General features: G+C 36.3%; 17 protein-coding genes, 1 long non-coding RNA gene, 1 other non-coding gene and 1 pseudogene across 25 annotated transcripts; 16 read left to right on the forward strand and 4 right to left on the reverse strand.

The window, feature by feature from the left end:
* On the forward strand, positions 832-15,633 carry LOC18768293 (kinesin-like protein KIN-12D). 2 transcript variants are annotated; one of them, XM_020570800.1, is made up of 38 exons: positions 832-1,004; positions 1,105-1,807; positions 2,066-2,221; positions 2,327-2,410; positions 2,947-3,066; positions 3,170-3,283; positions 3,368-3,460; positions 3,573-3,733; positions 3,822-3,896; positions 3,995-4,082; positions 4,167-4,225; positions 4,353-4,416; positions 4,507-4,572; positions 4,652-4,837; positions 5,191-5,295; positions 5,380-5,615; positions 5,692-5,761; positions 5,857-5,922; positions 6,154-6,198; positions 6,275-6,354; positions 6,488-6,560; positions 6,847-8,508; positions 8,624-9,082; positions 9,393-12,146; positions 12,232-12,339; positions 12,435-12,556; positions 12,663-12,750; positions 12,910-12,984; positions 13,323-13,562; positions 13,647-13,745; positions 13,873-13,947; positions 14,026-14,084; positions 14,174-14,285; positions 14,375-14,485; positions 14,606-14,776; positions 14,920-14,985; positions 15,077-15,196; positions 15,315-15,633. In XM_020570800.1, exons 2-38 carry the CDS (start codon positions 1,106-1,108, stop codon positions 15,450-15,452), a joined length of 9,102 nt encoding a protein of 3,033 aa, XP_020426389.1. In that variant the 5' UTR covers positions 832-1,004; position 1,105; the 3' UTR covers positions 15,453-15,633. The 2 variants fall into 2 exon arrangements, with proteins under 2 accessions (XP_020426389.1, XP_020426390.1); XM_020570801.1 differs by having other exon boundaries at positions 14,032-14,084.
* LOC18767288 (probable N-acetyl-gamma-glutamyl-phosphate reductase, chloroplastic) lies at positions 19,868-31,267 on the forward strand. The gene is made up of 14 exons (XM_020553878.1): positions 19,868-20,092; positions 20,258-20,398; positions 20,571-20,678; positions 20,932-21,018; positions 21,116-21,166; positions 21,273-21,344; positions 21,597-21,716; positions 28,121-28,181; positions 28,286-28,366; positions 29,161-29,240; positions 29,331-29,420; positions 30,150-30,278; positions 30,386-30,523; positions 30,995-31,267. Exons 1-13 carry the CDS (start codon positions 20,039-20,041, stop codon positions 30,491-30,493), a joined length of 1,182 nt encoding a protein of 393 aa, XP_020409467.1. The 5' UTR covers positions 19,868-20,038; the 3' UTR covers positions 30,494-30,523; positions 30,995-31,267.
* On the forward strand, positions 33,167-35,933 carry LOC18768570. The gene is made up of 4 exons (XM_020570567.1): positions 33,167-33,494; positions 33,996-34,424; positions 34,828-35,094; positions 35,382-35,933. Exons 1-3 carry the CDS (start codon positions 33,387-33,389, stop codon positions 35,068-35,070), a joined length of 780 nt encoding a protein of 259 aa, XP_020426156.1. The 5' UTR covers positions 33,167-33,386; the 3' UTR covers positions 35,071-35,094; positions 35,382-35,933.
* Positions 36,192-40,910, forward strand: LOC18768027 (far upstream element-binding protein 1). The gene is made up of 7 exons (XM_020570563.1): positions 36,192-36,525; positions 37,110-37,186; positions 37,277-37,462; positions 37,559-37,657; positions 37,740-37,811; positions 38,861-38,977; positions 39,720-40,910. The coding sequence occupies exons 1-7, from the start codon at positions 36,312-36,314 to the stop codon at positions 40,584-40,586; spliced, it is 1,632 nt and encodes a 543-aa protein (XP_020426152.1). The 5' UTR covers positions 36,192-36,311; the 3' UTR covers positions 40,587-40,910.
* LOC109950688 (serine/threonine-protein kinase SRK2E) lies at positions 41,492-46,723 on the reverse strand. Of its 3 annotated transcripts, none has more exons than XM_020570564.1 (9): positions 45,860-46,723; positions 44,609-44,683; positions 44,432-44,533; positions 44,307-44,360; positions 44,122-44,214; positions 43,693-43,785; positions 42,723-42,827; positions 42,538-42,636; positions 41,492-42,145 (listed from the first exon to the last, which is right to left on the reverse strand). In XM_020570564.1, exons 1-9 carry the CDS (start codon positions 46,034-46,036, stop codon positions 41,855-41,857), a joined length of 1,089 nt encoding a protein of 362 aa, XP_020426153.1. In that variant the 5' UTR covers positions 46,037-46,723; the 3' UTR covers positions 41,492-41,854. The 3 variants fall into 3 exon arrangements, with proteins under 3 accessions (XP_020426153.1, XP_020426154.1, XP_020426155.1); XM_020570565.1 differs by having other exon boundaries at positions 45,868-45,960; XM_020570566.1 differs by lacking the exon at positions 45,860-46,723 and adding an exon at positions 44,779-44,850.
* On the forward strand, positions 51,406-54,639 carry LOC18767704 (pentatricopeptide repeat-containing protein At2g15820, chloroplastic). The gene is given in 4 exon segments (XM_020570788.1): positions 51,406-52,143; positions 52,466-53,198; positions 53,201-53,295; positions 53,297-54,639. Coding segments are annotated over 4 exon segments (2,490 nt in total). The 5' UTR covers positions 51,406-51,537; the 3' UTR covers positions 54,353-54,639.
* Positions 55,761-61,550, forward strand: LOC18767411 (upstream activation factor subunit UAF30). 3 transcript variants are annotated; one of them, XM_020570741.1, is made up of 8 exons: positions 55,761-56,317; positions 57,701-57,803; positions 57,918-58,092; positions 58,952-59,105; positions 59,619-59,736; positions 59,879-60,050; positions 60,590-60,646; positions 61,277-61,550. In XM_020570741.1, exons 1-8 carry the CDS (start codon positions 55,917-55,919, stop codon positions 61,285-61,287), a joined length of 1,191 nt encoding a protein of 396 aa, XP_020426330.1. In that variant the 5' UTR covers positions 55,761-55,916; the 3' UTR covers positions 61,288-61,550. The 3 variants fall into 3 exon arrangements, with proteins under 3 accessions (XP_020426330.1, XP_020426331.1, XP_020426332.1); XM_020570742.1 differs by having other exon boundaries at positions 55,763-56,317; positions 60,593-60,646; positions 61,277-61,546; XM_020570743.1 differs by lacking the exon at positions 55,761-56,317 and adding an exon at positions 56,326-56,669.
* Positions 72,666-75,976, forward strand: LOC18766167 (myb family transcription factor EFM). The gene is made up of 5 exons (XM_007201013.2): positions 72,666-73,214; positions 73,547-73,800; positions 73,888-74,266; positions 74,724-74,800; positions 74,988-75,976. Exons 1-5 carry the CDS (start codon positions 73,001-73,003, stop codon positions 75,246-75,248), a joined length of 1,185 nt encoding a protein of 394 aa, XP_007201075.1. The 5' UTR covers positions 72,666-73,000; the 3' UTR covers positions 75,249-75,976.
* LOC18767561 (la-related protein 6C) lies at positions 82,049-85,791 on the forward strand. Its single transcript, XM_007199986.2, has 10 exons — positions 82,049-82,752; positions 83,700-83,781; positions 83,870-83,964; positions 84,080-84,151; positions 84,239-84,318; positions 84,424-84,502; positions 84,616-84,663; positions 84,732-84,800; positions 84,884-85,012; positions 85,242-85,791. The coding sequence occupies exons 1-10, from the start codon at positions 82,255-82,257 to the stop codon at positions 85,473-85,475; spliced, it is 1,386 nt and encodes a 461-aa protein (XP_007200048.2). The 5' UTR covers positions 82,049-82,254; the 3' UTR covers positions 85,476-85,791.
* On the reverse strand, positions 86,173-86,246 carry TRNAI-AAU. The gene has a single exon. It is a non-coding gene; the product is annotated as a tRNA-Ile (tRNA).
* Positions 88,159-90,034, forward strand: LOC18767441 (peroxidase 10). The gene is made up of 4 exons (XM_007200326.2): positions 88,159-88,414; positions 88,900-89,091; positions 89,194-89,359; positions 89,513-90,034. Exons 1-4 carry the CDS (start codon positions 88,181-88,183, stop codon positions 89,917-89,919), a joined length of 999 nt encoding a protein of 332 aa, XP_007200388.1. The 5' UTR covers positions 88,159-88,180; the 3' UTR covers positions 89,920-90,034.
* On the forward strand, positions 92,457-93,818 carry LOC109950701 (alpha-protein kinase 1-like). Its single transcript, XM_020570614.1, has one exon. It carries the CDS (start codon positions 93,077-93,079, stop codon positions 93,554-93,556), a length of 480 nt encoding a protein of 159 aa, XP_020426203.1. The 5' UTR covers positions 92,457-93,076; the 3' UTR covers positions 93,557-93,818.
* Positions 102,714-106,779, forward strand: LOC18766618 (peptidyl-prolyl cis-trans isomerase CYP40). Of its 2 annotated transcripts, XM_020569538.1 has the most exons (10): positions 102,714-102,968; positions 103,623-104,123; positions 104,262-104,349; positions 104,454-104,506; positions 104,944-105,048; positions 105,298-105,373; positions 105,757-105,794; positions 105,873-105,947; positions 106,040-106,147; positions 106,518-106,779. In XM_020569538.1, exons 1-8 carry the CDS (start codon positions 102,798-102,800, stop codon positions 105,927-105,929), a joined length of 1,089 nt encoding a protein of 362 aa, XP_020425127.1. In that variant the 5' UTR covers positions 102,714-102,797; the 3' UTR covers positions 105,930-105,947; positions 106,040-106,147; positions 106,518-106,779. The 2 variants fall into 2 exon arrangements, with proteins under 2 accessions (XP_020425127.1, XP_007201325.1); XM_007201263.2 differs by lacking the exon at positions 106,040-106,147 and having other exon boundaries at positions 102,798-102,968.
* LOC18767327 (armadillo repeat-containing protein 6) lies at positions 108,303-111,869 on the reverse strand. The gene is made up of 8 exons (XM_020553882.1): positions 111,586-111,869; positions 111,084-111,374; positions 110,694-110,977; positions 110,436-110,564; positions 109,952-110,074; positions 109,476-109,583; positions 108,812-108,990; positions 108,303-108,673 (listed from the first exon to the last, which is right to left on the reverse strand). Exons 1-8 carry the CDS (start codon positions 111,734-111,736, stop codon positions 108,550-108,552), a joined length of 1,389 nt encoding a protein of 462 aa, XP_020409471.1. The 5' UTR covers positions 111,737-111,869; the 3' UTR covers positions 108,303-108,549.
* Positions 113,813-114,911, forward strand: LOC18767496. Its single transcript, XM_007199910.2, has 2 exons — positions 113,813-114,124; positions 114,448-114,911. Exons 1-2 carry the CDS (start codon positions 113,881-113,883, stop codon positions 114,708-114,710), a joined length of 507 nt encoding a protein of 168 aa, XP_007199972.2. The 5' UTR covers positions 113,813-113,880; the 3' UTR covers positions 114,711-114,911.
* Positions 117,270-118,383, forward strand: LOC18767990. The gene is made up of 2 exons (XM_007201530.2): positions 117,270-117,582; positions 117,917-118,383. Exons 1-2 carry the CDS (start codon positions 117,339-117,341, stop codon positions 118,177-118,179), a joined length of 507 nt encoding a protein of 168 aa, XP_007201592.1. The 5' UTR covers positions 117,270-117,338; the 3' UTR covers positions 118,180-118,383.
* On the forward strand, positions 120,054-127,093 carry LOC109950689. Its single transcript, XR_002272993.1, has 6 exons — positions 120,054-120,373; positions 125,644-125,679; positions 125,815-125,898; positions 126,101-126,294; positions 126,477-126,719; positions 126,986-127,093. It is a non-coding gene; the product is annotated as an uncharacterized LOC109950689 (long non-coding RNA).
* Positions 128,382-129,248, forward strand: LOC18766497. Its single transcript, XM_007201032.2, has 2 exons — positions 128,382-128,702; positions 128,865-129,248. Exons 1-2 carry the CDS (start codon positions 128,456-128,458, stop codon positions 129,125-129,127), a joined length of 510 nt encoding a protein of 169 aa, XP_007201094.2. The 5' UTR covers positions 128,382-128,455; the 3' UTR covers positions 129,128-129,248.
* On the forward strand, positions 129,409-130,166 carry LOC109950885 (annotated as a pseudogene).
* On the reverse strand, positions 130,593-133,492 carry LOC18767580 (probable mediator of RNA polymerase II transcription subunit 36b). Its single transcript, XM_007200296.2, has 7 exons — positions 133,359-133,492; positions 132,774-133,105; positions 132,500-132,595; positions 132,325-132,402; positions 132,068-132,244; positions 131,127-131,195; positions 130,593-130,982 (listed from the first exon to the last, which is right to left on the reverse strand). Exons 1-7 carry the CDS (start codon positions 133,372-133,374, stop codon positions 130,806-130,808), a joined length of 945 nt encoding a protein of 314 aa, XP_007200358.2. The 5' UTR covers positions 133,375-133,492; the 3' UTR covers positions 130,593-130,805.

Raw genomic sequence — 138,785 nt, forward strand, 5'->3', positions numbered from 1 at the left:
TTCTAGATAGACCAAACAGTTTGAATTTGTGCATGAGAATTACTTCTCCATATAATCACTGTACGGGTCTGTTTGAGAGTGTTTCTGAAAGAGCTAAAAGTGTTTTATGACAACCAAAAGCCTTTCTGGCTTATAGAAGCATTTTTCCAAGAAGCATTGCCAAGTGCTTTTCCAGGAAACACTTCCAAGTGCTTTTCCACGAAGCACTTGGATTTCTTATGAAGATTTCAACATCTTTATAATAAAAGCATTTTTGCTATAAGCACTTATGAGTAGAAGTGCTTTCTAGAGAAGCAATCTCAAATTAGCCCAAGTGGTTTTAAGTGATTTTATGGAGAGAATCGCTTAAAATCACTAATGCTTCTTCCCAAAAATGATTTTGGCATATCTAAAATCACTCCTAAACGAACCCTTAATATGTACGTGAAAGGAGATTTGAACTTAAAAATCCTCTGAAATTATAAAGAGAAATATCAGGAAATCAAGAGTTTGATTGCCTTATATTTTTCGTAGTTTTAGTTTGAATTGTGAGAAATATAAAAAGCAGACCAAAATAACACTAGGGCTGTTTGAATTCGAATCTCATAGTTATAGGGCATGTGGCATGTAGCCGTTGAAATTTGAATTTACAGTCATTAGTAATATACCCCTCATATTTCCTTTTTTGACCAAAAAGCCCTCGTAATTCAAATCCCAAAACCGCGACTTCATTTGCGGGATGCGCAATTTCAAATTTAAGATTACATCTCAACCGTCCCTTCAAGTCCTTTAACCTTTTAGCTTTCAGAGCTCTGTTCAAAACTCCGAACAACTTTGAACTTCCACAGCGAGAGAGAGAGAGAGAGAGAGATAGAGAGAGAGAGAGAAATGCTCGAGCTCAAAACCAACAGCACAAAAAGGAAGAGATGAGCTATTGAATCAAGACCCACTTCCAGAGATTCGTCAGCAAAATCAATAATAGCAATTCGACAGCTTCATATTTTGTTTTTCAATTCTTCTTTCAGGTACGTATTTACATAATTTTCACTAATAAATCCAAAAATATGTAAATATGTTTCTCTGATATTCCCATTTCCTTGTCTTTGTTGAATTTCTGCACATCAGGATGTTGAGGGATTTCAAATTCCTCCGCTCAAATTCCCAAAAGAAAGAAGAGCCCGAGAACGTGCCGCCGATGAACCCAAAGGACTTATCGGCGATCCGAATCAGCTCCGAGTCTTCGAGAGCTCCATTTAACCCGATTCAAGAGCTCGCTCAGCTTCCCAAACCAGAACAAGAAGTGGGTATTCGGAGCAGGGTTGAAAAGACACCAACTAAGGCTTCCAAGGCTAAAACTTCTGATCCCACGTTGCCTCTTCGGACCCCCGACAAGCACGGACCTGGGTTTTCTACCCGGAAACGATTTGGCTGGGCCCAGAAGACTGAACCCAGTTGTATGACCACCAGTGATTCGCATGAAGTTGGGGCTAATTGTTCGACCCAAGTGAGCAGAGGAGGTGGTGGTACTGGAAATGGGGGTTTGGCAAATGTGACTCCTCGGGTAATGAGGACAGCTGGGAGGGCTGTTTCGAGTTATTCGGAGAGTAATTCGACGCAGACAACACCGACCAAGAGTGTTTCAAAGCCTCCAAATTCGGGTTTTCGGAATAAAGTTGATGGAAGTGTTGGTCCTCGAGGAGGGAACTATGCCGCAATGTATAAAGGGATTCCCATTTCTTGTGGTCCATCTACGGTGGTTAATACAGTGGAAGTGCCTCACTTTGATCTCAAGGAAGATCCCTCTTTCTGGATGGATCACAATGTACAGGTAAAAAGCTCAGTTTGTAATCCAATTTGGACATACATTTATTGTTTCACGATTGAGCTTATTTTGTATTCAAGTAAAAGGCAAAAATATGTTACAAATGAGCAATAGTGGATTTTTCGTTTAATGGTTTCTAGAGTTTTTATGTTCATTCTATTTTTCTATTTTTATGATTGAAGGAAATGGATTGGGCCAATAAAATTTGCAAACTTTCTGTAGTATATTGCAAGTTATGCTAATGGGATTGTAAATTTGATTTAGGTTCTTATTCGTGTCCGTCCTCTCAATAGCATGGAGCGGAGTATGCACGGTTACAGCAGGTGTTTGAAGCAAGAAAGTGCTCAGACAATTTCTTGGATTGGGCAACCAGAAAGTCGGTTCACATTTGATCATGTAGCCTGTGAAACAGTTGATCAGGTGTGATTCGGGACAAGATTATATTCTGATATACTATTTTTTTTTCTTAAGCTTCTACTCATTTGTGCTAGTTACATGTGGTTTTTAAATTTGTGAGTTTTGCAGGAAATGCTTTTCAGGATGGCTGGTCTCCCGATGGTAGAGAATTGCTTGTCAGGGTATAATAGTTGTATGTTTGCCTACGGTCAGGTAATCTCATGGAGTTGGGTACTGTTTAACCAGGAACAGAGTGCACCGTTAGTAATGTGAAGTTAATGCAACCGTGAAAGTCACACTTATGCTCTGCTGCATTTGGCCCTCATTCTTATCATCGATTTACATGAGCACTGGTTAAACTCGACTTGCTATTACCTAGCAGAGCTATGCAAAATATTGTATTAGGGAAAGTAAGATGGCTTAAATTTCTCATCTAGCGCCTTGAATTTTAGATGGAGGCCAGAGATATCTTTGATGCCTACCTAGTCCTATTTGTATAATCCAATTTCTCTATACATTTATTCTGTCTAGTATGTCATTCCTATTATTGCTTCACATGGTCAAAATAGCATGAATCATATGGCAGAAATTTGCCTACCATGAAGGCGTAGATAACATGGATGCGTATGCAATAGCATGTTGTATACTTCTCATAACTGAAAGATTCTTATTTAATTGAAACAGTTTAAGCATATGGTAGTTTTGTATTATTCCAACGTGTTTATAATGTTTGGGATTTGGTCTTGCAGACAGGAAGTGGAAAGACATATACAATGCTTGGGGAGATTGAAGACTTAGAAACCAAGCCCAGTCCACACCGTGGAATGACACCCCGCATTTTCGAATTTTTATTTGCAAGGATTCAAGCCGTAAGTTTTCTTAAAAACTTTTTTCTACTTTATCTCTTAGATTATACGTGAGTACATAGAAGTTTTTCACTATATGATTTTTACTTCATCTTTGTATATTCAGGAAGAGGAAATCCGGAGGGATGAGAAATTAAAATACAATTGCAAGTGCTCTTTCTTAGAGATTTACAATGAACAAATTACGGATCTCCTTGATCCATCATCTACCAATTTGCTTGTAAGTTGATTCTTTTACAAATGCATGACGTTTGATTATCTTGAAGTATTTCTCATTATGTTATCATTTACCTTTTGTTTTAAGCTGCGGGAGGATGTTAAGAAGGGTGTTTACGTAGAAAATCTCTCTGAATTTGAAGTTTGTACTGTGAGCGATATCCTGAGGCTTCTAATCCAGGTTTCCACTCATGGATCATAATCTTTCTCAGTTGTAGGCACACGATTCTCTTTCTGCGTAATGCACACATGCAGGCATGTGACTGAATTAAACTGTAATCTGTTGCACATAGGGTTCTTCAAATAGGAAAGTTGCTGCAACAAACATGAATAGAGAGAGCAGTCGTTCACACAGTGTCTTTACTTGTGTAATTGAGAGTAGATGGGAAAAAGATTCCACAGCTAATCTACGTTTTGCTAGACTGAACCTAGTTGATCTGGCTGGTTCAGAAAGGTATGTTTGTCAGACCCAAGCTTGTTGTATATATAATTATATATATATTTGCATGTCAATAACTCCTGACCCAATTGTTTTTCTGTAGGCAGAAAGATTCTGGTGCTGAGGGTGAACGGTTAAAGGAAGCTGCTAATATTAATAAATCACTATCTGCACTGGGGTATGTTTTTTTAATTCCTATCTTGGTTCCCCTATGCGTATTCATGTGTTTCTTGTTCTAGCCCTTCGTAATGTTAATGGGTGTTATTTCATTTGCAGTCATGTTATAATGGTTCTAGTGGATATGGCACATGGGAAGCTGAAACATGTACCATATAGAGACTCTAGGCTAACCTTCCTTCTACAGGTTATTTGTAATTCCACCTTCTCTTCCTTAATCAACTGTAAATTTCTTAGACAGAATGTTACTCTTGGTACCACATAAATGCAGGACTCACTCGGTGGAAACTCCAAAACAATGATCATTGCAAATGTCAGCCCTTCTATCTGGTTTGTTTTCTCTTCTATTTTATTTTAGTTAGTTTTCTAAAATCATTTGAATTTATACACTTCGTGACAAAACTTTGATGAACCTTTTTTTTGTAAATTTTACTAATATTTGGTCTATTGGTTACAGTTGTCAAGCTGAAACACTGAATACCCTTAAGTTTGCTCAGCGAGCAAAGCTTATTCAAAACAATGTAAGCATCATACTGTAACTAGTGTTTTTTAAATTATTAAGCATCAGTCAATTCATTGACCAATATATTTCTTTCTTTGTCACTGCGCAGGCTGTGGTGAATGAAGATGCTACAGGCGATGTCATTGCCCTACAACACCAAATACGGCTTTTAAAGGTGGTGCTGATTATCCCTGTTCTTTTATGTTCTATATATCAAATAATTAATAGTTCAAATGGTGTGCTTTCTGGAATAGGAGGAGCTTTTCATTCTTAAGCGTCACAATGTCTCCCGATCTTTATCGTTTGGTTCGACCAATATTGAAGACACACAAGTACGAAAAATTGATTGTAATGGAAATGTATGTGAAATGGACCTCGAGTGTGATGATGATTTTCTGGAAAATGGATCAAAAGGAACTGTGAGACTTTCCACCAAACAGGTATGGTTGCTTTGCTAGCTTCTATGTTGTCTAGAAACTGATCAACTAAATACCTAAACATGTGAATAAATCTATGTGTGTGTCTATGACTGTTTCTTCTTTAGCATCATGCTAAACATGCTAAATAGCTGGTTGTTCATGTTAATGACATTACAGGGTGCACATATATTAGGAATGTCTCATATATAAGCATCCCAAGCAACAGAAGAAAAACACTTAATCACTGTTAGATTACACCTTTCTATTTTTAGTTGTGGGACTGCTGTACTATTCTTGGGTTTACCATGAGCCATGTCACTAGATTTTCCTTGTTTTTGGAATCCTCACATTGGCTAAATATTACGGTGAATCAGTTAAAATCTTTGGAGACAACACTTGCGGGTGCTTTGAGAAGGGAGCAGATGGCAGAAACTACCATCAAGCAACTTGAAGCTGAAAACGAGCAGTTGAACCGTTTGGTATTTGTGCATTCTTTCTTTATTATTTTTCCATATGGAGATTTGGAGATTGTGGCTTAACTCCTTAGCATTCATTACTCTCAGGTTCGTCAAAGAGAGGAAGACACCAGGTGCACTAAAATGATGCTTCGGTTTCGGGAAGACAAAATTCAGAAAATGGAGTCACTTATTAGTGGTTCTATTCCTGTGGAGACTTACTTACTGGAGGAGAACAAAACACTCTCTGAACAGATTCTGCTACTTCAAGCAAAACTTGATAAGAATCCCGAAGTAACTCGCTTTGCATTGGAGAATATAAGGCTTTTGGACCAACTTAGAAGGTAGTTTTTTTCAAAATCAATCAATTTAAGAACTCTCCTATCCATTAAACTAATCTCTTCACTGTGGCATGCACAGGTTTCAAGATTTTTATGAAGAAGGGGAGAGAGAGATACTCTTGGATGAGGTATCTAAACTGCGAGATCAGGTACTTAAAGAAATAACAAAAATATGTTTTTTAATCCCCATTTTAGCTGTTGTTTATGGCTGGTATAACAAATTAAATACAATTTTTGTTTTCAGTTGCTTCAATTTCTTGATGGACACTCTAAGAACCATAGCATTCCAAATTTTAGTATGAATCCACAGGTTGGTTACTATAATTCTATTTGGTAATTCTTTATATTTTAAGTTTCATTCATTTCGGAATATATGGTGTCAATGAAAGGAAAATGGGAGTGGATTTCTGTTTGTGGCTTCCTCAAGCATTTTCCTTACCTCAAGCTTCCCCAGGAGCCAAATCCAGGGCTAGCTAATATTAATATACTTATGTTTGTGTGTTATCTTTTTTTGCTAATTATATATCTTTTATTGAAACAGGAAACCATGTGCACGAACAAAGAGAATGATTCCCTCAATTCAGAGGTAGAACTTACTCATGTCTCTAAATAGCCGCTTCATTATTTTACTCATATTAACATATTTGGTTTCATGGTTTCAGTTAAAGAATACTCTCCATGAGTTAGAGGAATGCAGGCGGAACTTAAATAATTGTATGGAGGATAATGCAAAACTCAGCAGGTTAGAAAATTTTGTCCTCCTGTTTTATCAATACATGGGGTTATTGATACACTTAGTTTCTGCCTTTATATTGGAATCCTTAATTCTTAAAGTAATATACTCATGTGGTTTTGTTCTTTTCCATATGTTGCAGGGAAATTGATGATCTGCGCACAATGCTGAACAATCTCAAGCCCCTTGATCAACACGGCGGTGTAGCTTTGGAGGTATTTCTGTCTTTAAAATGAGAATTTGTTTTATGGCTGCCAGTAAATTGTTTTATGGTAGAATGCAATAGAGCCTTAGTGTAATGAATCCTGTGGCCTAGTTTTACAATTCTTTATGGCCGCCAGTAGATTGTCTATTCAGGCTTATGTGACACGTGTGTGTTTGCTTTGCATCTTCTGTTGTGTGCATAGGCATGCTTTAGATTCTTGTATTTTATGTACAAGGTTTACAAGGAAGCAGTAGATATTACTTTCAGGATTCACTAAATCTACCTTTTGAATTCAGGTGCACAATGCAGTTCAAATTGAGGAGATGGAACGGAAGGATGACCCTCTAAGAAAACATGCGGAAGAGATTTTGAATTTACAGCTAGAATTGGATATTCTGAATATCATTCTTAAAGAAGAGAGGACTACTCAAGAAGAAAGGGTGTTTTTCTTAAATAGAGATCTTCAGCTGGCAAATGAAGAACTTTTTCTGATAAGCAAACAACATGATGATGCAAACAGCAAATTGCAAGAGGCTAAGTCTATTATTGAAGCTCTCGAGTCTCAGCAAATTCTGTCAATCAATGAGCTTGAGGATATGAGGAATAGTAACAATCATTATGTGCAGCTTTTGAGTGAACAGGAGCTTGAATTGAAGGCTCTGAAGGAACAACGTAATTTTAAGGAGTTTAGAGACTTATCACCTTTGAACTGCTCAAACAATCATGACTCGCGATTACAGGGAAATTTGAAAAGGATGCAAGATTCCCTTGAAAAAGCAAAGAGACTGAATACGTGGTACCAAAGTGATCGTGCATTTCAAGTGTCAAATGAAGAAGAAATGGATGAAGTCTGCAGGCAGGCTGAGGCTGAAACTGCTGAGGTGATTGTCTGTATGCAGGAAGAACTTGGCATGCTTCAGCAGCAAATTCATGATAGCCATTTGAAAGAATTGGAGATGAACAAAAATGTAATGATTCTGGAAGCTGAACTGAAGGATGTGCGAGAAAAGTTGTACATGTTGAACAAAGATAATGAAAGGTTAGGTAAAGAGCTTGAGGAGAAAGATGGGGAAGCAAGAACATTATCAGAAGAATGGGCATTATTGTCCAGTGAGATTGAAGAAGTTCTTTCTGATGGGTGTGAGGTACTAGATGGTGCCTCTGATCAACTTGACCTTATATCCCATTCCTTTCCGCAGAAAAGGATTTGGATTTTGCAACAAGTTGGAAGAATTGTACAAACCATCTGTGAAAAGGAATTTTTGATTGAAGAATTGAGGAAGTGTTTAGAGGATGCAAACAACAAGAAAAGTAATGTGGAGTGCATGCTGAAGTCTTTGAGAGGAGCGGCACTAGTTATTACTGAAGCACATGAGCAGGAATGTCTTGAAAAGGAGACAGAAATGGTCATGATGACAACGCAGTTGAATGCAAAGACATCTACAGTGGAAAAGCTGGAGAATAGAGTAAAGCTGCTTGAAGATCAGATAAGAAAAACATCAGTTTGTGCAACAGGTGCTTTTGTTGTTGTGAACAGATTAGAAGAGATGAAACTTGATTATGAAGACGCTTTAAAGCATAAGAATATTCAGCTTAGTGAATCAGAAGACTTGATCTCATTGAAGGTTGCCGTTCTCAATGATCAGGCAACTGTGATAGCAGAAGGAGAGAAAAAAATTCAGTCTCTAAGTGGGGAAGTTGAAGAGTGGGAGAGAACCTGCACCAATCTAAGGCAGGAGCTTTCTGAGGAGCGGCAACGTACTTGCACTATAGAACAGAAGCTTGAAGATGTTGAAGAGAAAAACATTTTGATGACAAAGGAGAAACTAGCTGAGCTAAAAACTGGTGTATCCACACTCAGGTCATGCATGAACACACATGCGGAGCATCAGACAAGTTCTGAAATGAAGAATTCACAAGTATCTTGTAAGACTTCCAAAGGAGAAGGAGGTGGATGGGTAAGTTAATGCTTTGCTTCCTGATAGCTTGATCTTGAGGTTCACGTCTATGTTGTAGAGGAATTCTTTGAAGAGTGTTCTGTTTTGTAATTGCTATGCCTAAATATTGTTGCAGATAGCTACGGGAACAATGATAGACCAGAATGGAAACAAACAGTTTGTTGAAGACCTAAGAGATGATTTATCTGAGTGTTCTCTTGAAGCCGGGAAGAGTATTAGTGCTAATATATGCACTTGGGAAAATTTGAAGTCTGACAGACCTTCCAAGGAAGTGAGTGGTAGAGATGTTACCATTATTCTTCTGAAAAAGGAAATAGAAGCTGCCCTTGATAGCTTAAAAGAGGTACAGGCTGAGATGGACAAACTACGTGAAGAAAACAAAGCGATGTGCAAGTCCGAGCAACAGAGTCAGGAAAGCATGAAATATCTCATAACTCAGGTCCTTAATCTGCAATCAACTATGAATAACTTAGAAAGGCAATCGAAAGTGAAGTTGGAAGCTCACAATCATAGACTGGAAGCATTTCAACAGATTGTGCAGGAAGCTGGCTCTCATTGGTGCCAAACGAAAGAGGTAAACCATTGTATTTTCAAATTCAATTCATTTTTGTTTCTTGGTTGAGCTACATCCTACTGTCTGACAAGACTTCCGCTTATCTGTGTGTACCCAGAAAAACCAAAAGCAACCTTCTGAGATAATAATGATAATATCTGCTTATACCTGAATCCATTGTCCTTTTCCATCCTCTTATGTTTTCTTTTTTGATAAATCCTCTTATGTTTCCCTGTGTTGTACGTAATTGTAAATTTATTTCTAACTCACTTGTGCGTATATCTTGGCATTGAACAACTTTATCAACTTCTTTGGTTTTTTTCCCTCGCAGCTAATGGAAATAGAATTTGATGATGCAAAGTTAGTTGCAGATCAGAAAACCGCTGAGGTCTCTTGCATTCTTCCTAAGTTCGAAGAGGCTCAGGATATCATAAAGGAAGCAGATATTATGATCAATGAACTGATGATATCAAATGAAACAATGAAGCTTGAAATAAGAAGGCTGAAGAAAATGGAAGCCTCAGTAACGAGTGACAGGGATATGTTACTAAATGAGGTTCAAAGCTTGCAGTCCATCAATCATCTGAGCAATCAACAATTTGCAGAAGTTGAAGAGTTGCTTGCCTCAGATATAAAGGAAACAAAGGCTCTGGTTGTAGAGCTGGAGGGCATGCTTGCAGAGGTCCAGGCTAATTACAACGAAAATTTCATGCTTTTAGCCTCTGATTTCCGCAGTGTGAAGTCTCTGCTTTCAGACTCCTCAAAGTTAGTTCGTTCATCACTTGAGGACATCTGGTCTGAGATAATTGTGAAGGATTGTGCAGTTTCAGTTCTACACCTCTGTCACATGGGACTTTTGCTGGAAACAGTGACTGGGCTGAATGCAGAGAACAGTCTGCTTCAACGTGGACTTTGTGAATCAAGTTCTTGTATAGCTGATCTGAGGCAACACAACATTAGGTCAAAAAGAGAGCTTGAGATGTGTCAGATTCTAAAGGGGAAATTACTGACCGACATTAAGAACAGTTTTGATCACATCACAAGGAGAGAAGAGGAAGCTGGGAAGCTTAATATGAAGCTCAACACTTTCGAGGAACAGATATCAGAACTTAAGTTTCAAGAGGAGTTAATGCTGCAAAGGTCTAATTATATGGGATCTCAGCTTGCTATTCTAATGAAAGAGTTCGATTTGAGCAACTCAAATTTTGGTGCATCCCTTCTGGATCAAGAGAAATTTCTGAAAGATAAAGAGGAGGCACTTGAATCTCAAGCGGAGTGTTTCATGATAGATTGGTGTGTGAAAGACTTTGAGTCACTTATCTTGACATCAGAATTAGAAGAGATGGCTATGCACAAAGTTGATATGGAGAGAGAGCATATCACTTGTTGTGTGATGCTTGAAGATTTGAAGAAAGAATTCATTCTTTCGAAGGTTGATGCACTGTTGAAAGAACAGTCCTTAGTGGATGAAGAAGTTGAGGGTGCTCATCTGCAAAAGGAAGCCCAAAAGGAGAGGCAGGATTTGTTGTCACAGCTGAACCAAAGCACTTTAAGGATCACACAAATAAATGAAGTGAACAAGGCTCTTGAAAAAGATATTCAGTTGCTAAAGGACGTTGCTCTTTCAAATGATGCCTTGAAAGGTGAACTTGGTGAAGTTAAGCAAACAGAGGTGAAGCTGTCGAGCCACGTTCAGGCACTAGAAGCTGAATACCAAAAACTACGAGAAGATTTAAAAATGAAGGAAATGAACTTAGAACTTTCTGCCCAACAGATTTCTGTCCTTGATCAGGACAACCAAAGGTTGCAGAATGATATTTGCATGTTGCATACCTCATCATATGGACTTCAAGGTGCTGTAGAGAAGAAAGATGCTGAGCTGAGCAGATTGAGTCACTTGGAGATGGAAAATGAGTCACTTAAAACTGAGATAGGGAAGTTAAATACAGAAAACAGCACGACCCTAAAAAATTTGGCAGAGAAGAATTCTGAATTTACATCTTCATTAAACCGTATAAATGTCTTTGATAAAGAAAACTGCAGGTTGCAAGATGAAATTATCTCGTTGGAGATTCATATTACTAATCTGGAGACTAATCTAAGGGTGAAAAGTGCTGAACTGTATGAACTCAAACAATCAGAGTCTGCCATTATGGAAGAACTGTGCTCAAAAAGCCAGGAGTTGCAGATCTGTCTTAGCAAAACTAATACACTGAAGGAAGAGAATGTTCTCTTCAGGGAAGAACTTTTGTCTCTCAAGAAAAGCAAGGATGAATTCCTCACCATGTCAAATGTGAACAGTAAGAAGTGCCTTGATTCAGTGGAAACTGTGGATTCAGTGAGTAACATATTACGTAATATTTTAAAGGGCGAAGGTTTCATCATTGTGGACAAAATGTTTCAGGAAATATGTGAAACTGGAGAGAGAATATCTGAGTTCATAGAGCAGGTCGATTGCTTAGAGAGCCATGCTAAGGAGCTGGTATCTGAAAATTTGTCTCTTCAGGCTGAATTACTAAGGAAGGATGACGTTCTTAAAGGATTGTTATTTGATCTGAGCATGTTGCAGGAATCGGCATCTAAGAATAAGGATCAACAAGATGAAATTGAGGAAATATTGTCTTCTTTGGAGGCTTTAGAGGATGAGCTTTCAGCAAAATCATGCGAGCTTCGTCAGGCCATTGCTAACAGCCAAATGCTTGAAACTCAACTGCAGGAGAAAACAGACGTAATCTCCACTCTTGAGTTTGGTATATTGGAAGAGCGCGAGTCTGTAAAATTGCTGTCCAGTGAAAACCTTGAGCTGAGAGCTCATATGGAAGATGCTTTGGAAGCAAAGAATTCTGTCGAGAAGGAGTTGACGGAGAGACAGAAGATAATTGAGAGCTTGAAAATGGAACTCCTGGAAATAAGTAATGCTCTTGACCAAATGAATAACTCGAATGAATCCTTGAGGAGCAATATGCATGAACTTGCTAGTGAAAAGGATCTTCTTCACATTGAGATGCTTAAGTTGAAGGAAAAGCTTGAAAGAGAACAAGCACGAGCGGATGAAATTGAAGCAATTGCAAATGAAGCTCAAGAGGTACATGCTTGTTCAGCACAAACAGTTTACTACTTTTTCTTCAAATTTACATATACTGATTCTAGTCTGCTGTACTAATTTTCAGATAGCTGAATTAAGAAAGAACTATGCTGACGACAAAGAGGCAGAGGTGAAGCTCTTAGAGAGGTCTGTTGAGGAGCTTGAACGTGTTGTAGACGTGCTGGAAAACAAGGTATGTCTTTGATTGCGATTAAGTCACGTGAATCTTGTTCTAGTTCTGTATATTATCTATCATATCATCACCACGACCTATGGACTCCTGCCTAGGTTGATATTGTTAAGGGAGAAGCTGAACGACAACGGCTGCATGGAGAAGAGCTTGAATTGGAACTTCATGCTGTGAAACATCAGATGCAGAATGTTGAAAATGCTAATGCTGACATGAAGAGGTTTAGAGCACATCCTCCCATTAATTTGTTTCAAGTGCACAAACACACTCAACTGTTTTGATAAATAGACACTAAATAATGAATTTTCTTTTTCTTTTGAAAATAGATATTTAGATGAGAAAGAGAAAAGCCTTCAAGAAGCCCTACAGAACATACAAATACTTGAGAAGGATATAGCTGAGAAGGATGCAGAGGTGAAGTTCTTGTAGCACCTGTACTGCAATAAATTCTAACTCTGATCTGAGCTTGCAACGTTGAACCATAGTTTTCTGATATGACTGTGGAGTGCAGACTCAATCATATCTATTGTGATTATAGTTTTGCAATATCATGGTTTTGTTTTTACCTGACAGATTGCCCAATTTAAAGCACATATCTCTGAGCTGAATTTGCATGCAGAAGCACAGGCTTGTGAGTACAAGCAGAAGGTATGGGAAAAGATTGAATCTCATTGTCTTGATGAACTTTTTAAAAACATATTTTCGTAGTTCTTCTGTTAGAGACCCTTCATATTCATGACAGTTACAGCAAGTTAGGGAGATTTCTGTTACATTTGTTAATACCCATCATTGCCTTGTTGTCTGTTACAATTCGGATATAACTCCCAGACCATTGCAGCTTATATAAAATCCATGTAATACTGTGTATTTAGATATGAAAAGAATCTGTTTCTACATGGTATCTAGAGCCTCCATTTTTCCTTAAAAAATTTCTGCTTCTCTTCCTTTCCATGGCGTTATTATGTAACTACAAAATCTGCAAACAGTTTAAGGCATTGGAATCCATGGCTGAACAAGTCAGACCTGAAGGCCATTCCACTCATGCCACAAGTTCATCAAACAAGTCAGAGAAACATGCCACAAAGTCTAGAGGCTCTGGTTCCCCATTTAAATGCATTGGCTTGGGCTTGGCACAACAGATAAAATCTGAGAAGGATGAAGAACGTACAACCTCGAGGGTCCGCATTGAAGAGCTTGAATCCTTAGCATTGAGTCGACAAAAAGAGGTAGGGCTTTACTGTCCTATTTGGTTCTTACAAATACGTTTGTCTACCACAAATTAATCCTGTTTTTCCATTTTGGTGGTGCAGATATTTACTTTGAATTCCAAATTGGCTGCTGCTGAAAGCATGACCCATGATGTAATTCGGGACTTACTGGGAGTCAAGTTGGATATGACCACTTACGTGGTAAATTATTTTACACAATATAACAAATATCACAGAATTATATTACTGATGCACAATTATGATTTACATTTTTAACAAAAACGAACTGCAATGATCATCTCACCTTTTCCCTTTTTGTGAATGCTAGTCACTATTGGATAATCAACAAGTGCAGAAAATAACAGAGAAGGCCCGGCTTCATAGTGTGGAATCCGAAGAAAAGGTATTCAGCTTTAATTATATTGAAACTCGGATAGATAACTTTTTGTTGTGTTTCGTTGTAATTAACTCTTTCATTCAGGAACAGGAGGTAGTTAAGCTGAAAAAACAGCTGAATGAATTCATTCAGGAAAGACAAGGGTGAGTACATGGTACTTCAAAACTTCCAAATTTTCTAGTAACTTTTCTATCTTCCATATGCCTAAGTTTCTTTAAGCCTCATATTCCAGGTGGCTCGAGGAAATTGACCGAAAACAGGCTGAACTCATAGCTGTGCAAATTGCTTTGGAAAAACTTAGGCAGCGAGATCAGTTTCTAAAAACTGAAAATGAAATGCTGAAGGTTGAGACTGTTTTTGAAACATTATTCCTTAAATAAAGTGAATCTTTTATCTTCTTTATTTCTTGGCTTATTACTTTTGATCTGGGTAGGTGGAGAACGTAAATCATAAAAAGAAGGTGATGGAACTTGAAGGGGAAGTAAATAAGCTGTCTGGTCAGCAAAACCTCCAGCAACGGATTCATCATCATGCAAAAATCAAGGCAAGATATTTCCAATTAAGATATTCTTGCTAATGAAGTCTAAGCACAGCATCTGTATTTTCTCTACTTATCATTTCTACTCCTAGCCAATCTGAGTGAGTCTTGTCTATAATGCAACAGGAAGAAAATCACAAGCTAAAAGTTCAGAATGAAGAACTAAGCACTAAGCTCCGGCGGACAGAAGTTATTCTTTCTCGTGTCAAGGAAGAGCTTGCTCGCTTTCGTGCTTCCTGTGGGAGGAATTCTTATGTTGATTTTGATGAGGAGCAACGATTGAGTGCCAAACTGAAGGTTAGTGTTGTCTTGTGTGTCTGTATGCGTGTGAGTGTGTGTGGGAGAGAGAGAGAGAGGGAGAGAGAGAGAGAGAGAGAGATACAGAGGTGCAAAATCAACCCACAGTTTGATGCCTGACAATGGAAGTTAATCTGCTACAGGAAACTGAGGAGGAGAAATTGCAACTAGCACAGAAATTGTTAGGCCTGTGTACTAGTGTTTTGAAGGTATGTTAAAAGGCCATGAGGTTACTTAATTCACTCTCAGAAGTTAGGAAACCAAACCTGGACTTATATTTTCTTTTGAACTAACTTTCAGGCTGCTGGAATAACAAAACCATCAACCCACATAAACCCATCCGTTGCTGAAGAGGCACTCGAGCAAATCAAGAACAAGGTTACTTTGATGGATAGAGAATTGCAGGATTTGAAGTACAAGGTATATAAAATTTTAGCACTGCAAAAGCATTTTGTTTATCTTTGAGCTTGTTTTGCTATACAGGAATGTACAATGTATACAAAAACTATGTTATGATCCTAATATTTTGTTTCTACAGAACAAAATAAGCAGTGAAAGAATTCGACTGTCAGAGCTCATGCCACAAGCTTCACCAATAAGCTCAAGGGCGGATGAGAATCGTCAAACTCCGAAAAGAATGTCCCAAGCTCCATATTTTTCTCCCTTAGATCGATGACTTTATTCTTTGATGTAGAGGATCAGAGTCTGGTTAGCTTTCTGCTAATATTTATATGTATACAAGTTGTGTCTTTCTAATGTCTAAAAGCTTTCATTCTCAGCTGTATATTATTATTTTGCGGTTGTGTAAATAAAACAGATGTGAATACACGTTAATACAAATTCAGATTTTTCCATTGTGTTTCTAACAATTTGGTGGCCCTTCAAGAAATCTAAAGTGTTTCTAACAAATGTGAACAAAATAATGATAGCTGGATTCTTGGTTTTGGTGGTGGTGGGCTTGATGGATCTGTGCATGTCTGCGTGTGTTCAGAAATTTAGAGAGAAAGACAGAGAGAGAGAGAGAGAGAAAGAGAGGGAGAGATATGGAAAGAAAAGAAAAGGGTGTGGTAAGTGAAAGAACAAAGCAAGAGGGATCATTAATGGTGAAAAAGTTGAAACGCGGTGTATTGGTAGAGAAAATAGGAGGGCTTTGTAGCACGCCACCGCCAACGAGTTTTACTCTCAGCAAAACGACAACAAACCCAGCTCTGAATTTCTCAACCTTACTCCCACAACTCTTCGGAATTTTACAAGTTTAATCTTCCGAATTTCATCCATTTTTGGGATCAGACGATAGTTCTTCAGAATTTTACGACGATGATGACGACGATGAAGAAGATGGTGATGGCGATGATGGTTCTGGGTAGGGGGTGGAGGCAGGGAGGGTGGTACGGTTTAAAATATTTTATTTATAGAGTATAGCTGCTCGGCTATACCTTTAAAATATTATACTTAAACAGTATAGCCGGGCGGCTATACTAGCCACTATACGTTTAAAATTTCTATTTAAAGATTACAGACCGGCGGCTATATTTTTAAAATATTATATTCATAGAGTATAGCGCGGCTATACCTTTAAAATATTCTATTTAAAGCGTATAGCCGTACGGCTATACGTTTAAAATATTCTGTGTAGAGAGTACAGCCGTATAAATGTCTTTGATAAAGAAAACTGCAGGTTGCAAGATGAAATTATCTCGTTGGAGATTCACATTGCTAATCTGGAGACTAATCTAAGGTTGAAAAGTGCTGAACTGTATGAACTCAAACAATCAGAGTCTGCCATTATGGAAGAACTATGCTCAAAAAGCCAGAAGTTGCGGATCTGTCTCGGCAAAACTAATACACTGAAGGAAGAGAATGTTCTCTTCAGTGAAGAACTTTTTCCCCTCAAGAAAAGCAAGGATGAATTCCTCACCATGTCAAATGAGAACAGTAAGAAGTGCCTTGATTCAATGGAAACTGTGGATTCAGTGAGTAACATATTACGTAATATTTTAAAGGGCGAAGGTTTCATCATTGTGGACAAAATGTTTCAAGAAATATGTGAAACTTGAGAGAGAATATCTGAGTTGAGCAGGTCGATTGCTTAGAGAGCGGAGTTGTTATCTGAAAATTTGTATCTTCAGGCCGAATTACTAAGGAAGGATGACGTTCTTAAAGGATTGTTATTTGATCTGAGCATGTTGCAGGAATCTGCATCTAAGAATAAGGATCAACAAGATGAAATTGAGGTAATATTGTCTTCTTTGGAGGCTTTAGAGGATGAGATTTCAGCAAAATCATGCGAGCTTGGTCAGGCCATTGCTAACAGCCAAATGCTTGAAACTCAACTGCAGGAGAAAACAGACGTAATCTCCACTATTGAGTTGGGTATATCGGAAGAGCGTGAGTCCGTAAAATTGCTGTCTAGTGAAAACCTGGAGCTGAGAGCTCATATGGCAGATGCTATGGCAGCAAGGTATTCTGTTGAGAAGGAGTTGATAGAGAGACAGAAGATAAGTGAGAGAATGAAAATGGAATTCCTGGAAATGCGTAATGCTCTTGACCAAATGAATCCTTAAGGAGCAATATGAATGAACTTGCTAGTGAAAAGGATCCTCTTCACATTGAGATGCTTATAAGTTGAAGGAAAAGGTTGAAAGAGGACAAGCACGAGCCGATGAAATTGAAGCAATTATTGCAAATGAAGCTCAAGAGGTACATGCTTGTTCAGCATAAACAGTTTACTACTTTTTCTTCAAGAAGCCCTACAGAACATTCAAATACTTGAGAAGGATGCAGAAGTGAAGTTCTTTGTTGCACCTGTACTGCAATAAATTCTAACTCTGATCTGAGCTTGCAACGTTGAACCATAGTTTTCTGATATGACTGTGGAGTGCAGACTCAATCATATCTATTGTGATTATAGTTTTGCAATATCATGGTTTTGTTTTTACCTGACAGATTGCCCAATTTAAAGCACATATATCTCTGAGCTGAATTTGCATGCAGAAGCACAGGCTTGTGAGTACAAGCAGAAAGTACGGGCAAAGATTGAATCTCAGTGTCTTGACGTAATTAGCACAAGACGCGTAGCTATACTTATTTTGACACGTGGTGCTTAATCGTCATCTTTAATATATATAGTATAGCCGCATACTAGGTTTTTGGATTTATTTTTAAAATATGTGAATAGTATCGCTGCACGGCTATACTCGGTTTTCCCCTTTTTTAAAGAATAGTAGAGCCGCACGGCTATACTTTATTTTTCCTAATTTAAAAAACTGGTATAGCCGCTCGGCTATACTTAGACTCTGTTTTTCCCTTTTTTTTTTATAAAATTAGTATAGCCGCCCGGCTAGACTCGGTTTTTTTTTAAAAAAAAATTTGTAGTGTATAGCCGGCTATACTCGGTTTTTCTATTTTTATTTTTTAGTGTATAGCCGCGCGGCTATACGCTGTTTGAGTAATGTTTCTTACTTGCTGAGGTAATAACATTTTTAGAACAAGGAAAACAACCCATTAAATATTTTGGCATGCTTAAATATGAGAATTAATTAGTAGTAATTTTTTTATTAAAAAAAAGTATTAATTTTCCTGCTCTAGAGTCTAGATAGTAAATTAGATTTCCAACTAGAAATTTTTTTTATTTACTTTATTCAACAATTCCTGTGTATTAGAGATATCCTTCCATTTAACTATATTAGGTATTCCTAAATATTTTCCCAAAATTCCAAAAAGTAAGCACTCATCTGCAAAATAAATATTTGAAACTTTGATCCCATGATTAGAAGATAGCGACCCAATATGAGGGGAAGTATTAAGGGTTAATTTATTTAAATGCCTCATAAAAGGTTCCACACATAAAATAAATAAATAAGAAGATAAGGGATCACCCTATCTCACTTCCCTAGACGGGGATATATTTCCATATGGTTTACCATTAATAAGTGTTGCATAAGAAACCATAGTAACACAATCTTTGATCCAATTGATCCATGTTTGATTAAACCCAAATCTCTTTAAACAAATAAAAAGCTTTAATGTTTGATATTTTTTTGTCTTCAACCATTTCTTATATATGCAGATATACGGAAAATAAATTTTATTTTATTTGAGGCCTAAACTATTTATTACGGTTATAAAAGACTCTATTTTTTAATATTCTATACACACATGCACATCAATAAAATTAAATCATTCTTGTGTAAAGCTATACATAAGATCTATTTTCGACTTCACTAGGGCCTTAAAAATCTCAAGTCCAGCCCTATCGAGGACCTTAGATGCAGCTAAATACTCTCTTAGCAACTGAGCTATAGGCCCTCCTTGCAACTATCTCCAAATATTATTTTGAGATATTTAGTTATATACTTATTCTTAGCATTAATGATATAGATAAACCCTACACCATTTAATTTCTATAAACAAACAAAAAAAATTCAAAAAATGACAGCTGGCCCTATTGAATATAATTTTAATTATTAAATTACTTTGATACCATATTGAGTGTTTTAGGTTTTTCTATGAGGTTCTGGGATTTGGTTTGTTTTAAGAAATCGATGGAAATTTTGTAATTTATAAGACGTTCGAAGCGTCTTTGTTATGTTGTAAATGAGTTTTGAATGTATTTTTAAAGTCTATTTCATGTAGAATCTTTTTTTAAAAATTTGGACCTCTATATTAGATATAATTGTGAACAGTCTCGATCTCTTGGACCACAGGAGTCCAAGAGATTTGTGGTCACTCACCGTTGGATGTAAATTCAACGGTTCACTCAATCTTGAAGTCCTTTTAAGAAACTTTTTTGAACCATTAGATTAATATCCAACGGTGAGTGACACAATCTCTTGAACTCCTGTGGTCCAAGAGATCAGGACTGTAATAGTGAATCTCTCTTTTATTTTCAAGCTATCATTTCACACCTCACCCTTACTAAGTCCACTTAAATCCAGACTTTACTGGCAAACAAAAATATATATATATATATATATATCCTAACCCTAATGTTTTGTCCTTTTCCATTGAGTTACTGTTTACTACTTTTTCACCCACGCTTGTGTCTTTTTTACCGTGTAATATATTCTATGTTTCGTCATGGATGCTCTGTCAGTTTCTGCAGCGGGGAAACTCCGTTTTCTTACTGAAAAAAAGAAACCTTTTTGTCTGCCAAAAAAGAAGAAGCTATATACATGCTGTATTGTAGGTTAGGCTTGTGAGAGCTGGTATTCAATTTGAAGTTTCTAGGTGTTGTTGCTCTGTGCAAGTTTCTGATAGAAGATGAGCTCTGCAACTTTCAGCTCCAATTTTCTTCGAACTGGGTGCCTCAGGAAGGTATGTACTCATTAAGATTTCTGTTTGTTTTCTCAGAAAATGAGGGAAGAAGAAACCCAGTTAAAGCCTGCATTGTAAATTATCAGTCAATTAGATACTTTGATTTGTTGTGTTAGTGTTTTCATCATAAAAGTTGAACTTATTATTGAGGTTTGGTAAATGCAGGACGGGTTTAACAATCCAAAGGATAAGAAGCGAAATGTAGGGAAGGTGTTTGTTAAATGTTCCGTGAATACAAAAACCCAGAAGGCAGAAAAGGAAGTTCGACTTGGTGTTCTTGGAGCCAGTGGTTACACTGGTTCTGAGGTAGTGGCTCACTGACAAACCCTTTTGTTTACCATTTCTTATTTTAACTCAGAGCAGTAATGTTAAGTATAGATGATAATTGAATTGGGTTAGATAATTATGTACTCAATATTTAAGTAGTTCCATGGTTTTATGGCTTACAATGAGCTGAGATGATCCTTCTTTCTGGAAGATTGTTCGGCTGCTGGCAAACCATCCTCACTTTGGCATTACCTTGATGACTGCTGATAGAAAAGCCGGACAGTCGATTGGATCGGTGTTTCCTCATCTGGTTTCCCAAGTAAGAATTTCTATGATTTATGTGTTTCCTCTAAGGGCCAAAGACTTGAATTTAAATATGATATGATATCTTTCTTTTTCTCTCTCTTTATATAAGCTTAAATATTGGTGCATTCCTATGGTATGGTTGTGCTCTGTTAGTTGCTGTCATGGTCAATTTGATGATGGGGTTTCAATCATTTAATGGTGGTGTTTGATCATGGCATAATTTTCAATACTTTGGAATTACATTGCTTGGCTTTCTGTGTTTGCAGAATCTGCCAAAAATGGTTGCTGTCAAGGATGCTGATTTTTCTGATGTTGATGCTGTATTTTGTTGTTTACCACACGGAACCACACAGGTTATTTTTTCTTTCCTTTGTATCAGTCAATCCTTTCTGATTTACTGAATCTCGTCCTGAATTTCTAACATGTATATGTTTGTTATTTCAATTACAGGAAATTATCAAAGGCCTTCCCAAGAGTTTAAAGATTGTTGATCTGTCTGCTGTATGCTTTGAATAGCACTACCATGCAATGCTTTTGGGATTTTTTTATTGGCACTCATCAACTATAAATTTTTCTCATTTTTAATTTTATGTGATGGTTTTTTCAGGACTTCCGTCTACGAGATATCTCTGAGTATGAAGAATGGTACGGTCACGCACATAGAGCACCAGAATTGCAGGTAAGGTAATTTCTTCTGATGCGTCTAGGCTTCTATGGAATAATAAAGTCCACCAAGCATTACTGTAGGGATAGATTGAATGTTAACTTCAACTTTCAACAAAAACTCTGGCCTGTTTAATTTGTTGTCATAAAGTTCACCTTTGTTTTGCAGCAAGTGTATATGACAAATAAAACTGAGGCACCATCTTGCTCTTATTTCTTTAAATTATTGCTCTGTTATTTTAACAAGCATTTATCTTCCTGGATCCAGAAAGAAGCTGTATATGGTTTGACGGAGATTTCAAGGGAGGAGGTAAAAAGTGCACGCCTAGTTGCTAACCCTGGTTGCTATCCAACTTCTGTTCAAATTCCCCTTGTTCCACTGATTAAGGTTTGTGCCTTGTATATGAGTTCTCTGCAAATTGCATGCTTTTATGAAATATGGGCTTGAGATCAATTCACTCACTGTTTGAGATGTAATAATGTAGCTGAGATACAAACCCATATACATACAGGAGGTTGTCACTCCTGGATACTGTTTAGAGAGCAACAAAAGTGGAAAAATGAAATACCATGTCTTAAAACTCCTGCACACTTATTATGCATACTGAACCACCATGCACTAGGAGGGAAACCAAGACATTAAAATTCCTTGGAATGTTACAGAAAACAATCTTAAAGTGATAAACTTGTTGATGTAGCACAGCCCTGGGTGTGTTAGTTTTAACACTCAGAGCAATAGGACAGAAAAGAATAAGAGAAGCTGAAGGAAAGAAAGATAGAAGGCACGCAGAAATCAGAGAGTTAAGAGAAGGTTTAATCAATATTCAAATCTAAATTTTAAAGAACTACATAGGGGTATTTATAGCAAACTAAAACCTAGAGACAATAGGATTAAAATCCCCAGCTAAAACAGAAATCCTATTCCTAATAAAATAGGAAACTAGAACCTAGAGACAATAGGATTAAAGTCCCCAGCTAAAACAGAAATCCTATTCCTAATAAAATAGGAAACTTAGAAATCCTACTAGGATTTGGAAAACTAAAGAATATAGGAAACTAACAAATAAATTAGGAAACTAAACAATTTAGGTCCTATGCATCCTGCATCATTCTCCTCCGATTGAAAGAACTTGACTCCGGCGAGTTTAACGACGATGGCGCCGACTGTAGGTATGAATAATAGGAGGACGAGCATCAGTAACTTCATGCTGATGAAACTCATCTTCAGTAATCCAAGTAGCATCTGTATCCGGACGTCCCACCCAACGAACCAAAAAACGAGAAAACCCCCCAAGGGCTGAAGCCACCACTTCATGATCTAAGACTTGTGAGCTTTGATCCGTAGGAGCAGCATGGGAAGCAGGCACGCGAGGAGCAGCAGGAGGAACAATAGCATGGGTTATTTCAGTCGCAACAGGAGGAGTAAAAGTACCCCGGTATGGAAACAAATCAGATACGTTAAAAATGAGACTGATATGAACATCAGAAGGAAGTTCAACCAAGTAAGCATTGGCACCCAACTTGCGAAGGATACGATAAGGACCCATTGATCGAGCATGAAGTTTCTTAAAAGAATGTTTGGGAAATCGCTCAGGGCAAACACGAACCATAACATAATCACTTTCTTGGAAGTCTTGAGTGCGACGATGAGTATTGGCAGCAAGTTGGTATGTGTCCGTACTTAGAGAAATTTTCTGACGAACCTCCTCATGTAGGCGACGAATGTGCTCAGCAAAGGTAGTTGCAGATTCCGAGGGACGGGCATCAGTAGGAAGGGGAGCAAGATCAATGGGTGGACGTGGCATCACATCGTAAACAATTTTGAAAGGACTTTTACCTGTAGTTCGGTTGGCAGAATTATTATAAGCAAATTCTGCTACTGGAAGAATGAGGTCCCAATTACCCTGCTTATCACCGACTAAACATCGTAATAAATCTCCAAGACTACGATTAACCACTTCTGTTTGACCATCTGTTTGAGGATGAAATGCCGACGAAAACTTTAAAGAAGTACCAAAGAGCTTCCACAAGGTCTTCCAAAAATAACTAACAAACTTGACATCACGGTCTGAAACAATAGAAACAGGAAGCCCATGCAGACGAATGACCTCTTTAAAAAATAACTTGGCCACATAAGAAGCATCAGCAGCTTTAGAGCAAGGCAAAAAGTGAGCCATTTTAGAGAATCTGTCAACGACAACCAAGATAGAATCATGGCCGCGTGCCGTTTTAGGAAGGCCAAGAACAAAGTCCATGCTTAAATCTTTCCACGGGGTATGCGGAATTGGCAAAGGAGTGTGTAATCCAGTATTTTGCTTTCTAGCCTTGGCAAGCTGACAGGTGCGACATTGGGCTAGGATGTGAGCAACATCTCGCTTCAATGAAGGCCAATAAAATCGATCGGCAACTAGAGTAATGGTCTTATCTTTACCAAAATGTCCAGCCAGACCTCCAGCATGTAATTCCCACACAAGGAAATCACGTAAAGAGGTACGGGGAATGCATAACTGCGTTACACGAAAGAGATAACCATCCCGCAGCAGAAAATCAACATGATCACGACGATTTTCAGCCGTAACTTCCTGAAAAATGAGACCAAAATCTGGACAAGAAGAATACTCAGTTTTGATTTTATCAAAACCCACAACTTGTGCAGTCAATGATTGAAGGATAACGCCTACTCGGCTGAGTGCATCAGCAACCTTATTATCAACTCCTGGGCGATGTCGAATCACAAAGGTGAAAATTTGAAGATACTCAGTCCACTTAATATGGCGGCTACTGACGTTACGTTGAGAATGGAGATACCTTAACGCTTGATGATTAGAATATAAGACAAACTCATTTGGTAACAGATAATATTGCCAATAACGTAGCGCACGGACTATGGCATAGAATTCCTTGTCGTAAGTCGAATACTTTTGCTTTGCCTCATTAAGCTTCTCACTAAAATAAGCAACAGGATGTCCTTCCTAACTTAAGACGCCCCCAATGCCAACACTAGATGCGTCACATGCTACTTCAAAAACCTTAGTCAACTCTGGATGGCGTAGGACAGGTGCTTCTGTCATTTTCTGTTTTAATGCCTCAAACGCTCGAGTGGCCGCATGAGTCCATCGAAACTCGCCTTGCTTCATACAGTCTGTGATAGGAGCCATTATAGTACTGAAACTAGGAATAAAATGTCGGTAAAAAGATGCTAACCCATGAAAGCTTCGAGTCTCGGTTAAAGTTGAAGGAAGCGGCCAATTTACAATGGCGTGAACTTTGTCAGGATCAGCACTTATGCCAGCTGCGGAAACAATGAATCCCAAAAATAAAATTTGTTCTTGAAGGAAAGAACACTTCTTCAAATTAACAAACAACTTTTGCTGGCGTAACATATGAAAAATTGTCCGGAGGTGTTGCAGATGGTCCTCTTTTGAATGGCTGTAGATAAGGATATCATCAAAGTACACAACCAAAAACTTTCCGATATAAGGACGCAAAACATGGGTCATCACGCGCATAAATGTGCTAGGCGCGTTAGACATTCCAAATGGCATAACAAGCCACTCATACAATCCATCAGGAGTTTTGAATGTGGTTTTCCATTCATCACCTTCCCTAATACGAATCTGATGGTAACCGCTACGAAGGTCAATCTTGGAAAACCATTTGGAACCTGCCAACTCCTCCAACATATCCTCAAGTCGTGGAATAGGGAATCGATATTTAACTGTGATCTTATTAATAACTCTACTGTCAACACACATTTGCCAAGAGCCATCTTTTTGGGAGTAAGAAGCACCGGTACAGCACATGGGCTCAGACTATGGCGAATAAATCCTTTATCCAACAGACCTTGAATTTGCGTGTTTAGTTCGGCACGTTCAGACGAGTTCATGCGGTAATGAGGAAGATTCGGAAGTTGTGATCCAGGGACAAGGTCGATGGCATGTTGAATGTCTCTCATGGGTGGTAGCTCGTTTGGGAGGTCATCTGGCATGACATCGGAGAATTCATTGAGGAGTTGATGTAGAGGTTCAGGTTGTTGATAGGAAGGGGCCGCAGATATCTCTTTAATCACGAGAGCAAATACAACTTCTGTCTCCAAACTTTCTTTCTCAAATTCGCCATAAGATAATAGAGCCAACTGATGACCTGACACATTGCCTGTCTGCGATGGAGAGGAGGTGGTAATATTAGTCTTGGTAGGTTTGATCGCAGGATTGACTGGGCGTAACGTAATACTTTTGCCTTCATGTTGAAAAGTGTATGTGTTTTCACGACCACAATTCTGCACGCGATGGTCATAGAGCCAAGGTCTGCCAAGTAATACATGTGCAACATTCATAGGCAGTAGGTCCAAATAAATGTCTTCATCGCAGGTCCCGAGCTTAAGGGAAACAAGACACCGCTCAGTGACTGGGAGTTTAGTTTTATCAACCCAAGCTACGTGAAAAGGGTGGGGATGTGGTTCGGGCTTAAGATTAAGACGAGTAACGGCAGACTTGGAGATGACGTTCATGGTACTACCACTATCAATAACCAGTTTACATGTTTGGTTATTGCATGAAACGTAGGTATGGAAAATACTAGTGCGTTTCCAGGAATCAAGCAATGCGGGTGCAGAATAGATACAACGCATAACAGAAACCTGATGGAGTATGTCATCATCAAAACAATCGTCAATTTCTGGGTCATACACACCCTCAAGAGGATCCACAATCTCTACATCACAATGGTCGTCTGTGCTAGCGCTGATAGTTAATGTGCGTTGTGGACAACGAGAGGCAATATGTCCTTTAGCATGGCAATGGAAACATTCAATGTGGGAATTATTAGAGACAATCGGCCCTTTGGTAGGTGGCGCAGTAGGATTAGATGGTCCAGAAAATTCAGTCTTCAGACCCGGAGTGGTAGTGCGGGCTTGGTTGGTGGTCGTAGGCTGACCAGGATATCCTGGGTAACGACATTGTGGTCGTAGATAGGTCTCAGCTTCCAAGGCTTGGCAATAGGCATCTTCTAATACATCCGGACGTGACCTACTCACCTCACGTTTGATATCAATCCGAAGGCCATGAATAAAACGAGAAACTGTGACTGCCAACTCTTCTTGTACGGCAGAACGCAATTTGTGCTCCACAAAGCGAGAATAATAGTCTTGGACTGTTGAAGTACCCTGGGAAAGAGTCCATAATTGATCTAACAATTGGTGACGATAAAAAGATGGAAGGTATTGTTCCCGAAGTTTCAATTTCATCTCATCCCATAAAATCACAGGGGTTTGTCCCAGTCGTTGGAGATGATGCTCAGTAGCCTTCCAGTACTGTTTTGCGGCTCCTACGAGTTTGAGTTTGGCGAACTGGATCCGTTGTGCATCGGACATGTCGTACCATTCAAAATAATCTTCCATAGCCGAGATCCAATCAACAAAGAGAGTAGGATCCCCGCGACCATCGAAGTCAGGGGCAGTAGGCTTGGCATGACGGGCGATCTCAAAATCCAAGTTTCGGTGGACGACGTGATGTTCGTGGGGTCGGGTTGGGATAGTGGCATCCACGAGAGGAGAAACTATCGTATGTTGGGTATAATGGGGTTTAGGTGCAAATCCTGCAGAAAAATTTGGTTCAGAGTGAACCAGAGATGTCCCCGCCGAAGATGATGGAAGGCCCAGGTGGCCTTGAAACTTGGAATCCTTAGAAGGATTGGGAAGGAGACCAGCCTGGAGAGAAGGTGTGCACGAACTAGAGAGAACAGCAGATGTGGATGAGGGTTCAAGAGTCACGGTTGAGAGGTGGTTGACGAGCAGCGTCACGGAAGCTTGTAATTTGGCAATATCTGTGGACATGGACGAAAATTCAGTCTTTTGAGCAGCCATCAATTTGATGAACTGAGTTTCCAAAGTGGTGACATCTGTAGAAATTTTCGCCTTGAATTCCTGAAATTGGTCCGCCAAATTGGCAACGGTGATGTTGGGAGCCATGACGACGAGTAGAGGCAACGAAGCAGAGTAACAGCGGCGGAGCAAGAGGCTCTGAATACCAATTGATGTAGCACAGCCCTGGGTGTGTTAGTTTTAACACTCAGAGCAATAGGACAGAAAAGAATAAGAGAAGCTGAAGGAAAGAAAGATAGAAGGCAGGCAGAAATCAGAGAGTTAAGAGAAGGTTTAATCAATATTCAAATCTAAATTTTAAAGAACTACATAGGGGTATTTATAGCAAACTAAAACCTAGAGACAATAGGATTAAAATCCCCAGCTAAAACAGAAATCCTATTCCTAATAAAATAGGAAACTAGAACCTAGAGACAATAGGATTAAAATCCCCAGCTAAAACAGAAATCCTATTCCTAATAAAATAGGAAACTTAGAAATCCTACTAGGATTTGGAAAACTAAAGAATATAGGAAACTAACAAATAAATTAGGAAACTAAACAATTTAGGTCCTATGCATCCTGCATCACTTGTAGGGTTTAGGCGATGCTTCAAAACTTAGTTTTATCTATGATTCTATTGGAAGTACATACGATATCACAAGTTAAAGATTTCTTCAGAGCAGAAAAAAGAATTAAAAATATTTTATCCTTGAAAATATGAAATTAAAGGTATGCAGGTGGTGTGAATTACGAACTATTTTAAAGTTTGGATATAAGCATCGCTTTCTCATGAATTATGTTTTAGGTAGCCATTATAATCGTATAAATGGCAGTTGTCTAGTCACTAGTCTCATGCCAGTTATGCTGTTCTTTAATCCCAATGGTCCTGGCACATGCCTTATGGTTCTCTTATTGCATTTTCCTTGCAGGCTAATCTTGTTCAACCTAAAAATATTATTATTGACTCAAAGTCTGGTGTTAGCGGAGCAGGTTAGGGCTTGATTGTAGTTTCTAACATTTCCTTGCGAAACTTTACCATATATGTGCTCCTTGTGCTCCCATCAATTATGCCTGCGGCCTGGTTACTTTTGCAGGACGTGGTGCCAAGGAGGCAAATTTGTACACTGAAATAGCTGAAGGCATATATTCTTATGGCGTTACCCGTCATCGCCATGGTAAGATTTTGGATTTGTTGAAATTTAAATTTTACACTATATGACATGTTCAATCTTATTTCCTCACTTGAGCAAAATACACAGAATGGGTGATTAAGCTAAATACACAGAATGGGCAATTAAGCTAAATACACAGAATGGGCTATTGAGCTAAACACAAATAATGGGAAATAACTTTAAAAAGTGTGTATTTACTTCTTTACTGAGAACATATGCCTGAAAAGATGCTTAAAGAATTCTGGTTAAGTGGAGAGAAACAACAGGTAAACAGCGTCTTTGCTACACCTCTCAAACTCAAATGCTTGTGAATTGTTTACACCATTGAACAAACGTGCAGTTTGGGAACTGCAGTCTTACATAATAGATGTAGAACTTCGAAACTCAGATGTTTGTAGTAAGAATCTGGTTTAAATAAAGAGAAACAAGGGGTGAAGGGCTTCTTTGCTACACCTTTGAAATTCAGATGCTTGTAAGTTTTATACTGTTGAGGAACATGAAGGTTAGGAACTATAGTATTGCCTTTTTACTGGCGTCTTCTGAATGGAATAGATAAGTGGTGGTTGACTGTGTTCCTTCATTGACTGGATTGAGTGGTCTCTCTTAGATGACATAATTCTGGAATTTACTCATTGATCTAGTTGATGTTCATATTGAAGGTCTAGGCTTCAGAAAATGGTGTATCTGCATATTCTGGATACTTGTACGAAGTTACATAAACAGTAGACAGCATGTGTGTTTTTTTATTTGATTTTATTACCTAAGGCAGTGACCTGGATTTTATCTTTGAAATTCAGTTCCGGAAATTGAGCAGGGACTATCTGATGCTGCAAATTCAAAAGTAACTGTTAGTTTTACTCCACATCTAATGCCAATGGTAACTATTACTCTCATATGCTAGAGATTCCGTATTTTACAATTGACTTTTTGCTAATAGACTAAGCATTATTTCACTTTTGTCTTTTAGAGCCGTGGTATGCAATCAACTATCTATGTGGAACTGGCTCCGGGGGTAGAAGTCAAGGACTTACGCCAACAGTTGAAGTTATCCTTTGAGGTATGTACTGGTTATATTTTTGTTGTGCTGGTTGTGTACTTATCTGATGTGTCTACGACTGATGTAGGATATGAGTGAATTGAGTGTTTAGGTAATTTAGCAGAAGCGAAAACAATGGAAAACAGATGTCTGCATCAATGACCAAAAAAAATATGATGCAACTACAACCAAAAAAAAATTATGATGCATCTCTGATGCGCAGAGGGAATAAAAGCCAATACATTGAAGTTTAAATGCACACCCCACAGATACACTCATATAGTTAAAACTGTTTAGTAGTTTGGTTTAATAAATAAAAGTTATTTACATACCTGTCAAGCAAGAATTTTCTTGCATGGATTCCCATATCAGTGCACAATTATTTGCATTAGTGGAGCTAGACAATCATGGCTTAACAATCTGCCAGAATTATGTGTTACTTGGTTCATAGGATTCACAGTTCAACTAGTTTTTCTTTTGGCCGAAACAATGTGTAAACACCCAATGCTAAATGGCAAGATATTGAGTGCAGGACTCCTGCTTATGCTGCATTGATTAATAAAACATAAGTCAGTCAGATAAATTACCAGCGTCCCTTAATCTCCTTGGCAATGTGGCAGTTGCACTAGGAAGCACATATTTCGTGCAATCATATTGCTTGTATGTTTATATCATGTGTTTTTCTCTACTCTCTTGGGTGATGGGTGTAAGTATTGATTATTCTTTTCTATTTCCTTTTATCTTTTGCAGGATGAAGACTTTGTGGTTTTGTTGGATGAAGGAATTGTCCCTCGCACTCATAATACTCGAGGATCTAATTATTGTTTCATCAATGTCTTTCCTGATCGGATTCCCGGAAGAGCAATAATAATTTCTGTTGTATGTTCATGTTCCCCATCCTTGCATTTTGAAAAAAATTGTGCCTCTATGTAAGTGTGAGCTTATGTTATTATTGGCTGACAGCTAAACTTTCAATGTTGGTGCAGATTGATAATCTTGTCAAGGGAGCTTCAGGTCAAGCCTTACAGAATCTTAATGTGATGATGGGGTTCCCAGAAAGCACAGGGCTTCTTTATCAGCCCTTATTTCCTTGACATGTTAATTAATCACACATGAGTAAGCAGGCAAGTCTAGACTAAAACTTTCGTTTTGGCTATGCAAACCCCATTTTCTCATCTAGGAATTTTTCGATCCCCACCATTTTGGTGTTCTATTGTCCTAGTGGCTCTCTTTTTCATAAATGGCACCAACTTTATAATATTTGATATCGGGAGATAGGAAAGCCAAATTGTTGCTACCCAAAATGCATATCATGCCATGTTTCTAATAGCATCCAAGGTGTAAGACCACTATAAATGACTACCTTGTATGACATCTGTATTCTATAATACCATCACAGGTTCAGCTGGGGTTGTCTTGTCCCAAAGTTATAATTTTGGCCTTGATTTTCATCTTCCGATCTCCTGCTTCTCATGCAAATTAAGCCAAGATTAAATATTTTTTCCTTTTTTATTTATTATTATTTATAATTAAGTAGTTTTAAAAACCTTCTGTTATCTGGGTTGATAACTTACATTCCGCTGATTGTGTTGCAGGTAATTAAGGAGTAGAAAAGCCGTTTGCAGGAGCTGCGTGACTATATCTGGGAGTTTACTTTGGTTATACAAGTTTAGAAATATGTTTTACCTGTTGTATTTAGAGATTTTGTATCCTCTTAAATGCTAGCCTGTTTGATTTGATGGCACTTAATTATGAAATAATTTTACACCTATGTCTCGGTCTTACTGTTATGCCACAGATAGTCCAATAAAATTTACCATGCAATTTATCGTGGTAAACTTAAAAATAAATGCATACTTTTATTAATTACTCAAAAATTTGTCGGATGCTTATGTTGAAATTACGAGGACCTACAAGAGGTTTGTAGCTCAAGTAGTTGATAGCATTTACCTTTGCATCTGAGGTCAGTTCCTCCTTTCCTGTATCAATTGTGTCAAAAAAAAAATTTACAAGGACTTAAAAATCGAACTTTATGCTCAAACAGCCTTGATTTGTTTTAAAGGCTATTCGAACGGTTGTGATTTTTGTTTTTCAATTATACTTTTTGTTGTTTTTTAGTGTTTTTTAGCGATTGATGTTAGGGCCTATATGCTATATGAGTGTGTTAAAGTACTTTGTAGCATGATTTGAGAGACTTATTGGTTTAGGATATAGGGTTTTTATTAGGGCATAAATTGTGCCATCGTGATGCGAGAATAGTGCAAAAAGTATAACTCATCATACTTCCGTTCGTTCGAATGTACGATTTAATGATATATAATTTGTAGCTCAAATCGCTAATGATCCATACAACCAAAGTTATGTTTTTAAAATTAGTGTACAAGCGTAATGATATGAAGGACAAGGTGTAAGAAGCTTATCGGTAACGAGAGCTCTATTTAATTTAGATCACTATTATACCTAATATAGGAGTCCAAATTATAAAAATACCCTATATGAAATGGACTTTATAAATACACACAAAACTCATTTACAACATAACAAAGAGGCTTTTAACTTCTTATAAATTACAAAACTGCCATCAATTTCTTAAAACAAGCCCAACCCCAAAATCTCATAAAAATACTCAAAACACTCAATAGGATATCAAAGTAATTTAATAATTAATATTAAATTCAATAAGGCCAGCTGTCAATTTTTGAGTTTTTTTTGGGTTTGTTTATAGAAATTCAATGGTGTATGATTTATCTATAATATTAGTGCTAAGAATAGGTGTATCACTAAATATCTCTTAATTTAAATTATTCAATAATGCTTCACTTATATATAATTCTTCATTTTCTCTCGGTTGAAACTTGAACTATGTATTTATTTTTAAGGTTATTTATAACAACGATCCCTTAACTATACTCAGAGTCACATTTTGGTCACTCAACTCAAATATTAGTTGCAAAGGTCACTCAATTGGGTGTTGTGTTGCCCCATTAGTCCCTACTGTCAAGTCTATCTAACGATAAGGACTAATGGTACAATACAACACCTAATTGAGTGACCTCTGTAATTATTTTTGGAGTTGAGTGACCAAAATGTAACTCCGAATATAGTTGAGGGATCATTGCTACAAATAATCCTAACTGAAGAGTCACATTTGCCCATCAATAATCTAAGAGATGTTTGTCACGTCATCATTTTAAACAGAAAAAGTCACAGACTTGACGATAGAGACTAATGGTGCAACACAACACCCAATTAAGTGACCTTTGCAACTAATATTTGAGTTGAGTGACCAAAATGTAACTTCGAGTGTAGTTGTGGGACCATTTCTACGAATAACCCTTATTTTTATAAAATGTGTTTCTCAAACCAAAAAAAAAAAAAAAAGGATAAATTACTCAAATGGTCCTCAAACTTATACCTGATTTACATTTTGGTCCCTCAACTAAATTATTCTTTCAAATGGTCCATCAACTCTATATTATTCACTCCAGTGGTCCTACCGTCTAATTTTCTGTTAGATTTAACCTAATTTTAGGATACATAATGACCAATTTGCCCTTATATTTAACGAAAATATTGACAGAATGTAACGGTAGGACCAATGGAGCGAATAATATAGAGTTGATGGACCATTGAAACAAATAATTTAAATTGAGGGACTAAAATGTAAATCGAGTATAAATTTAAGGACCATTTGAGTAATTTATCTAAGAAAAAATTTATGGACGGCCCATTAACTGGCGGCCACGAAGGTACGCTTACAATATGGCGGCAGTAGCGGATCCCAGCTCCATCCCTTAAACCCTCCTCTCCCTCATTCTCAATTTCCCACACCGAAAATACCGTCTGCGACTCTCCGACATCGAAGAGTTCCTTCAGTATCTTATCCTCCAACAAATCCAGCCATGGCGTTTCGACTCAAAGAAATCATCACCTAATTTTTTATTTTATTTTCAATTTTACTGGAAAAGGGCTCGAGCATTGTAAGCAATGGCAACTCTTTATCCTTCTCACTTGTTATCTGCCTCCCCCAACCTCCAAGCCTCCGCTAAAATCAACCTTCGGGCTCATGCTCCTCCTTCTGTTCTTGGGCCCAAGGTGAGCTTCTAATTTATATATATTTTTATTTTTAAAAATTATGATAATATATATGGGAATCTTCTTAGAACATAATTGAAATGGGCATTCTTGAATCTTATTGTGTGAAGATTAAATTTTCTTGATTTTGAATGTTAGGAAACGTGTTTCTGGAATTGTTTTCAATCTTATGTTCATTTGTGGTAGAAATTTATATGTGCTTTCAACTTTTTATTGTGTGCTGATATGTTTGGTTGATGGGCAAAACAAATGCATAAAATGGGTCTAGAATTGTCAGCACAATCATATTGTGATTTAAATGATCACGTTTTATTTTTTCTGTGGAAATAAATTTAGAACCTCACATCATCTAATTTATCTGAATTCGGAACCGCTGACTTTGGCAATGTTATGTTTTAGTGAGTAACTTTCCCCATGAATATTAAACTAGTTGGCATGTAGCTTTTGTTCAATTGGGTTGAGTAGCTTCCTCAGTTAACAACTTTCATTTTGTTGTTGAAGGGTTTGGCACAGTGTAGTAAACTGCATGCCTTTGGTCAGAGTGTTAAGCTTTCTGGGTTGCGTCAGAATTCTCAGCACTATATCTCGTGTGCGATAAATATGACTGCAGGACAGTCGGATGAACCTGGGAAGATGAAATTCGATCACCTGATTAATAAAGCAAGAAAATTGTGGGAAAGCTCTCCACAGCCAGTCAAGATCTTCCCTTGGAAAAGGGCCGTGCAAAACTTTATTCAACTCATCTTTGACCTTATACTAGCAGTTGTCAAATACTTATCTGTACCTTTGTTGGCCGTTTCCTCCCTTAGTGAAATGTCATACTGTGCACATGCGAAGAAGTTGTTTTTAGTTCCTATTCCAGTCCTCATTGGAATGGCTATTGCGGAAGTCTTAAAACTGGCAGCCTTGGATGCTTCCCCACTTCTTAAGGTAAATTATTTTGCTCAAACCCCTTACTTGTGGCAGAAAGATTTAAACAAGTACAGAGTTGGGGGTGGGTTTCTTCAGGAATCTGGTTCTTCTTTGTTTGCTATTATCTTGCTCAAAATGTCGTTATAATTTTTTTATATTTAAAGACAATATTATGAAATAATTGATGACTGCAACATACTTTTCTCCATTTGCCTTTTGTTTTTGTTTTCTGTCTATTTGTATTCCGTCCTTTAGAATTGCTGCACTCCCTGATTTGAATTTCTCATTTTCAGTGTATCTTAGAGTGTCCTAAATCTTTTTGTGAGTTCATTCTATGGGAACAGTTCTTGCATAAGTGAAGAAATGAAAATTAAACTCAGTTATTTACCATTGAAGCTTATTGTCTGGTTTTAATTGTCAGGATGCAGAAGTTCCCTGGCATCTGATTGGCATGGCAATCTTCTTCACACTGCTCAAATTGCCAGGTCCATATTACCCATTCTGGGGGAGAATTTTAATCCCACACTTGGCTAATGGGGGGTTGTTAAGGACCTTATGGTTTGCATTTTTGTGGTATAGAAGACCCCAAAGGGTATTGAGAATGGCACCGTCACAAAATTCTGAAAGTGGCAGTCAATCCGAAGTTGAACCAAATAAGCTCTAATTCTTGCATCCAAACCCGCACCAGGTATTTGTTAACTTTTTCAGGTTTTCTTTGTTAAGTTTTACGCTGTTCATCGTAGCCTGTGCCCTACCACTTTAGAGTAGGTATTATACATGCATCCCCCTTGTTTCCCTGAGGCTTTCGGTTTTCATTTAGTTAATAAGATGAGCTCTTCATGTAATAAATCCATGTCTCCCTTTGGTCCGTAAGTTTTTCATGTCACAGACCTGTATGCTTCTGTTTACTTGAACCTTCTAAGTAGTAAGATTTAGGGCTTCATCAAATAATTTTAACTCTCCCTTTTGATATAGGTGATCAATGAGGTGAAATTTTATCCAGTGAGGTGATCAATGCCATTGATTGAGAAATTACTCAAGGTAAGTGGCATCAATTGGGAGCTCAAGGGGTGGTTCTGAAGATGCCTTTGGTGGCTTGATAACTGCTACACTCGTTTGCCTAATTGGACAGCCTTTTTTGCTCTTTATGTTTCTTTTCTTTGTTGTGGGAGAGGGAGACTTTGCAAGTATCAGAATATTCTTGTTGTTAGGATATAGCACTCTAGGATCTTTATTACGCAGCCGGCATCGCACCATCTCAAAGAAGTGTTGACACTTCATCTGTAAATTGTTGAAGCTCTCTGTTCTGATTGAATCCACTCAAGTATTCTTCTGCTTGGGCTACCAACAGATAAATGGTATGAGACCGATGACTAGAGGAATTCTTGGTCTTTCAAGTTGTCAATTTGAGATATTTGATCTTCGGGAATTCTTTGTAAGCTAAATGCGATGTCTATCGGCAAGGACATGTTTTCTTGGTTGAATTTTGAGAAGTAGATCAGAATATTTATAGCTGAAATTAGTTCACTTTCATGCCTAATTCAATGAGAGCATGGCATCCATCCACTATTAAGCTGCAAAAATAAATAAATAAATAAATAAAAATAAAAGCGTTGTATTTAATTAATATTTTGCCTAAAATAAATTGCTCAAATGGGAAGCAAGCAAGACTTGATCTTTAACTTTTCTGGCCCAAAAAAAATATTCAACAATTTAGTCTAGAAACGACGTCGTCTGGACTGATTTCATATTTTCAATCAGAGCCCTATGTAATCTGTTATGCCAAGACTTTTCCTCCTTTCGCTTCCCTCATAACCTTTTCTGTCTCACTCTCTCTCTCTCTCTCTCTCTCCCCCTCCCCAATTGGTCTGCGAGTCACTCACCGAGTCAGAGAGCGATTGCACCATGAAAGAAGACCAAGACCAACACCAAGAAGCCACCGCCACCGGCGACAGTGCAAAGCGAAAGCTGGAAGACAGCAGTTTCAGCATCGAACTGGCCAAGCAGAAAGCTCAGGAAATCGCCGCCCGACTCGTCAGCGACGCCGAGTCAAAGCGCCCTCGACTCGAAGAGGAGCCTTTCCAGCCTAGCCCCGTCTTCAACCCTCCTCCCTACCCTGGTACTCCTTCATTCTTCCAATGCTTTGCTCTTTCTAGGGTTTTAGTCTTCTAGTTTTGTTAATTTATTACTATTCGCCTCTACTATTAATTGAAAATTAAAAAAAGGGGAAATAATTGTTAACTATAGCGCAAGATATGTGGAGATTTTGGATTGTGTGTGAATGGAAAAAAAAAAAAAGAGTTCTACTTTCAGTCTAGCTCTTTGGTCGTTAAACCTGACTTTAGGTTTAGGGAATTTAGGTGATAGTGAGCACTTGGGATTAAGTAATGAACTACTCCACCCCTTGGACTGTTTGAGCTTTTGTGGAGCATCTGGTGCTCAATCATGGGTATCAGTTCCCACGAGTGCTCAATGTCCTCTTTTTTGTTTGTTTTTTTTTTTAAGGAAAAAGAGAGCCTGTTGCGTGGATGTCATACAGTAGTTAAATATAAAGATTAGGGCTATTTCTTGTAGTGCGTCTGCATGTTTGAATCCAAGATCCTCTCCCATTGTTTTAGGAGTGTGGTGTTATATTTTCATACAAGCATCCCCATTTTTAGAACTGCATGAGACCTTCGTTTTCTAACTAAAAAGTTGGTTCAGTTTCTTTTACCGCGCAATCAGGCCAGTCTTATGGTTCTCCAGGCACAAGCAAGAAAATAACTATACCAAACGGGAAGGTACTTTGTTGGTTTCTTGCTGCTCCTCGGACTTTTTTCATGGCATAATGCTGATGAAATTGGATTTGTTTCGGTAATTACGTCTTTCAGGTTGGGGTAATTATTGGAAAAGGAGGAGAAACAATAAAACAGCTGCAACTTCAGTCAGGGGCCAAAATCCAGATAACCAGGGATTCAGAAGCTGATCTTAGTTCTCTAACTAGGGATGTGGACTTGACGGGTACGTTTGAACAGATCAGTAGGGCAGAACAACTTATCAGTGATGTCATAGCAGAGGTGAAAGCTATGTTTATATTGGTTTGTGCATTGATGTTCTTGCTGTTTCATGATTCAAAAAGTACCATTCTCTCTAAAAATATTTTTGTTGTACAGGCAGATGCAGGGGGCTCTGCTCCTCCCTCTACAAATCAGGGATTCAACTCAATCCAACCTGGAACAGAACAGTTTGTCATGAAAGTTCCCAATAATAAGGTAGATCTGTTGGATATTTTTCTTTTTAGATGAAGCTAATGCTAATGTAACAGTGTCATGCTTGCACTCATTATTGTCATAGGTTGCTTTAATTATTGGCAAGGGAGGTGAGACTATCAGGAATATGCAAAGCAAGTCAGGAGCTCGTATTCAGGTGTGTATTTTAAGGAGGGCAAAAGTAATCATGGGAACTTATACTATCTCATAATTCCATTGGTTGGTCACATGTATTTTCAAATAGAAATTATAACAACCTTGTCAAAATAGTAAAATACAATTATGGCACTTGGTTCATATTTGCAATCTTACTGCCTTAAAGTCAACTTGATTGGTTTGATGGTTTCAGAGCATTTAGTTTTTCGGCATGAAGAGGATTGGAAATTAATATTGTATAACTTTAGTATGGGGGCAGAAATGGCCATTGTGTTGGGTTTGCATCCATTAGATTACTATAGTACTTTTCTCCTTTTTTTAAAAAAGCGAAAAAAAAAATTACTATAGTACTCACTTCTCTTGTTATAGTAACCTTTTTATTTGAACCAATCCTGGAAAACACTGTATTTATTATTCGGAAAACTAAACCTAGGTCCGATTAAAAAAAGCATGAAAACCGTAGTAAGAAATATGTTTATCCTTTATATATAAGTGCTTTAAAAAATAAATAATTTAACCTAATGAACATGAAGTGTGCATTATAAAAATGTGGATGTTATGTTTACGTAATGATATTTTATGCTCAATAAGAAATACAAAATATTGGAACTAATTTTAGCAAAATAACATATTCTTTTCAAAATTTTGAGTTGTTAAAATTACATGGTATGTAACTTCTTAAATTTTTATCATATAACTTTATATGAAAAATATAATTGTTATGTTAGTATAGCAACATAGTATGTGGTTTAACCTTTAAACTTTGACCCTCTTCCACTTTTTGGTTCAATGATCAGTCTGTTATTTAGAGCATTGCTTTTTTTCTTTTTAGGTTTAAATGTTTATCTACTATTTTTTATTCTAAAGCTGTCGAGGACTCAAACCTTTTCTGTGTCATATTTGAGATTATGTTCCTGAAATAAAATTGATAGCTAGGCATTTTTATGGAATGACAATTGCCTCACCACATGGAACAAGTCTTGCATGCCATTTGTCTTGTGTGTTCCTACATCTTATCTCCATTATATTTAATACATTATTTTGGTTCAGGTTGTACCACTGCACCTTCCTCCTGGTGATATGTCAGCTGAGAGATCAGTATACATAAATGGAGTGACAGAACAAATTGAGGCAGCCAAGGAATTGGTCAACGAAGTAATCAGTGGGGTGAGTCATCAGTGGTTTGTTGGTCACCTGTTTTTGCATTCAACCTTTTTTTATCTTCTTCCTAAAAGTTCAATTTAAAAAAAAAAGTATGATCTTATGATAAAGGATTAGCATTGCTTTCTACTTACAACAGTTGACCTTTTAATCTGATGAACAAAATCTTGTTCGGGTTAGCATTATCAGATTTTCTTCCAAGTCTTTCTTTGACAAGTTGCTTGATGGTCATTCTTTATCAATTGTAATCCTATACAATGACCATCGAGCAACTTGTCAAAGAGGGAGAGGGAGAGAGACAGTGAGCAAGAAAGAGAACGTTATATTTTGCTTCATTATTGGTTTCAAGTGCAACTATTTTATAAGGATTATTCAGAAGTTTTCTTTTTAGGGACTGGAATAGGGTTTTTAGGACTGGTTTTCTTCCTTGATGTGGTGTATAGTTTTCTTTAAAATTGTTCTGATAGCTAAGGTTGGAGCACTGGTCCTCTTTTCATCACTTTGTACTCTACCTCCATTTACTCTAATTTTTTCTTATAATTTTTATTGAATGTCAGAAATTTTGGCCTAAATTTGAACTCAGTTTCTGGTTAAATTCTTCTTGTACTGATCTGTCCAAATGCAGACATAATTGGCAATTGAAACATTCAGTTCCCATTACCCTTCTCATCATATTATTCCTCTGAATTACTGGATTGTTGCTTCTTGGTTAGTTCTATATATTCTGTCCTTGGTTTCACTTCTGCAGAAGCGTTTAGTAAATACCTCTGGAACCAATAGCTATATGCAGCAGTCTTACGCCCCTCCTGGTAATTGGGCCCCACCAGGACAAGCTCCAATTCAGCAACAGCAGCCTCATTATGGGTACACACAACCAGGAAGCTATGCACCTCCTGCCTCGTACTATGGTAACTATCCTACCCAGGGAGCAGGTTGGGATCAGTCAAACCAAGTACCCAGCTCTCAACCACCTCAAGAGAGCAGTGCATATAATTACTATGGACAACAACCTCCGATGGGGTCAGCTCCCCCAAATCCTAGCTACAACTATAACCAGACACCCCCCGTCGCCAGCCATGGTTATGATCAGGGTTATGCTCAGCAGCCACCAAGTTATGGACAAAACATCTCTAGTCAAGCTCCAGGGTCTGATCAGCAGCAACAATATGCAACTTCAGGATATGGGCCACCTGCAGTGCCATCCAGTGTAGATGGAAGCGCTTCCTCTCAAAGTACTCAGCCATCGGCTGCTTATCCAGTTCCATACAGCCAGCCACCGGCCAACTCTCAGGCTGGGTACTGGCAACCACATACTCAAACGGGCTATTACCAAACAAGTTATGGAGGGCAGCAGGCAGTCGAAGACCCTTCTGCAGCATCTCAGTCAGCAGTATATGGACAAGGTGGGTATCCTCAGCCAGACCCTTCCCATTATGGCGAAGCAGTGAATCCTCCTGTCAATGGAGAGTCACAGCATCAGCCACAACACCAGTCACAGCCACCGACCAATGGATATGCGGATCCATCAGGTTATGCAGCTGAAAAAACTGGTGAGAGGAATTCGGAGGAAGACCGCTCAGCCTCTGCAGCGGAAACTGTTGGTTCTGAAAGCTGATATTTTAGCTGGTTAAGGATGTCCTCTCTTACTTATTTCCTTTCTGTTATCTTTTTTCATTTTTGGAATGATTTTTCATATTGCTCTCACATACCATCTGTGTGGTTGCAAAGCATTATATTTCTAGCCGTAATATGTAGGAATATCTTGTTAGACACCCGTTTATTATGTTCATATGTGATGATTAGCAGTCAACAGCTAGTCCATGAGTTATCTTGTTTTTATGTTTGTTTAACTTCATAACATTTGTAGTCCGGAGGTCCATGAAATATTTTAACTGAATGGCGCCAGATGAGCTATGAAGGTAATTTTGTTGTTTGACAATATGTTTGCAGTAAAAAATTTGCTACAAATACATCAATGGTTGATGCACAAAGATGGGATGCCCACTTTTGAAGATTTTGTAAGCTGAGACATACGGTACTGTTTAAGTGCTTTGCTTTGGAAAGACTGGTCCTGCTTCTACGCACAAATGCACATCCTTGTTATTTTGCTTACCTTTAAATAAGATTTAAAATTTTGTAATTACTTTTCAGAAGGTCCAAGAACTTCTGAAAGTTTGAAATTAAAAAACGTGGGTTCCTTGTAAAACCTCTATTATCCGAAGTTACATATCATGTGATTTTGCGTTTTTTGTAATTATGGATACAAATCGGGTGGCTTGGAAAGGCTAATCACTGCTTAACCCGAAACCTTTTTTTTCGATTTGGAAATTTAAGTACAATCCTGTCGAATTAGAAACACAATAATGTCTAAATTCACATTAACATCGGGTTGATCCACATCCTACAGGCGTTAACAATTACATAAGGTTTTTTTCTTCTTTCCTTTGACCATTAAATGACAAAACCCGGCTTATATTTCCTACAATTCTTTCAAAAACATGTTTTGTTGAGAGAGAGACATAGAGAGAGAAGTGGGGAACTTTCTGGAGAATGAGCACTGATACAATTTTCAGCAAACCATCTGTTACATTACTTGCGACAAGTACATAACAGTAGATAAATGCCACTAGTAATTAGTGGCAAAAACAAATGAACAGAAGCTGCCACTAGAAAAAGGAGAAAAAAAAGAAACACAGGCGGAGGATGGACTCCATTGCCAGGAACTTTCAGGCACTGAACCCTCCATTGCCAGGAAAGGCTAAAAACCCTTGCTCCAATTTCACAACGGCGGACTTGTGACTGAAGATAATAATTAGTTTCATAAGCAGGTCTTCTAAATTCCTGCTTGCACGTCATCCGCACCATGACCAGGCATTCTGCCAACTATATTGCATAAACTATCTCTCCGCTGCTGTCAATGTCGATGTCGGGATCAGACTCCAGATCCTCCTCCATGTTATCAATGTCCAGGCTGCCAGCAAGATACTGGTTGAGGCTGTTCGTCCCAGCCGCAGGTATTGTAGCCTCAGCAATTATCTGCATGATCTCATCAATGCTTTGCATGGGTTGATCAGGCTCTTCAAACTGGCTGTTTGTGGTGTTTTCAACCATGAGATCTGCTGGAAGGTTCTTCAAAAACCACTCATGGTTCCTAATCTCAGGAATGGTTATCCTCTGTCGCACAGAAAAATATTCAATGGAACTCAAATTATAACATTGCTCTTTCTGTCCTTTGAACCCTAATCAGATATGGGGAGCAAGCCAATGAAAGAAACAACTTGCAAAGCATATTTCTATATGCAGGAAAGAGAGTAGGCTGCAAACCAGGAAAGAGAATAGGCTGTATTCCTGGTTTCTTTCACAAAATGCAGCCTATTCTCTTTGCATTTTGTGAAATCAGGTTCAGGGATGCCACATACATAGGAAGAGAATGAGAAGAATAAGTAAATGCAAGATCCTAATAAATTCATGTACTAGAATCCAGCAATAAGCAAATAGGACATGGATCAAGGTGGAATAAGATACTGGTATAGGTGCACACGTATAATACAAAGAATATCACCCACCTTCTCTGGTTCCGCAACAAAAATCCTTGAGATTAGATGGCGGCACTCTGGAGATATGTGAACATAGTCAGGAATCGAGTACTGGACATTTGTTATACGCTGCAAAAAAAAAAGAAATAATCTTTCATTTTAGTTAAGTGTCATAGCTTCCCTGTTTCAGTATTGAATATGGTGCAAAAAATTACATGTATTGTCTTGCGGAAGTTTTTAGGCTCCCCAGGATCCTCAAATGGGTATGCACCCACCAACATGACATATAAGGTCACCCCACAAGACCAGACATCTGCAATCTGAAAGGCATACCAAAGTGGAGAACTATTAACATGACGTATTCAATTTATGTGAAAGCAGAGGAAAGAATAACCTTTATCCATCATGAAGAAGTACACAGCATTAAATCATGTATATGCAGGGAATGGAGATCGAACATTGATTCGGAACAACCCTTTCTTTCTAAGGGGTGGTGAGTAATCAAATTGCCATATTTTAGAATGTGCATCTAACTAGTGTACTTTTGCTTTCCTGAAGTTGCGTTTGCCTCAGGTTATCATCAGTCAACACAAAAGCCCTCAAGAGTACAGTTTGTAAGGTACCAAAAACAAGGATAAGGCAAGAAGAAAAAAGTAAAGCCTCCCAACATTTATGTATTGTGGTAATATCCAACAATCTTTTCTGGCTCATCCTTTCAGTTGCAGCTAGTTACCCATGATCACAGTGTTTTAAATTTCTGCCAGAGGAACTCAGAAGTGAACTCTATATATCATGGTGGAATTGTTTTGACCTTGCGAGCTGCACTTCGGCCCTACTAGATTTGGAACTGATTTAAGGGTGGTTGGATTACTCATAAATTATTTAGTGACAATTGAGATAGAAATAGGACAGCTTTACATACTCATAACTATAAGATAATGGGAGTATAGTTGCAAGTTATAAGTTGTAAGATAAGTTTTTTTTTTCCCAGAAAGTCTTAAGCTAAGTTAAATATATGCAAATACAGTGACAGATGAACTTATAAAGAATTGAATAGAGAAATAACTAAAAGTGCAACAAACATAATAAGATACCATTAATCGAGATTACTTAACATGTTAGTTAAAAGAATTATCCTCTCCAACTTTAAATAGATTGATTCGTACAGATGAAAAACATTATTACCTTGCCATCATATTCTTTCTTAAGTAACACTTCAGGAGCAATATATGCAGGGGTGCCAACGGTTGATTTTGGTTGTGAATGCAGCACCGAGGACTGAGAAAAGAGACGGAGCCTAATTAGATGGATATGAAAAGAAAAAAAAACAAAGAAGGTAATAGCACACACAGGTTAGCAATGAAAAATTAGCTTACACTTCACCAATATCACAAAAGTACAAGGGGCAGACAACTTCCTATGAAGTATCTACCAGTTAAAGGAAAACACATGTATTGCATTCAAGGAACCATACTTTTCTAGTGATTTTCTGGATACATTTTTGTTTTAAGTTTAACCACCAGAGATCTGTCATAATTTAGCACCTGACTTCCGTAAAATGAAGGCAAGGGCACGTGCAGAGAGAGAGAGAGAGAGAGAGAGAGAGTCCTGTACCTTTGAGTAGCCAAAGTCACATATTTTTAAACGAGGAGCTGGACTTCCATCTAACAATGTGTTCTCCAACTTCAAGTCCCGATGGCACACTTGCTTCATGATGAAATGCAAAAATATATATCCAGTCAGAAATTTAGTAGATATCAAAAGAATCACAATAGAGATAGACTGATTAGTCAGCACACCATTGCATGACAGTAACTGACTCCTGATATAAGTTGTTGGAAAAAGAAGCGTGCCTGCAACACAAGTACATTAGAAATTAGTCGGAATCACTATTAGAAACAAAATTAATGTATTGGATAAGAACCTCATCCTCGCTGAACCGCCCAGCATTGCATATCCGCTCAAAGAGCTCTCCTCCAGATGCATACTCCATCACAATAGCCAGATGAGTAGGGGTTAATATTACCTGCAATCAATAGTAACATTACTGAATCCCAAGGAGGATTTAATCAGTGTGATTAGATGTCAGAAATTAACAGACCTCTTTGAATCGGACAATGTTTGGGTGCCTCAATGACCTGTGGTTTATAATTTCTCTTTGTACATTTTCATCTATCTGTTAGACAAAATATAGAAGTAGGTAAATCAACAATGATAGGAGAGTATTTGAATTGAACTACCAAGCACAACAAGGCCTATTACAAGCCATACAGGACAATAGAAATTTATCTGGCATAGATAAAAAGATCTTGACCAATCAGATGACTTGTCCTACCTACATCACTAAAAAATAAGATTAACTTCAACACACTTAATAAGAAGATAACATGAAATTGTTAAAAGTCTTTTTAATAATTTAACAATTTACAAAGGAATGCCAGCATAACCCATCCAGGAAAAGTCTTACTGCTTGTGATCTACTAATGAAAACCATTAGTCGGCAGTCCTCAAATGTCATCAATTCTATCATGGTCAAATTCTATCTGACACAGTTGCATACTTACTTCCGGCTACAGATCGAAGTCAGTTACAGAGTTAAAACTCAAATTTAGTCGATAGGTTTTTACAAGTTTCTTTCTCAGACATACTATTAGTGGTTTTACTATATACATGGTTACAGAATAGAAAGCCCATGCTAATTCTGGATTCTTTAAACATCCACGGATTCTCATTTTATCCATCGGCACCTAACTGAGAAGAAAAATTCATTCCAAAAAGGGATTACAGACCAAAAAACTGGGAAAATAGAAGAAAACAAACATTTAGAAATTTGCAATCCATAACAAAGGGAACTACTGGGCCAATGTAAGGTAAATTTGCAGTTCAAATTCATTGCTTCTTTCTTTTCTCTGGTTTATTCAGAAGTTTAGCAGAGGGCAGATGTTTATCTTCATCCTCCATTAGATTGTCAAGTTCCAGCTTTTTTACAAACAAAATCCTGAGCATTTAAGAATTCAAATCCAAGAAAAACAACTGTTTCTGTTTTGGACACTTCAGTAGGAAACTTATTAACCCTCAAGCAACAAATAAACAATCAACTTCCGGAAACTCCCATTCAAAAGACACACAAAGACAAAAAAAATTTATGACCCACCAAAATCAATTTGAAACGATCACAAAAGGAAACTTTAATCGAGCATAAAACAAAAAACGCATCAACCTTCACCTATAAAAATAAAATAAAAAATGTCAAGAAAACAGTGAATTCCCTCACATACAGAACATCAGTCAGACCTCAAAAACTCATCTAAAAGAAAAAAAGAACAAAAAAGAGTAAAATTCAGGCACTAACCTTCTCACCTCTCTCTATATATTTCACAGCAACAAGCTCATCAGTCTGCTTGTCCCTCATAAGCCTGGCAACCCCGAAATTTCCCGACCCAATATCACGAACGAGCTCGTACCGATCGCTGTCATGCATGATCGGCATGTCCATGCCTGGCCCAACTGTGAGCACAGACCGATCCATCTCTCTCCCTCTCCCTATATATACCAACACTCTTTAAAAAGAAAAAAGAAAAAAACCTAATTAAGTTCCTCCACAAGCTGAGCTTTCTTCCTCCGTTACATTATAGAGAGAGACAGAGACAGAAACAATAGCAAAATGGCCCAAAACAGTGATCAAATCAACCGAGAAGGAGGTTGTGGAGATGACGTGGCAGGACGTGGACCACTGGATTGATGAAAAGCTGGTGGGTGAAGAAAAAGACCGAGATGGGTTCGAGCCCGTGAAGCTTCACCCACCTCAGAAATGGGGGGTTTCTCAGATTTTTGGCCAAAGAAAAAAGCTTTTTCCTTTTTTCTTTTCTGGGTATTTTAGCACACTGATTGCAGAGGCGTTACGATAGAGCTCGTGAACCCAACCATCCCCTCTCTCTCTCTCTCTCTCTGTGTGCTGTGTATTCTGTTTGTACAACTGTGTGGTTTTTCTTTTCTTTCAGCTCTTACTCGCTCTTCTCTCTCTCTCAGTCTGAGTGAGATTGTTTTTTTGTTGGTGTGGAATTTATCTGATACTTTTTTGGGAAATGAATTTTTATGATATTTTTATGATTTTATCCGCTCCAGAGTCCAAGACTCGAGAAATCTTTAGCAGACAGGGCATACAGAGAGATCATATCTATTTATTGTCTCAAATTCAGTGAACTCAGAACATGTGCAATTATTTAAAGACCCCCTAACCGTATCAGTACTGTCCACATGGGGATAAGCTTTTCTGTTTCTTCTGGTTGATTTTTCCCACACCTGGAATGCAATCAATGGTAGCATTTGGGAAGTGTCTCTCAAACCCTGAAAATTGTTATATTGAGAAACATAAAGAAAGGGATGGCTTTGTATGGATTGGGAACACAATCCAATGATGGTAACAAATTCATATTCAAATTGAGAGTGACAAATGTAAGAGTTGTACTTCAAGTAGTTAACAATAATTATCGTTAAATTTGAAATTTAAGACTTTGTATTCGATTCCAACTTTTTTCAAGAATATCTTGTATATATAGAAAAAAAAATGAAAAATCTAGTCAAACCAAAGTTCACTTTCAATGCGAATTTCCATTATAAAAGAGTTAGATCACATTCAATACAAATTCACATTGTGGGTGTGCTTAAACTCATTTTATTTACAATGTGAATTCACATGGTTTTTGATGAAGCTATACTCTAATAGAAATAATAAATCTTTGATGTAAGCGTTTTAACATCATCTATTTGTGCATGAGTGAATTAGCTTAACCACATAACTACAAACTCATTGTCTATGAAAATCATTTTGGAGTAGTATCTTTCTCAAGTGGAACAGATACAAATACTTTTATATTTGAGTGGTCCTATTTTTATGATCAATTACATTCTCATTTGCTTTCCTTTGTTGCTAAGCTATACTTTTTATATGTGGAACAAATGTCTCTGAAGATAAATTACTTTCCCATTTACATTAATGCCAGTTCCATAATTCCATTTGCCTAGTTATCACTTACATATATGGATCCTAATGGTTCCTTAGGTTAAGAGGAAGTAATTTTTGTTATTATAAGGTTGAGAAATATACAGCATTGTGTATGAATCTTTGACTCCCTCATCCTTAATTAAGGATGAGAGTAGTAGACCAGCTGCATATCATTAATTTTGAAGGTAAATTTCAAGGGCTTAAGAAAAGGCCAACCTAAATCTTGTGCTGCTCCCTGCTCTGTTCAAATCTTGGATCTCCTATATTTTTATAATGGGGTGTGACAGAGAGAGTGGGAGTGGCCAGCAAAAGAAAGGGAACAATGGTGAGTGAGTTGTTGTTGCCTGACAAGTGGCAAGAAGGTGTGGGCAATGGGAAGATAGTCATCAAATTATTATTATATTTTATTCTCTTGGTCAAGTAAGTGGCAGTTCCTCATATTAAACTGCAGCTGGATACTAATTTGATTTTAACTGAGTTACAAGTTTTTCTTCATAATAATGAATGTTGCATCATTTATTATAATTTCATTTTCCAGTTTGGTTGAATATTTAAATACTTTACTTATGCTGATCTTTACCAACCACAAACTGACCTACCAAATTGCAAGCCTAGCTAGCTGGAATTAGGTTTTTTTTTTTTTTTTTTTCTTCTAATGTTGTCTTTCCAAATAAATAGCATGGTTACTAAACATCACTAGAAAGGATTCTCAGGATAATGCTATTTCCGTTTCATGTAAATATTTCTTCTCAATACAGAACAACACGGTATAGCAAAAATCTAGAGCATTAAATAACAATTTCTCAGTTGTCTTTATCATGCTTGGCTGGGCTCCTTCTTTGTGATTACAAAGTCCTGAAATTGATGCCAAACAGGATGCGTCACCTACTTCTGTATTAAGGTGGAAAGTGGTTTCCTCAAGCATAGGGAAATTGGTTAAAAGGCACATTATCCATCTTTTAACGAATAAAATATTTTTATGTGAAGAGCATGTTTTCTTGATGACTAGGAACCAAGGATTCTGATAGTCCGTTCGGCAAAGCAACTGATATCGGCACTATTTGCATTTTTGCACAACAATAACACCCTATTGTCATAAGACTTTTGTATTATATATATCAATATATCCCTAATGAAAAGCCCCGAGTTCTAATCTTAAACTCGTAAGTCTTGTTTGGTGGCTCACATTCAACTAGATTGGAATTGTCTGAGTCAATTTTTATGAGTCTTGCTCTTTTAGATGAGACTTATAAGAAATAATGTGTTGGATTATTGTCTAATTTAATAAGTACTGTTCTAACATTTATAAGTTCACTAATCAACGGTTAAGACATTAGTCCAATTTAATTAACATAGTCCAATACATGCCAAGTCATCAAACGATGTTGTTAGGGACTAGCCAATAGGGGTTCGGTTTGACCCGATTTACCCCTTAAATTGGAATTAAAATCGAAAATTTCACACAGCTTGATTTGGTTGAATTTACATACAAAAGGGAAACTGAACCAAACCAATTTGTCAATTTGAGCTAGAAGTGAAGAAGTCAGAGGGAAAGAAAGAGATGGAGAAGAAAGAAAGGAGGTGTAACAAAGAAAATGGCTATGGTGCATCGAAAAGAAAAAGAAATAGGCGTATAGTTGGTATTTAGGCATGTTTACTAATCCGTAATCGTGTAAGGAGGAATTGAATTGAGGATGAGTTGGAATCTAGATTCCCATTGAAGTTGTTTACTAAACTATCTGGAATTGGGGTATAAATTATATTGATTCCTTATAAGTTGTTAACTAATTCCCTTAATTGAAACCCGTTTGATTACTAAAATGCTCTTGGTTTAAATAAATTTTTTTATAGGCAAATTCTTATTGGGTTAAAGTGGATGGCAAATTTGGAATTTAAAAAATTATGTGAGGATATAATGGATAAAAAAGATGAATTCATGCTGAGTTAGTTCTCTAAGAATTAGAATACCACATCCCACCTAAGAATCCAATTCCTCCAAAATCATTCCTAATTTTGTGTGGGCCCCACTTGTATTTTCATTCCTTTATATGAAGTAAACACAACAGTAATTCATAATCGGAATTTAAATCCTTATTTTGATTCCAATTACGAATGAGTAAACATGTCGATTATAAATTCGGACTATGAAATTTGGATATTAATTGGGTTAAAGGATCTAGATACTACTTGGGGCTAATAATGTGATTTGGATATTAATTGAGTTTATTAATATATTCGAATATAAATAAATAAGTAAAATAACACAACCGAATTGGTTCAATTTGGATCAAATTTTTCAAGGCAAAAAAGGGGATGAGAACCCATCTAAAACAGTTTGATTCAGTTTTTGGGCGAAAATTGACTTTTTTTTAGTCAATATGGTTTTTTTCTTGATTTTTTCAGTTCGGTTCTACTCTGTTCATCGGTTCATCGGTTTTTTCGCCCACCCCTACTAGCCAATGATAAAATAAAAGAGAAATTTATAATAAAACTCATTTCTTACTAAAAGCTATAAATTAAAGAAAAAAAATCCAAAAGAGACCAGTTGATGTGTGAAATACTATTATTATCCTTTTATTATGATTTTTAGAAGAAAAAAAACTCATATGGTAATGTTGTAATTTTGATATTTTTCAAAGCATGTACGATATATTTGGTCTCTTTAAAAAGTCAATATGAATTTTTTCCTAAAATTTGAGTTATATTGTGGGCTGTACTTATGAACTTACATTTGAAAAGCCCAAAAATAAAATTCACTCATGAATTGGCTTGCCTTTTAGAACAACTCCACCCATTTGCCCTTTGTCATGGCAAGAGGGGGGACTAGGGCAGCCACTATTCACGTGAATAGTGGCTGCCTCTGCAAAAAGCAATGCTGAGTTTCCACCCGTTGCCATGGCAAAGGGCAAATACTATTCATTTTTTTTGTTTCTTTCACAAATTTGTTTACCTAAATAATTAATTTGGATAATATTTTCAGATAAGATTTTTGAGTTCGTACGTGTCAATATTTATTATAAAATTTATATCTCAATCAGATAAAATTTTCGGATAAGATAATAAATAAAAATACAATTTAAAAGTGAATAAAATGTTGAGTAAAAAGTGAATAATAGTAGAAGTAGAAGAAAATATATGAGGATTTAGTGTTGAAAGTGAAGATTATTGGTAGGCACTAGCGGATTCATAAATTTTTTAGCAGAGGTGCAATATTGACTAAGTATGATAAATGATTTTTTGGAATAATCATTTTCTCAAAATAACTTTTGGCGGCTTTTATTCCTTACACATCAAATAAGAAAACTTGATTTTATGGAATTTTATTATGAAGTATATATTGACTTAATGAGCCATCATTTTTAGCATAAATCGTATTTTGCACTAAAACCGAATTTTCATATTTTGATTTGGTAGGAATTTAATTTTCTAGTATTTTTATTTGAATCCAAATGGAGGGTACTACCTTATTTACATTGTAAACTTAAGTAAATGAAATAATATAAAAATAAATAAAAGTAAAAGGACAAAGACATTTATTGTTGGTAGGTATTTATAGAAAACAAATTCTAGAATTTTTTGGTATTTTTTTAAAAAAAATTCAAATTTTTTTCATAATTTTATAACAAAAAAAAAGCTCAGCCGTTGGATTAGAGGAGAGCAGTTGATCGGAGCGCCCAGACGACGACACCTATCTTCTAGCTGTTGGTGGAGCACAGGGTTGACGTCAGCGTACGCTGACATCATCTCCCCCCTCGGACTCGAACTTGAGCGAGATCTGCCTTCTGGCCAACCCGTCTTCGTGAGTCCCACCTCCAGTCCGGGCAAAAGTGACCCGCTGGAACTGGCTTTTTAACTTGGACCACCCCCAAGCCTCAGGCTTGGGCTCCTCGCTGGAGTTGCTCCTAAGTGAATCAAGCCCAAGTAGTGGGCTCAAGCCTTCTATTTCCAATTCAATAATTACAAAATAAAACCCTCCCAAAATCAAAATCCCCAGCTGCGAAAAAACTGAGGGCTGAAGCACAGACATGCTTCCGAGTAGACCTCCAAAGCTCCCAGTCTCCACTCTCTCTCTAACCCACTCCTCCTTCACCTTCTTCTCCTCCCTCTTCTCCTCAAACCCTAAACCTAAACCCCTCCCTATGCGCTCTTCTCTTTCCCTCCTCCGCTCCCTCACACTTTCTCTCTCACACCACCACTACCACCCTACCCACCGATTCCCGAGACCCATCTCTGGTTTCCCGCTCGCCGTCGCCGCCAAATCCCGCCGAGTACTCGCCCTTCCCTCTTCCAGTACTTTCGTCGAACACCTTTCGGGCGAGGCCTCGCAGCCAGGGGAGAATTGGGATTTGAGCAATGTTGCGCAGGGCGAGGCTTTCAATTTAGATAAGTGCTTTTCTTCAGCCGACTTGAAGCACCTGGCAGTTCCGGAGCTTGAGGTTCCGGAGCTCGAGGACCTCCCGGAGCAGTGGCGAAGGTCGAAGCTGGCTTGGCTTTGTAAGGAACTGCCGGCGCATAAGGCCGGCACGTTGAGTCGGATACTCAATGCGCAGAAAAAGTGGATGAGGCAAGAAGATGCCACTTATGTTGCAGTGCATTGTATGCGAATTCGCGAAAATGATGTCGGGTTTAGGGTAAAGTAACTAAATTTTCAGTCTTTTTGAGTTTTCATTGTGTTGATATTTGCAATATGCGTATTTTGATGTGTTTATAGCTTTCTCGTTGTAGATTGCTGTCACATTAGTCTTCTGTACTGTTGGTTGAGGATTGCTTATCCTCTTGTTATCAATATAACTGTTTCTTTTTTAAAAAAAAATAAAAATAAAAAAATTGCAATTTGCATGTTTTGCTTCACTTGGACTGTGATTTTAGCTCTATGGATCCTAGTAAAATAAATGATTCATTGATTATATAAATATATGTGGACTTAGTTAAGTTTTGTTAAAATGTCTGTAGGTGTACAAATGGATGATGCAACAACATTGGTATCGTTTTGATTTTGCTCTTGCTACCAAGTTAGCAGATTACATGGGTAAAGAGCGAAAATTCTCAAAGTGTAGGGATATATTTGATGATATAATTAATCAGGGGCGTGTGCCTAGTGAATCTACATTTCATATATTGGTTGTTGCATATCTTAGTGCATCGGTTCAAGGTTGCTTGGAGGAAGCATGTGGCATTTACAATCGTATGATTCAGTTGGGAGGCTACCAGCCCCGGCTTAGCTTGCACAATTCTCTCTTCAAAGCCCTTGTCAGCAAACCTGGAACCTCTTCGAAACATTACCTAAAGCAGGCTGAGTTTATTTTTCATAATTTGGTAACAACTGGACTCGAGATTCACAAGGATATTTATAGTGGCTTAATCTGGCTACATAGCTGTCAGGATACTATAGATAAAGAGAGGATGACATCATTAAGGAAAGAAATGCAACAAGCTGGAATTGAGGTGGGCAGAGATGTGCTTGTGTCTATCTTGAGAGCTTGCTCAAAGGAGGGGGATGTGGAGGAAGCAGAAAGTACTTGGCTCAAACTTCTCCAGCTTGACGTTGGTCTCCCATATCAGGCATATGTTTATAAAATGGAAGCCTATTCAAAGGTTGGAGAACCTAGGAGATCCCTGGAGATATTCAGGGAGATGAAAGAACAGTTGGGTTCAGCCAATGCTGTGGCATATCATAAAGTCATAGAGGTCTATGTAAAGCTCAAGAAGTTGAACTTGCAGAGTCCCTCATGACCGATTTCATTAACACTGTTTTGAGACTTTCATGCCATCTTATTATTGATCTTAATGAACATGTACTTCAACTTAGGCTCACATGACAAATTGGAATCAGCTTTCTTCCAGTGCCTTGAGAGATGTCGACCCAGCCGTACGATTTATTCTATATACTTGGATTCTTTGGTGAAAGTTGGTAATCTTGATAAAGCTGAGGAGATCTTTGACCAAATGCAGAGTAATGGGCCAACTGGTATTAACTCTCGGTCCTGCAACACCATATTAAGCGGATACCTATCATCTGGAGATTATGTCAAGGCAGAAAAAATATTTGATCTGATGTGCCAGAAGAAATATGATGTTGACTCCCCATTGATGGAAAAGATTGACTATGTCTTGAGCTTGAGCAGAAAAGTAGTTAAGAGACCTGTAAGCCTGAAGCTGAGCAAAGAACAACGAGAAGTTTTAGTAGGTATGCTGTTGGGTGGTTTGCAGATTGAGTCAGATGAAGACAGGAAGAATCACATGATCCGGTTTGAGTTCAGTGAGAATTCTAGCACACATTCTCTGTTAAGGAGACATATGTATGATCAATACCACGAGTGGCTACATCCTTCTTGTAAAACCAGTGAGAGTACTGATGACATACCATATAACTTTTCAACCATCTCGCATTCTTATTTAGGTTTCTACGCGGACCAGTTTTGGCCAAAAGGTAGACAGGTGATTCCAAAGCTAATCCATAGATGGTTGACACCCTGTGCTCTTGCCTACTGGTATATGTATGGGGGCCACAGGACTTCATCAGGTGACATATTGTTGAAGATAAAGGGAAATGAAGAGGGTGTTGAGAAGATTGTCAGAGCCTTGAAGGCAAAGTCCCTGGATTGCAAGGTGAAGAGGAAGGGGAGATATTTTTGGATTGGTTTTCTGGGAAGTAATTCTACGTGGTTCTGGAAATTAGTAGAACCTTATATTCTAGATGACTTGAAGCATCTTTTAAAAGGTGGCCAAATCTCAGATAACAGCGCGGTTGAAACTGAAAACATCAACTTTGGTAGTGGGTCTGATACTGATGAGAATGCTTCTGAATCTGATCACACTGATAATGATAATAATTTGTAGCGCTCTATAAGGTGGTGTATTATTGGCCATTCTCAGATTATTACTGTGTTTAGTAAGCTAGGAGACTTCTCAATCAATTCAAGGCTTTCGCTTCTAGAGTTGTACATACCTTGATGACAGAAAGTAGATGAGTCTTGATATTTTTGTAAGATATTTTTAATCTATAAACAATCTCCTGTTCCTTGTTTCCCTGGAATATCTGTTTCTGTCATCATGCAGTATATGTTTTGACAACTCTTTAGTTTTCCTTTTTCTTTTTTAATAAATAAGAATCAGTAGGAGATAAACAGAGATTTTTTTTGTTTTTGTTTTCTTTCTTTGATTTGAAATTCAAGCCCAGAGAGGCACAAACAGCTACTACAAAACCCAAAACAGTAGAGACTCAGACCACAACACCAAAACTAAACCTAAGCCCTGGCTCACCCTAACTAAAAAGCTAAAAACAAAACGACAGCCTACCTGACAGAAATCAATTGAGAAATCAGAAAATCCAAACCCTAATTCCCAACTGAACTAGTACAACCTGAACCTGTCTGCAGTTTCCAGCAGTAGAAAGAAAAGTGCCCAAAACCAAAATGAGACAGGGCCATTTTGATCATTTTTTTGGGTAACATTAATGAGTGACTTCGGTTTGTTATTGTATTCTTTTTTTGGTTAAAGGATCCAGTTGGATTCATATTGCTCTGCAAGTTGCAGTATTCTTTGTGGAGAAATGGATTTTGCCTCTTTAGCTTGTTTTGGCTTTGTGGCTGGGGGAACTTGGGAAGGCCTGCGCCTACCCAATTGGACATTGCCCAAAACCCAACTACAAAGGCAAAGCAGTCCAAAATTAAGAACATAGGTTCCGGTGCGACAGTTCCAAGGCCAAATTTTCTTTTTTCTTTTTAAATATTGCATTTTTTCTCAATATTGTTTAATAAAATTTTAAGTTGTAGTTTTTAGCTCTAAACAAAATTATTTAAAATAAGGGCCTTGTAGCACACTTGAGTGGTTAGCATAGTTTATTTTCGAATATGTATAAATTGCGATAATTATGTGTATTTATAATCTACCTTCAAATAGTGCATGTGATAATAAAGTAAATCCTAGATTTTTCTCTTTTACCTATTTTTTTAATAGTAAATTTAGGTTTTAGCCATAAAAAAACTTTCACTTTTGGAAAAAGCCAAAGCTTTTTCAAAAAAGACAGAAAAACCTCTCGACTTTCTAATCAAAGACATGCAAATGTAAAGGATTCCTTGAGAAATCCAAAATTAAATAAAGGCAATTTTGTCCATTTTGACTTCTTTTAAAAAATTTCTCTCTCCTTTAGGTTTTTCCAAAGTCTCCCTTTTTTAATTTTAAAATTTTTGCCAAATTTTCACCTAATTTGTTGAGTGCGAATGGAGTTAACCTAGACTACACACACCACCAAGGTGTGTACATACTAGAGCGAAGACCTTAGACCCCAGCCAAGCAAGCTGCAAGATAAAATTTCAAATTCCAGAAATACCCTCCACCCGCCCACACGCTACACCATTACCCGTTTTGTTCTTTCTCCTTCTTCCTCACAGGTTTCACTTGCATGAGACTCCATTTCCCTTCTCTCTCTCCCTCGCCGAAGCATCTCAACTCCAATCATCGCCCAGATATTGGCAAAGTTCAGAGCCCAGAAAAAATGGTTTCGAACTCGGACATCCTGACCCGGCTCACAGAAATCCTCAGCACTTCAGACCTCGACACGGCCACCGCCGGCAGCGTTCGCCGTCAACTGGAAAACGATTTCGGAGTTGATTTATCGGACCGGAAAAAGTTTATCCGGGACCAAATCGACATTTTCCTCGAGACCCACAGGGCAGAACCCCAAGACGAAGAAGAAGCAGAGGGGGAGGAGGTCGGTGAAGGGTCGGAGAATGCAGAAGAAGAAGAAGATGGAGATGAAGAAGGAGAGGAAGAGAATAAAGGCAAAAATAAAAGGAGAAAAACGTGAGTTAATTTTTTAATTTATTTTTTAACTGCATTTTTTGTTTTGTTTTATTAGTGTTTGGTTGCTGGGAAAATGGGGTTAGTCGGTAGGAAAGAAATTGAGGTTTTAAGGTAATGAGGATACCAGTTGCCCAATTTGGCCTCCCTTTTTTTCGAGTTTATTGGGTCCCACATGATGAGAAACGCGGCTTCTTTTCCTTTCTTCTTTTCTATTGAAATAAAAGCCAAGTCAATAATCTTTTGGGATTTTGGAGTAGTTGCAAGAAGTGAACTTGATTCCTTTCTAGATATTTCCGTCGACTATGTGCATCCAATTGCAGTTTTTATTGCCTTTTCCTTTCTTTATCATATGGTTGGCTGAAATTTGTATTGAAGTTGATTTCTTTCTTTCTGGTCTTAAACTTTGATTTCATAATCCACAACATCATTGCAGTACATTTCTTATGTGAACATATCATACTTTGCACTTAGAAAAAACACATACCTGAATGAAGAAATAATGAATATTTTTTCGGTGTTTCTACATGGATTGCTCATTGAATTATCAAATACTGAGGTTTTCAGTGCCGGTAGCAAACTGACAGCAGTCTGTCTTGCTGTCTCATCTTGAAACTGAAAAGGCTCCTAGAAGTTTAAGAAGAGTATACATTTTTAAAGTTTGCATATTTAGATTTAGTTGAGGAGTCAATGAGAAGTCTCTGTTTAGTGAAGAATTTGATATGGAAGTATACGATTGACAGTGAATTGGAAATGATCAGTTCAGAATCTATGGCTTCCCTTAAAACATTCACGCTTAGTTTTCATTTAATAGCAGTGACTTTGTATCTAGAGATATGGCCCTTAAAGTCCACCTTACTCATTGTAAGGAAGTCCTCTTTTTTTAGTATGCAATTACTTGTATGCCTATAAATCTGTTTATCTATTTAGCTCTTCATAGTTAATACTACATATTTAGAGCACTATATGAAAGGAGTTGAAGCTTATACTATGATTACATTGACAAGTCAAGGATATTGCGCTATATGTTGGAGGCTAGTACTTGTACGACTAACGTTCATTCTCTCCTGTTATTCTAAGGAGCATATATATGTTGAGAAAGCTTTGCATTCATCTATAGGCTAATTGTCTAATATGATTGTGGAATTTCTCAGAGTAGGCTCATATCTCTGAAATCCAGTTCAGGGACGATGATTTCTTTACATTGTTTCTAGAAGAATGAATTTTCTGTGTACTTGTTGTTAAGTTCCATCTGTGATTGGTTACTTTTGTCCTCAATATATGAATGAGTATGTGATGTATGTGGCTCTGTAAATACGTATTCGTGCTGGGGCTCTGAGTTTCTGCTATGCACACTTCTCTAAGTTATTTTATATTGCCAAACAGGGTGGATAAAGGAGTTGTCAAAAGAGGTGGCTTCAACAAAATATGTAGCTTGTCTCCACAGCTTCAAGAATTTGTTGGAGAGCCTGAAATGGCCAGGACAGAGGTATAATTTATTAGGTTTATGCAATTTTTTATTGTTTACTTTCAATGCATCCTTGTGTTGGATGGAGATTACGGAACCAAAATATGATACTTATTCTCCCTCATTCATTTTTAGGTAGTGAAGAGAATTTGGGCCTATATCCGTGAAAAGGATTTGCAGGACCCAAAAAATAGGCGGAATATAAGATGTGATGAATCACTACATTCCCTTTTCCGTGTTAACTCTATTAATATGTTTCAAATGAATAAAGTTCTCTCCAAGCATATATGGCCGCTTAGCAGAGAAGATGGTATGTCTAGAATTACCTTCCTCATCCTTCTGATGGCACTTATATGTGAACCGATTGTCTTTGGTCATGGTGTTAACTTATTTATATTACCCTTGTACTTACATGTTGATTTTCCATATACTCAAGAATGTGCGTAGTGTTGTTTTTTTTCTTTCTACTTGTTACTCTCCGTTTGGTGAGCATGGTATATGCAGCTGCTTGACATGCATTTAAACTCCACTAAACTTGAATGTGCACTCAATGAAAATGAAAATAAAGGACATTCCTACAAGACGTACGCTATTTTCTACTGTAATTCACTGAGGACAGGCAATATTACTAATTGTTTATTCTCCAGTTTAAGAATGATTTTACATTACGGAGTTGTATGAATCAGCTTATGATAGGATGGAACCGTCCACTTATAGGTTCTCTTGGATGCTTATCCATTTCACTTGTACTTTGCACATGTGGTTGGTTTTGCTCACTAACAAGAAGGTATAACATTTGGTTACAAAGCTTAATAAAACCATGATTTTTTAAAAATTTGTGCTTTGTTATTTTTCTTTGGAGCATGATTTCATTTTTTCCTTTCTAAGTTATTTTGACTTTCTGTAGCTCTGGTATAATACTGATATCTTGGCTCATAAACTATTCTCTTTTTTCAGTATGTCCATTAGCATGGGGATATATGTAATTTATTTTACTTTTTTACAACTTCATCTGCCAACAAAAAAGTCTTCCAAATAGGATCGTTGCCGTATTTCATGTAATGGTATCTTATAATTTTATTTATCATTTACCTTTACTATTGTCACCCTGAAGTTGCATGTTATAGTATTTATTTGAGATTTTAACACCGTAGCATGATGAAACTCAGAACCTGTAAAGCAAAAGAAGAAAGGGGAAGAAAGTGATCATTCTGTCTCTGAAGGAGATGTAAATAATGTAGCACAAGAGGAAGAAGAGGTGGAAGAAGAAGAAGAGGAGGAGGAAGAAAAAGTTAGTAAACAAAAAGAAAGCAAGAAACGAAGGTTACTTTCTTTAATTTCATGTCTTATCCTTTTTTGTGTAGGTTTTTTATTTTGTTGACCTTGTCATTGTTTCCATTATTTTTTTAGTTCTTCTATTATGCATGTTCAACATTTGGAAGTTGGATATTTTAACTTGAAGTCCTTGTAGATATGTAATTATGATTTATTCGTTATTGATTTGCATAACTAGGCAAAAACGGATTTCCTGGAAATTCAAAACTGTAACTTCTAAATCCGATCATTGAATTCACTTATTGTCTATTTACTTTATCAGAATAACACCCGTAGAGTTATTACTTGTGATAGTTTGAGTTTCTCCTGATTTCTTCTGCTCCCGCCCAAAAAAGAAAAGAAAAGGAAAGTCCATTACTGTTTATTTGTATAATGATATGTACTGGGTACATAGTAACCTATTGGATATTCATAAGACCCTCTATGGCTGTTAGGGCGATATATACCTGGTTCTGAGGTGGCTGGTGTTTATTTTTTCTAATATAGTGTGTTATCAAGTAGGGCTGCAAAAGTGGATAAAGAAGTCAAGAAAAGGGGAGGAGGTGGCTTTACCAAATTATGCAGCCTTTCTCCAGAACTTCAAAAGTTCATGGGAGTGCCAGAATTGGCCAGAACAGAGGTACTAGTTTTAGATTTTCAGAAAACCCCTTTCTCCTCGAGGAAAAAGAAATTATTTTATTTTATTTTTAGCCAGATGAAATCGCTTTAAGTATAATTTCAAAACTTATTGTATACTCATTCTCATTTCTTTCCTGAATTAGGTTGTGAAGAAACTTTGGAGTTATATCCGGGAGAACAATTTGCAAGATCCAAATAATAAACGAGAGATAATATGTGATGAGTCATTGCGTGCCCTTTTTGATGTTGATTCTATCAATATGTTTCAAATGAATAAAGCTCTGTCCAAGCACATATTGCCCTTAAATGGAGAAGGTATACATCTTCAATAAACATGCATTATGTTTCCTACGTACTTATGAATTTGATTGTCATAAATCCTGCAGTTTTCAGCACTGATAAATCAAAATGTGTTGTGTAGAATGGGGAAACTGTTTCTTGGATGTGATGCTTTTTGCACATTTATTTCTATACTTCATGCGTATGGATTATGATATATTGATAGCTTCACAAGAAAGGGTGATAGGTCAGCAGGAAGGAAGTATATAATTATTGTAATTGCTCTCCAACATATGTTGGGTGGAACATGGTTCCATATATTTCACCTAGAGCTATATGCATTTAGCTTCATCGTGAACATGAGTATTTTGAAATGTCTCTTTATCTGCATAGAGCTGCTTTCAGTTTGTTTATATGTCCAGTGATAAAAGTGATAAATTTTCTCAAGGAAGAATTTTAATTCGTCAGAAGTGTATGCGATGCTATCTGTGCTATGCTGTCACAGAATTTATACTCTCTTGTTGAAGTTTTGACAAATATTTTGGTACCTACTTACAAATTGTGTTATAATCTAGCAGCTCCAGATAACGCTTCACGAAAGGATAAGCAGTCTGAACAGGAGCATGAAGAAGGTGAGATATATCTGTATATATATATATATATATATATATATAATATTCAGGTCTTCAGCTATCAAACTTTGTTGGTTGCAAAGTTATTGTATCTTTATACCACATCCTGGTACTGGCATAATGTTTCCAAATAATATGCTAAGAAATGAACCAAGGTGCTTTCAGTTATGAACTTGCGAGTCTCAGCACCAATTTCAATATTCAGATTCAGATGACCCTAAGCAAAATGAAAACGACTAAAGAAAGATGGTTCGGTTCTTCTTTCTCTCCTACCACTTTCGGCCCAACATTGATTCTGCTGCCTAGTAGTTTTGTGCCTGTCTGCTAAATGATGTTGATCCAACACACTATTTCAGAGCAGCTTAACTTTTTGCCTACTTCTATTTCCCATTAATGTGTGTCTAAAATCCAAATTATAGTGCCCGGGGATCATTCAGGTAAAATTGGCCCATTTTCCAGTTACTTGAAGTTCAATGGGATAGGCATACCTTGGGGAAGATGTTACGTTTGATGGTATAAATACATTAATGACTGTTTTCTACTGTGTTGCCATTGCTTTCGGGTGCCACTAGATCTTGGTACTAACTGCTTAACTTCACACCTGCTTTTGGCTGTTTTTTCCCCCTGAAGGATCCCTCTGATAAGTGGAGAATGATGTGTGATGATAAGCTAAAAGAAATTTCCGAGGTCGACCCCTTCAATGGCTTCTCAGTCCCACAGCGTCTGACCGCTCATTTCATCAAGACAGGACAGAATGATGCCGAAGTGTAAATAGTTTTAGCCCAATTAAAAGAGGGCATTTTTGCACTAGCCATTGTCCTTTCCTAAGTTTTGTACTTTTTATGCTCGTAACATCTCCAAGAAATGGAAATAGAAATTTTGAGAAACTTGATCGTGCTACCAATGCCCCCCACAGTTTTCTTCTGCATATGTTTACAGGCTCGCTGTCATTTTCTTTTCGTCCCCTTTTCAAGGGATTTGGTGGCCTAGCTTAGCGCAACGTTTTTTTGTTTTGTTCAAATGCTAAGCATAATAAGTTGAAACTGAAGATTGACAGAAGAGAACTTTAGTCCCTGTTATTGTCTTGCTGGAGCGCTGTTCAATCGTTGCAAAACAACTTGTTTTCTGGTGTGCATGATACAGTCTTTAGCCAATGTTCTATCTTTCTGTGGTTTAAGAATCAGATATCATATATACATCAATCCGAAGAGAGAAATTTGATCACACTTCAATCTCAGAGCATTTTTTGTTCTGATTTGGTTACCAATCTGGGCCTCATTATCCTTTATGGACAGACTTCTCTGATGTGGAACAATTGTGTTTGATCTATTTGAAATGGCTAAAAGCGGTTTTGAAAACATTTGGCATGAAACATTGAAGTGCTTCTGTATAAAAGCCTTTTTCTGACCACATGCTAGGGGTTTTTTCAAGAAGCATTTGGAATTGTAGTAGAGAATTCTGACGTGATTCTAATAAAAGCGCTTCTAGCAAAGGTGCTTACGAGTAAAAATGTTTTCTACTGAATCTTCGAAAAGGGCTCTAAATGTTTGGGCCTTCTTGTTCATCATTAAACTCCAAATGGGATTACAAAACATGTCCACCAAAATGTAATTGGGTTTTGCTCGACCTAGTTAACCCTCTGTTTGTTGGGCTTCTGGGTGGTAGATGAACAAAAGGTAAATGTCCCTTGCAAGTCAGTTCCCAAATAAAAGAAAAAAAAACTCCTTTATTACAAGGGCAAAAATTAGAGATGTATTTAGTGGCAGCAGCTCTAGATCTTGAGACCTGTGTCCTCAGATTGGAGGGTACGATGCCATTATTATAGGGACAGGGACCAGCGAGCTAACTCATCTCATCATGGAGGATAAGAATGCGCAATCAATATATCCTAGAAAATGCTTGCAAGGAAGGAAGGTCTCGAGTTCATGCTCTTTTAAAGTGGTGTCTGTGGTTATAAATTGGGCCAATTATTCTGTGCGCACAAGTTATCACCATATTTTTGGGTGAAAGACATGAAATCTTATTCAAATATTCCATCTATTTATGAAAATAGTTTTTCTTTTTTATTATCATCGATACGAACATTTTACATAAATTTTTGCTAATTGTATTGAGTTATTAAATATAACACATGATACTAATTATTCTGTCGCAACTTTGATCACTTTTAAGGTCACAATATGAAAATATATGTTAAATACAGCACGAAAGGAATATGATATTTATACTTATCTTTTTTTGTGTTGATAAGATTACATGTCTAAATTTAGTAGATTTCAGTCGTAGACAAAAGCATAATATCCTTATTTGCAAGCAAAGCACAAATCAAACCATTGATATTTGATGGAATGGAGAGTTGTGAAAGGCACACTTTGGCCACATGGGCATATGTGGTGTAGAATTGTAGGAGGAAGAACTAGGAAGAAGAAGAGGGTGAGAAAATGTGATTTGAAAAAGAGTAGAGAACAAAATCCAGAAAAAGAAAACTGGCAAATGGAATTAAGGAAGGCGACAAAAGAGAGAATCTGATGGGAGGGGGGGTGTGGGGTCCACCATTATTCCTTAATGTTAAAAGCACCGCCGCTCCTATGCGGCGATCCGGATTCCCTACCCATCATTTTGCCACGTCATAAGCCATGATCGCCCTCCCGACACTCCCCACGTTTTTTTCACCGTACTGCGTACCACACTCCACCGTAAAAGCTTTCCTTTCAATTCAAGACTCGAGATGGGATCTCCACAATATCTCTCTCTACGCATTAGTGTCTCCTTTTTTTTTTCTTTTTTCTTTTTCTCACTAAAATATAGAAAATTATAAATACAAATAATTTTATTGAGCATTTACTAACTACACAAACTAAGATGTTACCGACTATATTTTAACATGTGTGATTTGCATATAATGATAATATAAAATTAGTAATTCTTACTTTTTACTATTGGAAGAGTTTTTTAATTCGACTGTCTTTTCGTTGTTTATTAAAACTTATATAATTGATTTTGGAAGTAAGACAATCAAATTAAAACGAACTTTTTTCTAATAGTTGCAGCCAAAGTTTCTCTTTGTGGTCCAAACTCATGTAGCTAGCTAGTGACAATGAACACCATGAATTTATGACTTTGACAAATGTAGTATAATTCCATCATGCGCATGAAGATAGGAGGTTTAAGCCAACAAAATATCATAATTATTTACAGCTCATTTTGTAGGATCCAGATTCTCTGCTATAATTTGCTTTACTTTTGTTCTCCATATGTCATCTTATTAAAATTTAATCTAAGGGACTTAAAAATTGACACATCATCCTTGTAACAAAAATCCAATTTACTCCTACTTAAAAAAGGAAAAAAAACCCTAATCCAACTATCGGCAAAGCTAACGTTATGTTCTTTTTTCTTTCTTCTTCCTGTCTCACGCCCTCCACGTCTTGTCCTTTTTGTTTTCCCTTCTTCTTGACTATGCCACAAAATCTCATCTCTCACCAACGTCACAAAACATATTAACAATTATCAAATACTGAAGGCTTTACCCAGAAATGAAAAACAAGAATTTATTCTTCTTTTTCTTGTTTCTCATGAAGCTTTATAAACATATTAGATTTTTAGGTTAAAAATGAATAAGTTGGTCAACTATCTGAAAAATTACAGAGGGCATTAGATTTGGAAGCCTCATCACAAATTTGGTTGCTGGAATTCAGAGAAGGCTACCATTTCACCATAAAGTCCAGAAACGCAAATATCCCACCACCTACAATAATAGTAATACAAATTTACAAAAACACTCTCTTAAAACATGATTTTTCTTTTGATAGGGGAAAAAGAAGGGATTGTGATTGTAGAGGTTTTGGAGAAATGAAGGCTTGGTGTGAGAGATAAGATTTTGGGGCAGAGACATGAAGAATGAAAAAAAAAAATAACAAGAACAGGACGCAAGACTGTGATTGAGTAAAAAAAAAAAAAAACAGATGTGAGATAGGAAGAAGGAAGAGAAGAAAGAGGACATGATGTTAACTTTGCCGTTAGTTGGATTATGGGTTTTTTTTTTATATATATTTTAAATTAGGAGTAAATTGGGTTTTTGTTTGAAGGATGATGTGTCAATTTTTAAGTCCCTCAGATTAAATTTTAATGAGGTGGCATATGGAGAACAAAAATAAAGCGATCATGGTAGAGAAAATCAGAGCAGAGGATCCGGATTCCATTTGGTATGCAATTAGATTCAAAACACAAGAGATATTATGTAGGCATTTGGAATAAATAATTAAGATAGATTATTTGTAAGAAATAATGGAAAATACTATGGAGATAACATGAAGACATTGTGTTTTATATCTCTATATAGATGAAGTTTGCCAATACATTGGATCCGACCTTACACAAAGTGGCCTATAAACTTGATATTCCGAACATTACTCAGTGATTATTCAATATGTCCACTACACTATGTCAGATTCTAATGAAAAATAAGTGAGATCTACTATTGCACGTTGGATCTCACATGAGACCAAACCTATATACATCAAAAATTTGCTATTTAACAAGCTGGACTTTTGATTTGTTACCCTTAATTAAACCTACTAATATATCTTTCGAATGAAACTCTTTCTTGATTTCTAGAAAGGTAAGATCGATGGGAAAAGGGAGAGTGGAAAAAAATGATGATGATGTAGTTGGAGAGGACTTGAGGGAGGGCCCAATAAGTGGAATCCTTGCAAGGACCAAGCAAGAACACAACACACCAATAATGCCATTGAATACAACTCCTTAAAAGCAGACAAAGACATACCAAAACCCTAGATGACAAAAACAGCCTCACAAAAAGTTGCGAGAAGGAAAAAAAAAAAAAAAAAAACTGTAATTTTTTGGATATCTAGCATTATTTAAAAAGATTCTATCCGTCCTTGACATGCAAAAGGGGACCCACTTATTTGCAAAAGAAAAAAAAAATGGGTGAGGAGAGAGAGGCAAAAGATACCCTCCCTCAGGAGGAGGTCTCGCAGAAATTGAAATGCCAAGAACAAAGCTTGTCATCACGTGAAAGATGCTTTTGGGTTTTGATAAGGATTGTGTGTGTCTTCTTCGGAAGCATTTTAAATTAGGTATTGTGTTTGTTCTTTTGATTGACCCAACAAGAAGCTAGTTGCCTTTGTAAGTATCTTGAAAGTGAGAGGGAATTGGCTCATGCACTGAATCTTGTGGAAATTTTGAGACGTACAAATTGGAAGGTGCAAGGTGCAAGATGCATATGCTTTTCCTTATCTCTATATATAAAAATGAGTATAATCAATTCATTCTTTAGAAGATTCGTTTGTTTTCAAATCAGATAAATTTTTGTATTTCCTAATAATATGTGTATATGTAATGATAACCGTACGTATATCAAAATTATATACTATGTCGTCGATTATATGCAGCATGTCGACAGAGAGCGTTATGAACACTCAAATAAAACCATTTGAAACTCATAAAGCTACAAAAGGAGTAGAGGATATCCAATTCTCTAGCTCTAAAATCTTAACACATACACCACGGCCGGGTAATAATCAACGTAAGTTTTTTTATTTTTTTATTTTTTATGAATCTATAGGGCTAGAATTCGGATGTGGTAATGATCAACATCATATTTTCTTTGAATCTCATAATAGAGCTGAATATATTGAAAATTTATTAATGAAATGTAACCTTTCATACAATGAATAAATAAATCAATAAACAAATATGAAGGTCATGAAAAACTAGACTCTTCATTATTTGTGAATGTCATTTATATTTTACAAATTGTGCTTACCAGTGGATGCGACGTGAGTACATTCGATGTTAATTTTTCTAAAATATATGGTAATCAAAATTATGTTTTTTAAATTAAAGAATAGAGTAGGTGATGATCTACCTACCTGTATATATAATAAAATGCATTATTTTTAATTTCTACCGACAATTTCATTTTGTTAAAATTTGTCAACAAGGAAACTCACTAGCTAATACATGCTTTTGGGGAGAGTTGAATTAACAGAACACTAATTTTTTTCATTAAATTAGGCCACCTCCTTAATTTCACTGCAGCCAACTCAAACTCAAACTCAGAGATCTTTGTATTTCTTTTATACTGAAAAAAAAAAACTAATTTATAAATTATGTGCTTATTTTATTTGTTTAAATTTATATATTAATTATTTGTGATTCTTCATGTTGCTTTCTTTGATGGTAACGTGTGGGAAAAATATATATATATATATATATATATATATATATTCTGTGTGGTAGAAAAGTACTAAACAGTTGGGTGGTACAGAGATACCATTTCTTGGATTCCAGATAGTACCAAAATAATCTCTTCAAATCAAAATTGAGATGCTTTGCTTTGGCACTCAAAACACAAGTTGGTTGGCTTTCAAGCGGTCAAGCCAAGCTACCTCTCTATCTCTCTCTATCTCTCTCTATCTCTCCTTTTCTCCTTTATCTCTATATTTTTATAAAGTCTTTAGAGTAAATTCCATGCCTTCCCTTTTGTTTATCTTTTTCTTGAATGGATCAAAGACCTGGCTTCAATTCCATGCCATCATTTGCTTTCATTAGAAGCAGGATTGAGAGAATCTTATCCCCTTTGACCCATCATAATAAACAATATAAAACTAAATAAGCACACAAAGAATAGGGTATAGCTCAATTGGTTGAGCTCTTTCACCTCCATTAATGTGGGTAGAGGTTCGAAACTTCTAGGCACCCAATGAATATCTGTGTACCCGCCCACCCATCGCTTGTACTAAAAAAAAGGGAAAGACCGCATTGTGAAATGACTCAAATGCCCTTCCACGAGTCACTCATAATCTTGCCATTTTCATTTGCATTAATTAGACTAAGAGATGGTTAAAATTCTACCAGAGTGGCTAATTTTGCACTTGCTGGTATAACGGAGTCTTGTTAGGTAAGGTGCCATTTGCTAGGTGCCTTTGGAGAAATTATACCAAGGGGGATGAATGGAGTTGATGGGATGGAATTACACATGGGTAAAACCACTCATGAAAGATGTTTGCACATGATATCATCTTCTTCTCCATTTCTTGTGCTTTGATTTAAAGATCACAATGGCATGTGAACAAATTTAGATTAGGCTTCAGTGTATAAATCTTTTGTCAAACTTTCTTTTCACGTCAAATTCTCGTTTACAACACTTGAACTCGGAATATTTTTCAACAAAATAATTCAAATGGTCAATATCAATAACATGTGAACATTTAGACTCTCTAATTAATTTACAAATAATAGAGAACATGTACATGCAAAACACAGTGTAGATGTGCTCAAAATAGCAATTAACATTGACCAAGTAGGTTTTTGTTTAAATATGTAAAGCTAGAATTTGGTAGATTCACAACATATAACATGGTGTAATTCTTCCATTATATTGAGGTATCATAGCATTATGAAAAGAAATAAAATATCATATAATTTTCTTCTTATTACCCACCAAACTTGTTTTTTCTTTCAACTTATTGACTCAACTTGAACCAAAACATAACATGGGAAAACCAACCAGTTGTTTTGGGGAAATAAAGAGATTATTTAAATTGTTGAAGAAATGGTAGAAATTTTAGGCATTAGTTGGGTCTTTTCTTAGAACATCTGAATATTTAATTTTTTTTTAAAGGAAGAAGATAAAGATATGGGAAAAAATTGGAAATTTCAATTACTTTCATCTTATTTTTTACTTTGATGGTTAAGAAAATTATAAATTGGGCGATTTTTTCAAAACCAAAGTATCTAACAAAATGCAATTGTATTTCTCCCATATGGTCATAGGTTCAAGTCCCCATGATATCTGTGCGTGTGAGTTTCCCCCCTCCCTCTTAACTTTGGTATAATAAAAATTTACAATTATACTGTATTTTCATGAATTAATTAATATAGTGCTACCCTCTTAACTTTGGTATAATAAAAATTTACAATTATACTGTATTTTCATGAATTAATTAATATAGTGCTACCGGCCAAAATAAATAATATATCTGTTCCTTTGGCCAGTGGAATTCGTTGACAGAAATTAATATATTGTTGAGAAAACAACTTTATAGCCCATTTGACTCATATATATCTAGGTTTAAAGAATATTATCATTATTTTTAATATATATAAAAAAAACTTGGTGGGTTGAGAAGAAGCAATTAATTATCATTCTGGCTTGAGAAAAATGAATATCCTCAATTTTTTAAAATAAAAGGGATGTAGCGATAGTCTAAACTACAAAGGAGGGGAATTTCTCATACACACACAACTATGATGTCGTGGGAATTTGAACCTGAGACCTCTGGTCTAACAAGTCAAGTCTCTTTTTCATTGGGCAATACCCCCGTTGGCATTTTTTTCTTCAATTTGAAGAGAGAAAACTGAACACAAAAAATACATTTTAGTGTATGTTTTTTTGTTTGTGTGGATACAGATGTTAGTGCTTTCTTATGTAAATAAAAAGACCTAGAAAATTTGGAAGGATGTGATAGGAAACTAATGGAATGGAATAGACAAAAAGATTCTTAGATTACAAGCATCCGACAAAAACTAATGGAGATGCGAGAAATTGGAGCCGGATCCAATCCAAACTTTCTTTAATAAATATATTAAAACAGAGAAAATTGAACTTGGTGGAGCAGCTTCAAGAGAATACTAGAATTGAGATAGATTCTTCAATTCTATGGACTAAAGAAAAGAGATGGGAATCTAATGGCTGTAAAAGCCTGTCTTTTTTTTCCTTGAAAAGGGCATCTTCTTCTCTCTTCCTCCTCCCTCCTCCTGCCAACATTAACATATATATTTGTTCCCTACTGAAATCTCTGGCGATATCGAAGTTGGCCCCAACATTTTTCACAAGATTCCTTATCTCTAAGTTTTTAGCCACCTTTGCTGAATTGATGGGTCCATAAACATCACCCAATCACATGTTGTATAGTCGCTTAATAATTGCTCTGGATTTTGTTGGTTTTCTAAGTGTCATTAATCAATTGATGCAAACCGGAATCTATAGATTTATTTTGATTTTTTCGCTTTTAATCTTTAGAAGAAAATGAGGAGAGCTTAATGTTCATCATGTACTCGACTAGTTTTTAGTTTAACGTTAGTTATCTTCACTTAATTTCGGTAGATTTGAAATATTTTCTTAATTCACACTTTAAATAGGAATTAATCCTACTCGAACACGCCAAATGACTTGTGAACCTTCAAGGGAAGATGACCTAAATTTTGGGTTTTGGAATCCAGAAAAAGGTATAGAAGAAACAAATTTGGTGATCCACCAAGCCGAACCCTAAGGTTTGAAAGTGGGGTGGATTCCTTTGAAATTGGGGAAGAAAAAAAAAGCCAACCACTACCCAATAGCATAGAAAGCCCTGCCAATGGTAAACAAACAACTACTATTTTTTTTAATTTATTTTTTTCTACAAATTATTAAATAATAAATAGCTGTGAAGGACTGAAGGTCATAAAATATTGTACATCTGTAGGAATCTCAATGGACACAGACTGACTATAACATGAAAATTCCACTTTGGTGGCCCTTCTGTTCCCATTAAAGAAATAACACCACTTTGACCTACAAGCCAGGGCTACAAAAAGTGGGTTATAATTAGGGCAAAATTATATTCTCCATTTGACTGAGAATGGAGATTGGATTTGGAGGGTTGAGATCCATGCTCAACAACAAAATTATAAAAGAGATGTAAAGCTATTTCAATATAATTCACTTTGAAAGAACAACAACTTTTAGGTTGTGAGATTGACCATTTCAAGACACTTTACCATATTATTTTACTCTATTTTTACCTGCCATTGCAGAAATGTTTAACACACAAAAAAAAAGGAAGAAAAAAAAGAGAGACCAAATTCTAGAGCATCTATTGGGTTCAAAGTTGGTGATGAGGCCTCAAATTGGTGGTTGGATGCTTTTAGGGTTATGGCTTAGAGTGCATATTGACCATTTCTTTCACCTTTTCTTCATGAAGGGTTGCTTTAAGATAATTGACCCTAATTGGCCAACTCAAGTAAGCATGTGGGGATATTGAACAAAATGAAGATCAATTTCTTTATCTGATTCTCTAGCATATATATATATATATATATATATCTTGTTGCTTTGAAGAATAAAAGAGGCATTCATTCATGTGAGCTAAATTGGTCATTAAATTATAGAATTTGGATGGCAAGTTGTTTGCTTTAAAACACTTGGGCAAGATTAGATCATGGTGTTTGAATGTTGCATGTGAGTGTTGGCTGTTCAACCTCTTTTTCCTTCATGAGCATCCTCCTTATATAGTGTTCATCAATCAAACTATATTTTGATTTCTTTGGGCAGGGCTTTTTCTACATTTTTCTGCATTTAAAAATGACACAATATTGAATTTGAAGTGTGGGAGGATATAAGATAGGAGTTTGAATAGTATGTCGATCTTCATGGGGCGGCCTAAAATATAATACGTGACCAAAAGGCAAAAACATCTGGCTCCAACACAAGTGTTTCTTTTTTTATGTTTATACTTTCATTTTGCCAAATTATGTTAATGTATTGTATTAGAATTTTGAAAAATGTTTAGCTCTATTCACATGTAATGAAGTAAGGATGCATGCCTCCATACACAATAGAATATAATGGACTCATACACCTACAACGAGGCTACACGATTATCACATTTAATTAGGTATTGAATTCATCACAAATATATATATCATTTTCGTCATCCATGTCAATTGAACTTGAAATCTCCTCCAATCAAGCGGAGGCAAACACTATTAGACCCAATTTGTTTAATATATCTTCATATTAATCTCATAATGCTAAACCACCATTGGAAAGCACAAAATATACCTATTTAAGATTTGCTTGGCCAACGGGTCGAGTAGAAGAGGATCTTGATTTGCAGACCAATGGTCATAGGTTCGAACCTTCATAATACCGTGTTAGTGTGTATATGAGAAACCCTCTTCCCCTTGTAGTCTAGACTATCGCTTATATTAAATACCTTTTTGGATATTAGGTTTTATACAAAAATTCAATTTAGTCACTGAGAAATTTTTTTAGTCAAATTGGTCATTGTGTTTCCCAAAGTTTACAATTTATAGACATTCCGCTATCTTTCGTCAAGTACAATTTTTATTTTTATTTTTCTAGGAAACACATTTAGTCTTCCTCTAACTAAATGAGTTATGGTATATTGTGTTTTTAAGGTTTAAGAAATTGAAAGAAATCTTGTGCTGAAATCGAAATCGAGACTTCGGATGGGAAGGAGACGTAATCATGATATATATTGGTAAGTTATTGATTTCATTTTAATGTGGTTTCGCTTTTTTATTTTCCTTATACCCCACAATTCAATTTCAACACAAGATTTTCCCAAATTTGTTTGAACCCTAATAGTAAAACATACCCTAACTTGTTGAGTTAAAGGAAGAAGACTAAAGGTGCTTCCTGAAATAATAAAAATAAAAACTGCACTTAACCGAAACATAACAAGATGTCTATAAATTATAAATTTTGCGAAACACAATAACCAATTTGGTTTTTAAAAAAAATCCCAATGATCAAATTGAATTTTCGTGTAAAACTGAGTGACCAAAAAAGTAGTTAACCCAAAAATAAATAAAAATTTGGTTGTAATCTGATAATTATATGAAACAATAAAAACAAATCCAAAATCCAAATACTCATTAATAAATATCTGAAATTTGAATGCAACATGACATACCTTATTTGGTTCATACATACTCATCCAATACAAGGGAAAAATAGTTTCCACTTCTTCAAAGAATATGAATATTATTATTCTTCTACCACCGTCACTCTCCTTATCTATTTATTTTGTCAAGATTCTATAGCAAGAAATTGATACGAGTATTTACTATTTACTATTTATTAGAGAGAAACAAAGTAGACTTTCGATGCCCGAGCTAACTCACTCAGAAGAGAAAAAAGCCCGAGTTAACTCGGGAAGACAGAAGGGTAGATAAAAGACGCGACGCCACGAAAGAGACTTTTTTAAAAACCCGTCCAAACTGGGCGATGCTTTCTCTCCCTCAAGAGAAACTTCTCTTCTTCTTCTTCCTCTCTCTCGACTTAATATTCCTTTTTCGATTTTTATTTTCCTTTTTAATTTTCCCACTTTTTCTCTGCCCCCAAACACCCTACTCACTGTATTATTTATAACATTGTCTATATAAATAGATCCTCACTATTTCTGATTCTCGGTTTTCACCTCTCTGTTTCTCTCTCTCTCTCTCTATCTCTCTGGTCAATCACACACAAACACAAAGCAACAAAGCGATTGCAAACAGAAACCAAAATACCTGAAGGATCCAAATCATCAAAAATCTCAAATGGGTTCGGTTCCTCCTGAACTGAGCTTGGATTTTAGACCCACTTTTGTGCCTAAAACGATCAGTGATTTCCTCAAGGAGGTTTCAATGATCGGTAGTGTATCCGAGAGGTTGTCCAAGCTTGACGATTTTGTTAAGCGATTGGAGGAAGAGATGAGGAAGATCGACGCCTTCAAGCGCGAGCTTCCTCTTTGCATGTTTCTCTTGAATGATGGTTGGTTTTTGTTTTTCCATTCCACTAAAACATTAAAACTTCGATTTTTAAGTACATATTTTCCTTTTTAACTTTTTTTTTTGGGGAAAAGAGGAACCAATTCTGGAGATGGGGTTTGGATTTTTTATGGTTTTGATTGATGGGTATTCAGTAAATGATTAAATTAGTTCGATTTGAGAATTGGGGTTTTTGGTGTTTGTTGGTTTTGGTTAATGGGTTTTTTTGTGTGCTCGAAATGGTTAATGGGTTTCTAGTTTTGAAGATATTGATCAATGGGTTTTTGTTTCGTTCTAACTCTTTTTCTGGGTTTGCTTTCTTCATATTGATTGCAGCGATTCTAGCTCTGAAGGAAGATGCAGTGCAATGTGCGGCACCAAATGTTCAACCAGTGTTGGAAGAATTCATACCATTGAAGAAAGATTGTGAAAAAAACAATGGAGGAACCAATAACAATAAGAAAGAAAAAGACTGTAGGGATAAGAAGAATTGGATGAGCTCTGTCCAGCTTTGGAACACTGATAATTATCAACATCCCTCTAGTGATTTCCCATATGATCGAAAGCAAGTTTCTGAAATTGATTCTAAGGTAAACAAACAAAACATCAAAAAATTTGAATAAAACTAAACAAAGCATTGAACTTTATCTTCTAACTGAGACAATAATCTATGGCAGAGAAATGAGGCAGAAAATGGGTTAGCAAATGAGGATCCCTTCCAGACATGTAGAAATAGGACTGCTGGAAGAGCATTTATGCCATTCAAGACATACCCTGCTTTCTCTGTCACGGCGGCTAGGAAGGAAGATAAGGAGGAATTGCCAGTTCATGGGCTGTCCTTGCTTACTCCAGGAATCAAGAATCCAAAGGAAGAATCAGCTTCCAGTGGTTCAAGATCCACTTGTGGCAGGGCAGTCTCCTTCTCTACTGCCAATGCTCAATCCAATATGCGGACTCCACCGCAGCAGCCAACTAGCCGGAAACAGAGAAGGTGCTGGTCTCCGGAGTTGCATCGGAGATTCGTCAATGCCTTGCAGCAACTTGGAGGTTCACAAGGTTAGATATTGGAACTTTTTTTTTCTGGTCAACTGTTAGATATTGAATCTGAAATTCAGGTTCTAATGTAAATTAACATGTATGTCTTACTTTCGTGATTGTGAGAGTCTAGATTCTAAAACTTAAATTGGAGTTAGTTCCCAAATTTGTTTTGTTTGCTCATTATTTTGGTTTCATGGATTTGATTCTTTAGAGTTCACAATGGAAATGTGGATTATTAAATGTTTGAATCTGGAAAAGGTGCAAGTATTGTCATTTTCCTTCTATGGCTAGGCTACTTTAATTTTCAATGGTTGAACTCCAGAATATCTTGTGCTATTAATCAAACATATGTATAAGGATATTAGTATGAATCTGGCAAGTGACAGAATATTTGTTGCATAACAGATATTTATACTCTCTTTATTTTCCCCCACCATATATAGTGTCTAACTTGAACTTTTTGGATCTTTTGCAGTGGCCACTCCAAAGCAAATTAGAGAACTCATGCAGGTTGATGGCTTGACCAATGACGAAGTGAAGAGTCATTTGCAGGTCGGTTCTAAGTTTCCCTTTCCTTGCTTCTGTTTGATTATGTAAAAAAATTTCAAAGTAACAAAGGAGAAGGCATTGTGGAAGTCTTCGTCCTTAGAAAGACTGAGATTGGACTTTCAAACATTTTTATTACTTTTGACATTGCATGTTGATGTTGAAAATTGAGCGAATTTTCTTGTCAATGCAGAAATACCGACTTCACACAAGAAGAGTTCCAGCTGCCACTGCAGCCCCAGACAATCAATCTGTAGTTGTTTTGGGGGGCTTGTGGATGTCCCAAGATCAATATGCTGATTCTTCAAAAGCTAGTAGTTCCCAATCTGGCTCACCCCAAGGTCCCCTCCATTTAACTGGAACTGGTGGAGATGATGAAGATGATGAAGATGCAAAATCTGAAAGTTATAGCTGGAAAGGTCACATTCAAAAATCTGGAAAAAATGATGTATAGAGTTTATCCACCATCAATTTTGCAGATATATTTATACATGGGAGGAGCCAATGAATATAAAGAAAAATATAATTACATTATACATAAAAGGAGAAGGATCTTGAGAGACAGACAGAGCGGCTATGAAATTTTGCAGGATTAGTTTCCCTTCCCCTATGTCTTGAGTATGAGTTTTATTGTCTCAAAATTGGTATAAGAATTTGTTGGTTAGGTCCTCATGTCCATGGAAGAAACAAGGCCATTTTTCCTACATCAAGCTCATAGTTCCATGGAAGTTTTATTGTTTTAGATTTGAAGTCTTTCAGATGGGTTCTTGAGCATTTCAGGTGGTGGAACAATTCAATCATGATCTCATCTTAAATGGGCCCTGAGGGATCTGTCTCTCTCAATCTGTTGAAAACTGACCCTGCAGCTTCGTCGCTTTTTAATTCTCAGACTGAAGAGAGCTCCTTTGTCTAAATTATCTTCAGAGGAATGATGGAAGTATTGGTCAAACTATGAAATCCAAGGCGCAGATGAAATGTTTGAAATCCAACAGCAAACATCAATTGAACATTTCAACTGATGAAAAATAAATGTCAAAATTCTATGCTTTATGATTGTTAAAAACTAGGCACTCGAACCATCTTGTTTTCAGTTTTGCGTAATTGTTGTCTGTATTGTTTCTTTTTGGTCAAAATTGCTGAAGACTTCCACTAATCCAAATAGAATAAAAAAGTTGTGCAGAATGGTTTGCTTTTTTTCTTCTTGTTTTCACCCTGGATTGGACAACTCCAGATACCAAACCTTTAGGACTTAGCAGAACCGCATATCAGCTTTTATCAGGAGAATAAGGTGGAACCCTCTAACAGTTAACATATTCTAATGTCCTTGGAGGTATGCCTTCCTAAGTAGATGACAACTTCGGTATTTTCAAGATTACTATTGTACTCTTTTGGTCCATGGCATTTTGAAACTATGCTTCTGCTTGACATTCCTAAGCTCAAATGAGATGATAATTAATTACTCCATCATATTATTTGAAAAATAGTGGTTATAGTAATAAAAAAAATTGTTTTGCATTAATGAAATTGAGTCTTCAATTCAATCCCATTCTGCCTATATTTCTATTGTTTAAGTTATCTTTAATTTGCTTCTAGCCCAGTGGAAAAAGGGCATTGATTTGCATACTAGAGGTCTTAGGTTTGAATCTCCATGATATCATAGTTGTGTGTGTGTGTGTAAGTAATCTCTCACCCTTAGGGCTCGTTTGGTACACAGGACTGTCTTGGCATGGACTATGTTTAGGGACTGGTTTGGCTTGGCTTGGCTTGGTCTAAGTTGGATAACACTTATCCTGTGTTTGGTGTATGCTGAGACTAGGACTAGAATTTTTTTTATTTTTTCAAAAATATCTATATATATATGTATATATACATGTATATAAGTATATTATAATAATATTATATATTTTAAATAATATAAACGTACATACATATATATATAAGTGTATATAGGTGTATATATGTATATTATAATATACATGGGTATAATACATATATTATAATATACATGGGTATAATACATATACATATATTTATATATATGTATGTATAATATAATATATAATATATATGGGTATGTTATAATAATAATAATATACATGTATATATGTGTTTATATATATATGTATATGTGTATATACATGTATATATGTACATCATAGTATATGTGTATGTAATAATAATAATAATAATAATAATAATAATAATAATAATAGTAATATATGTTATTAGTATTACAATATAATATATGCATCTTATACATTGGTGAACATAGGACTAGCTAATCCTCCATTTCTACATGGGTTTAGTAGTCCCCTCCTAATGAGGCATTTTTGGTGGGCCCGATATTAGCAATCTCATCTAAGACTAGAATTAAATGAAACAAACATGGTACTAAATTTAGTCCAAGCCAGTCCAAGCCAAGCCTGTGTACCAAACGACCCCTTATAGTTTAGACTATCTATCGCCTATACTTAGAAAAGAAATTATCTTTAACTGTTTTAGCTAGTGCAATCTTTGTTTTGTCAAGACTAGTAGTCTGCGGTTCGATCTTCCATGACACTGTGTTGTGTGTGTGTGTGAATAATATGATGGACTGAGTCTAATTTACATAAGCATTTGAACATGATTTTGTGAACAATTCTCTAAAATAAAGCCATCAATGCATTTACTAGGACAGGAGATAAACATGCTTGAAAGAGAGCAATGATTAATTTCAATGTTTTGGCTACCAATAATAAAAAAAATAAGTGTCAATGTTCAATTTGGTGGATGGCAGATTGGCTGTGTTTTAGCTGTATTGAACAAGATGAAAGGACAAGATCCGGACTTATCTCCTCTATTTTCTTGTCATTATCTTCAATCCCTCTGAGAACTGATGGTTTCTTATTTTATGAAAAGTAGACAAGGAATGAGTTGACATTATTCTCCCAAATTCAGGCCACCTAATAAGTATCAGTTTGAGTTCTTAATTAAGAGATTTTAACTGTTGTAGGGTAAAGCAAAAAAATCCAACCAAAAACGATTATGACATTTGTCCTAATTGCAGACACAAAAATGGTAAACTCAGAAATGATGAAGGGCTCAAATATGCAGAAGGCCAAATCAATGAAACTCATGAGCCAACCTAGCCTTTCCTTTTCCAGCAATTCTGTTTCAGCTACTCAAGACCATTAATCTCTTGGACTCAAAAAAAACCTCTATCTTTTGCTTTTTTTCTTCCCTGGAATGATATGATAATGAATTAAACAAATATATGATAAGTATTCCAAAAGATATGATAATTTGGTCAATTTCTTTAGATTCGAACTCTCATTGCACCTTGACAGTGTATGCGTGAGAAAACCCTTCTCTCCTTCCTAACCGTGTAAAAAAAAAAGGCCTCTTTATTAGAATTATACTAAATCCTGCTGATTCTATCTTTTATACCTAACCCTGTCATATCCCACTTTAAAGAAAACATAATCAGTTGGTATGTTTATCTGAGCTGCATGACAAAACAGTCTCTCTCAGAAGCAAAATAATAGAGAGAATCTTATAGACAAGATATAATGAAGGGAGCCCATATTGAGGGCCCATTTTGTGGATGGTATAAATGGTTTGTTTGGTGACAGAAGTGAATGAAAATGATGGAGGGTTCTAATTAATTTCTCTTGCTAAACAAAGGGTTTATTTTATTCTTTTGGTTTTGAGTAAGCTGATCAGATTTCAAACCCAATAGTTATTCTCTTTCCTCTATTGGTAGAATGGAGATAGAATATGAGAAGCAGCTACACACATTTGAGAAAGTCACATGGCAGCAGAAGTAAAATATAAGTGCTTGGCCCACACCAACAGCATTCTCATTAAAGATTCCGTCAAAGACCAGCCATAGATAATGATCCCTGCTGATAGGGATGACATAATTTGGAATAATTGACATGGAAAACACACTCAATTGGGCAATTACAGATAGGGTTTTGGAAATTTGGTACAAAGGCCAAGCAACTAACTATTTCCAGGACTTTTCAGGGTCCTAAATTCTATCTGAGATTCCCATGTGTTGCATACACCCAAAGGAAACTGTGTTTGATAATTCATGTTGACAAGATTTGTGCTCTACCATGACAGATTTGGCAGATTTGGCAACTTGACATATCAGCTGTGAGTTGCTCAGTTTTTCTATGATTCAGGTCTTTCAGAACCAAATTCACCATCCACAAAATAAGAAAAGTGCCTTAAACAATGCATATTTGAGATTCTCTGACAGTTGTTTGTATCTGATTCTCAATTTACCCCATGATTGGTTTATTCTTATGATGTGGCAATGTTTTATTTGCTGCAAATATTCAAAGTCCATAGCGGATCTAGAAAGAAAATAAATAAAACGACAATGTATCAGTTGGTGTAATAAGTTGGTGTTTCTAACATTACTCACTTATAAAAAAAACAAAAAAAATTGATGTCAAAGTTTATGAATGGATTAGCCAAGAAGGGATTAGAACTTATTTAACTGCCGCTACTAAGTATGATGAGATTTAAAATTTGGAATTTATAAGACAGGTTTTGTTTGGGGTCAAGTGCCCAAGGAACCATGCCCAAGATCTAAGGTATGAGATCCATGTTTCAGGGCTCTTAGGATAAATTAGGGTTTAAATTTCTGATTTTGGATTCAAAGCCTAAGTTTTGGGTCAGTATAATTTTGAAATGTTAACTTATGTTCTAAATTTATAAGTTTTATCTTTTTTTTAAAATCAAGAGTATATATAAACTTCATTAAGGCAATCAAACAGATACATATCATATCAGTAATCGAATGAGTAATTGAATCAGCCTTTCAGCCTAGTCTTCGAGTCTTCCAAGTCTTCTAGCTCTCTAGGCTCTCCTAACCCTAACAAGCTTTCCAGTTTAGTTGTCCAAGCTCTAACTTTAATAGAACCTTAGGTGCTACAATTGATATTGAGTGAGGAAGAATCAAATACATAATCTCTAGCCAACGAAGTCTAGCCTAGTGAAAAAAGACATTGACTTGCAAACAAGAAGTCTCAAGTTCGAATTACTATGACATCTTGGTTATGTGTGTGCGAGAAACCCCCCCTCACCTGTAGTTTAGACTATTGCTTGTACTAGAAAACACATAACCTCTAATGCAAGGATCGATACTCTTGAGAGATTCTCCAATAAGTCTCTAAGTTAAGGATTTGTTACATATTTCTAATTTTGGTCATCAAATTGCATTCAGTAGATGTGTTGGTATATTTAATATGCAACATACATGTAATCTAATGGTCAAGATTAGAAATATGTAACAAATCCTTAATATAAAATACTTATTGGAGAATCTCCTTGATACTCTTAAAGCTTGTTTGGGACTGGTTCTTTAGAAAGTATTTTTGCTCATAAGCGCTTCTAACAAAAGCTTTTTCATTATAAAAATCTTGAATTTTCATAAAAAAATCCTAGTGCTTATTGAAAAAGCATGTGGAAGTGCTTCATGAAGAAGCACATAGCAAGTGCTTCTCCATAAAGTGCTTATAAAATATTCTGTTAAACACTATTAAAAGGTCTTTTAGTTAATAAAAAGTGCTTACAGTCCTTCCAAAAGCACTCCCAAACAAGTTCCTTAATCACCTAAATTATAAGTCCGTTACTCATAATTTTATCTCAACTCGAGAGACAATGTAATTTATCAACAAATAAATAAGAAGTATATTGACTATTTCATCATGGACTTGTCTTCTTCACACAGTAGTGGAAAAACCGATGTTCTTCCTTAGAAATGGACCAAATGGAAAGTTGAAGTCATAAATTATGTTCGTTTAACATCTCATCGGCCTAAATGGCTGGCCCTCTATTGATCCTGTAATAAGGCTTTCCTCAACTTTGTGCTTTTGAATTTATATTGGGCTAAAAAAATCTATTGGGCCAAATCTCAAGTGGGTGAAGCAGCAATAATAGAGAGCATATAAATAGATAATCTAACAATTTTTTTATTTTATACAAATAATATTCTATTTTAATCTAATCTAAATTACGGAAAAAAGGAGTGTAGAGTGGGGAGCATATCCGTACTAGTCAACTTAACTAAGTCTATATCGAACAGTTTTTAAATACACTATTTTTTTGAATGGGGACTAGTAACCCAAAAAGCTGAATTACACTTTTTAATCCATGTAGTTTGTGTTATTTTTCACTCATCTTTAGTATCACAAAGACATCTTTAGTCATCTCTCTTCATTATTAATCATGCACATTTGATAAATAAAAATGTCTCATCTAAAACTTATCCATTAATGATGCATTCATTGTTTTAGAACTGAAGACAGTTTTTTTACATGATTAAAAATAAGTGCTGCTATTTCCATGTACCTGTTTTATTTCATCACTCACCTTATCTTCAAAATTTAAAAGACAAATTTACCTGTTATAAAATGACTTCTAAAAACTTAAGGAAACATGTTAAAACTCACTAGCCTCTTCACACGCGTTTACGTGCCTACGAGAGGCTATTTTTTTTTTTAAAAAAATTAATTTGTTTTAGAATTAAAAAAGATAATGAATAGTTGTGTTCCATTAAAATAGGATCCATTATCTGATTTTCTTTTAATTTTAACTTCTTTTAATATGAAAAAGTGTAAATTTACCATATTATCCTCATTTAATTAATAATTTCAATTCTTAATGTTTACATTAACCAAGGACATTTTCTGCTATTTTGAATATTTTACCATTCTCTGTCTTTTGCTATAAATTTTTTTATAAAAAGGATAAAAAATACAAAAAAGATTAACCCCACCCCACCCACTGTCTTTTAGCCTCCACCCACCCTCTCGAACCCTCCTCCTTCTCTATTTCTTAACTCAGACCCCAAGCCCCAGATTTCTATAGTCACCCCACAGTGGAAAGATATGGGTATTTTAAGAATAATGGTGGGTAGAAAGATAGGATTGTGTTTTTTCAAATTTATATGGTGGGTGGAAACTAAGGTAAGTGGAAAAATAGGATAGGAGTAGAAAGAGCAACACTCTTAAAAATAAAAAAAAGTAACAAAAAAAATATTAATAATTTAATTAATATTCTACATTGAGTTTATCAATTTATTTATAACAAAATTATCAATTGGAAGTTAATTTTCTTTCAACTTCATGCACACAATACTTTTGTGTGTGTCAGTGTGTCACCATGCTAGAATTGTCTTCCTTTTTATCTTTTTGAAAAGAAAAAAATGGAGAGAGAGAGAGAGAGAGAGAGAGAGAGAGAGAGAGAGAGAGGGAGAGAGAGAGGTTGTTAGAAGTGCACTCTCGCTCCCCAAAATGGTCACATGAATCATAAATGTAATTGTATGACCAAATTTGTAGGACTAGTTGAGAGAGAAAAAGAGGACACTTGGGCAAAAAGAAAACCTCAAAATAACCAGTCAAACCCTCAAGCAACGGTCATGTGTAAGAAAAATCAGTCCCTACAAATCCCAGATTGAAATACGGATGCCCCAATATCTGGGCGCCAAACAAGGCTTCAATATCAAATTACAGTTACTAAACTTGCAGACAATAATCAGAAAAAACCTTAACACTCTAAAAAAATCAGAAACACAGAGAGAGTGGGTAGATAGAGAGAGAGAGAGAGAGAGAATAGAAGAAGAGCAAAAAGGAAAAAAAAAAAAAATGGCACAACCACAACCACCTGGGGAGAAAACCCAAGATGCCCCAGAAATGGAAGTGAAAGAAAACCCAATAAGCCCATCCTTCAAATTCAATGCACAAGCACCTGAATTTGTGCCAAGATCACATACCCAGATGCCCATTTCTGGTTATTTTTATCCCTGCTTTCACTTTCTTGGTGAGTCTGCTTCCCCTGATTGGTTTTACATTGGGGACCAGGAGTTGCCTCCTTATTTGATCTCCAATAATCCCAACATCCCTCTTGCCAATCGATCCAAGAATGCACTCCCAGATGATCTTCAGCAGAAGATCATCAAACAGGTATTCTATGAATGTTCATCCTTTATAGTTTATGTGTTAATGCCTCTATTGTTTCCTGTGATTATATTCTTTGGATGATTTCTGTGTTTAAATTCCTACCTTTCATGCATTTATATTTGGGTTTTGTCTCATCTTAATGTCTATGTATTTTTTTTCTTTGCAAATATCATTGTTCCTGTTGAGCTCCTTGAAATTGACTACATTTGTGTATTGGTTTTTATTTATATTCTTTTAGACTATATTGTTAAACTATGTACCTGCAAGATCTGTTTTTTATTTGGAAGATAAATTATATGTCAGGATTTGGATCATGTTGGGCAAAGTGGTATCATCCTTTTAGGTCCTTCACTTATTCCCATCACTTATTCCCATCCCTCCATGGCTTTTGCAAGTCAGATTATATTGATTCAGATTCACACACCTGCTATCTGAAGAACTTATTGTTAACTTGATATACATTGTCGGCCAATTTTTCTAACCGTTTAAGTTTTCAAGGTCTAGTGAATGTCTAATATGGTAGGAGCTCTAATTGCCAGAGGTTGGGTTCAAACCTTCCAACCCAAATTCCCCGGTTTCCCCTCTACCTCGCACCTTCGTTTCTTAATGAAATTCGGTAGTAGGATCTTCATAAATAATATGGACCTTATCCAATTTCAGATGAGAAACAATTCCAGGATTGCCAGGCAGGAGATTTACCCCAGAAGTCATTGAAAGCTTTTGTCCCATAAGGGAACCCATCTCTAAATGTTGATAACAATGAGAAATCTCTCTACAAGTGATAAATCATCTTGTTTCCTTTTCATGTTATAATTCTGTAATATGCATGAGATGTTAAGGCATTCTACATATTGGTTGCCTGACATCCTTATTGATGCTGGTCATTAAACAATTAGGACTGAACTATGACAGCACCTCCTGAATCTAAGGACTATTTCTGCATAAAACAGGTGGAGTACCAGTTCAGCGACATGAGTCTGCTGGCAAATGAATCTTTAGTGAAACACATAAGTAAAGATCCCGAAGGCTATGGTAAGCATTTTCAAAGTGTAATTTATACAGATTAAGTAAATTTTTTGGTATGCTTTTCGATTCACACATGATTTTTTATGTAAAACAGTTCCAATATCTGTTGTTGCTTCCACCAAAAAAATGAAGTCACTTATTAGTAACAACCACATGCTTGCACAAGCACTCCGGTCCTCTTCAAAGCTTGTAAGTTGTCTGATAGAATTCTGATCAGTTATTTTCCTTTTCTTTTCTTGTCTGAATAATATTTCTCATTTGGTCTTCAAGCTTTCATTATTGTTCTTGAATAATGTTATTAAAGGTTGTAAATGAAGATGGCAAGAAGGTTAGACGTAAGTACCCTTTCACTGAAAAAGACAAAGAGGAATTGCAGGTAAAAACAGATTCTTCCTAAACCACATGGATGTAAATAGCTTCATGAATCATTTTATGTTGTGTCTTCTTTCTCTCCTTCCTGCAGTCGCGTACTGTTGTGGCAGAGAATTTGCCTGAAGATCACTCTCATCAAAACCTAGAGAAGATATTTAGTGTGGTTGGAAGGTTGGATTTTTGCACTGAGCTTATTATTTCACTTCCTTGTCTTTTGTGTTATCATACGTTTTAAGAGAATCATCACTGCATATTTACATTTGCTGTCAAGAACAGTGTGAAAACCATCCGAATATGCCATCCCCATGAATCTAATTCTTCCCGGTCCAAAGGCGATTTCATTATCAGCAACAAGGTACAAGATTAAATTGAACCATTTTTTTTATCTAATAGTCATACATATAATTCTGAAGGAACTTATTGTATAAGTTTTCTTTTATTCCTAAATTTCTTCTCTATTTTATGAAGCTTCATGCACTTGTGGAGTATGAGACAACAGATATAGCAGAGAGAGCGGTACGTTGATTGCTGTTATAACTTCAGAGTTACACCATTGGTTTTCTTAACATTTTTTCGTGCTACAGGTTGATAAGTTGAGTGATGAAAGGAACTGGAGAAAAGGGCTCCGAGTAAGGTTGCTGCTTAGACGCTCGGTATGTCTATATAAAACTTCTATATCTTTAACCTCCAATTGTTTGACATAGCCTCATTACTTCTGATGTAATTTAATTTACAGCCAAAATCTGTTTTGAAGAACCGAAAGTCTGATTTCGATGGCATTTTAGAGGATGAAGAGCCACAATATGACTGTGCAGAAGAAACTTCTCAGCCAAGCAACCCTGAATTGGTTACCGATAGTCCTAATGTGAGTCTTTCCTTGCATACCAATCATAGTATCGTGCCATTACATCACCATAACACTGTCTTTTTACAGCATGTAGATCCCTCAGATGGACTGAGAATAGTTACCAAATGTCAGTTGTACAAAGTAGATTGCATGCTACGTTTACAATGAAGCAATGCTGCATGTGTCACAAATAGTTTTATCAATTTCAAATAAGATGTTGATCTCACATGAGAATATGTTTGGGTAGGAAGAAAATTTGGCGGCATCCAAGAAAGGATGGGCTTGGGGGCGTGGTAAGGCCCGAGGGCGTGGCCAGGGACAGAGTGGCCGCGGCCTGATTGCTCCATCTCCACAGTCAAGCAATACCATCCAGTGTGAAGCACCTGCAAAACAGAATGCTAAGGGCCCAAGAATGCCAGATGGGACTAGGGGCTTCACCATGGGAAGAGGCAAGCCCGTAAGCGCCATCAATTCGCTTTAGGAGTGATTGGTGGTGCCCCATTTTGGTTGAAGAAGGTCTACTCAGTTATTGGTACATGCATGGCTCTGCCTTCCCTGAGGAGTCTTGAGAAGAAGGGGGATTTTGGTTAAGTAGCCATAATTTATGAAATGATTTTTATTGATTTAAACGAGATGTATAGTATGGTAAAAAAAAGTATGGGGATGTCATAGCTCTTGGCAGTGATCATAGTGATCACTTTTTTTGTTTTGCATTTTTTATAGAGGTACTTTGCATTTGGGATGGCATTCAGTTCTCTTTGTACAATTCTATTTGAATAATGAAGTTGATGGGCACATCTCCCTCTCTCTCTCTCTCTCTACTGCTTAACTTTTCATGGTTCCTTTATAATCACAATATCTAAAATATTTAAACACAACAATAGTCATAAGCACTTGCTCAATGGAGGACTTCATCAGCAGGATTTGGTTCAGGTGTGGAATTCATGGTGGTTTCTGGTTTGAGATATAACCAGCAAAATTTGAAACCATGGTAGGGTTCTTGTCAGAAATCGTTTTTCTTTAGAAGAAAGAAACAAATATTGAATCAAAAATCTTAATGAAGAATTTCAAATCGTAATCATTGGGCCCATACACAGAGCCTTATTATCTGAAAGCCGGAACAGTTTGTTTTCAGAAGGATAAACCCCGAAAAAAAGAAAAAAAAAAGTGAGAAGAAGTGGCCCATGCAGGTCTCGAACCTGCGACCTTCGCGTTATTAGCACGACGCTCTAACCAGCTGAGCTAATAGGCCTTGTTGATGGAAACGACTTCCAAACGCAATATAACAGTAACTTTCACATATTTATTTAATTTATATAAGAGGCAATATAAATTATTCTAATTTAGAGCGAGGGAATATGAACTTGGGTATGAGAGGAAGAACACGTTGCATTGACTAACTAGTCTAACCTAACATATGCAATTACAAGTGCTTTTGGGGAATCTTAGGATGAGTTTTTGATTGATGGCATTGTCCACCAAATGCCAATTGCCCATCTACAGTTTTGTAAAAACTTAATCTTGTGATGGGATTTCAGCATGAGTGCTCCTTTTCAATTGGAGTGGATCCCAAAATGAAATACATGATTCCTAGCAATCATGTCAGGCAATGTGGTTAGTCATTTTCCATTTTTAAGCATCAGTTTTCCATATGCATCATTATAGTTCACTTCAATTGGCCACTACTTCATGTTTGCCAACTTATCTTTGTACCCTTTTATGTTGTACATGATTTGGCCAAATCAACCTAAGAAGCAAGAACACAATGCTTTTTCCAGTTCAACAAGCCTTACATACATGGAATAGTTCTGTAATTATGTGTTCATCTTTTCTCTTTTTGTTCACTTTGCATCACCAAGGCTAAATCGTTACGAAAATTGCAACACCTTTTTTTCTTCTTCTTGTTTTTATAGAATTATATTAGAATTATATTACTTCATAACATAATTATATTTATAGGTTGGTTTACATCAGTATCTCAGTTCTCAGTTCTTTTAAAATTGAACCCAAGTTCATTGGATTTGAACCACCTCTCTGATAGGATATGCCATCAATGGAAGAGATAGGTTTTGTTAGGTCTCCAGTTTTTTTCTCTTACCTTACCACAAAGCAAAATGGGATGACATACACCCACCCAGTCCAGTTCTTTTCTGAAGTTAATTCTATCAGAAGTGCAAATGTAGTGGCATGAATGCCATGCCAAGTGCTTTTTCAAATATCTACTATCAGAAAAAGTTGCAGACTTGCAGTTGTATAATGCAAAGTGCTTGGTGAAATATCTTTGGTTAGCCTTCACCTCAGTGACACTTGTACTTCCACTCTTTTGTATTTATATGATAAACATTAGGCATTTTTTGTGCAGGCCGCCCCTTATCTCTGCACGTTGACTTAAAGACTTAAACAATATATTCTCATGAATCTTTAATATGAGATCCCACTCAGGTTTTGGAATTTGCTCCTACCACATGCATCTATTTAGGTTACTTAATTATGTTTTTCTCACCTCATGATCATGCTAAAATTTCAACCAGTCCATGCTGCTTCAGATATAGTGTCAGTAAACTTCTTTTTCTAAATTGCTATCCATTGCCCTGATTTGGAAACATTCTCAAACTACAAGCAATTGTGAAAAGCGCATGTGTTGAATTGAAACTAAAAGTTTACCAATTAAGAAATAGTTGAGAACAAATCTTCAATTTGCTTTGTCCAAAATCATCAGATTCATTCATCACTAGCAACTTATGTATAAAAAGTTTTGAAGTGAGAGGTCACCAGTGCACTGAGTTTTTGGCTGTTTCTGTAGTGCTATTGATCATCTATGTTTTAACTTTTTAAGTTTGACATCTTGTTGCAGCAAAGACATTGTTCATGTTATTTCAACATTCCTTTTGCTTCAGAAAGAGAGCAGTTGAATGATGTGGAACTTTGCTTTGTTAGCATGGAAAAAAAAGAAGTAATAAAATAGTAAATGGATTATATCACAGGGAAAAAAATACTCCAATATGATAATTTGGTTGCAGAGTTGGCCATTAGATTTTTCCAACTAGTGGCATTACCACTCTGAGTTTAACCAATGAAATCACTTTGAATTTTCAGTGTTTTCGCCTATAAATAACAGCAAAAGATCCCTTTAGATGTCACCATAATCAGAATTTCACAGCAAACCTTTTACATTGATCACCAGCTATGACTCACAAAATCATCTCCTACTTCACTTTTTCTTTATGTTTACTCTTGTCTTTGTCTCCCTTTGTTCATATGCATCCATTTGCTTATAGCCAGCTTGATTACAATTTCTACGACAGATCATGCCCCCGCTTATCAATGATTGTTAGGTACAATTTGTGGGCAGCAATCAGGAATGACACCAGGATGGCCGCATCCCTTCTTCGGATGCATTTTCACGATTGTATCGTCAATGTAACTGTTCTTTCTTAAACCTTTTCCACATCTTTATCTCCTTTGAAGAATGTTTTAAAGTAAAAATTTCTAATACTGAGTGCTAGACTGTTTACTAGTAGCTTTCTCCTCTACTTTTCACCCTTTTATTGGTTGCAAAAGAAGACCTAAGACAGCAGATATATTGGATTTACACATGTCTGCAATTCACATTTTCATACAGAGTTAGAAAACTTTAAAAGATATATTGGTTGCAAAGGAAAATAGGCATATACAGCTTCCCTCATTTTAGCTGAAATCCTTTGTTCTAAAACCAAACAAATAGCCTGAAGTTGGTCCTAAGCAACTTCAAGAAATCCTCATATCCTAAGCAAGAATATCATGGAAGTTACAACTTTCTTGTGACAATGTGCAACATGTACTTCCTAATAATTTATTCTGCAGAAGCCTTTACTAGAAACTCTGTGTTGACACAAGGTGTTATATCCAATGTTGTTGTTTTGTAGGGGTGTGACGGCTCAGTGCTTCTTGATGACACAGAAGACTTTAAGGGCGAGAAGAATGCATTGCCAAATCGTAAGTCACTTCGGGGTTTCGAAGTGATTGACAATATAAAGGCAGATGTTGAGAGATTTTGCCCATCGACTGTTTCGTGTGCTGATATTTTGACTCTTGCAGCAAGAGAAGCTGTTGGCCTGGTATACTTGACAGATTTCTATATATTATGGCCAAGTTACCAAATTGGTTGTTTCTCTTTGCAGTCTTTCTAGTCTCACTTTCATTCCATTATTCTGGTTTAGGCAGGAGGGCCTTTTTGGCCTGTTCCATTGGGCAGAAGAGATGGAACAACTGCAAGTGAGAAGGCAGTTACTGAACAACTACCATCACCTATTGAGCCTTTAGAGAATATCACTGCCAAGTTCACATCAAAGGGTCTTGACATAAAAGATGTTGTAGTCCTCTCAGGTTCTTGTTTTTCACTTTCTTCCCACCAAAACCATCCCTTTTTTTTTTTTTCCCTTCTCTTTTGGGTTTAGTCATTCTCCAAAGTTTTAAAGCCTAAAGTAATGATCCTAATATTCTTGACATGAACATCTTTCTTGCTTTTGTTTCTTGAAGGTGGACATACTCTAGGATTTGCTCAATGCTTCACCTTCAAGAGAAGACTCTTCGACTTCGACGGCTCTGGCAATCCTGACCCAACACTTGATTCTTCAGCCCTTACAAACTTGAGAAGCATATGTCCCAAAAAAGATTCAGCAAACAGCAATCTTGCTCCTCTTGATTCCACTAATCTCAGATTTGACAATGCCTATTACACAAACCTGGTTAGCAACACAGGTCTTCTAGAATCTGATCAGGCATTGGTAAAGGATCCAAATACTGCTGCAATGGTTAATTCTTATAGTGCAAACCATTTTCTTTTCTCTAATGACTTTGCTGCATCAATGGTGAAGCTTGGTAATGTTGGAGTATTGACTGGGAAAGATGGGCAAATAAGGAAGAAATGTGGATCTGTGAACTAAATGAATGATTTGTAATATTAATGGCATTTCTCTCTATGAAAAAGTAGTGTAATCTAGTTGAAATTGTTAATGGAACCATGAACATATGAATAATTAGTTTGGTGTTCAAGTATTATTCACTCTTGCCATTTATGGGAAAACCAAAGCAGCACTGCGCATTATAACTAGTTGATATATAATGAATATATTAACTAATTTGCAGCATGACACATGAAAGGTAACATTGTTTAGGCAAATATCTGGAATGTGATATTGTCAGGCTATAAATTTTAAACCACATAGTCATTTGTGAAACACAAACGAAGTTGGTTTATTGGGGTTTGCCAAAAGCTAGCTTTAATCGCTCAAATACGCATGTATTTTCAAATCGTTAGTAGGTGTGAGGTTCACAATCACCCATAATTAATTATCAGTTATTCACGCGCATGTAGAGAGCTATTCTAGCTTCTCTCACTGAGTCTGAGCCCTTTCTATAACTAGTGTGTGACTAGTGAAGGTGGTGACCCGGTGTGAACTAAGCCTGATATCATCAGTAAACAGTACTTGTTCACAGAATCACATTGGTTCCTAATTTCCACTTTCAAAATGGAGAGAGAGAGAGAGAGAGAGAGAGAGAGAGAGAGAGAGAGAGAGTTAATGAGCTCTAAACCAAACTGAAAATGCACATAGTTTGAAAAAAGAAGCCGACAAGGAGTGCTAGGATTCAAAAAAGGACATAGAGAAAAGCTGGTAGATGCCTGAGCCTAAGTTGTAACCTCTGTACGAGCACATTGAGATCTTTGTCCTTGTGTCTCCAATTTCCTCCAGTCCCCCACCCCCAACCCCCCCCCAATACCATCTTTTATATATTTGGATCTGCCAAAAAAAATTATTGCATATCATGAACCATCATCATCAGCATCATCATCAACAACAACACATCAGGGACATATTCTCTGCTTTCAGGCTAGATTCTATCTATGCTGACCTGACCCTTGGCCTCTCTGTGGCTCTCTATGTTTGCCACCTTTTTGGCTAAAAGGATTTTAGTGAGATTAATTTTGGGATTTGTTAATTGGATTAGACTCAATCTCACCTAATAAAAAAAACTAAATGAAAGACCAACACATCCAATTATCAAGCAACCACCCTATTCGAGCTTGGGTTAATAGTAAAACTCATTGATTAAAAGACTAAATATTTTTTTGTCACTAGATTTTACATGAAATTTCAATTTGGTCAATGAGTAAAAAATTTAGCCATATTAACTATATTAATCAAAATTTACAATTTATAAACTTGTCGTTACATTGTTAGGTTAAATAACTTTTTGGTCATTGAGTTTTACATAAAATTTCAATTTAATCACTGAAAAAAAAAACAATTTAGCTCTTGATTAAATACCAAAACACATTTAGCCTACATAAACTATGATCTAGCTGGCTTCAATTGTTGGGCAATCAATCAATCCTTTCTCTAGAATAATTCTTTAATGTGCCAAAATAAAATTTTCATCACTAAGATGGTTAGGCCTTGCTTCTTTAACTTCCGAGTACATATAATTGGTGGAAAAGACAGAGAAAAGAAGAGAGACTTGTGGTCCAATTGGCTTAAAGTTTTTGACACAGTTTTTAACTTTTTGACACTTTTTTGACAGAAATCTTACACTTTTTGACAATCAAAAAAAGCAAACCTATTCCTTATATTAAAAAAAAGTGATTACCTTTTTTCTTTTTTCCAAAAAAAACAGAAAAAAGAAGAAGAAGCGAACCTATTGCAACATCCACAAATTTGGCCTTGTTTGATAGGAAGGACAAGACTAGTAATTAAGGCATAATATTGATATTGTTGTCTAACTTGCAAGATGAATGGGGACTATTTATAAGTTTTAGTCATCAACGTCTTATAGCTAGTCTCTATTCATCCTCCAAGTTAGGCAATATATTCATATTATGCCTCGAATGCACATGAAATGTAGATATTTTGCTAATAAAGTCCAATTTAGTTTAGTCTTCCCTATCAAACAAGCCCTAGTGATCTCCCAAGGCAATGGAATGATCATAATCATCCATTTTTAAGACGTAAAGATGATGGTTGCTAAAGGAAAATTAGAAACTATATAGTCATCTATCACATAAATAATCATCATGCTATGATAATCAAATGTTTAAATTATTTTCAATTTCACTAATCTTTTGCATGAACGATTTCCAAAAAATGAACAGTTTCAAACATCAGTCAACAATGTTAATCCAATAATGTCCGCAAAAGTCCATCCAAAAATTATTGGTATACAATGTTCTCTCTTAAAAAAAGTGCAAAATACAAAATATAAAAGATCCAAATGTGAACAAGTCGAAATGTCTTGCATTTTATTCATCATTTTTATCAACCATTCGTCTAATGATATTTCTCTCTACTTTGTTGAAAGAAGTCCCGAGTTTGAATCTTTTTTTTTTTCCTAAATAAAAGAAAATAACAATTTATCAAAGTGTCCATCCATATATGTTTTCTCCCCTTCATCTTCATATTCCGTCTCCTTTCTCTATCCTCTATCCTCTAAACACACAAATTGGCCAAACCAAACGGACTGGTTAAGCTAATGGCCGGCCTGGTTATGTTTGGAAAATCCAAACAGATTAGATCACCAGTTCAGCTTTTCATTTAAGCTAAATGAATGCATTTTTATTTTAAAGTGCTCTCTCTCACTGCCTAATGCAACTATGCAGGGTCTGAAAAAGCAGAGGATCCAAGTCCTCCCTTTGGCATATTGATAAAAGCATTATATAAGCTAGCTGTTTCTCATTTTCTTTACAACACCAGAAAAAGCTCCCAAAAAAAGCTAAATCTCCCTCCCATTTGAAAAGGGCTTTTCTTGGGTTTTGTCCCCCCCAAAACATTCCCATATATCCCTCCCTCTCACTCCCTTTTCCACCTCTCTTCTTCCCTTCCTCTCACAAATTAAACAATCCCCATTATTCTTTCACATGCTTCCCATCATCTTCCTTTTTCAGGGAAAAATCTATCAATCCAGCTGAAAAGTTAAATTCTAACCAAAACAGAAAACAAAACAAAAAAAGAGAAAAGGCTGCAACTTTTCTCAGTCTCTTCTAAAACCCTCAAAAATCTCAGCATTTTTTGGATTCGAAAACTTGACACAAAACCACAACTTTCACTTATGGAGCAGCAGCTGCAGCCACCGCCCATGGCAGTGACCCAGCAAGCCTACACGACCCATTCGGGTCACGGGTCGGTGGGACCCGTGATTGCAGTGGTTGCAGTGATCACCATCCTCGGAGTCATAGCCGGTATGATTGGTAGGCTCTGCTCGGGTCGTCGGATCATGGGTCATGGACGGTACTATGACTTCGAAGCATGGGTCGAGACAAAATGCTCATCGTGTCTAGATGGCAGACTCGACCCTCCTCCGCCGCCTCTGGCTGCAGTCCCCGGTGAGAATGTTCTGGCGGCCGAGGCAGCAGACACATCACCAGAAATAAAGGAAGAAGAAGAGCAACAACAACAGCAGCAGCAACAACAACATCATCAACAACAACAACAACAACAACATCAACATCAACTTCAACATCAGCAACATCAGCAACATCAGCAACAAGAACAACACAATTTACATGCAACAAGTAGTAGTGAGTGTTAATGAGAGGGAGCTGCTAAATGCTTTTAATTTGGTAATTGGGTTATGCTTTTTAATTGGGTAGTGGAAATTTTCCTTGTCCAAGGTTGGGCTTTATTTGTAAGCTTCTTGCTTTCATTTGTTTTGTTGGGCTCGTTTCCTTTCTTTTGTTTTTTTTGTTTTTTTCGTTTGCCATTTTGGTGGGATGTATACCATTATTCATGACTCATGAACACGAGGCAATTTAAAATATGAATATTTAATATGAAATTGGTGGGATTTTTAATTTTTGTTCACATTGAGAATGTTGCTAAGGTAGACAAAAGTAGAAAATTTATAAATCTTTGTTTATGTATTTTGCCTATATATGGTATTGTGTAATGTAATGTGTATATAGTGTTGATTGTATTTTTTATTATTATATAGAAGCGATATTGAGGGAGGATAAAACAAACATAGAACGTCGGGTGTTTGAATTAAACATTCTTAATCATTTGAGAACGAAGGGAAAAAAATAGCAATGTAGTGTTAGACTGTAGAATATACATATCTTGGCTCTCTGGATTCGTTTTAGGGTCATTCCATATCTGCATATCCCTCGTTATTGTCTGCAATTTGTCTCTATCCCTTTTCTTTGGATTCTTTTCTTGTGATGTGATCCATATATTATTAAGTTGTGAATTAAAATATTGAAAATTCCTTTGTTATTCATTAAAGACAACCAGCTTTGTGGTTCCATCTTCCGTGCAACTTGTGGTTTTTGGGGTCCCAAGAAAAGAAAAACGATAATCAGTCAGACAAAATAAAATGAAGAAAAAACGAAACGATATCGATTAGATTTTTATTTCAATTTAAATTGCGTTCAAGAAGAGTACTCTTTATTATTTTGCTTCATTAGAATTATTTATTAAAAATGTTGTTACTCAAATTACAAAATCAACTAGCTAGTTCATCAGAACTAGAGCCGTCAACGGATCAAATTTTAATTCGGATTCGATACGAATTCGATGTAATTAATAGGAGATGAACTGCAAATCGTGCGGCTCACAAGTCTGCGACAATAGGTTTGAGAGCTATGGAACTGCAAAGTTGGGTCATTCGACCACCATTGTCTCTTGTTGGGGTCCTGAATTATGATGGTTTGCCCTGTCCCCCAGTTGGGTCATCTCTCTTGAACTAGATTTCTTTTCTGTTATTTGGTTGGACTTGAGACAGTTTACTAAACTCCAACGGAGCTTTAGATTTGTCTAACCCTTATTGTATTTTGCTTCTATTTGTGTTCTTGCTGGTTCTGCCAGCTGTGTTGTATTTGTTTCCCTTCTGGGCTGTTTTAAATACAACAATCTCTTTCAGACCCACCAAAAAAAAAAAAAAAGTTTGGTTGAGAATAACTTACATGTAACGTGACAGTATTCCAAGTTTATCACGCATTGCTATATCGGAGAGTTAAAACACAGGGCAATAAGTGATTGGTTCGGAATAACGTCACGGTAGTATCCTGGTATAGGTAAGTTTTTCTCAAGTTGAGAGAGCTTAATGTGGACCCAGTAGCTACCCATGACCATATCTACCTGGATGATGACATTGATATCCCAGTTATGCATTGTAAAATATGTAAGCTCTTAGAATTGGATCGAAGAATCAAATAACACAAAAGTTAAAAACGTTGGAAGACAACAAGAAACTATTGGAGCAAAACCAATGTCGGGTCGGTGAAATACTCACCGATGATATATAATTCAGACAATAGTTTGGTTAGAGAGGAAACTCACAAGGTTGCATTGTGTTGAGTTGCGTGCCTTTGAAGAGTGGTCTAGCACAGCCGATAAAAAGTGTCGCTCGATACCCAGACAACTTGGGTTGGGCTTTGACTTTGAACATGCTTCTATTCGTTTTTAAGTTCTTTTATGCATTTACGAAAATTAAAAATAAAAAGAGTAATTTTATGCATTTGAAGTCATCTTCACCTTTCAAATCTTATGATTTTATTTTATCGTTTCATGATAACCAATGTTTTTTCGTTTTCGGATGGTTTTTTATACGTCTTAACTTATTGTTTTTTGACCAATGTTAATAAATGAAAAAACTCAAATATAAATATGACTCACAAAATTAACGAGATAACACAACATGATTCGTTTCATTGGTTAGAAATTCAAATTATAGTATACTGAAAAAACTTTAAAATGTAACTAGACTGATCATGATGATGCATCAATTTCCAACACAGTACTCAATCCCCCCAAATATATTTCCTTTTGTGGAAACAAAAAGCAAACAAGTAGATTCTATATATGGAGAAAAAGTGGACGAACATTTTGGACCTTTTCTCATGCACATGAAAATCCAGGACCATGCTTAGTCACTCGAGGATAATGAATGTATATATTAGATTTATTGTCAAGCACATGAAAATTCATGGCTATACTTATATTACTCTATGCTAAAGTAAGTCGCTCATGCGTACATGGACGATTCTTGATTGTTGATGTATATGAGGCTCACAATCTATCAATCGTTACAAAAAGTTGATAACATGTAACAAAATTCTATCGTATGGTATTTAGAATAATATATTTACATATATCAACTGAATCAAACGTCGAAGTGTATCAAAAGGTGACCCTCCCTACCTAGGATTAGGATTGTAGGGAGTACACTTCTTGTTCGTGCAACAATTATCTACTGCTTTTGGAGACTTTTCATTTTCGTCACTACATATCCACTGGCCTCTTGTGACGAGAGGACATCCTCTTTATCAGTCAATCTTTAGAGGGAAGGGACTTCGGCTTTAGAGGGAAGGGCCTCATCCTTTCCTTGAAGTCTGGTACTAGATGCTGTTCATCCTCGTATACTAAAATTCTCAGCTCAAGTTAATAGTTCTAGATTGCCCTCTTGTTGTAATGGGTTTTCATTTTGGGAAAAAAGCAAACATCCGATTCAATATACGAATAATGTTTCGATTTCTTTTGTAATTAAAAGGGTTCAGGAGGATGTGGAGAGAAGTTACCAACTTTTTCCATGGATATGATATAAATTGCTTGCTCAACCACTGAATTTAGAAGCTGCACAACCACTATAAATGTTGATCTTGTCATGCTTTCCATTTCATCACTTTCTGGGCCTACGTAACATATAACATGCTATGGTTCCCAAAGCCCGTCTTTGGTGCAACCCCTTTGAAGACCCAAAGAAGAAAAAAAAAGTATGAAAATTACATATTGACCCATCATTTCATTTTTATGGAGAATAAAATTATTTGCTTATCTCTCTTAATTGAAAGGTAAACATGTCGACGCAGGTTTAATAATGTGCAACGACTTTCACACTCCACTTTTGTTCGTTTGTACTCGTTCCCTTTATTTTGCTTACTTGGTCAAAAAGTAACAAGTTAGGAGTGCAAATGGCTAAAATGCATATGTAACATGCATGAAGTTTTTGTATAATCTGTCTTGTACTCTGCACTCAAAACATAAATTCACTCATTTTGGTCTCCATAGATGGTGGGAGCAAGCAATAATTAAGTTGGTTTTGTGTTTGTGTACGACAGGTAAAGGCTAAAGCAATGGGTTGGGTGGGGCAATTTAACACAAGCGGTGGGTGCCCTGCAGAACGAGTTTTAAATATGCAAAGAGGGAGAGGGGCCAGACATTTTAACCAATTTTACTAAAATATGAAAATTATGAGAAAATATTTATTTGTAAAAATTTTCTGTGTATTTTTGTTTTTGTAGGAGGTCATTTAGGGTGATACAATGAAACTTGTATGGGCAAGTAAATAATAAATTCTTAAATCTATTTACAGTAGGAAATCAGAAATTAAAGTAATCAATTACAATTATAATAGAAATTCTTAGTGTGTAAAGAAAGTAAATCAATATCCACAAATCATACGTCAACAAATTTGTGATATGTTAGCAAATGCACAGTTTCTATGTATAAACAGGACAGACAACTTTATCAAGTAGGCCTTGCCAAAACTGTAGAGCTTGGCCATGAATGAAACCCAGAGTTGCTAACACCCACGTGCCCTGTTTATATATGCAAAAGATTCATGCAGTGTCAGATTTGCTGTTGCAGCAATGGGCAGGCATGACACATACTAGTGGCAGCAAATCCTTGTGTTTTTCTTCGTGAAGGAGAGATGAAGAAGGTTTCTTGCTCTCCTTCTGTCTCAGTTTTGTTTAGGCATTTTCATCGAGCACCTTACTCACTGCCCTTAAAGAAAATACAGATAACAAGGAGTTTACAATTTAATATATATAAAGTAAAAGACAAAGAATGATAAAATATTCAAAATATTAGAAAATACATTTGGTTAATATAAACATTAAGAATTGAAATTATTACTTAAATAAGGATAATATGATAAATTCACACTTTTTCATATTAAAAGAAAAATAAGATAATGGATTCTATTTTTATAGAACACAACTACCCATTATTATTTTTAATTCTAAAATAAATTTAAATTTTTTTAAAAAAAGCTTCTCGCAGACGCGAAAGCGCATGCGAAGAAGCTAGTTAGACCAACTCCAGCGGCACAGCCCAGCCCGAGGCTAGGGGAGAAAAAAAAAAAAAGGTGTTCCAGCGCACAGCCCAGGCCCGAGTGCAAGGTGGGACCCAGCAACCTAGGCTGGCCCGAGGGCAAGGTTGGCCCGAGCTCCAGCCCTCGTTTTGGTGCTGACGTCATCGCTACAGTGCCGCAGTGCTATAGTGATGCTACAGTGTCTGGCGCTACAGTACCACTAAAAGTCCACGTGTCGCACTCTGGGCTCTCCGATCATATTTTTTTCTCCAATCCAACGGCAGCCAATTTTTGTGCAATAAAAAAATGAAAAAAATTGAATTTTTTTTTAAAAAAATACTTCTTTTTTTTTTTCTATAAATACCAAAATTTTATCCGATTGAGATATAAATTTTATAATAAATATTGATATGTACGAACCTAAAAATATTATCCGAAAATATTATCTAAATTAATTATTTTTATTAAAAAATTTGTAAAAAAAACAAAAAAAATGAATAGTAATTGCCCTTAGCCATGGCAATGGGTGGAAACACAAAATACTATTTGCAAGGGCAGCCACTATTCACGTGAATAGTGGCTGCCCTAGCTCCACCCTTGCCATGGCTAAGGGCAAATGGGTGGAGTTGCTCTTAGTAGAAAGAATGTTGAGTGGGGTATTGCCTTCGCTCTCCCTTGTATGGATCCCCGGGATATAATACAATATATCATGAATAATAATTCGTTTGTTGCGTTTACGTTATCATATTGTTACATACCATGATATGTGTACAGTGTAAAGGAATAATTAAAAATTTGTTCCTTAAACTGTTGACGATTTTCCCCTATGGTCTTTGATTTGATTAGGTAAAGTTTGTATAGTCACGAGCCGAGTGCTGGAGTTTTGCAAAATGCCCAAAATGATAACTCTATGTAGTGTGCAGTTTCGCCAAAAATGATACAAAGGAGTGACAGTCTTTTTCTATTGAGCTAGATCCATTGTTATATTTATAATTCGAATGATGAACAGCATATACTATACAAAAGCATTGCGCACTTAAAACTCATTGAATCCAATCCAAAGCATTTGTTTTTAGGTGGATGCAAATAGCGGGCCCACCCAAGTAGCCATTGTCAAGCTTCAACAATGAATGGAATAGTAAGCTCCTTTAGAAAATAGCAATGCCAGGACGATATATATGCCTACATATCTTGATAAGGTAAAGGTAGTGCCTTATCCGAGTCATGTCTATATATACACGCTTGGGAGGACCCATGCACCTAACAAGCTAGCAAGTAAGGTCTTATTTCAGTGATGGAGGATGCCATGCTTGCGTCTTGCATGGCCACTGCACCATATGTCAGAGCTAGAGGCCATGAGATTAGAAAACCAACCCTGCAAAAGTAGGGTTTTTTAGATTTAATTACGAAAATTTTAATTAAGGATTTATTTAAATTGGAGTTGTACTTTAGAAGGCGATTTGTTGCTTCGAAAAGTGCAAATAAATGATGCTCTGCTGCAACTCTTCATGTCAATTATTATTATTATTATCTTAATTACATTCATGTCAATTATGTTGGATTTATATGAGTAAGTCTAATGAGAGTGGATCAAAAAGAGAGCACGCGTTTATTTTCCCTTCCTACTACTTGTTGCAACTTACATTCATGTCCTTCATGCTTTTTTTTTTCTTTTCTTTTTGCAAATTAAGAAAAAGAAAGGGGAAAAGTACGTTTGTGTGAAAATAAAATCTAGAGCAGATGAAAAATAAGCTATCTTTAAAACCTAGCCTCCGGTCTCTCTCTCTCTCTCTTAAACCTCTTTTGTTGTGTTCTGGAGAGGAGGCCACTCCTCCTCCTCTCTCCCTCTCTCTCTTTTTATTACCTCCCCATTTATTTCCCCTTCCTCATCTACTAGATTTGGGGTTTTAATAGTGGAGGAGGTTATTTGTGTCTAGATCTGCTTGGATTTGTAGTTTTGTTGGTTGGTGTTTTAGTTGTAAGGTGACTGGTATCGGTGGTGTTCTTTGTCTCCAAGGCAACGATGACGTCTATGGTGGCAGTGGCAACAACGGCGGTAAGGGCTTTGTTGGTTTTTGGTTGTTTGTTTGTAGTTTTCTTATTTTGTAATAATTGCATCAACTTCTTGTGAGTTTGGTGTTTGATTATTTTCTAGTCTTTACTTGTATTTTGTACTTGTGCGAGTAAAAAGTTGTAGTTGTATTCGTAGATTTGGGCTCTGTGATTCATGTTTAGTTTGTTCAAGCATGATCTTTGTGCCTAATTTATGAATACAATTATTGTTTTTCTCTTAAAAATCTAGAGTAGATGTGCTTCCCACTCTGTATCCAAATTCGAATCCACATTCTCGTAGTTTAAATTAATTTAAAATAAAATATCACTAATATATATATATATAAATCTCAAGTATATAGACTTGAAAATCAAGAATAATGTGGTAAACCAAAAACAACATCTTTTTAGGCATAAACACAATAAAACCCAAAAACCAAGAGTAGAAGATCCTGTTTCTGTTATCCTCGGTTTTTGAGTATGAGATAAATTACAGAGCTTCCAGAGTTTCATTAGATCCCACTTTTAAAGAGAAGAAGACAATAAATTTTTTTTTTTTTTTTTTGGCGAAAGGACAATAATTATTAATTAGTTGTTTGTTATTGGCATTGGCATAAACGTTGGTTCCACCACTTTGGCAATGCGACCACAACACCCAGACAGACAAGACACACTCAGACAAATCACTTTTCGACGCAGCCTTTAACCGACGTAAACGCACGAGCACGAGCTCAGAAGCAATAAATAATTATGAGTAATTAAATGATAAAAGTTTTCTTTGTTAACAAAGAGAAACACCTTTTGTTATGTTTTATATGTCCGAATTCCCCTATTTTCGTGGATAAAAAATAATATAAGAGCATCTTCAACGGATATGTTAAATATTAATTATTAAATTTAAATTTGATGATTGATATGGTAATTTGACATTTACGCAGTTTTACACTCTACAAGATATATCAAATTAAATTTATTATTTTATTACATTTCAGTGTTGATTTAAATTGAAAAGAGAAAGAAGGAAACAAATTTGTAACAGTCAAATCATTCAAGATAAAAAAGAAAAAAAGAAAAAAGAAAAAAAAATGAAAGTAACGGCCAGTTGTCTTTAAAAAATAATAAAATATTCTTTTTTTTTCAAATAAAATATTTATTTGACATCTTACTTTTGGGATGTCAAAAGTAACGGCTGAACCTCTAGCCTTCATTCCACATTAGCTTTGGCAATTCGGTTGGAGTGATATGAGATGTTATTTCTAGCCATTAAATATTTATGTGGCACTTTTTACATATCGGTTGGAGATGCTCTAAGAGTATGAAATTTGATTGTCCTAATCTTAACTTTATAGCTCAACATAATTGATTGAACATATCAAGTTGGGGTAAGCCTTATACATGAAATGAAAACAAAATGACCAAGCTTAATTTTTGATTTCTTTTGATACAATGGAAATTGATACCATGAGTGCAACAGTATGAAAACTCGTGAGCACTTGAACTACAAGTTCATTGTATTGTAATAATTAGAGCATCTCCAATAGTAGTAGCAAATTAAACTCTTAAAATTAAAGTTTGTTGACCAATGTGGCAATTTGAAAAGGTTTATTTAATATTTGAATATTTTTTGCTCCAACCTTGAATAATTTTTGCTCCATCTGACTCTTTAATTATCAAGTAATGCAATATTATGGAAAATAATGAAAAATATGAAAACATATGAAAAATGCCTATAAATTCATTATTTGAAAATAAAAAAATTCATATTTTTAACATTTTCAAGGTAGGTTTTATTTTTCTAAAGTAAAATTTTTGAAGAGCTAATGTCAACTTATTAGTCATGAAGATAGATAAATATATTGAAGCTTTAATGACTGACTTTGACAAGATTCTTAGAGAGACTTTTTATGATGTGACTCACCTATTTGATCATCACAAAGCTGTTGAAGATACTATTAAACTCACCTATTTGATCATCACAAAGTTGTTGAAGAGGCTATAGCATCTTTAATAGCTTCTTCAACAGCTTTGTAATGCTAAAATAAGTGAGTCACATAACCAAAATTCTCTCCAACAGAATTATCAAACTTAGTCATCAAAGCTACAACTCTTTTTCTCTCTATTCATGATTGATTAGTTGACATATGCTCTTTAAAATATTTAATTTTGCTTTGAAAAGACAAAATTAACATTGAAAATGATAAAAGCCTACACTTTTTATTTTCAAATAATAGACATACTTCAAATATTTTCGTATTTTTCATTTTTCTCAATAACATTGCACTAATTGAATTGAAGAGTTTGTTGAATTTACAAATTATAGAAATAGCAAATAAATCTTTTCAAATTATCACGTATTTCAATAAAATTTTACTTAAAAAGATTAATTTGCTATTATTATTGAAGATGCTATAATTGGTAGGAAATAATTGACTTGTATGTCAAGTGCGACTACTAATGGTGATTGATTTAGGGAGGGCCCCATATTGAGGGGGACAACATGTAATAAAAATAAATAAAAGAAACAGAAACAATCAAAACAGAGCGGCATTGGAAAAGTTGGCAGGAGAGATATAAATAAATAGGGTTTTACTAACTCTGTTTCCCACTACATTTGTCATTTGAGAGAGAACTGGAAGAGACGCAAGAGAATAATCTAGAAGAACTCTACAAGGGAAACTCTGCTGAGATGGGAAGGCCAAGGTGCTTTCTTGACATTAGCATAGGAGAAGAACTTGAAGGCCGGATAGTGGTGGAGCTTTACAATGATGCGGTGCCTAAAACCGCCGAGAATTTCAGAGCTCTCTGTACTGGTGAGAAGGGCATTGGACCAAACACTGGTGCTCCTCTCCATTACAAGGTCCTCTCTTTTTCACTGTTTCTTTCTTTGTTTATGTTTGTATGTTTGTTAATGCATCTTGGGTTCTTTTTACTACTTGTTTTTATGATGTAAAAGACTGAGAAAGTCTTGATTGATATGCAGAACTTCTGGGTTTTCCATTTTGATTGGTTTTATGTGTCATTAATCTTTGTTTAAGGATACGTTCATTTGCAAAACTGCAACTTTTTGTTGTTGCTTTCTTTGGTGATTGTGGTTTTGTACAACCAGCTTCTTATATGCTCAGAGTCATTTGCCATCGGAGTACCTGTGAAGACAATCGTATCAAAGATTTTTTGTTGTGTCTTAAAGAGGCTCATTTAGTTACTGTTCATCCGTAATTTTTGGGATATTTTAATAAAGAATTGTGATTGTTGATAAAGAAAAGTTAATTGTTTACCAGGGTCGATTATATGTGTTGAAAGGAAAATGAAATTTCATACAGACTGTTGAAACTCATAGAAACTTTGAAGGCTGGACAATCAATGGGCGAAAAAATGATATCCTATTGTAACTCCTTGTTTTTTGTTTTTACTGTAATGTGCTTTTTCAGTTTGTATAGCGGTTCATTAGCTGCCTTGGGATATGTTAAATGTATTGCTGTGAAAATCTTCTGTTATTCCCATGTCATATCAGGGAGTTCGTTTTCATCGTGTTATCAAAGGTTTTATGATTCAAGGGGGTGATATTTCTGCTGGAGATGGTACTGGGGGAGAATCTATATATGGATTGAAATTTGAGGATGAAAATTTTGAATTGAAACACGAAAGGAAAGGCATGTTATCGATGGCTAATTCTGGTCAGGACACCAATGGGTCTCAGTTTTTCATCACAACAACTCGCACTTCTCATCTAGATGGGAAACATGTTGTTTTTGGGAAGGTAGTTAAAGGAATGGGAGTTGTCCGTTCAATTGAGCACATAACCACTGCTGATAGTGATTGTCCCAATGTTGATGTTATAATTGCGGATTGTGGAGAAATTGCTGAGGGGGAAGATGACGGAGTTTCTAATCTTTTCAAAGATGGTGATATTTATCCTGATTGGCCAGCCGATATTGATGAGAGTCCTATTGATCTTTCTTGGTGGATGACCTCTGTAGAGTCAATTAAGGCTTTTGGTAATGAATATTATAAGGTAATGTTCATGTTAAGTTACAGTCTATTGATCTTTCTGATGTTTATTCCATCCACCGCCCCCTCCCCCAAAAAAAAAGAAGAAAGTAAACAAAGAAATAAGTGATTGTACTGAAAAGGTGATATTTACTGTTAGCAGAAACAAGACTATAAGATGGCTCTTAAAAAGTACCGAAAGTCTTTACGCTATCTGGATATTTGCTGGGAGAAAGATGGAATTGATGAAGGTGAATTTGCTCTTCTAAAATTCTGTAATCTGTTTATTTCCTAATTGTATTGGACAACAAGTTTCTATCTCATGATTTACTTCGTTCCCCCTGCGACTCTGCAGAGAGGAGTTCAAGTTTGAGAAAGACCAAGTCACAGATTTTCACAAACAGCTCTGTAAGTTATCGTTTTTGTGTTGGCTTTATGGTATAATATATTGATCATTTTAGTTGAAATTGTATTATGAAAGTAATTTCTCTCTAGAATGACTATCTATTTGAATTTTTAATGTAAAAAACAGGGTATTTTAAAAAGGGTTTAGATGCCAATATAAAAGGTTGGCAGGACTTGATTATTGCTTGAACATGATATATGTTGTACTTTAAACTGTCATGATATGTACATAACCTTCCAACTTAGTTACATAACTCATTACTACTCTTCCTAAATCAATGGTTTTCTTTTGTTTGGGGAACAAATTGCAGTGATGAAGTTCTTATGCCCTTCTTCTGCTTCTTAAAAGCATATCCCATTACTGTAAATTCTTTCCTGTTTTTATTGTATTTCTATTGCATTTTGTCTAACTACTTACCATGATTGGTAAGTTGTTCTAGGCTTGTAAATTGAAATTGGGGGACCTGAAAGGAGCACTGTTAGACACCGACTTTGCAATGAGGGATGGAGAAGATAATGTTAAGGCTTTGTTTCGCCAAGGTCAGGTTAGTATCTTATGTTTATGCATGTATGCCACGGTGGTCCTGTATCTACTTAAAGTTGTATCACTCTTCACTTCCTGGTGCATTTAATGCTATATTTCCAGTGTCTTATCCATGCAGTCTGCCTTTATTGTTATTTATGAAATTTGTGAATATTGCCTTCACTATTGTTGCTGGTTGTTAAGTTACTGATGGGAAGTTTAGTGGATTGCGTCCTTATATCCTGATGGCTATGTTCCTTCTGTCTGTCAGGCATACATGGCGCTTAATGATATTGATGCTGCAGTTGAAAGCTTCAAAAGGGCATTGGATCTGGAGCCAACTGATGGTATGGACAGAGTTCTTTGTCATAAGCCTAAGGCTTTATTTTAATGCCAGTTTTAGTGGTTTGAGAAAAAAGATGGTGAGCAGTAGATAAACTATGGAGAGTCATAAATTTGAACGTGAGTGGTAATGGAGTTGAACAATCTGAATCCAACGTTTTGTTATATTTTCGATGGAGAGCAATTAGCAGTCTCAATATAATTAACAAGAAGTTCTTGTCAGAGGAGGAGAATACTTTTGCTTTAGTACTTTGTAACCGCCTCCTAATTGGTTAGGTTTATTAATATTCTTTTATTAAAGGCATAAATGGTCAAGTTGATGCGAATACTTTGCAAGTTGGGCTTACCTGTTTGCCAAAACTTACTGTGGTTTACTTTTGATCTTCAGCTGGAATAAAGAAGGAGCTTGCCGCTGCAAAGAAGAAGGTCCGTATATTAAACCAGACTTGTGAAATTCTGCGGAAATAGATGTTAGAGATTTCTTATTTCATAATTTTTGGACAGATTTCTGATAGACGTGATAAGGAGAAGAAGGCCTACAGCAAGATGTTCCAAAAGTAGCACTTCGGCAGTCAACTGGTACGTAAGATACTGTTTGGTTTGATTTTTTTTCAACCTATGACTCAACATTGATATTAAGAATCACTGCCTAATGTAATTTGCCAATACAGGCTGCCTTTACCTTGAATTTACAAATGCTTTGGAGTCCAATCATACCTAGTGTCAACTGGTTCAGACTTATTTTGTCACAAGCCCTGATTTTCTCGAGGGAAAATCAGGTACTGAATATTCTGTCCTCTCTATATTTTCTCAAACATTGCGTGACAATATGTTAGATATACACAATGTATATACATTGTAATGTTTTTTGACAGATATCTAGCATACAATGTTGTTCGACTGCGAATTAGGACCACACATTCAAATATGATTTTAACACAATCAAATAGTTTAGGTTGGCAAGAAATGTATTTTGTTTATATATTTACAGTTTTTTGTAAGTTCCATATAGAATTTGGAGAATAGGTTCATTCAGCTATTGGTTCCATATCAGTATTGCTTCTGTATTTTAGACTTCAAATTTGGTTTGTATGTTTTTGTAGTTCGTTCACGGATCTTTATTTACTTTAACACCTTCCTATTTCGCAGGTCGCTCCAGATCATAGGAGAATAAGTCTGATCCTTGCAAGAAAATTTACCTGTAAAGAATTAAAGCTTGAAGCTCATCTAATTGAACTTCTCCCCTCTTTTGTTTTTCTTTTTCCTAGCAAGACAGCGTTACTATTTGGAACTTGCAAAAAGCCAATGAGTTGTAACTTGATCAAACGTTAAACCAAACAATTTTGTCCTGTTACATGCTGGAAGCATTTGTTGATATGATGGTGAGATAGACAAACTTTCACTTGAGCCCCATTTTTTCTTTTTTTATGGTAGATATTATGTGTTAACTAATTAGTTTTTATTGTCATGAATTATGTTAACATCAGTCGTGCAAGATTATGCATTGATTAATGCGAGCCTTGTAATAAATTCCGGTCACGCTCAACTACTGTTATAGGCAAAAATCATGTGACCCATGCACATGCTAGTACAGCTTATATTTATTGCAGAAAAATTAAAGTCTTTTTTGGTTGAAAGTTAATCTCAACTTTAGGACAAATACACCAAATTTATGTGAACACTTCAGAATTAGGTTGCAAATGAAAAAAATACTTATCTGGTGCTTTTGTCAAAACCCAAAAAGATCGTAAAACTTTCTGTATATTGCACGTTCTTGGTTTTTAAGGATCTGAGGGAAGACAGCTGGCGAACTGAGATTGGTTATCAAGTTGCATCATTCTTAGGGTTGAATTTTTGTCTTGTCAGATTAGTGCAAGTCACATATTCACCATCACCTTTTTTGACTTAAAAGTTGGATCTGGTGGCTCCACATCACCGCCGTTTACCTCTTTTTCTCGTTTTTTGGTGGGTCACGTCTACCTCACACACATATCAGAGTGTTTGACAACTTAGAAATTTTAGGTGGACATACCTCTCAATGGAGTGAATATTCCATGTGTTCTATTTTTAATCTAGTGTTATGTAACATGTAGTACGTTGTACTGTATATAAGTTATTTTAGTACTTGACGAGTTAATCAAGTAGTGTAAGTACCGGTATTTTTATTGGGAAAGTACTTCCCCTCATTTTCTTATGAGTAGGAACTCTTAAAAGAAAACAAGTTGAATTTCATAAAATCAAAATATTCCCGAGTGTTGTACCATGTATAGCAACAAGAGGAGCGTGTAACAACATACTATCGCATAAGATACATGAACGCTACCCTCAAGCAAAAAGAGCCAAAGGAAACAGGGAAAATCAATTTGGGCATGCAAAATTGTGGTTTAAGCAAGGGCGAATGCACATTGAGACAAGAGGGGTCGGACGTCTCCTTGGAAGGCTAAAAATTTGGCAAGGGACTCCATGAAAGCCCCCTTGGACGGCTGGGCGACCCCTCGTATGCACACCAAGTGCTCCACGAAAGTCCCAAGCCATCCATTCCTCTGCTGCGTAGCTGCACTGTGCCTTGCGCTCGCGCGCTGCGCGTCTTTTTAAAACTAGCCTTGCCAAACGACGTCGTTTGGTCCAAGGCTTAGTCAATTTTTTTTAATTAACCTGGCCTCAAAACGACGTCATTTTGGGCCAGATTTATAAAATAAAATAAATAAATAAAAAAGAACACACACACACAATACCCACCGACTTTGCACGACCCGTCCCAACCCTTCATTCCCAATTTCACAGCCCTTCCCTCTCAAATCCTAACCTCTCCCAACCCCCTAACCTCCGACAACCTCCATCAACTCTTCACCGGTGGCCCATTGGTGATCACCACCAACATCTTGTGCCACCCTTTTTTTAAAGTACAAATAAGCAAGTCAAAATTTAAATTAATAAATTTATAGTGATAATATATATTGTTGATATTGATAATTTTTTTTTTATGTAATGAAATTTATGAATATGAATCATATTGATGGATAATTTAAAATTAAAAATTTCAAATGACGGATTAATAGGCATTTTTAGCATTATTTTCTTTGTAGAAAAATTTCTGAACTTTTACACTAAGCTCTCTTGGGCACATAATCCTGAATCTGCCACTGGGTTCAAGGGAACGGAGTATATCCACTCTGAAAATTCAAACGTTGTAATCATCAAGTCCGAGATCCCTTAGTGCGTCAGTAGCGGCTTCCTTACAACTTACATGGTTTTGCTTGGCCACCCTTATGTGTTTCTCAACACCGCTATTGAGCAGAAGAGTTCTGTGCAGTGAAAAAGATGACGTCGGAACAGTTAGGTTAAAACGAGAGCACAAATGAATGGCATGCATAGTATGATTAAAAATACGGGATACTGATACGAAAACGAGAGGGAGATGGGTTTATAACAAAAAGACTTGCCTGTTGGCTGCATTTCTTGCGACCAGATTCCGGATCATGAGACAGGAATTCTTCTGCATTTGCTGTGCTGCAGGAAACTTCTGCATAGCTTGGAGGGCAAGTTCTCCAGCCCCAGCTTCAATGGCACGTGCAGCATTTTCTGGGGACCTTAAGGAGAGTACAGAAATAACAGCCATGATCTGTACCATAATGGAAATAATTAATGCAAAGGTTGAGCTACGGAATAAATGTAAGACTGAAATGAAGATCACATCACAGTTAGTAGTTGCTCGGGAAGTCATTACAACATTATTCTCGCGAGGATCTGATCACTAATAATATTTTGTTCAGAATTCTTGCAAATAATACTTAAACAGAGAAGAAATAGCACTTTGCCATTAATAAGCATGTTTTGATTTCAGGTATGTTAATAAACATGTTCAAACTGCCATATCTAGAGCCATTAAAGCCATTCAATCAACTGTACAGTGTCAGACACAACTAAAACCTAACATGCATTCGAGAACAGGGGAAACAATTAACAGTTGAAGCACTCAGACAATAAAGCTAACATCTAACCACATAATGGCATATGAACTCGGAATTCAATTGAATTGGTACCTCAGCCACATAATTAGTCCAAAAAATATGCAAATTCAATATGAAACAATTGCAGTTTCATTACCTCTTGCAGGACAGATGGGTCATCAAAAAATCTAGCCGACAGTTTAATTAGCCTATCCATACCCTTCTTCTCAACAATGGCTGTCTTATTTGCGTCACTTCCTGCCAACTAAAATATAACAATATATAAGAGGACCCAACAAGCTTCACCAGACAGTAGCATGTGCAATTTTCTAAGTAATACTGAAGACAACTCAACGCATCTACCACTTTGTAATTAATACCAAGAGTTTATATAGAACAAAGCAATAGATAATGTATTTACTTCCAAGAATTGTGGCCCAAGAGTTCTAGATAAAACCTTAAAACTGCTTTAAGTCTTCACTGTCAGTAAAATAGGTTTTTCTCTTGTGACCTTCAATCGCTCACATATGAGTTATTAAAGAACGAATGTGAGAGGTACACCGTGCCAATGGTTTCTCAAAAGAAAAATAGAAAATAATTTCACTTAATCAAGGTTATAAATGTGATTTAGACCTTGCAGAGCAAAGAACAGCAAACTTTAGCAACAGTCTTGTTGCCTTGTTCACTGCTGTCATCAATACATACGAGAACAGCATCAACTCCACCATTTTCGGAAATGGAGGTGCATATTTCATCCTGTGGAAAAATGAAGACCAATAATTAAAAGAATTAGAATAAGAAAATATAGTGTACAATATATCACATTTGTAATTAGTAACAATCCATATACAAATTAGATGAAGAGGCTAAGATTGTATCCCCAATCAAAATATTATCAGTTGTTACTGCTATGAGACATATTTGCATGAGATATAATGATAAAAAAATAATATTTAAAAAAAAAACCTTTCCATTATATGAAAATATGGGATTGATCCGCCTAACAAAGTCTAAATTGGAATTCCAAAATGTTTCACACTGACTAAAATATAAAAGGCCATACAATTGTAATTAAAACATCACTCTAAATTGGCATCGTATCAGATAACATTCTTACATTGACAGCAACAGCCTTCAAAGCGATGCTTGCTGAAACAAGACTAGATGAGCTAAGCCCTGCACGTATTGAGTCGACTAGAGCTCTGGCAATTCCAATTTTGGCAAATTTCCGGGCATAACCAAAGACCTGAAATTCACAACATTGTTTTTATAAGGAATGTGTTTCTCTTTTGAATTTGTAGCATGTAACACTTGACTTAAAAAGGTTTGCCTCACTGCAGAAGCTTCTGGAATTTTGCAATAAACCTCAACTTACTTGCGAAGCCAAAACGCGATTATCATCAGGTGTTAAGAGAACCCATATAGCATCATATACGCTCTGAATGCTGGCTTCCCTTTTTACACTCAATACTCGCAGAATGAGCTCCTCAATCTTCAGCTCTACGAATAGCTCTTTTAGAACCTCATTACCCGTTGCAGCCGCAGCAATGACAGCAAAACCACTACTCAATATGTCTATATTCTCAAATCCATCAGTTATAATACCCACAACAAGCTTTGGTCCATCACTTGCCCTAAACGTTTCTCTACTTTGTAAATCTACAAATGAACAAAAGCCCAGAAATTACGCACAACATACATATAATGATTTTTAAAAAAAATCAAATTTCACAAGAAACTAAAGAAGCCAATTTAACCATCATACCATGAAGCAAAAAAGCCAATGCCTTCAAAGCCGAAACAATAGCATGTTCGCACCCCTTTTGAACCTTAGAACATATAGAACAAATTATTTCAACCCCTCCATTTCTAGAGGCAATTGCTGCATTTCCAGAACCTTTGGAATTACAGAGCTCTGTAAGTTTATTAAGTAACTCCACCGTCTCATCGGCGATTTGATTGCTTGGACCGGCATTCAACTGGTTCAATCTATCCAAACAATGTATCACAGGGTTGTCCTTCACACTACCCTCTCCCGGGACACAGGTGACAATCCCTGTAACACACAAAGAACCAAAAATTACACAACGAAATGAAATAAACGCTACACTTGCTGAATTGGGTCTGTTTGGTTTCCGAGAAAATGCGGGAAATGAAATGCAGGCAATTTGATTTCACTCAATCACTCTGTTTTTTTTTTCTTCCTCCTACAGTTATTCGAAACCAAAACAAATCGTATTGGAGAGATTGGGGTAAGAGTAGTGTACCAGAGAGATCAACGCCCTGGAGAGTTAGGGTTTGGATGGCATCTTGGAGGGCCTCGGTGGGGTCCATGCCGAGATCGTCCACGTTCTCCTTCACCACCTCGTCGAAGGCCTCCTGAGAGATCGAACGGACCGCGTTCTTCGGTGGGCCCATCGCTGATGTTTCCGGCACCGTCCGATCGGAAATACGGACTTGGCGTTGGGGATGGTGGTAGTAGAGTAGTGGAGAGTTGAGAATGGAGAGTGTGGGTGGCAAAGAAGGAAGCGCGCCGATTTGAAAATGAGGGGATGGTCTGAGATTTGATTTGAGGGCTGATGCCTAGGTGACTTGTCTGTGATCAAACTTTTCTCACAACCAATTATGTTACTCCACCTGTCAAAAAAGAAGAAGAGAAACACTCCTTTTTACTTTCCTTTTAAGTGAAAATGATTGGTGGTTGTGCTTGTGTACATAGAAAAACTTGCATAAAGCCAATCGGGTGTAGCAAATGGAAAAAAGCATTGAATTGCCGAAAATCTCAGATTCGAACTATCATGATATATTTATAGTGTATGTGTGAGAAATTTTTTTTCTGATTTATAGTTATGTTTGACATATCATATACTCGATTCTCGTTCCTTAAAATTTGTAACGGTTTTATTGAAAAAAATTTATTTTTAGTTATAACATCACCTAACATCGACGTAATGTTACTAATTTACTAAAATTCTGCTATATTCAAGCCAAAAAATTAATATCAACAAAGTTAGCACATGGAAGCCTTTTCATATGATGCACAAAAGTTACAAGTTACAACAAATTTTGGGGCTAACATTGTGTAATTTGGTAAAATAATCACATTCCAATTTTGAACTTCATTTATTTACAAAGTATGAATCACTACTATATTATCTGTCCATTTGTTGGTATTGAAAATTTGAGATAATACTTGATAAATTAGTCCTTTGCTAATGTCATTGTCATGTCACACAATCGTATAGCATGTCTCTGTGGTTTCTAATTATACATGACTTTCATGATTTTAAAAAAGAAAGGGAATAATTATACCAAGACTTTTTACCCAAAGAAAAAAATATATTATAGCATGACTTGTCTAATTTGTGAATGTCATCATCACGTCACAGAATCATTATAGCGCAACTATTTCCCTTAAGCATCCTCAACTTATTTTAGGCCGCAATTCTTTCTCGTTTTCCCCAACTCTTTTGTTCATTTAAAATCGCAATGCCTAAATTTTCATTTGCATTTTGGACTAAATTTTTTTATTTTTATTTTATTATAATAATTTCAATATATATATATTTTGAACAAAAATTTAGAGGGAGATTTGCTACTTTTACCACCAGTGCTTAGGCAGACCCACAATCTCGAGCTGTAAGAACTTATGTCTGGCACCTAATTACCAACTGTTACCAACTGTTACCGCTATGAATTTATATAAGAAATTACAAATAGCGCACCAACAAAAATTGCTGACAGCGAAATTTAAACACTGTTGGGTAGTGGGGTTATACAAAGTGCATGTACCTTATCACTTGAACCAACCCTTGTTGGCAATTTCAATCTACTTTCAAACTCAAAAGAAATAGTTAAAACGATTACCCATTTGCATTTGGTTGACTTTCCTCTAGATTGATGGAGAAAATTCCTTCCACTCTCACTCAGTCACCAACCCATTGTCTCTCCTTGTCATTCATTTTTAGAATTCTTTTTAATCCATTTTGCTTCATTTTTTTTATAAAAAAAATTTAATACAGATTTTGTAATATGTTACAACCTAATAATTTGTTAAAAGTGAAGGCTTATTATTCAAATAATAAAGGTCATAAAAAAAAAATTCAAATGATAAAGTGATTTTATCTCTACATCGAAAAGCTGAGTTTGATTCTTACATTCTGCTTCCTTAGAATCAAAACATTACTTATTGAAAGGGCAGAAATTATGAGCACCAACAAAACAAGTATTCAACTCTCTCCATTAGAAAAGCAAAAAAAATTATTTTGACCTCCCAAGCATGAAATTGAGGTCAGAGAGGGAGAAAGAGACATTAGTGGAGGACTAAGTTAGGGAGACTTGAGCTTAATAAGAAGCATTACAACTGACAACATGTTTTATTTGTCTTACCAACCAATTTTGAAAAGGGGTCAATTAGGCCGTTTTGCACCACTCCATCTGCCTACATATAAGAACCCTAGCCAACATTTGAATTCACAATCTCATTCTCAAGTCTCATCCTCTCAACCCTCTAAAATTTCCATCTATCTTCCTTCTCCTTGAGTTGCATTTGAAAGTGAATAATGGGTTCCCATTATTTTGCACAAGCCCTAGCTATGGTGCTAGTTGCTTCAATGCTGGCAGTTGGCTCAGCCAACAAGGATTGGCAACATGGCAACTACACTGGTTGGGGTTTCAACCATGGCCTCAACGAGACCAAAGGACCCAACAAAATCACAGTTGGTGGGTCGGAAAACTGGCATTACGGATTTGACTACAAACAATGGGCTTGGAAGAATGGCCCATTTTACATCAATGACACTCTAGGTGAGTTCGCAACTTTTTGTTCATCTTTAGCTTCCTTAAGCATTTTGGGGGGAAAGTAAAAAAGCTTGCTTCTGTTCAAGGATGTTTAAGTTTACTAGCATGCTGCATGCTCTAATTATACATATGAAATGTTGTCTTCTATTGATATCTGTAAGTTGCTCAATTACGCATGTTATCTATATTGACATCCTGATAACACAACATAACACGTGAAATTATCAAGCAACATAAAGTTTCCTTAGTTACATTTGTCATAATTACATTAATTCTACTGTGCAATTTGCTTCACTATAAGCAACCCTTTTTCCATGATGAACATGCAGTTTTCAAGTATGATCCTCCAAATGACACCACACGTCCTCACAGCGTGTACTTGTTCCAAAACCCTTGGAGCTTCATGAAGTGTGATTTAAGCCAAGCCAAGATGGTGGGAAAACCGACACAAGGAGGTGGAAAAGGCTTTGAGTTTGTGCTCAAGAGTTGGCAGCCTTACTACTTCGCTTGCGGCGAGTACGATGGCCTCCATTGTAAGGACGGACTGATGAGGTTCGCCGTCTTCCCAATGTTTCGCGGCTGGCATTACTGATCTTCTGGCAATGGAGCCTTTCTAATTTTCATAATTATGTTCATTACTCTGTGAGCAAATAACAAGACTATTGGTGTGCAAGTTTTGAGAGAGTATAGTTGATAATTTCATAATTATTAATTCTTGTGTTAACTAGTGTAAGATATAATACATTATATGATACGTGTGCCGTTTTTTGTAGCAGAAATTTATAAATAAGCTATTAAAAATTCATTGTCTTCCTACTTTTATTAACCTTATAGGCAAACATCCATCATTATCAAGTTGGAAAGGATGATAATAGGTCCTAGTCATTAACTTTGTTACTCATTCAACAGCAAATTTTTTTTCAACGATTGGAATTCACAGATCATTTTTATAAACAAAATATTATTAAGATATCTAATTGTGACCAATAAAATAAACAAACAATGTATTTCAAATAAATACTAAAATTATAATTATTTAATTCAAATTTGGATTTAAATAATTTGTTGTAAAGATGATTTAAAAAATTATAATAAAAAATAAATAAATAGTTCGAATCATTAAAAAACATGAGGTTGCATACTTTTCAAGCAAGCCAGCTCTTATAGTTTCTTCTTTTCCTCCCTATTTAAATTTCTAATCTTTGCTTCAAGATTTATAAACCATGTTGTGTCCTTGAGATATTTATCTCTTCCTTTAAGTCAACTATTTGATAATTTGTATATTTTTGTAACTTTGTTTAGTGGTGTCTTGTCCTCAAAAAGTGACTCGATTCAGAATTTTTAGGGCTTTGTCATAATTATAGCTGAGTTAGTTATTTCCCTTAAAAATGATTAAAATTGTTTATGTTGAGTTTCCCCAAAGTCCTTTAATCTCTTTGGGTTATTATTATAATAATATGAAGAGAGCTGTTGAGGAAATAGAAAACGTGAATGTGAATGAGCGACTAGAGATAGAAAAATGAAAGGCTATTTCAATTCTTACCAACTTATCTTGTTGTCCCGGCCAACAAACATGTATGAATCATTTCACAGAGTATATGTGTTCGGATAATTTAAAGTCTCGATAATTAGTTTTCAATTTTCATGACGAGAAAACAATATTAATGAAGGAATTTAAAAACAAAAATCACATATCTCAAAACCCTTATTTTCTGTGAAACGCAACAAAAAAGGACAAAAAGAAAATGTATTATCTTGTTCGAATTGACTGTGTCATGGAAAAAAAATGAAACTGTAATATTTATGAATTAATGGTACCCAAAGCTTTGATGCCACCACCACCCCCCCTCTCTCTTCCCCACAAGAAGCTTGATATCTATCTCAACAAATTAATAATTTATTTAATAAAACGATATTTTAAATTATTCTAATCTACAAAGAAGAGATCGGACTCAAATGCTAAGGAACAAAGACATCGCTCTACACAACTGACGTAACTCATATCAACATTTCAACAAATTGATATAAAAAAAAGGGCTTTTGACGCTGAGAAAATACTTTAGAACATGCCCTTCCTTTTGAAGAAAACCTCATTTTATTTGAAGCATCCGTTTGAACATGTATGCTATGCCAAGTTGGGTTGATCAGGCCAAATTTGCAGAGTCTTGAACATGATTAGCTAGTAAGACTCTTCCGTAGTGGTTATTTATTTATTTCTCTATGTCATCGTCATGTCACACAATCGTATGCCGTAGTTTTTTTCAAAAGCATGAAATACATGTTTTCCCAACTTCTTAGGCCGCAACTTTTACTCGTTTTCCCCAATATCTAGTTCGGTTAAGATCACAATGCCTAATTTTCCATTTCACATTGACTTTAAAAATATATATATTTAGATAAACTTTTATGCTCAAAAGAAATAGTTAAAAAAAGGATAGCCCATTTGCGTTTGGTTGATTCCCTCTAGGTTTGATGGAGAAAATTCCCCCAACTCTCATTCATTTTTGGAATTTAAAAAAATATATATCTTTTTTGCTTCATTTTTCAGATGATTTCAATGAAATTATTGAGTACCTTTTTTTTATACCGTTAATTTCACTTCGTTATGGCATCTCTAATGAATGTTACAAATGTACAAAGCAAAAGTGTACTTTTGGGTATGATATAATTTCCATGAAGAAGAGGTGTGGTGAAATTTGTTAACCTTCTCACCGCATCTGCACTAGTTAGAGTTGCTCTTAAGGAAGTCAATTTACGGCACCTCTTTTTGGGATTTTGCACTTTGTTTCTTTTTTTCCTCCAATTTTTTTGCAATATGTATTACAACGTAACAATTTGTTGAAAGTGATGACTTATAATTAAAATGATACTTTCATCTCTATACATACGAGGGATGGAGTTTAATTCTTACATTTTGCTTCCCTTGTATGAAAATTGTTGTTTATTAGATGGGAATGAAATTGAGGCTAGAGAGGGAAAAAGAGACACACGTGGAGGACTGACTTACGGAGACTTAAGCTTACAACTAACATGTTTTCTTTGTCTTACCCACCCATTTTGAAAAGGGGTCAATTAGGCCGTTTTGCACCACTCAATCTGCCTAATATAAGAACCCATTGCCAACATCTTAATTCACAATCTCATTCTTAAGTCTCCTTCTCTCAACCCTCTCAATTTCCTTCTCTCTTCCTTCTCCTTGAGTTGCATTTGAAAGTGAATAATGGGTTCCCATTATTTTGCACAAGCCCTAGCAATGGTGCTAATTGCTTCAATGCTGGCAGTCGGCTTAGCCAATAAGGATTGGCAACATGGCAACTACACTGGTTGGGGTTTCAACCGTGGCCTCAACAAGACCAAAGGACCCAACAAAATCACAGTTGGTGGGTCGGAAAACTGGCATTACGGATTTGACTACAAACAATGGGCTTGGAAGAATGGCCCATTTTACATCAATGACACTCTAGGTGAGTTTGCAACCTTTTGTTCATCTTTAGCTTCCTTAAGCCTTTTGGGGAAAAGAAAAAAGCATGTTTCTGTTCAAGATGCTTACGTTCACTAGCATGCTGCATGCTCTAATTATACATATGAAATGTTGCCTTCTATTGTCAGTTGGATATCTATAAGTTGCTCAGTTACAAAAATAATCTGTATATTGATAATCTGATAACATAACATATATTACATGTGAAACTATCAAGCAACATAAAGTTCCTTTAGTTAAATTTGTCGTAAATACATTAATTCTACCATGCAATATGCTTCACTATAAGCAACCCTTTTTCCATGATGAACATGCAGTTTTCAAGTATGATCCACCAAATGACACCACACGTCCTCATAGCGTGTACTTGTTCCAAAACCCTTGGAGCTTCATGAAGTGTGATTTAAGCCAAGCCAAGATGGTGGGAAAACCGACACAAGGAGGCGGAGAAGGCTTTGAGTTTGTGCTCAAGAGCTGGCAACCTTACTACTTCGCTTGCGGCGAGCACAACGGCCTCCATTGTAAGGACGGACTGATGAGGTTCGTCGTCTTCCCAATGTTTCGCGGCTGGAATTACTGATCATCTGGCAATGGAGCCTTTCTAATTTTCATTATTATTAATTACTTTTTGAGAAAATAACAAGACTTGGTGTGCGAGTTTTGAGAGAGTATAGTTGATAATATCATAATTATTAACTCTTGTTAATTAACTAGTCTAAGATATAATACATTATATCAGACGTGTGCTTTTTTTTTTTTTTTTTTTTTTGTAACAGAATTTATATATAAGCAATCAAAAATTCATTGTCTTTTTTTTTTTTTTTTTTGTGTAACATTCTCTTCCTACTTTTATTAACCTTATAGGCAAACATCCATGCAAATATTCACAACAAGGACTCCGTATCCACAATACTATTGGACTACATCAACTTGTAAGGATGATGATAGGTCCACGTCATTAACTTTCCAATTTCACTACAAATTTTATTTCAATGATCTGAACTCATACGTTTTTTTGAAGTAAATAATTGGACAAATTAAAAATCATTAAGACTTTTAATTGTGACCAACAAAATAAGACCAATGTGTTTCAAGAAAACACTAAAATTACAATCATTTAATTCAAATTTGAATTTAAGTGATTTGAAGAACGTCCTAGAAGACGATTCATTGAAAAACATAAGGGGTTGCCAAGTTTCAAGCAAGCATGCTCTTATAGTTTCTTCTTCTCCTCCTATAAATTCCTAATCTTTGCTTCAATATTTATAAACCATGTTGTTTCCTTGAGATTGTTATCTCTACCTTTAAGTCAACTATTTGATACTTCCTATATTTTTGTAGCTTTGTTTTGGGGTGCATATGTCGATGTGGGCAACAACCATCATGCATATATTTTAGGGCTTTGTGATCATTATAGATGAGTTAAGAATGAGATGCTAATTCTCATCTAACACATGTTGTTTGAATTCTCATTTAGAATGGTTTGTATATCAATGTCATATGATTTATGTTACCTTCAATTTATTTCGAAACAGAGTTGCGAACTTCTCTTCGTTGTCTCGTTAGACTGTTTTGTTTCCAATTTTTCATCTACATAAAATACATCGTGGACTAATATATCTCATAGCAGAAGAGAAGGGTTGTCAAGTGCAATGAGAAAAAAAGGCTATAATTGGGTTTAGTTCATAATTACGATGGATACATTTTAAAAAGTAAATTCCTACACAAGTAATTTTATACTATGAAATTCAACATTTTTTGATCCAAAAAATGTTGGCAGATCCCTAATTTTGTTGTTGTATTTATGGGTTTAACCTGTATTATTTGTTATAAATAAAATTTATTTTTTTTATTCTTTTCTAATGGGCTAATAGCTGGAAATCATTAAAATGGGAGGTATCAGAAAGAATTTAAATTTTCATTCCCCAATATCGCTTGTATAAATAAAATAATTGAAGAAATAACTCTAGCCCAAAGGGCTAAAGTGGTATTTTAGCCCTAAACCCTAAAATGATATGACAAAAATGTATTTAAAGAGTATAGCCGAACGGCTATACTTTCTAAATACATTCGAATATTTTAAAAGCATAGCTGAACGGCTAGACTCTTTTAATATTAATATATTATAATATTTTAAGAGTATAGCCGTTCGGCTATACTCTTTAAATATTAACACGAAGCTCGCACTCGCAGTCAGCTATTTCGCTTCTCTATCAAACTCAAGCTTCGATTGGTTTTCTTCGGTTTCGGCTGCTTCGTCCTACGGGTTCGGCACCGAAAAAAGACCCAACCCGCCTAGGAGGCCCGCCCAGCCGCCTAGCCCCCGCCTAGCGCCCGCCTAGCCTAACATCGCCGGCTTGTTGCAGGTTTTAACGGAGAAAAATCTGATAGCGGAGACAGTTCATTACATTTCTTGTGTTTTGATTTTTCGGAGTCTATCATTCATTTCTTGTGTTTTGTTTATGATTTAGTGTTGTCTTTGAATTATAAAATGGTACTTTTAAATTTGGCAAATTGAAAACAGTTCATTACAACTTACAAGGGGGTATTAACTTTCTTTTTAGTATAGAAAGTTGTTAACTTTTGTTTCTTTTCTTTTTCTGTAACTGGGTTTGTGTGGTTCTTTCCTTTTCTAGTGCTCGCTTCGTTTTTGGATGTAATATTTGTGATTTCGACTTGTTCTAATATAATGTTCCTGTTATTTGACAGGAAGCATTGCAAAAACTAGGATTTTACTCGGGTGAGGAAGACATGGAGTCTTCCAGCTTCTCAATGTTAGAATTTGGCATAGATATATTGTTTCTGGTTTTTACAGTTTTCTAAGTAAAAACCTTTTCTCTAGCAACGTATGCTATATTGAATAGAATCCAAAAAGAGAGAGAGTAAATGAGAATGTTATCAGCCTGCTGCTATATTGCAGCAGAGCCAGCAACAGACACACAAGGCATGACACAAGCTGCCAAAAAACATATCCTAAAAACTAGGACACAATGACTCATCTCCAGCCAATCACAGGTCATTGGAGGCTCAAATTCTTACCCTAGATAAGAATTTGTTACAACAGAAAATCTAGGACAGCTAAGGAAGGACAGCTGTAGACTTTCCTAAAATAGTAAGAAAACTAGCCGTTAACATAATCTGTAACGGCTATTACTAAAAAAGTAAAGTTCCTCAGCTCCTTCGATTCTTCATCCTATTCACTGTCAATCTGCAGGATTAACTTCTGCAGCTTGATTCCATACTAGTAAGCAGCTTAACTCTCAACAGCCTCTCCTAAGCTACTTACTGGTTTAACTCCAAGCTTCAACCTCAAAAAATTGAATCGATCTTTGGGCAAAGCTTTTGTAAAAATATCTGCCAACTGTTCTTCACTTCTGCAAAAATTCATCTTGATCACTCCTTCCTGCAAAGCTTCTCTTATGAAATGATACCTTCGATTTATATGCCTTGTTTTCTGATGGAAAACAGGATTTTTGATCATTGAGATTGCTGACATGTTGTCACAAAACAGTGGTGTTGCATCAGATTGCATTTCACCAAAATCATCCAACACAAACCTCAACCAAATGGCTTGAGCTGTTGCCTCAGCTGCTGAGACATATTCAGCTTCTGCAGTTGACAGTGCAACTGTGTTTTGCTTGACAGAAGCCCAAGAAAAAACTCCACTGCCAAAACTGAATGCATATCCAGATGTGCTTCTACTGTCATCTTCACTGCCAGCCCAATCAGAATCACAAAAACCAATCAGGACAGCATTCTTGTCCCTTGTAAACTCAATGCCATAGCTGATAGTGCCTTGAATGTATCTAAGAACCCTTTTTGCAATTCCCATATGCTTCTTTGTGGGACTATGCATGAATCTTGATAACAAACTGGCTGCAAACATTATGTCAGGTCTAGTTGCAGTTAGATACAGCAGACTGCCAACTATTTTTCTAAACAAACCTTCATCAGCCAGGTCACTTCCATCAACTTTCTTTAGTTTCTCACCAGTGGGTAGAGGAATTGTTACTGGCTTACAATCCTCAAGACCAAACTTCACAAGCAAGGACTTTGCATACTTGCTTTGATGAATAAACACCCCTTTTTCAGTTTGTAGAACTCCCATCCCCAAGAAATGATGTAGGAGTCCTAAGTCAGTCATTTCATACTTCTGCATCATGTCCCTTTTAAACTCACTGAGCAGTGCATTACTGCTTCCAGTATAGACAATATCATCAACATATATAGAGACAATAATCAGTTTACCTTCTTCATCTGTTCTGGTATATAAAGTGGCCTCACTAGTGCTTCTTTTAAAGTTGCAGCTTGTAAGATAGGTGTCTATTTCACTGTACCAGGCTCTGGGAGCCTGCTTCAAACCATAGAGAGCCTTCTTCAGTTTATAGACTTTTTGACTTGCCTTTTTCACTTCAAACCCTTCTGGTTGCTCAATATAAACCTCCTCCTCAAGTACTCCATTTAAGAAGGCTGACTTAACATCTAATTGGAACAACTTCCAACCCTTTTGAGCTGCAAGTGCAATCAGTGTTCTAATTGTATCTAACCTTGCCACTGGAGCAAAGGTCTCATTATAGTCAATTCCAGGTTTCTGAGCATACCCTTTAGCTACAAGCCTAGTCTTGTGTTTTTGTACTGTTCCATCCAGATTTAGCTTGGTTTTGAACACCCATTTGACTCCTATGACTGGTTTATCCGAGGGTCTTTCCACCAGCTCCCAAGTTTCATTCTTTTCAATGGTTTCAATCTCAGCCTCCATTGCTTCCTTCCATGCTTTGTCTTCAATAGCTTCATAAAACGTTTCAGGTTCAATAATAGTCATGTGACATCTTGCATAGATGTCCTCCAAACTTCTTAACTTTACTGGTGTATTAGTTGGAGTTGGGCCTTGACTGGTGTCACTGCCATTGTTTTCAGAAACATGTTCATCATCTGAGCTTAAATGATTCAGGTTTGGTGAATCAATGCTGTGAATTTCATGTGAGATTTCTGCTTCATTTGTCTCTGAATTTCCATTTTCAAAGATGAGAGGCATTGGGACAGATTCATCTTGCTTGCTTTCCCAATTCCAGAATTTATTCTCATAAAAAACAACACTTCTTGAGAGTATAATCTTCTCAGTTTGAAGATTAAAAATCCTGTAACCCTTCTCACAGCTGCCATAACCCATAAAGACACCTTTGCTTGCTTTGTCATCAAACTTCTGTCTAAGGTTTGATGGAATGTGACTGAAGCAGATGCTGCCAAACACTCTCAGATGTTTTACACCTGGTCTTCTTCCTGTGAAAGCTTCAAATGGTGTTTTATCTGAAATAGTAGTGGTATAGCATCTGTTTTGCAGATACACTGCAGTACCAACTGCTTCAGCCCAGAATTTTAAAGGAACTTTCTTCTCAGTCATCATTGATCTTGCCATTTCACAGATGGTTCTGTTTCTTCTCTCAGCAACCCCATTTTGCTGAGGTGAGTAGGCAATAGTTAGTTGCCTCTCCATGCCAAGGTCACTGCAAAACTCCAGGAATTCATGTGAAGTGTATTCTCCACCTCTGTCACTTCTTAACTTCTTTAAGCTGAATCCACTCTGTAGCTCAACAAAAGCTTTGAACTTTTTGAACACACTTATCACACTTGACTTATTTCTGAGAAAATATACCCAACACATTCTTGAGAAGTCATCAATGAATGTGATGAAGTATTTGTTTCCTCCAATGGACTCATTTTGCATTGGGCCACATACATCTGTGTGTATCAATTCAAGGGGAGTGGTAGCTCTCCAAGGCTTCTCATTTTCAAATGGTTCCCTGTGGCTTTTACCATACACACACCCTTCACATACTCCTTCCTTTTCTGAGAAATTAGGCAGGCCTAACACCATTTGAGTTTGCTGCATTTTTTTCATGCTTGCAAAGTTCAAATGACCCAACCTTCTGTGCCAAATCCATGGATCTTCTTGTACTGCTGCCCTCATTCCCATTGAGCAGATAGACTCCATAGATAGTGGGAAACATCTATTTCCTGCCATTGCAACTTTGGCAACAACATTATCAAGGCTGCTGTCATCACATATCAATGCATAGTTGTCTCCAAATAGGATGTAGTAACCATGCTCCATCATTTGTCCTATACTCAACAAATTCTCATCCAGGCCAGGAACAAGCAGCACTTCATGTATGTATCTTCTCCCTTTTCTTGTTTCAACTACAAGTGTTCCCTTTCCTGTGGCTTGAACAAGATCACCAGTGCCCATTTTCACTTTGCAGGTCACTGATCTATCAAGATTGATCAATAAAGCCTCTTGAGAGGTCATGTGGTTGCTGCAGGCACTATCAACAAACCACACAGATTTGCTTGATGCAATTGAACTTGCATGACAAGCATAGAACATTGTTCCTGTGATTGCCTCTTCCTCCTTTGCACAGTTTGCAACTTGCTTACCACTTTCACAGTCCTTGGTTAGATGACCAAATCGACTGCACTTTCCACACTTAGGTTTTCCTTTATATCTGCACACACCAAAATGATATTTTTGGCACACTTGGCACTGTGGTTTCACCCCACCTTGACTGCTACTGCCAGGTTTGTTTTGAGAATCAAAAACGTTGTTCCAATTCCCTCCAGAGCCATTATTGCTATTAAAGTTTCCACCTTGAGACCAGTTTGAGCCCTTTTTGTTCTGTCCATGCCATTTTTGATTTGACTTTCCCTGAGAACTCTTGTTAGCTCCAGAAGCTTGATTATTTCCAATTCTGAGACTGCTGAAAGCCTTCTCAGTTCCTGCCATTTTATCTCTTTCATCATGCAAATCTTCTCTCTTATCATAGACTTTGACAGAAGCAAGAATTTCTTCAACTCTAATAGTGTCAAGGTCTCTGGTTTCTTCAATAATAGACACTATGGACTTGTACTTCCTACTTAGACTCATCAACAGTTTTTGAACAATCCTTTTCTCTGTTACATCTTCTCCTAGAGATTTCAAGTTGTTTACTATTTCAAAAAACCGAGCCAAGTAGTCATCCAGAGATTCAACATCATTCATTCTTAAATACTCAAAATCAGCTCTAATAGCTTGTAATTTCACAGCTCTTACCTTTTTATCTCCCCTGAACTCTCTTCTCAGGATTTCCCAAGCACCTTTTGCAGTCTTCTCATTTCTGATGCGAGGAAAAAGTTCATCTGTAAGTGCTCCTTGAATAAGACTCAAAGCCTTGGCATTTTTGATCTTATCTTCTCTGGAGATAGTAGGTGCTTCCTCTGGTATTTGCTCAGTCTCACCTTCTTCACTTCCAGAAACTACTTCCTCTTCAATAACCGGCTGTGCTTGTATTCCAAACTCCACTGCATCCCATAAATCATAGGCTATGAGAATGGTCTCCATTTTTACTGACCAAAAATCATAGTTTGCCCCATTGAACTGTGGAGTTCGTAGATCTCCCCCTGCAGATCCTGATCCCACCATTTTTATGTGAGTTTCAGTGAACCAACCAGTAAAGGATTACTCACAGCTCACGCCCCTTCTCTGAAAATCAGACTAGAGCTCTGATACCATGTTAGAATTTGGCATAGATATATTGTTTCTGGTTTTTACAGTTTTCTAAGTAAAAACCTTTTCTCTAGCAACGTATGCTATATTGAATAGAATCCAAAAAGAGAGAGAGTAAATGAGAATGTTATCAGCCTGCTGCTATATTGCAGCAGAGCCAGCAACAGACACACAAGGCATGACACAAGCTGCCAAAAAACATATCCTAAAAACTAGGACACAATGACTCATCTCCAGCCAATCACAGGTCATTGGAGGCTCAAATTCTTACCCTAGATAAGAATTTGTTACAACAGAAAATCTAGGACAGCTAAGGAAGGACAGCTGTAGACTTTCCTAAAATAGTAAGAAAACTAGCCGTTAACATAATCTGTAACGGCTATTACTAAAAAAGTAAAGTTCCTCAGCTCCTTCGATTCTTCATCCTATTCACTGTCAATCTGCAGGATTAACTTCTGCAGCTTGATTCCATACTAGTAAGCAGCTTAACTCTCAACACTCAAGCGGGACCGAACGTGCTGTCAAGTCAAGACTTGGCAAGTAAGTTTCAATTATCATTAGATGTTACTATGTATAATGCATGAAGAGTAAAATTTCAGAATCATCAAGTTGAACAAAAATTTCACAACGCGAAATATATATATGTTAGTCAACTTGTAATATCTTGTTTGACAGGCCTCCTTAGACGCCCCTCAAGATGGCATAATGACTGCAGAACTTCTTGAACGGCAGCACAAATTGAGGGTCTGGATAACAAAGGTATAGCCTTCTGACGACATACCATTAGCCTTTATTAAGTGGAAGCCGTTGATGTTTTAAGTTTCAGTACCAATATATCATTCCTCACTTGGAACTGAACATAATGGTTTGGTAAGTCATTACTTGCATTCCTCAAGAGGAGCCAAAAACTCATTTGATGGTTCAATTTGAAGTGAACTAAGCCTTCATTTTCTTCAACCAGATTGTAAAGAATTGTAGCAAACAGTACTAAGTACCAACCAAGAAGCTCTGTTACTTAATTGAGAAACGAACCTGAAGCTCCGACTCTATTTTCAGTAACTCAGACATGAGGTTTCTTGGTTCCAGTTCACGAGACAATCACTTAACATGCAAATAAATACAATATGAAAGTGACGTAATGTGCTGTGGTAACAGGTAACACACCGTAACTTATTTGGATACTAATAAATGAAGCTGATTATATTTGTAAACTGATTTTCTTCTCCTGGTTGGCCTTGAGCTAGCAACATGATCGTGTTCGTATAAGCTATAGCGAACCACTACATAGGCTGAAACATCGTAATTCTCCTAATGGTTGCGTGGGTTCTGTTGTTTAGGAAGATACAAATGGACTGCAGTTACTTCTGCAACAGAAATTTCAGAGGTCCAGCAAACACTTGTGAAAGAAGGTGTTACAGAAGTAGAGGTATCTGAGCATCGTGTTTTTCTCCTTGGAAAGAACCGCTGGGAAGATTCTTCTAGACTTAGCAGGAACCAAAAAAAAGGAGGTGAAAGCAAGACAATGAATACCACAACAAGGTGTCTTACTTGTGGAGGGGAGGGTCGCTTATTGGGCACGGGTACCTCCTGTCTGTCTCCCGTCTTAGTCACTATATTCAAGTTTATAAACCATCGCCTTGCTACGCTAAACTTTTGCAGAAGTAGTCTAAATCCACCCATACTATGTATTTGTATATTTATTTTGTTTGATCTGATTTTTAAATATAATGTTGAACACCAATGGCTTTGATGATGATATGCATTAGTTTTATTTTTGTACTTTTGCATATTTTGTTTCAACTATCCTCAGTCCCCTTGGTAGCTTATCTGTATTTCTTTGTTGCAGAATGTGATGGAACAGGCGAGCCAAACATTGAAGAACAGGTTAGAGGTTTCAAACGGAGATATTAATACTCTCATTTTCGAGCATTATCCATTCAGGATGAAGTTTTAATTATTTTGTTAAATGACAGCAGTTCTTGGATTGGCTTGGAAGAATGTCCTGTTTTACATCAATGACACTCTAGGTGAGTTTGCAACTTTTGTTCTTTAGCTTCCTTGAGCCTTTGGGAAAAGGAAAAAAAAGCTTGATTCTGTACAAGGATGTTTAAGTTCTCTAGCATGATGCTCTAATTATACCGCCTTAGCCAACTGACCTAACTCATATCTACTCATATCTACATTTCAACAAATTGATATATTAAAAAAGTGCTAAGCCATGCCAAGTTGAAGCATCTGTTCGAACATGTATGCTATGTCAACTTTTGAACATGTATGATGATCTCAGTCCAAATTTGCAAAGTCTTGAACATGGTTAGCTAGCAAGAATCTTCCACAGTGGTTATTTATTTCTGTATGTCATCGTCATGTCACACAATTGTATGGCAAAGTTTTTCCCTAAATCCAATACATATTTTCCTAACTCTAGTTCGGTTAACAATGCCTAATTTTCCATTTCACATTAAAAACATATTTAAATAAACTTTTATGCTCAAAAGAAATGGTAAAAAAGGATAGCCCATTTGCATTTGGTTGACTCCGTCTAGATTTGATGGAGAAAATTCCCTCCACTATCATTCACCTATCTCATTCAATTTTAGAAATTTTGTTTTGCTTCATTTTTCTTCATATCATTTCAACGAAATTGCAGGATATTTGTTTTTATACTGTTAATTAAACTTCATTAGAGCCTCTCTAATGCATGTTTCAAATGTACAAAGCAAAAGTGTACTTTTGGGTATGTATATTTTCTGTGAAGAAGAGGTACGGTAAAATTTGCTGACCTTCTAACCACATCTGCAGTAGTTGGAGTTACTCTTAGGGAGGTCGATTTGCGGTACCTCTTTTAGGATTTTGCATTTTGTTTTTTTTTCCCCTTCAAATTTTGCAATATGTGTTACAAGTTACAAGTTACAAATGTAACAATTTGTTGAAAGTAATGACTTATAATTCAAATGGTACTTTCATCTCTCTACATTCGTTGAATAGAGTTTAATTCATACATTCTTCTTCCCTTGAATCAAAAGAATTGTTTATTAAAAGGGAATGAAATTGAGGTTAGAGAGGGGAAAGTGGAGGACTGACTTCGGGAGACTTGAATTTAATAAGAAGCATTACAAATTAACATCATGTTTTCTTCGTCGTACCCGCCAATTTTGAAAAGGGGTCATTAGGCCGTTTTGCACCACTCAATCTGCCTACATAAGAACCCAGCGCCAACATTTGAATTCACAATGATCTCATTCTTAAGTCTCCTCCTCTCAACCCTCTTAATTTCCCTCTCTCTTCCTTCTCCTTGAGTTGCATTTGGAAGTGAATGATGGGTTCCCATTATTTTGCACAAGCCCTAGCAATGGTGCTAATTGCTTCAATGCTGGCAGTCGGCTTAGCCAATAAGGATTGGCAACAAGGCAACTACACTGGTTGGGGTTTCAACCATGGCCTTAACGAGACCAAAGGACCCAACAAAATCACAGTTGGTGGGTCAGAAAACTGGCATTACGGATTTAACTACAAACAGTGGGCTTTGCAGAATGGCCCATTTTACATCAAGGATACTCTAGGTGAGTTTTCATCTTTAGCTTACTAAGGATATTGACAATCTGATAACATAACATGTCTAGCAACAGAAAGTTTCCTCGCTTATATTTGTTATAATTATAATAACTTTTTTTTATGCAATTTGCTTCACTATAAGAAACCCTTTCTCCATGATGAACTTGCAGTTTTCAAGTATGATCCCCCAAATGACACCACACGTCCTCACAGCGTGTACTTGTTTCAAAACCCTTGGAGCTTCATGAACTGTGACTTAAGCCAAGCTAGGATGGTTGGAAATCAGACACAAGGAGGAGGAGAAGGCTTTGAGTTTGTGCTCAAGAAGTGGAAGCCTTACTACTTCGCTTGCGGCGAGCACGACGGCCATCATTGTAATGAAGGACTGATGAGGTTCATCGTCTTCCCAATGTATCGTGGCTGGCATTACTGATCTTCTGGCTATGGAGCCTTTCTAATTAGTTTTTTGAGCAAATAACAAGACTTGTTATGCAAGTTTTGAGAAAGTATAGTTGATAATTTCATGATTGTTAATTCTTGTTATCTAGTTTAAAGATATAATACTCTATGAGTACGCGTGTGCCATTTTTTTTTTTTTGTAACAGAAGTTTTTAATCAAGCATTCAAACATTCGTTGTCTTCCTACGTTAAATTATTAACCTTATTAGCCAAACATCCATGCAAACATTCACAAAAAGGACTACATCAACTTGACATTTTCTGTTTACTAATTTATTAGTTTATTTATATGAACTTGGATTGGGACGTCCAAGAGCAGCTAAATACGCTTTCTGTGTGACAGTCCTTGGGTCTCTGGCCATTGGAATGGTTTGCATGATTGTCGTCTTGATAACCAAAGACTACTTTTCTGCCATCTTCACAAGCAAGGAATTGCAACAAGCTGCTGCAAAGCTAAGCCTATTTCTTCTTAATAGTGTCCTGATTTCGGGTATCGATTGAGTTACTTGGCTTATCCTTAGTTCCCTCTCTGTATGCAGGACCCTTCCCCTTTTAATTCTTACTGGATTCATGATTTCAGGTGTACTATTGGAGGTGGATGGCAAGGACTGGTGGCTTAGATCAACTTGGGTTGTTGGTTATTACATTTTTGGCCTCCCACTTGGGTTCCTTCTTGGTTATAAAGCAAACTAGGGAGTGAAGGTAAAACATTTCAGTGTCAGTTCCACAGCTAAATTTTGTGAGATTCTTTCATCTTCCCGTTCTCTAATCTTTGTTTTGTCCAGCTAGTTTTAATACCAACATTTGTTCATTGTTGTAGGGAATTTGGGGAGGCATGATATGTGGAACTGCTCTTCAAACGTTGCTTCTTTTGATAGTGCTTCATAGAACCCTTTGGAACAAGGAGGCAAGTTAAAAATCTGCTAGAAAAATCAATAAGGACTTCAGCATTCCTGGTGAAAGGCAATAATCGTAATTTTTTATCTTGGCAGGTTGAACAATCTTCGGAGTGAATGAAGTAGGGGAGACGTTGAAGATGAGAAGATAGTTAACAGTATATGAACTTGATCCTAAAAGAAGTTATCATGTTTCTCCTCAGACCAGATAGTCCTTAGTACCTAAAATCTCCCTGCTTATATTGGCCTGAAATTCTCTGGAAGTCATGTTTTAGAGTTGCAGGGTGCTCTTCCAATTTTTGTGTTGACACAATTTTAAACCAACATGATTTGTTCCCGGCAGGAGAGTTTACCTGCCGGCCAGTGGTACAGAATTTACCTGTCAATTTCGTTCAACTGGTTTATCTGATTTCCCCTTTTCAGGGTTCTCTTTCATCTTCAATATTGTCAATTTGTTTTAACTGCTTTCAGCCAAAAAATTACCATCATTATGCGCACAAAACCCTAATGCACAACGGAAACATAATAGAGAAAAAATTGGCGAGCATTCTAATGCAACATTAATACAACAAATTTTGCATTCCACCAAATGATGAAACGAAACCATTTTATAAAAACCAAAAATGTCTCAAACGTTGACCACGAGTTCAGAACTACACAAAAGGCAACTCTAACTAGTAAGTAGTAAAAACTAGAAAGGAAAACTTATCAAGCCATGCTGCTCATGGGTGATCATATTATACATGGCCAACAATTCTAAGCAGCAGTTTTTGACTTCTTCGGTACACGATAGCCACCAACAACACAAGCATGGTCGCGCTCAAAAGGTTCAAGAGTGACTTGTTCCATAGGCTTAAACTGATCTGCCTGCAGCCTCTTCACCTCCTGTTGGAACACTGCTTCCGCAGGCGAGGTTGAATCAATGCAATTGGCCTGAAATGACAAATTACATTTATCAAACACTGGACTATGCAGCGAGAGGCAACTTTCCACCATCTAACTTGACTTAAACCAGTATAGTAGGCTAAGGGACTTCATGTCTTATGACAAAGACTACTGAGAATTTTGAAAGCAAACCTTAATTGAGATAACGAAGTGACCTCCAGCCTTGAGAAAATACGACGCATTCAATGCTACAATCCTAGCCTGCAAAATCATTAAAGAGAGCAAACAATCTTCAGATGCAATAGCTTAAGCGAGCTAGGAGAACCAGTGGTAAGATATTGTGGTAAAGCCTAAGGCCTCAACCCCAAGTGCCTTGCCAACACCATCATAACATTGGCGTGCAGGCTATCAGAAAAAGAGAGAGAGAGAGAGAGAGAATGATAAGGCAAGCAACACCACAAAATCAACTACTTGACATCAGGAGCATCAGAAACTCGACTTACATCACCCATTATGTCTTGAAGGGGAATCCGAGTACTTCGTCACATGCTCAATATAGTAGTAAACACAAACAAATACATTGAAGGGGCATAAAAATAATAATAAATAAATGCATGACTCATAGCACTGAGCCATGACAAGAATGAGTAGAACAAGTATCTAGTTCCAAAACAAGAATGGGTAGAACAAGTACATACAAAGCCTTGTAAGCAAAAAAGGAATAAGCATGAAAAAAGATTGTCTTAATACACTGAGCCGATGAAAAAGACACAAACAGAAAAGGCATTTCAAAAGACAAACGCATTACGCATCAGAAAACTCGAGCTCACATCATACATGACATCCTGAAGGGGAATCCGAGTTAACTCATCACATGCGTGAAAGATAACACAAAACAATTATGCTTTGTCGAAAACATAAAAATCCAACTCAGATAATAGCAAATGCAACACAGGTGATATGAATTAGTAAATCAATAAGCTAAAAGAACAAACCCTGAAGTATGGAAATCCTTGAACTTGCAAAAGCCTTAAGAAAAGGCTCTGCCACCAGCTCAACCAAAGAATACCACCCCGAGTCTCTCCATATTTAAAGTTGGCTACTAGCAAAGACAAGAATTGCAAGAAACAAACCTGATCGGGTTGTGCAACATCAGAAAATATCACATCAACCATGCCAACAAGCATACGATATTTAGCTGGATGTCTGGCATCCTCAATAATGGGTATAACATTTGTGCGCTTCTTTGCCATGTTTACCAAGTCTCTGCCACTTCTGTGAGAAAACTCCACTGCATAAACAACTCCAGTCTACAAAAACAACAGCAGTTATAAGAATCTATTATCAGCTTAACCAATTTAAGAACTGCAGTATTAAAAATAACACTTACAGGGCCAACAATGTCAGACACATGAGACACTGTGGTGCCAGAAGCAGCACCAAGGTAGAGAACACGAGCACCAGGTTTCTTCATCGACATACAGAAACAGAGAGATTGTAAACTCAAAATCATGGATAGAAAATAGACAGAACAGAATGGAAGAAAACCTGGAATCAAAACTTACAATCCATATGTCATCAACACCACCGAGAATAGCTGCAGCCAACTTAGAACGGAAAGGGTTCCAAATTCTATATTCAACTTTTGTTCCATCCTCATTCTGAAAGGAAGAAAATGCACTTTAAGGTGAACTTCAAATTTTTTTATTACATTAAACAACCATGAAAATAAAAATTGCAAGACACAGCAGGAACCAATAAGTCATCCGTAAAGCTATTGCTTTGAAAATCAATTGTGTTGAAGGCATTTAAATAAGAAAACTAACGAAAGAAACCGACCTGAACAGATATCCTCTTCTCGTTGTAGACAGCTTCCCCGGGCACCATATTCTTGGTTACAAGAGCATCTTCTTTACCCTTGGCAATGAACACCCCTTCATGCCTGTGAGGCTCGACAACTACTTTGTTTCCACCCTTCATTCCTCCCCTTCCACCACCACGGCCTCTTCCTCCACGGCCTCCACGATCACCACCACGTCCTCCGCCACGGCTTTTAAAGGCACTACCACCTCTGTCACCGCCTCTTCCACCACCACCAAACCTGCCTCCTCCTCTTCCACCTCTCCCTCCATCACCCCTGCCCCTGAATCCGCCACCGCTACCACCACGACCTGCACAAAACCCACAAAACTATAAGGTCTGCTGGTGAAACTTCCCAACAATAACAACCATAAACTCAAAAAAGAAAAACAACTCAGAAACTAAGAACCCAAATGAAGAGTGTATAGTAAAGAACTGAAATTTTATTTATATTTTGTTGAAAACAAATTACCCAACAAAAAAACAAACCATTCAGAAGAACCAAACCAACCAAATAAAATGTATTTTCAGCAGACTACACAGATAAATCATATGTTGCTCTACCTCGAGGAGGTGCCATCTCTGCGATTGTTGTTGTGAGCAAACGGCTATTGAGATGAGGCGGCAGCGAGAATATAGAGATGAGGCGGAGCGAGAATCTTTATAATGGGCGCTTTAGGGTTCCTTTGTTTTTTGGTTTTTTTTAAAAAAAAAAATTTAAAGAGCGCTTTAGGGTTTAGGGTTTTGATGTTACTGTCCTACTTGGATGCGTGTGGTGATAATTTACTCAGCAGTAACTCCCTGCGGTAACTCAGGCGATAACATTGGGCCAAAGCGGCCCAAGCAATGCATTGTATCTGCTTCTTTTACTCAACAAGCTATATGTAGCCCAAGGCCCATAACACTAGAAAACGGAGCATTTAAAATGAGAGCTTTATGTTGAGGGATTCAATTCAGCCTTACAATGCCGATAGAGTCAACTCAGTAAAAAATGGCCTTAACTTCTAGAAAAATGGTCTTAAGATCGAATCTTGGCAGTTTGTGTGTGAGAAAATTCCCATTCTCCTTCCTAACTTGGGGAAAAAAAAAAAAAAAAAGAATTCATTCATGTAATAATAACTCTAAAATTAATCGAATAGATATTAAGAACCCCGCATTATAACTACTCATTACAGTGGTAGAAAACATACACAAAGGGTTAAATGATTTATGGATCTTTGTATTTCTTATTCTTTTGGGAGGGCCTCTAACTAGTATGGATTGATTGACAAGGCCCAATTTAAATGGGTCAGTCTGTTAGGCCTTCTCTAACTTAACTCTTTTGGAATTTAGTGAATTTTCTATCAAATTTTTCCATTTTCATCTAACTTGTCGACAAATTCACGACCATGGGTATGGCATAGCCTACACCATGTGTGCTCTTTGCTCATGCCTCAAGTGATTGGAAGGACGAACCCTAGTCCCTAGCTATAACCATGTAGAACTCATAGGATGGAATCATGACCCCCATGTAAAAATACAATGATCAAGAGCCAAATCTGTCTAAATCTTTTGGTAGGTTGGCAGTTGGGAAAATGTTCCTTCATGGACCATTATGTGATTAATGAAGAGGGTACATAGTACCTCTTTTTGATTTTGTGGTTAGCTTCCCTTCACCTCTTTTCTTGTGGTTGTGGTTGGGGTTGGCTTTCACTCGCTGCTAGATGGTAGACCAATGTATCTGAATTTTTTATTTTTTTATCAAATAAAAATTTCATTAAATAAACTTCAACGGTACAATTAAAGACATCAATAAGACATCTAAAATATCAATCCCGAGAGGGCAACAAACTAACATGCTAAAAGCAAAACTAAAGCAGACAAAAGCCGCACTAAAATTATTAGCCCACAATAACACAATTAACCATAAATCCAAACAAAACCCATAAACCCAACATAACCAAAATCCTAAAACAACTCATGAGCTTAGACGATCTTAAAATATGATTTCCAGCAATCTACTTGCACATAAAAGCGAACAAATAAACAAAAACAACAACCTTGCCAAAGAACAATTGGGTTATTTGCAGTAACCTCCGTCAAAGACAATGTGGAATCAATTTAGAGAACATGAGCGGTGTTAGGGAGAGGATTTTGGGAGCAAGATTTAATTGAGAACATAGACTAAAAGGAGTGATGAGGAACTTCAATATAACCATGGTTCAGAAGAAACCGCCACAAAGAATTATTTTATTCAAAACGCCCCATTAGACTTATTCACTAATCTAAAAGGAAAAGACAAGAAGAGAGGAAGGGGAAGAGGGGCAGTGACACTTATTTCGCCTCCCTCCTCTATGGAGTTTTCCTTTAAAACTCACAGAAAGAGAGAGCGGTTAGAATTTCTTGGTAGAAAAAACTACCAATGTATCTGGATTTAAGTTGGCTTCCAAGTGATATTTTCTATTCCCCCTAGCATGACCATTTTGTGTGAAAGTGGAAAATATTAATGGAAATTACTATAATGTGCAATATGGACGTAACAAATGTGATAACGGGGACATTGTAATTCGACCTCTACATAGCATTTGTCTCTGCACTGACGATCATAATCAAACATCACCATCTTTGCACCTCTTTTTTGAAAAACAAATAATGTTTTCTCTTGCTAAATGGGCATTGCTTATTTGTACCATTTTTACTGACCACCTCTCTAATACACATGGGTCTCATATATATTGGCATTATTGTTTATTAAATTGATATTTATTTTGTCAGACTGTGAATCTAAACCACATTTAAAGACAAAAAACATATTTTAATAATATGACAAGAGAGCATTAGTCTATAATCAATATATGGGTAACCATTGATTTGTCTTTGGGCTTACAACTAGGCTGTGATGTGTAGTTTAGCTGGCTTTGTGCATTGTTTGAAAACTTAGTTAATAATAAAGAGAGATTCATGCACAAGAGTAGTGGAACAGTTGCTGTAGGTGAACGGTAAATGTTCTGCAAAATATGGAGATATTGTTTTCAGAAGAGTTGAATATGATTTCAGAAGGGGTTGGAATCAAAAGGACATGAGCTCAAATAAGCTTTAAGTCATTCATTGAAGAAGATGATGGAACTAATACTAGTGGTTGTTTTCAGAAGGGGTTATGATCATGGGTCTTCAACTTTAATGTTCATCATTTTCATCAGTAGGGTAGTCTTTTGATTAATTTTATGGGGTAAGGCTGCGGAGAGGTCAGAACTCAGAACTGCAAAACAAGTCTAAAATCAACATCAATGAGGTTGGTTTTGGTTGTGACAACCCAATTCACTTTAATGCTACTTTATTTCAGAATTGCAAAAGTAAAAATTATAACCTAGAAATCTCTAATTAGTCTCCATCCTTGGTAGAAAGAAGGGTACATTTTTTTTCTTCTTTTCTTACATCAGTAGATATGGGCTTAACTAAGTTGGTTAAAACGGATGTGCTCACTCTACACCCGAGTTCGAATTCCCCTCCATATAGTTTAAATTATATTCAAATAGAATATCGTTTGTATAAGAAGGATGCATAAAGCATTTTCTTATTATTATTAAAAGTTTTATGTAAGCTTCTCATACATACCTAAAATACTACCAAACTATTTGGCAAAAATGGCTTCATGCACAAGATCTCCAAACATGTAATTACAAATGCAAAAGGGTAATTAGAGTGGTTAATCCAGAACTGTTTTTATGTGCAGGTAGGTGACCTCTCCTTCATTTTTAAGTGGCATTGATTAGGCGCGAAAATGTTAGTTTATATTATAGGAGGTCAAATGTGTGTCCAAATGTCAAAAACATGTTGATGAGAAAGAGAGATTGTTTATTCCCTCACAATGTCATGTAGTGGGGAACCCACTCATTGAAGTTCCATAATGGGATAATGGGGGATGAAATTTCAAAGTCACTTGAACTTGGAATGAATAATGTTGAGGACCCTTTAAGAAACAACAAAGTTGATGAAGGGTCAAAAAGGAAAAATAAATAAATAAAACAAAAACAAAAAGAATATATAAGTGGGAATTTCCATGAGATTGGAAACCCACTTTGGCAATCCACAGCCTCTCTCTTGATCGAACTCAGTCACAACCATCATTGTGAGGACTTTACCTTTTTTACTTTTTTTGTTTTGGATGGATTGTTCAGAGTGGAACAGAATATATCAAATCCTAGAAAGTGTTATTATTCTAACCATATCATTAATTGGTAAAAAAAAGGAAGAAAAAGAAAATACATTACCATCAAGGCCTACATATATGGATTGAATCATTGAATTTTCTTTGGTTTTTTAGGTTTGCAGTTAAAATGGTCATTGTAGGAACAGAAAAAGAAAAGTCTATTGGATTTGATCATAATTGAAGGGGAATTGACCATAGGGAAAAAGCTACAAGGTATGGCCCTTTGGGGCTGCTCTCTTGAGCATATTTCTGAGAGCAAGTAATGACTTGTCATTAGGGACACTGCTTGTCTATTTCTCGTGATGTTTAACATTTTATGGACGGCTTTTTTGTGTCTAGTTGCACAAATATGTATGGGAGAATAAAAAAGAGAAACTTACATGTCATGAAGTGTATACTTTCTTATCATAACACAATGGATATATATAAATGAATATACATCTCGTTGCATATAAGTTTTAGTCGAAGGAAGGGATTTATAAGAAGTACAAGCACCCTCCTATTATTGCATGCGTTTGTTCGGATGGGTCCATGTTAATAAATACCTGTCACGAACTGCATTCTTCTTGTTGAGTTTGAGATAAATTCATTGTCCTTTTACAACTGTGTAATTAACATAGGATTACCAAAACAATAATCATTAGCATTGGTGATAGTCATGAAAGATTATGTTTAGTCGACATCATAATTTACCGATCATCTTCATTGGATGACAATTTTTCAAAACAATACGAGATATATGTATGGGTTAGGGTTAGCATTACTTGATACGAACTCATAAACTACGAACTCATATGATACGATCATCATTAGATAAAACCACTTTTCAAAAGAACATTATTTTTTTGGCAAAAAAAAAAAATTGTTTTAAAAGAAAAAAAAAGATTGAAAATGATAAGTTGTATAAGATTTTAGGCAATAAATTTTTATCCTAAGGAAGATGTTTGTGTTTGTATGAAGGAGGATAAAAAAGTTACCGAGTTTCTTGATTTTGCTAACATTTAGATGATATGAGAAGTATACAATACAAGTGATACGTTTAGTTTAGAAATGAATATCATAATCGTAATTTAAAAATACGACACAATTATTAAACAAATTGAGTTTTTTTTAAATATAATTTTTTCTTATACAAGTAATAGTCTAATTAATTTAGAAGAAGAAAGGTTCAGATCTAAGTAAAAAATGCGGGCTCATTGCCCTGATTAACTGGTCTAAAATCGAGTTATTATTAAGGTACCTAACTTAGATAATCTAAGTACCTAAATAATACATATTGACTAGTATTCAACATAAAGCAAAAATGATGCGATTCAACACAAATTGATTGCCATCTCTAATTTATGTGATTTCCATCTCCAATTATAAGCTAAGTGATTTTCAATTGACTTAATGAGAACCACAAGATTGCATGCAAGTTGACCACTTGGCTGCTATTATATAATTCCTCCTCTGCATACATGCATGACATAAAACAAGGCTACATTGAAAGAGTTTTATTTATATAGAAAAAGCTCATGAAAGATAAAAAAGAGAGGAAGAAAAGCTATGTGTGTGTATATATAATAACTATGATGAGGAAATGAGATGTAAAATAAAATTCTAATAAGAAGGATTATCTTTTTGGATACTTGTTGTGAGATCTCCATTTTTTTTCCATTTTTTTTTCAGTTCAAATGATTGAATAGATGGGTCATTCATTAGCAAAACATGAATCAAAATGACAAAAAGAAAGAAAAAAAAAACTGATAATAAATCAGGCCAATACACTTTACATTCTGCACTCCTTTCGTCATTTTAAT

This window comes from Prunus persica, chromosome G8, assembly GCF_000346465.2.
Source record: "Prunus persica cultivar Lovell chromosome G8, Prunus_persica_NCBIv2, whole genome shotgun sequence".
Lineage (NCBI taxonomy): Eukaryota > Viridiplantae > Streptophyta > Magnoliopsida > Rosales > Rosaceae > Prunus > Prunus persica.

What these genes read in the sequence shown, in the direction of transcription:
- LOC18768570 (XM_020570567.1), top strand. Translation starts at nt 33,387, where the DNA reads ATGGCAACTCTTTATCCTTCTCACTTGTTATCTGCCTCCCCCAACCTC. An exon ending in CTTCTGTTCTTGGGCCCAAG is followed by an intron (nt 33,495 to 33,995) that starts GTGAGCTTCTAA and finishes TTGTTGTTGAAG; the next exon opens with GGTTTGGCACAGTGTAGTAA. An exon ending in ATGCTTCCCCACTTCTTAAG is followed by an intron (nt 34,425 to 34,827) that starts GTAAATTATTTT and finishes TTTAATTGTCAG; the next exon opens with GATGCAGAAGTTCCCTGGCA.
- LOC18768027 (XM_020570563.1), top strand. Translation starts at nt 36,312, where the DNA reads ATGAAAGAAGACCAAGACCAACACCAAGAAGCCACCGCCACCGGCGAC. An exon ending in TAACTATACCAAACGGGAAG is followed by an intron (nt 37,187 to 37,276) that starts GTACTTTGTTGG and finishes TACGTCTTTCAG; the next exon opens with GTTGGGGTAATTATTGGAAA. An exon ending in TCAGTGATGTCATAGCAGAG is followed by an intron (nt 37,463 to 37,558) that starts GTGAAAGCTATG and finishes TTTGTTGTACAG; the next exon opens with GCAGATGCAGGGGGCTCTGC.
- LOC109950701 (XM_020570614.1), top strand. Translation starts at nt 93,077, where the DNA reads ATGGAGCAGCAGCTGCAGCCACCGCCCATGGCAGTGACCCAGCAAGCC.
- LOC18767561 (XM_007199986.2), top strand. Translation starts at nt 82,255, where the DNA reads ATGCCCCAATATCTGGGCGCCAAACAAGGCTTCAATATCAAATTACAG. An exon ending in AGCAGAAGATCATCAAACAG is followed by an intron (nt 82,753 to 83,699) that starts GTATTCTATGAA and finishes TGCATAAAACAG; the next exon opens with GTGGAGTACCAGTTCAGCGA. An exon ending in CAGATATAGCAGAGAGAGCG is followed by an intron (nt 84,664 to 84,731) that starts GTACGTTGATTG and finishes TTCGTGCTACAG; the next exon opens with GTTGATAAGTTGAGTGATGA.
- LOC18766618 (XM_020569538.1), top strand. Translation starts at nt 102,798, where the DNA reads ATGGGAAGGCCAAGGTGCTTTCTTGACATTAGCATAGGAGAAGAACTT. An exon ending in TTGGTAATGAATATTATAAG is followed by an intron (nt 104,124 to 104,261) that starts GTAATGTTCATG and finishes TACTGTTAGCAG; the next exon opens with AAACAAGACTATAAGATGGC. An exon ending in CTTTGTTTCGCCAAGGTCAG is followed by an intron (nt 105,049 to 105,297) that starts GTTAGTATCTTA and finishes TCTGTCTGTCAG; the next exon opens with GCATACATGGCGCTTAATGA.
- LOC109950688 (XM_020570564.1), bottom strand. Translation starts at nt 46,036, where the DNA reads ATGGATCGGTCTGTGCTCACAGTTGGGCCAGGCATGGACATGCCGATC. An exon ending in GTGACTTTGGCTACTCAAAG is followed by an intron (nt 43,786 to 44,121) that starts GTACAGGACTCT and finishes CTCTTTTCTCAG; the next exon opens with TCCTCGGTGCTGCATTCACA. An exon ending in TTGTTGCGGAACCAGAGAAG is followed by an intron (nt 42,146 to 42,537) that starts GTGGGTGATATT and finishes TCTGTGCGACAG; the next exon opens with AGGATAACCATTCCTGAGAT.
- LOC18767327 (XM_020553882.1), bottom strand. Translation starts at nt 111,736, where the DNA reads ATGGGCCCACCGAAGAACGCGGTCCGTTCGATCTCTCAGGAGGCCTTC. An exon ending in ACCCATCTGTCCTGCAAGAG is followed by an intron (nt 108,991 to 109,475) that starts GTAATGAAACTG and finishes ATTATGGTACAG; the next exon opens with ATCATGGCTGTTATTTCTGT. An exon ending in GCAAGAAATGCAGCCAACAG is followed by an intron (nt 108,674 to 108,811) that starts GCAAGTCTTTTT and finishes TTCACTGCACAG; the next exon opens with AACTCTTCTGCTCAATAGCG.
- LOC18767496 (XM_007199910.2), top strand. Translation starts at nt 113,881, where the DNA reads ATGGGTTCCCATTATTTTGCACAAGCCCTAGCTATGGTGCTAGTTGCT. An exon ending in TTACATCAATGACACTCTAG is followed by an intron (nt 114,125 to 114,447) that starts GTGAGTTCGCAA and finishes ATGAACATGCAG; the next exon opens with TTTTCAAGTATGATCCTCCA.
- LOC18768293 (XM_020570800.1), top strand. Translation starts at nt 1,106, where the DNA reads ATGTTGAGGGATTTCAAATTCCTCCGCTCAAATTCCCAAAAGAAAGAA. An exon ending in GATCTGGCTGGTTCAGAAAG is followed by an intron (nt 3,734 to 3,821) that starts GTATGTTTGTCA and finishes GTTTTTCTGTAG; the next exon opens with GCAGAAAGATTCTGGTGCTG. An exon ending in GGCTAACCTTCCTTCTACAG is followed by an intron (nt 4,083 to 4,166) that starts GTTATTTGTAAT and finishes ACATAAATGCAG; the next exon opens with GACTCACTCGGTGGAAACTC.
- LOC18767580 (XM_007200296.2), bottom strand. An exon ending in AGAAGAGGATATCTGTTCAG is followed by an intron (nt 132,596 to 132,773) that starts GTCGGTTTCTTT and finishes TCTTCCTTTCAG; the next exon opens with AATGAGGATGGAACAAAAGT. An exon ending in ATGTTGCACAACCCGATCAG is followed by an intron (nt 131,196 to 132,067) that starts GTTTGTTTCTTG and finishes ATGATTTTGCAG; the next exon opens with GCTAGGATTGTAGCATTGAA.
- LOC18767441 (XM_007200326.2), top strand. Translation starts at nt 88,181, where the DNA reads ATGACTCACAAAATCATCTCCTACTTCACTTTTTCTTTATGTTTACTC. An exon ending in CAAGAGAAGCTGTTGGCCTG is followed by an intron (nt 89,092 to 89,193) that starts GTATACTTGACA and finishes ATTCTGGTTTAG; the next exon opens with GCAGGAGGGCCTTTTTGGCC. An exon ending in AGATGTTGTAGTCCTCTCAG is followed by an intron (nt 89,360 to 89,512) that starts GTTCTTGTTTTT and finishes TGTTTCTTGAAG; the next exon opens with GTGGACATACTCTAGGATTT.
- LOC18767990 (XM_007201530.2), top strand. Translation starts at nt 117,339, where the DNA reads ATGGGTTCCCATTATTTTGCACAAGCCCTAGCAATGGTGCTAATTGCT. An exon ending in TTACATCAATGACACTCTAG is followed by an intron (nt 117,583 to 117,916) that starts GTGAGTTTGCAA and finishes ATGAACATGCAG; the next exon opens with TTTTCAAGTATGATCCACCA.
- LOC18767288 (XM_020553878.1), top strand. Translation starts at nt 20,039, where the DNA reads ATGAGCTCTGCAACTTTCAGCTCCAATTTTCTTCGAACTGGGTGCCTC. An exon ending in CCCTTGTTCCACTGATTAAG is followed by an intron (nt 21,717 to 28,120) that starts GTTTGTGCCTTG and finishes TTTTCCTTGCAG; the next exon opens with GCTAATCTTGTTCAACCTAA. An exon ending in GAGCAATAATAATTTCTGTT is followed by an intron (nt 30,279 to 30,385) that starts GTATGTTCATGT and finishes ATGTTGGTGCAG; the next exon opens with ATTGATAATCTTGTCAAGGG.
- LOC18767411 (XM_020570741.1), top strand. Translation starts at nt 55,917, where the DNA reads ATGAGACTCCATTTCCCTTCTCTCTCTCCCTCGCCGAAGCATCTCAAC. An exon ending in GCCGCTTAGCAGAGAAGATG is followed by an intron (nt 58,093 to 58,951) that starts GTATGTCTAGAA and finishes GATGAAACTCAG; the next exon opens with AACCTGTAAAGCAAAAGAAG. An exon ending in ATTGCCCTTAAATGGAGAAG is followed by an intron (nt 60,051 to 60,589) that starts GTATACATCTTC and finishes GTTATAATCTAG; the next exon opens with CAGCTCCAGATAACGCTTCA.
- LOC18766167 (XM_007201013.2), top strand. Translation starts at nt 73,001, where the DNA reads ATGGGTTCGGTTCCTCCTGAACTGAGCTTGGATTTTAGACCCACTTTT. An exon ending in CATGTTTCTCTTGAATGATG is followed by an intron (nt 73,215 to 73,546) that starts GTTGGTTTTTGT and finishes TATTGATTGCAG; the next exon opens with CGATTCTAGCTCTGAAGGAA. An exon ending in TTTCTGAAATTGATTCTAAG is followed by an intron (nt 73,801 to 73,887) that starts GTAAACAAACAA and finishes AATCTATGGCAG; the next exon opens with AGAAATGAGGCAGAAAATGG.
- LOC18766497 (XM_007201032.2), top strand. Translation starts at nt 128,456, where the DNA reads ATGATGGGTTCCCATTATTTTGCACAAGCCCTAGCAATGGTGCTAATT. An exon ending in TTACATCAAGGATACTCTAG is followed by an intron (nt 128,703 to 128,864) that starts GTGAGTTTTCAT and finishes ATGAACTTGCAG; the next exon opens with TTTTCAAGTATGATCCCCCA.